Raw genomic sequence first — 140324 nt, 5'->3', positions numbered from 1 at the left:
TCTCTTTCGCACCCTCCATGTCATATTCCGCTCCAGGAGTTCCATCATAGCTCCTCACTGTCGCTGGGAGGAAGTTTTCTCCTCCGCTCGCCCCTTCCACCGTCATTTTCTCTCTACCCACCCTTGCCTCCTTCTCCGCGCAGCTCTCGATTCCCCCCTCTCTTTCGCACCCTCCATGTCATATTCCGCTCCAGGAGCTCCATCATAGCTAATCGCTGTCGCTGGGAGGATGTTTTCTCCTCCGCTCGCCCCTTCCACCGTCATTTTCTCTCTACCCACCCTTGCCTCCTTTTCCGCGCAGCTCTCGATTCCCCCCTCTCTTTCGCACCCTCCATGTCATATTCCGCTCCAGGAGTTCCATCATAGCTCCTCACTGTCGCTGGGAGGATGTTTTCTCCTCCGCTCGCCCCTTCCACCGTCATTTTCTCTCTACCCACCCTTGCCTCCTTTTCCGCGCAGCTCTCGATTCCCCCCTCTCTTTCGCACCCTCCATGTCATATTCCGCTCCAGGAGCTCCATCATAGCTCCTTGCTGTCGCTGGGAGGATGTTTTCTCCTCCGCTCGCCCCTTCCACCGTCATTTTCTCTCTACCCACCCTTGCCTCCTTTTCCGCGCAGCTCTCGATTCCCCCCTCTCTTTCGCACCCTCCATGTCATATTCCGCTCCAGGAGTTCCATCATAGCTCCTCACTGTCGCTGGGAGGATGTTTTCTCCTCCGCTCGCCCCTTCCACCGTCATTTTCTCTCTACCCACCCTTGCCTCCTTCTCCGCGCAGCTCTCGATTCCCTCCTCTCTCTCGCACCCTCCATATTACATCCAGCTCCAGGAGCTTCATCATAGCTCCTCGCTGTCGCTGGGAGGATGTTTTCTCCTCCGCTCGCCCCTTCCACCGTCATTTTCTCTCTACCCACCCTTGCCTCCTTCTCTGCGCAGCTCTCGATTCCCCCCTCTCTTTCGCACCCTCCATGTCATATTCCGCTCCAGGAGCTCCATCATAGCTCCTCGCTGTCGCTGGGAGGATGTTTTCTCCTCCGCTCGCCCCTTCCACCGTCATTTTCTCTCTACCCACCCTTGCCTCCTTCTCTGCGCAGCTCTCGATTCCCTCCTCTCTCTCGCACCCTCCATATTACATCCAGCTCAAGGAGCTCCATCATAGCTCCTCGCTGTCGCTGGGAGGATGTTTTCTCCTCTGCTCGCCGCTTCCGCCGTCATTTTCTCTCCACCCACCCTTGCCTCCTTCTCCGCGCCGCTCTCGATTCCCCCCTCTCTTTCGCACCCTCCATGTCATATTCCGCTCCAGGAGCTCCATCATAGCTCCTCGCTGTCGCTGGGAGGATGTTTTCTCCTCCGCTCGCCCCTTCCACCGTCATTTTCTCTCTACCCACCCTTGCCTCCTTCTCCGCGCAGCTCTCGATTCCCCCCTCTCTTTCGCACCCTCCATGTCATATTCCGCTCCAGGAGCTCCATCATAGCTCCTCGCTGTCGCTGGGAGGATGTTTTCTCCTCCGCTCGCCCCTTCCACCGTCATTTTCTCTCTACCCACCCTTTCCTCCTTTTCCGCGAAGCTCTCGATTCCCCCCTCTCTTTCACACCCTCCATGTCATATTCCGCTCCAGGAGCTCCATCATTGCTCCTCGCTGTCGCTGGGAGGATGTTTTCTCCTCCGCTCGCCCCTTCCACCGTCATTTTCTCTCTACCCACCCTTGCCTCCTTCTCTGCGCAGCTCTCAATTCCCCCCTCTCTTTCGCACCCTCCATGTCATATTCCGCTCCAGGAGCTCCATCATAGCTCCTCGCTGTCGCTGGGAGGATGTTTTCTCCTCCGCTCGCCCCTTCCACCGTCATTTTCTCTCTACCCACCCTTGCCTCCTTCTCCGCGCAGCTCTCGATTCCCCCCTCTCTTTCGAACCCTCCATGTCATATTCCGCTCCAGGAGCTCCATCATAGCTCCTCGCTGTCGCTGGGAGGATGTTTTCTCCTCTGCTCGCCCCTTCCACCGTCATTTTCTCGCTACCCACCCTTTCCTCCTTTTCCGCGCAGCTCTCGATTCCCCCCTCTCTTTCGCACCCTCCATGTCATATTCCGCTCCAGGAGCTCCATCATAGCTCCTCGCTGTCGCTGGGAGGATGTTTTCTCCTCCGCTCGCCCCTTCCACCGTCATTTTCTCTCTACCCACCCTTGCCTCCTTCTCCGCGCAGCTCTCGATTCCCTCCTCTCTCTCGCACCCTCCATATTACATCCAGCTCCAGGAGCTCCATCATAGCTCTTCGCTGTCGCTGGGAGGATGTTTTCTCCTCCGCTCGCCCCTTCCACCGTCATTTTCTCTCTACCCACCCTTGCCTCCTTTTCCGCGCAGCTCTCGATTCCCCCCTCTCTTTCGCACCCTCTATGTCATATTCCGCTCCAGGAGTTCCATCATAGCTCCTCACTGTCGCTGGGAGGATGTTTTCTCCTCCGCTCGCCCCTTCCACCGTCATTTTCTCTCTACCCACCCTTGCCTCCTTCTCCGCGCAGCTCTCGATTCCCTCCTCTCTCTCGCACCCTCCATATTACATCCAGCTCCAGGAGCTTCATCATAGCTCCTCGCTGTCGCTGGGAGGATGTTTTCTCCTCCGCTCGCCCCTTCCACCGTCATTTTCTCTCTACCCACCCTTGCCTCCTTCTCTGCGCAGCTCTCGATTCCCCCCTCTCTTTCGCACCCTCCATGTCATATTCCGCTCCAGGAGCTCCATCATAGCTCCTCGCTGTCGCTGGGAGGATGTTTTCTCCTCCGCTCGCCCCTTCCACCGTCATTTTCTCTCTACCCACCCTTGCCTCCTTCTCTGCGCAGCTCTCGATTCCCTCCTCTCTCTCGCACCCTCCATATTACATCCAGCTCAAGGAGCTCCATCATAGCTCCTCGCTGTCGCTGGGAGGATGTTTTCTCCTCTGCTCGCCGCTTCCGCCGTCATTTTCTCTCCACCCACCCTTGCCTCCTTCTCCGCGCCGCTCTCGATTCCCCCCTCTCTTTCGCACCCTCCATGTCATATTCCGCTCCAGGAGCTCCATCATAGCTCCTCGCTGTCGCTGGGAGGATGTTTTCTCCTCCGCTCGCCCCTTCCACCGTCATTTTCTCTCTACCCACCCTTGCCTCCTTCTCCGCGCAGCTCTCGATTCCCCCCTCTCTTTCGCACCCTCCATGTCATATTCCGCTCCAGGAGCTCCATCATAGCTCCTCGCTGTCGCTGGGAGGATGTTTTCTCCTCCGCTCGCCCCTTCCACCGTCATTTTCTCTCTACCCACCCTTTCCTCCTTTTCCGTGCAGCTCTCGATTCCCCCCTCTCTTTCACACCCTCCATGTCATATTCCGCTCCAGGAGCTCCATCATTGCTCCTCGCTGTCGCTGGGAGGATGTTTTCTCCTCCGCTCGCCCCTTCCACCGTCATTTTCTCTCTACCCACCCTTGCCTCCTTCTCTGCGCAGCTCTCAATTCCCCCCTCTCTTTCGCACCCTCCATGTCATATTCCGCTCCAGGAGCTCCATCATAGCTCCTCGCTGTCGCTGGGAGGATGTTTTCTCCTCCGCTCGCCCCTTCCACCGTCATTTTCTCTCTACCCACCCTTGCCTCCTTCTCCGCGCAGCTCTCGATTCCCCCCTCTCTTTCGAACCCTCCATGTCATATTCCGCTCCAGGAGCTCCATCATAGCTCCTCGCTGTCGCTGGGAGGATGTTTTCTCCTCTGCTTGCCCCTTCCACCGTCATTTTCTCGCTACCCACCCTTTCCTCCTTTTCCGCGCAGCTCTCGATTCCCCCCTCTCTTTCGCACCCTCCATGTCATATTCCGCTCCAGGAGCTCCATCATAGCTCCTCGCTGTCGCTGGGAGGATGTTTTCTCCTCCGCTCGCCCCTTCCACCGTCATTTTCTCTCTACCCACCCTTGCCTCCTTCTCCGCGCAGCTCTCGATTCCCTCCTCTCTCTCGCACCCTCCATATTACATCCAGCTCCAGGAGCTCCATCATAGCTCTTCGCTGTCGCTGGGAGGATGTTTTCTCCTCCGCTCGCCCCTTCCACCGTCATTTTCTCTCTACCCACCCTTGCCTCCTTCTCCGCGCAGCTCTCGATTCCCTCCTCTCTCTCGCACCCTCCATATTACATCCAGCTCCAGGAGCTCCATCATAGCTCTTCGCTGTCGCTGGGAGGATGTTTTCTCCTCCACTCGCCCCTTCCACCGTCATTTTCTCTCTACCCACCCTTGCCTCCTTCTCCGCGCTGCTCTCGATTCCCTCCTCTCTCTCGCACCCTCCATATTACATCCAGCTCCAGGAGCTCCATCATAGCTCCTCGCTGTCGCTGGGAGGATGTTTTCTCCTCCGCTCGCCCCTTCCACCGTCATTTTCTCTCTACCCACCCTTGCCTCCTTCTCCGCGCAGCTCTCGATTCCCTCCTCTCTCTCGCACCCTCCATATTACATCCAGCTCCAGGAGCTCCATCATAGCTCCTCGCTGTCGCTGGGAGGATGTTTTCTCCTCTGCTCGCCGCTTCCGCCGTCATTTTCTCTCCACCCACCCTTGCCTCCTTCTCCGCGCCGCTCTCGATTCCCCCCTCTCTTTCGCACCCTCCATGCCATATTCTGCTCCAGGAGCTCCATCATAGCTCCTCGCTGTCGCTGGGAGGATGTTTTCTCCTCCGCTCGCCCCTTCCACCGTCATTTTCTCTCTACCCACCCTTGCCTCCTTCTCCGCGCAGCTCTCGATTCCCCCCTCTCTTTTGCACCCTCCATGTCATATTCCGCTCCAGGAGCTCCATCATAGCTCCTCGCTGTCGCTGGGAGGATGTTTTCTCCTCCGCTCGCCCCTTCCACCGTCATTTTCTCTCTACCCACCCTTTCCTCCTTTTCCGCGCAGCTCTCGATTCCCCCCTCTCTTTCGCACCCTCCATGTCATATTCCGCTCCAGGAGCTCCATCATAGCTCCTCGCTGTCGCTGGGAGGATGTTTTCTCCTCCGCTCGCCCCTTCCACCGTCATTTTCTCTCTACCCACCCTTGCCTCCTTTTCCGCGCAGCTCTCGATTCCCCCCTCTCTTTCGCACCCTCCATGTCATATTCTGCTCCAGGAGCTCCATCATAGCTCCTCGCTGTCGCTGGGAGGATGTTTTCTCCTCCGCTCGCCCCTTCCACCGTCATTTTCTCTCTACCCACCCTTGCCTCCTTCTCCGCGCAGCTCTCAATTCCCCCCTCTCTTTCGCACCCTCCATGTCATATTCCGCTCCAGGAGCTCCATCATAGCTCCTCGCTGTCGCTGGGAGGATGTTTTCTCCTCCGCTCGCCCCTTCCACCGTCATTTTCTCTCTACCCACCCTTGCCTCCTTCTCCGCGCAGCTCTCGATTCCCCCCTCTCTTTCGAACCCTCCATGTCATATTCCGCTCCAGGAGCTCCATCATAGCTCCTCGCTGTCGCTGGGAGGATGTTTTCTCCTCCGCTCGCCCCTTCCACCGTCATTTTCTTTCTACCCTCCCTTGCCTCCTTTTCCACGCAGCTCTCGATTCCCCCCTCTCTTTCGCACCCTCCATGTCATATTCCGCTCCAGGAGCTCCATCATAGCTCCTCGCTGTTGCTGGGAGGATGTTTTCTCCTCCGCTCGCCCCTTCCACCGTCATTTTCTCTCTACCCACCCTTGCCTCCTTCTCCGCGCAGCTCTCGATTCCCCCCTCTCTTTCGCACCCTCCATGTCATATTCCGCTCCAGGAGCTCCATCATAGCTCCTCGCTGTCGCTGGGAGGATTTTTTCTCCTCTGCTCGCCCCTTCCACCGTCATTTTCTCTCTACCCACCCTTTCCTCCTTTTCCGCGCAGCTCTCGATTCCCCCCTCTCTTGCGCACCCTCCATGTAATATTCCGCTCCAGGAGCTCCATCATAGCTCCTCGCTGTCGCTGGGAGGATGTTTTCTCCTCCGCTCGCCCCTTCCACCGTCATTTTCTCTCTACCCACCCTTGCCTCCTTTTCCGCGCAGCTCTCGATTCCCCCCTCTCTTTCGCACCCTCCATGTCATATTCCGCTCCAGGAGTTCCATCATAGCTCCTCACTGTCGCTGGGAGGATGTTTTCTCCTCCACTCGCCCCTTCCACCGTCATTTTCTCTCTACCCACCCTTGCCTCCTTTTCCGCGCAGCTCTCGATTCCCCCCTCTCTTTCGCACCCTCCATGTCATATTCCGCTCCAGGAGTTCCATCATAGCTCCTCACTGTCGCTGGGAGGAAGTTTTCTCCTCCGCTCACCCCTTCCACCGTCATTTTCTCTCTACCCACCCTTGCCTCCTTTTCCGCGCAGCTCTCGATTCCCCCCTCTCTTTCGCACCCTCCATGTCATATTCCGCTCCAGGAGTTCCATCATAGCTCCTCACTGTCGCTGGGAGGATGTTTTCTCCTCCGCTCGCCCCTTCCACCGTCATTTTCTCTCTACCCACCCTTGCCTCCTTTTCCGCGCAGCTCTCGATTCCCCCCTCTCTTTCGCACCCTCAATGTCATATTCCGCTCCAGGAGTTCCATCATAGCTCCTCACTGTCGCTGGGAGGATGTTTTCTCCTCCGCTCGCCCCTTCCACCGTCATTTTCTCTCTACCCACCCTTGCCTCCTTTTCCACGCAGCTCTCGATTCCCCCCTCTCTTTCGCACCCTCCATGTCATATTCCGCTCCAGGAGTTCCATCATAGCTCCTCACTGTCGCTGGGAGGATGTTTTCTCCTCCGCTCGCCCCTTCCACCGTCATTTTCTCTCTACCCACCCTTGCCTCCTTTTCCGCGCAGCTCTCGATTCCCCCCTCTCTTTCGCACCCTCCATGTCATATTCCGCTCCAGGAGTTCCATCATAGCTCCTCACTGTCGCTGGGAGGAAGTTTTCTCCTCCGCTCGCCCCTTCCACCGTCATTTTCTCTCTACCCACCCTTGCCTCCTTTTCCGCGCAGCTCTCGATTCCCCCCTCTCTTTCGCACCCTCCATGTCATATTCCGCTCCAGGAGCTCCATCATAGCTCCTCGCTGTCGCTGGGAGGATGTTTTCTCCTCCGCTCGCCCCTTCCACCTTCATTTTCTCTCTACCCACCCTTGCCTCCTTTTCCGCGCAGCTCTCGATTCCCCCCTCTCTTTCGCACCCTCCATGTCATATTCCGCTCCAGGAGTTCCATCATAGCTCCTCACTGTCGCTGGGAGGAAGTTTTCTCCTCCGCTCGCCCCTTCCACCATCATTTTCTCTCTACCCACCCTTGCCTCCTTTTCCGCGCAGCTCTCGATTCCCCCCTCTCTTTCGCACCCTCCATGTCATATTCCGCTCCAGGAGCTCCATCATAGCTCCTTGCTGTCGCTGGGAGGATGTTTTCTCCTCCGCTCGCCCCTTCCACCGTCATTTTCTCTCTACCCACCCTTGCCTCCTTTTCCGCGCAGCTCTCGATTCCCCCCTCTCTTTCGCACCCTCCATGTCATATTCCGCTCCAGGAGTTCCATCATAGCTCCTCACTGTCGCTGGGAGGATGGTTTCTCCTCCGCTCGCCCCTTCCACCGTCATTTTCTCTCTACCCACCCTTGCCTCCTTTTCCGCGCAGCTCTCGATTCCCCCCTCTCTTTCGCACCCTCCAAGTCATATTCCGCTCCAGGAGTTCCATCACAGCTCCTCACTGTCGCTGGGAGGAAGTTTTCTCCTCCGCTCGCCCCTTCCACCGTCATTTTCTCTCTACCCACCCTTGCCTCCTTTTCCGCGCAGCTCTCGATTCCCCCCTCTCTTTCGCACCCTCCATGTCATATTCCGCTCCAGGAGCTCCATCATAGCTCCTTGCTGTCGCTGGGAGGATGTTTTCTCCTCCGCTCGCCCCTTCCACCGTCATTTTCTCTCTACCCACCCTTGCCTCCTTTTCCGCGCAGCTCTCGATTCCCCCCTCTCTTTCGCACCCTCCATGTCATATTCCGCTCCAGGAGTTCCATCATAGCTCCTCACTGTCGCTGGGAGGATGTTTTCTCCTCCGCTCGCCCCTTCCACCGTCATTTTCTCTCTACCCACCCTTGCCTCCTTTTCCGCGCAGCTCTCGATTCCCCCCTCTCTTTCGCACCCTCAATGTCATATTCCGCTCCAGGAGTTCCATCATAGCTCCTCACTGTCGCTGGGAGGATGTTTTCTCCTCCGCTCGCCCCTTCCACCGTCATTTTCTCTCTACCCACCCTTGCCTCCTTTTCCGCGCAGCTCTCGATTCCCCCCTCTCTTTCGCACCCTCCATGTCATATTCCGCTCCAGGAGTTCCATCATAGCTCCTCACTGTCGCTGGGAGGATGTTTTCTCCTCCGCTCGCCCCTTCCACCGTCATTTTCTCTCTACCCACCCTTGCCTCCTTTTCCGCGCAGCTCTCGATTCCCCCCTCTCTTTCGCACCCTCCATGTCATATTCCGCTCCAGGAGTTCCATCATAGCTCCTCACTGTCGCTGGGAGGAAGTTTTCTCCTCCGCTCACCCCTTCCACCGTCATTTTCTCTCTACCCACCCTTGCCTCCTTTTCCGCGCAGCTCTCGATTCCCCCCTCTCTTTCGCACCCTCCATGTCATATTCCGCTCCAGGAGCTCCATCATAGCTCCTCGCTGTCGCTGGGAGGATGTTTTCTCCTCCGCTCGCCCCTTCCACCGTCATTTTCTCTCTACCCACCCTTGCCTCCTTTTCCGCGCAGCTCTCGATTCCCCCCTCTCTTTCGCACCCTCCATGTCATATTCCGCTCCAGGAGCTCCATCATAGCTCCTTGCTGTCGCTGGGAGGATGTTTTCTCCTCCGCTCGCCCCTTCCACCGTCATTTTCTCTCTACCCACCCTTGCCTCCTTTTCCGCGCAGCTCTCGATTCCCCCCTCTCTTTCGCACCCTCCATGTCATATTCCGCTCCAGGAGTTCCATCATAGCTCCTCACTGTCGCTGGGAGGATGTTTTCTCCTCCGCTCGCCCCTTCCACCGTCATTTTCTCTCTACCCACCCTTGCCTCCTTTTCCGCGCAGCTCTCGATTCCCCCCTCTCTTTCGCACCCTCAATGTCATATTCCGCTCCAGGAGTTCCATCATAGCTCCTCACTGTCGCTGGGAGGATGTTTTCTCCTCCGCTCGCCCCTTCCACCGTCATTTTCTCTCTACCCACCCTTGCCTCCTTTTCCGCGCAGCTCTCGATTCCCCCCTCTCTTTCGCACCCTCCATGTCATATTCCGCTCCAGGAGTTCCATCATAGCTCCTCACTGTCGCTGGGAGGATGTTTTCTCCTCCGCTCGCCCCTTCCACCGTCATTTTCTCTCTACCCACCCTTGCCTCCTTTTCCGCGCAGCTCTCGATTCCCCCCTCTCTTTCGCACCCTCCATTTCATATTCCGCTCCAGGAGTTCCATCATAGCTCCTCACTGTCGCTGGGAGGAAGTTTTCTCCTCCGCTCGCCCCTTCCACCGTCATTTTCTCTCTACCCACCCTTGCCTCCTTTTCCGCGCAGCTCTCGATTCCCCCCTCTCTTTCGCACCCTCCATGTCATATTCCGCTCCAGGAGCTCCATCATAGCTCCTCGCTGTCGCTGGGAGGATGTTTTCTCCTCCGCTCGCCCCTTCCACCGTCATTTTCTCTCTACCCACCCTTGCCTCCTTTTCCGCGCAGCTCTCGATTCCCCCCTCTCTTTCGCACCCTCCATGTCATATTCCGCTCCAGGAGTTCCATCATAGCTCCTCACTGTCGCTGGGAGGATGTTTTCTCCTCCGCTCGCCCCTTCCACCGTCATTTTCTCTCTACCCACCCTTGCCTCCTTTTCCGCGCAGCTCTCGATTCCCCCCTCTCTTTCGCACCCTCCATGTCATATTCCGCTCCAGGAGCTCCATCATAGCTCCTTGCTGTCGCTGGGAGGATGTTTTCTCCTCCGCTCGCCCCTTCCACCGTCATTTTCTCTCTACCCACCCTTGCCTCCTTTTCCGCGCAGCTCTCGATTCCCCCCTCTCTTTCGCACCCTCCATGTCATATTCCGCTCCAGGAGTTCCATCATAGCTCCTCACTGTCGCTGGGAGGATGTTTTCTCCTCCGCTCGCCCCTTCCACCATCATTTTCTCTCTACCCACCCTTGCCTCCTTTTCCGCGCAGCTCTCGATTCCCCCCTCTCTTTCGCACCCTCCATGTCATATTCCGCTCCAGGAGTTCCATCATAGCTCCTCACTGTCGCTGGGAGGATGTTTTCTCCTCCGCTCGCCCCTTCCACCGTCATTTTCTCTCTACCCACCCTTGCCTCCTTTTCCGCGCAGCTCTCGATTCCCCCCTCTCTTTCGCACCCTCCATGTCATATTCCGCTCGAGGAGTTCCATCATAGCTCCTCACTGTCGCTGGGAGGATGTTTTCTCCTCCGCTCGCCCCTTCCACCGTCATTTTCTCTCTACCCACCCTTGCCTCCTTCTCCGCGCAGCTCTCGATTCCCCCCTCTCTTTCGCACCCTCCATGTCATATTCCGCTCCAGGAGCTCCATCATAGCTCCTCGCTGTCGCTGGGAGGATGTTTTCTCCTCCGCTCGCCCCTTCCACCGTCATTTTCTCTCTACCCACCCTTGCCTCCTTTTCCGCGCAGCTCTCGATTCCCCCCTCTCTTTCGCACCCTCCATGTCATATTCCGCTCCAGGAGTTCCATCATAGCTCCTCACTGTCGCTGGGAGGATGTTTTCTCCTCCGCTCGCCCCTTCCACCATCATTTTCTCTCTACCCACCCTTGCCTCCTTTTCCGCGCAGCTCTCGATTCCCCCCTCTCTTTCGCACCCTCCATGTCATATTCCGCTCCAGGAGTTCCATCATAGCTCCTCACTGTCGCTGGGAGGATGTTTTCTCCTCCGCTCGCCCCTTCCACCGTCATTTTCTCTCTACCCACCCTTGCCTCCTTTTCCGCGCAGCTCTCGATTCCCCCCTCTCTTTCGCACCCTCCATGTCATATTCCGCTCCAGGAGTTCCATCATAGCTCCTCACTGTCGCTGGGAGGATGTTTTCTCCTCCGCTCGCCCCTTCCACCGTCATTTTCTCTCTACCCACCCTTGCCTCCTTTTCCGCGCAGCTCTCGATTCCCCCCTCTCTTTCGCACCCTCCATGTCATATTCCGCTCCAGGAGCTCCATCATAGCTCCTCGCTGTCGCTGGGAGGATGTTTTCTCCTCCGCTCGCCCCTTCCACCGTCATTTTCTCTCTACCCACCCTTGCCTCCTTTTCCCCGCAGCTCTCGATTCCCCCCTCTCTTTCGCACCCTCAATGTCATATTCCGCTCCAGGAGTTCCATCATAGCTCCTCACTGTCGCTGGGAGGATGTTTTCTCCTCCGCTCGCCCCTTCCACCGTCATTTTCTCTCTACCCACCCTTGCCTCCTTTTCCGCGCAGCTCTCGATTCCCCCCTCTCTTTCGCACCCTCCATGTCATATTCCGCTCCAGGAGTTCCATCACAGCTCCTCACTGTCGCTGGGAGGAAGTTTTCTCCTCCGCTCGCCCCTTCCACCGTCATTTTCTCTCTACCCACCCTTGCCTCCTTTTCCGCGCAGCTCTCGATTCCCCCCTCTCTTTCGCACCCTCCATGTCATATTCCGCTCCAGGAGCTCCATCATAGCTCCTTGCTGTCGCTGGGAGGATGTTTTCTCCTCCGCTCGCCCCTTCCACCGTCATTTTCTCTCTACCCACCCTTGCCTCCTTTTCCGCGCAGCTCTCGATTCCCCCCTCTCTTTCGCACCCTCCATGTCATATTCCGCTCCAGGAGTTCCATCATAGCTCCTCGCTGTCGCTGGGAGGATGTTTTCTCCTCCGCTCGCCCCTTCCACCGTCATTTTCTCTCTACCCACCCTTGCCTCCTTTTCCGCGCAGCTCTCGATTCCCCCCTCTCTTTCGCACCCTCAATGTCATATTCCGCTCCAGGAGTTCCATCATAGCTCCTCACTGTCGCTGGGAGGATGTTTTCTCCTCTGCTCGCCCCTTCCACCGTCATTTTCTCTCTACCCACCCTTGCCTCCTTTTCCGCGCAGCTCTCGATTCCCCCCTCTCTTTCGCACCCTCCATGTCATATTCCGCTCCAGGAGTTCCATCATAGCTCCTCACTGTCGGTGGGAGGATGTTTTCTCCTCCGCTCGCCCCTTCCACCGTCATTTTCTCTCTACCCACCCTTGCCTCCTTTTCCGCGCAGCTCTCGATTCCCCCCTCTCTTTCGCACCCTCCATGTCATATTCTGCTCCAGGAGTTCCATCATAGCTCCTCACTGTCGCTGGGAGGAAGTTTTCTCTTCCGCTCACCCCTTCCACCGTCATTTTCTCTCTACCCACCCTTGCCTCCTTTTCCGCGCAGCTCTCGATTCCCCCCTCTCTTTCGCACCCTCCATGTCATATTCCGCTCCAGGAGCTCCATCATAGCTCCTCGCTGTCGCTGGGAGGATGTTTTCTCCTCCGCTCGCCCCTTCCACCGTCATTTTCTCTCTACCCACCCTTGCCTCCTTTTCCGCGCAGCTCTCGATTCCCCCCTCTCTTTCGCACCCTCCATGTCATATTCCGCTCCAGGAGCTCCATCATAGCTCCTTGCTGTCGCTGGGAGGATGTTTTCTCCTCCGCTCGCCCCTTCCACCGTCATTTTCTCTCTACCCACCCTTGCCTCCTTTTCCGCGCAGCTCTCGATTCCCCCCTCTCTTTCGCACCCTCCATGTCATATTCCGCTCCAGGAGTTCCATCATAGCTCCTCACTGTCGCTGGGAGGATGTTTTCTCCTCCGCTCGCCCCTTCCACCGTCATTTTCTCTCTACCCACCCTTGCCTCCTTTTCCGCGCAGCTCTCGATTCCCCCCTCTCTTTCGCACCCTCCATGTCATATTCCGCTCCAGGAGTTCCATCATAGCTCCTCACTGTCGCTGGGAGGATGTTTTCTCCTCCGCTCGCCCCTTCCACCGTCATTTTCTCTCTACCCACCCTTGCCTCCTTTTCCGCGCAGCTCTCGATTCCCCCCTCTCTTTCGCACCCTCCATGTCATATTCCGCTCCAGGAGCTCCATCATAGCTCCTTGCTGTCGCTGGGAGGATGTTTTCTCCTCCGCTCGCCCCTTCCACCGTCATTTTCTCTCTACCCACCCTTGCCTCCTTTTCCGCGCAGCTCTCGATTCCCCCCTCTCTTTCGCACCCTCCATGTCATATTCCGCTCCAGGAGTTCCATCATAGCTCCTCACTGTCGCTGGGAGGATGTTTTCTCCTCCGCTCGCCCCTTCCACCGTCATTTTCTCTCTACCCACCCTTGCCTCCTTCTCCGCGCAGCTCTCGATTCCCCCCTCTCTTTCGCACCCTCCATGTCATATTCCGCTCCAGGAGCTCCATCATAGCTCCTCGCTGTCGCTGGGAGGATGTTTTCTCCTCCGCTCGCCCCTTCCACCGTCATTTTCTCTCTACCCACCCTTGCCTCCTTTTCCGCGCAGCTCTCGATTCCCCCCTCTCTTTCGCACCCTCCATGTCATATTCCGCTCCAGGAGCTCCATCATAGCTCCTTGCTGTCGCTGGGAGGATGTTTTCTCCTCCGCTCGCCCCTTCTACCGTCATTTTCTCTCTACCCACCCTTGCCTCCTTTTCCGCGCAGCTCTCGATTCCCCCCTCTCTTTCGCACCCTCCATGTCATATTCCGCTCCAGGAGTTCCATCATAGCTCCTCACTGTCGCTGGGAGGATGTTTTCTCCTCCGCTCGCCCCTTCCACCGTCATTTTCTCTCTACCCACCCTTGCCTCCTTTTCCGCGCAGCTCTCGATTCCCCCCTCTCTTTCGCACCCTCCATGTCATATTCCGCTCCAGGAGTTCCATCATAGCTCCTCACTGTCGCTGGGAGGAAGTTTTCTCCTCCGCTTGCCCCTTCCACCGTCATTTTCTCTCTACCCTCCCTTGCCTCCTTTTCCGCGCAGCTCTCGATTCCCCCCTCTCTTTCGCACCCTCCATGTCATATTCCGCTCCAGGAGCTCCATCATAGCTCCTTGCTGTCGCTGGGAGGATGTTTTCTCCTCCGCTCGCCCCTTCCACCGTCATTTTCTCTCTACCCACCCTTGCCTCCTTTTCCGCGCAGCTCTCGATTCCCCCCTCTCTTTCGCACCCTCCATGTCATATTCCGCTCCAGGAGTTCCATCATAGCTCCTCACTGTCGCTGGGAGGAAGTTTTCTCCTCCGCTCGCCCCTTCCACCGTCATTTTCTCTCTACCCACCCTTGCCTCCTTTTCCGCGCAGCTCTCGATTCCCCCCTCTCTTTCGCACCCTCCATGTCATATTCCGCTCCAGGAGCTCCATCAGAGCTCCTCGCTGTCGCTGGGAGGAAGTTTTCTCCTCCGCTCGCCCCTTCCACCGTCATTTTCTCTCTACCCACCCTTGCCTCCTTTTCCGCGCAGCTCTCGATTCCCCCCTCTCTTTCGCACCCTCAATGTCATATTCCGCTCCAGGAGTTCCATCATAGCTCCTCACTGTCGCTGGGAGGAAGTTTTCTCCTCCGCTCGCCCCTTCCACCGTCATTTTCTCTCTACCCACCCTTGCCTCCTTTTCCGCGCAGCTCTCGATTCCCCCCTCTCTTTCGCACCCTCCATGTCATATTCCGCTCCAGGAGCTCCATCATAGCTCCTCGCTGTCGCTGGGAGGATGTTTTCTCCTCCGCTCGCCCCTTCCACCGTCATTTTCTCTCTACCCACCCTTGCCTCCTTTTCCGCGCAGCTCTCGATTCCCCCCTCTCTTTCGCACCCTCCATGTCATATTCCGCTCCAGGAGTTCCATCATAGCTCCTCACTGTCGCTGGGAGGAAGTTTTCTCCTCCGCTCGCCCCTTCCACCGTCATTTTCTCTCTACCCACCCTTGCCTCCTTTTCCGCGCAGCTCTCGATTCCCCCCTCTCTTTCGCACCCTCCATGTCATATTCCGCTCCAGGAGCTCCATCATAGCTCCTTGCTGTCGCTGGGAGGATGTTTTCTCCTCCGCTCGCCCCTTCCACCGTCATTTTCTCTCTACCCACCCTTGCCTCCTTTTCCGCGCAGCTCTCGATTCCCCCCTCTCTTTCGCACCCTCCATGTCATATTCCGCTCCAGGAGTTCCATCATAGCTCCTCACTGTCGCTGGGAGGATGTTTTCTCCTCCGCTCGCCCCTTCCACCATCATTTTCTCTCTACCCACCCTTGCCTCCTTTTCCGCGCAGCTCTCGATTCCCCCCTCTCTTTCGCACCCTCCATGTCATATTCCGCTCCAGGAGTTCCATCATAGCTCCTCACTGTCGCTGGGAGGATGTTTTCTCCTCCGCTCGCCCCTTCCACCGTCATTTTCTCTCTACCCACCCTTGCCTCCTTTTCCGCGCAGCTCTCGATTCCCCCCTCTCTTTCGCACCCTCCATGTCATATTCCGCTCCAGGAGCTCCATCATAGCTCCTTGCTGTCGCTGGGAGGATGTTTTCTCCTCCGCTCGCCCCTTCCACCGTCATTTTCTCTCTACCCACCCTTGCCTCCTTTTCCGCGCAGCTCTCGATTCCCCCCTCTCTTTCGCACCCTCCATGTCATATTCCGCTCCAGGAGTTCCATCATAGCTCCTCACTGTCGCTGGGAGGATGTTTTCTCCTCCGCTCGCCCCTTCCACCGTCATTTTCTCTCTACCCACCCTTGCCTCCTTCTCCGCGCAGCTCTCGATTCCCCCCTCTCTTTCGCACCCTCCATGTCATATTCCGCTCCAGGAGCTCCATCATAGCTCCTCGCTGTCGCTGGGAGGATGTTTTCTCCTCCGCTCGCCCCTTCCACCGTCATTTTCTCTCTACCCACCCTTGCCTCCTTTTCCGCGCAGCTCTCGATTCCCCCCTCTCTTTCGCACCCTCCATGTCATATTCCGCTCCAGGAGCTCCATCATAGCTCCTTGCTGTCGCTGGGAGGATGTTTTCTCCTCCGCTCGCCCCTTCCACCGTCATTTTCTCTCTACCCACCCTTGCCTCCTTTTCCGCGCAGCTCTCGATTCCCCCCTCTCTTTCGCACCCTCCATGTCATATTCCGCTCCAGGAGCTCCATCATAGCTCCTTGCTGTCGCTGGGAGGATGTTTTCTCCTCCGCTCGCCCCTTCCACCGTCATTTTCTCTCTACCCACCCTTGCCTCCTTTTCCGCGCAGCTCTCGATTCCCCCCTCTCTTTCGCACCCTCCATGTCATATTCCGCTCCAGGAGTTCCATCATAGCTCCTCACTGTCGCTGGGAGGATGTTTTCTCCTCCGCTCGCCCCTTCCACCATCATTTTCTCTCTACCCACCCTTGCCTCCTTTTCCGCGCAGCTCTCGATTCCCCCCTCTCTTTCGCACCCTCCATGTCATATTTCGCTCCAGGAGTTCCATCATAGCTCCTCACTGTCGCTGGGAGGAAGTTTTCTCCTCCGCTCGCCCCTTCCACCGTCATTTTCTCTCTACCCACCCTTGCCTCCTTTTCCGCGCAGCTCTCGATTCCCCCCTCTCTTTCGCACCCTCCATGTCATATTCCGCTCCAGGAGTTCCATCATAGCTCCTCACTGTCGCTGGGAGGATGTTTTCTCCTCCGCTCGCCCCTTCCACCGTCATTTTCTCTCTACCCACCCTTGCCTCCTTCTCCGCGCAGCTCTCGATTCCCCCCTCTCTTTCGCACCCTCCATGTCATATTCCGCTCCAGGAGCTCCATCATAGCTCTTCGCTGTCGCTGGGAGGATGTTTTCTCCTCCGCTCGCCCCTTCCACCGTCATTTTCTCTCTACCCACCCTTTCCTCCTTTTCCGCGCAGCTCTCGATTCCCCCCTCTCTTTCGCACCCTCCATGTCATATTCCGCTCCAGGAGCTCCATCATAGCTCCTCGCTGTCGCTGGGAGGATGTTTTCTCCTCCGCTCGCCCCTTCCACCGTCATTTTCTCTCTACCCACCCTTGCCTCCTTTTCCGCGCAGCTCTCGATTCCCCCCTCTCTTTCGCACCCTCCATGTCATATTCCGCTCCAGGAGCTCCATCATAGCTCCTCGCTGTCGCTGGGAGGATGTTTTCTCCTCCGCTCGCCCCTTCCACCGTCATTTTCTCTCTACCCACCCTTGCCTCCTTCTCCGCGCAGCTCTCAATTCCCCCCTCTCTTTCGCACCCTCCATGTCATATTCCGCTCCAGGAGCTCCATCATAGCTCCTCGCTGTCGCTGGGAGGATGTTTTCTCCTCCGCTCGCCCCTTCCACCGTCATTTTCTCTCTACCCACCCTTGCCTCCTTTTCCGCGTAGCTCTCGATTCCCCCCTCTCTTTCGCACCCTCCATGTCATATTCCGCTCCAGGAGTTCCATCATAGCTCCTCACTGTCGCTGGGAGGATGTTTTCTCCTCCGCTCGCCCCTTCCACCGTCATTTTCTCTCTACCCACCCTTGCCTCCTTTTCCGCGCAGCTCTCGATTCCCCCCTCTCTTTCGCACCCTCCATGTCATATTCCGCTCCAGGAGTTCCATCATAGCTCCTCACTGTCGCTGGGAGGAAGTTTTCTCCTCCGCTTGCCCCTTCCACCGTCATTTTCTCTCTACCCACCCTTGCCTCCTTTTCCGCGCAGCTCTCGATTCCCCCCTCTCTTTCGCACCCTCCATGTCATATTCCGCTCCAGGAGCTCCATCATAGCTCCTTGCTGTCGCTGGGAGGATGTTTTCTCCTCCGCTCGCCCCTTCCACCGTCATTTTCTCTCTACCCACCCTTGCCTCCTTTTCCGCGCAGCTCTCGATTCCCCCCTCTCTTTCGCACCCTCCATGTCATATTCCGCTCCAGGAGTTCCATCATAGCTCCTCACTGTCGCTGGGAGGATGTTTTCTCCTCCGCTCGCCCCTTCCACCGTCATTTTCTCTCTACCCACCCTTGCCTCCTTTTCCGCGCAGCTCTCGATTCCCCCCTCTCTTTCGCACCCTCCATGTCATATTCCGCTCCAGGAGCTCCATCATAGCTCCTCGCTGTCGCTGGGAGGATGTTTTCTCCTCCGCTCGCCCCTTCCACCGTCATTTTCTCTCTACCCACCCTTGCCTCCTTTTCCGCGCAGCTCTCGATTCCCCCCTCTCTTTCGCACCCTCAATGTCATATTCCGCTCCAGGAGTTCCATCATAGCTCCTCACTGTCGCTGGGAGGATGTTTTCTCCTCCGCTCGCCCCTTCCACCGTCATTTTCTCTCTACCCACCCTTGCCTCCTTTTCCGCGCAGCTCTCGATTCCCCCCTCTCTTTCGCACCCTCCATGTCATATTCCGCTCCAGGAGCTCCATCATAGCTCCTTGCTGTCGCTGGGAGGATGTTTTCTCCTCCGCTCGCCCCTTCCACCGTCATTTTCTCTCTACCCACCCTTGCCTCCTTTTCCGCGCAGCTCTCGATTCCCCCCTCTCTTTCGCACCCTCCATGTCATATTCCGCTCCAGGAGTTCCATCATAGCTCCTCACTGTCGCTGGGAGGATGTTTTCTCCTCCGCTCGCCCCTTCCACCGTCATTTTCTCTCTACCCACCCTTGCCTCCTTTTCCGCGCAGCTCTCGATTCCCCCCTCTCTTTCGCACCCTCCATGTCATATTCCGCTCCAGGAGCTCCATCATAGCTCCTCGCTGTCGCTGGGAGGATGTTTTCTCCTCCGCTCGCCCCTTCCACCGTCATTTTCTCTCTACCCACCCTTGCCTCCTTTTCCGCGCAGCTCTCGATTCCCCCCTCTCTTTCGCACCCTCAATGTCATATTCCGCTCCAGGAGTTCCATCATAGCTCCTCACTGTCGCTGGGAGGATGTTTTCTCCTCCGCTCGCCCCTTCCACCGTCATTTTCTCTCTACCCACCCTTGCCTCCTTTTCCGCGCAGCTCTCGATTCCCCCCTCTCTTCCGCACCCTCCATGTCATATTCCGCTCCAGGAGCTCCATCATAGCTCCTTGCTGTCGCTGGGAGGATGTTTTCTCCTCCGCTCGCCCCTTCCACCGTCATTTTCTCTCTACCCACCCTTGCCTCCTTTTCCGCGCAGCTCTCGATTCCCCCCTCTCTTTCGCACCCTCCATGTCATATTCCGCTCCAGGAGCTCCATCATAGCTCCTCGCTGTCGCTGGGAGGATGTTTTCTCCTCCGCTCGCCCCTTCCACCGTCATTTTCTCTCTACCCACCCTTGCCTCCTTTTCCGCGTAGCTCTCGATTCCCCCCTCTCTTTCGCACCCTCCATGTCATATTCCGCTCCAGGAGTTCCATCATAGCTCCTCACTGTCGCTGGGAGGATGTTTTCTCCTCCGCTCGCCCCTTCCACCGTCATTTTCTCTCTACCCACCCTTGCCTCCTTTTCTGCGCAGCTCTCGATTCCCCCCTCTCTTTCGCACCCTCCTTGTCATATTCCGCTCCAGGAGTTCCATCATAGCTCCTCACTGTCGCTGGGAGGAAGTTTTCTCCTCCGCTTGCCCCTGCCACCGTCATTTTCTCTCTACCCACCCTTGCCTCCTTTTCCGCGCAGCTCTCGATTCCCCCCTCTCTTTCGCACCCTCCATGTCATATTCCGCTCCAGGAGCTCCATCATAGCTCCTTGCTGTCGCTGGGAGGATGTTTTCTCCTCCGCTCGCCCCTTCCACCGTCATTTTCTCTCTACCCACCCTTGCCTCCTTTTCCGCGCAGCTCTCGATTCCCCCCTCTCTTTCGCACCCTCCATGTCATATTCCGCTCCAGGAGTTCCATCATAGCTCCTCACTGTCGCTGGGAGGATGTTTTCTCCTCCGCTCGCCCCTTCCACCGTCATTTTCTCTCTACCCACCCTTGCCTCCTTTTCCGCGCAGCTCTCGATTCCCCCCTCTCTTTCGCACCCTCCATGTCATATTCCGCTCCAGGAGCTCCATCATAGCTCCTCGCTGTCGCTGGGAGGATGTTTTCTCCTCCGCTCGCCCCTTCCACCGTCATTTTCTCTCTACCCACCCTTGCCTCCTTTTCCGCGCAGCTCTCGATTCCCCCCTCTCTTTCGCACCCTCAATGTCATATTCCGCTCCAGGAGTTCCATCATAGCTCCTCACTGTCGCTGGGAGGATGTTTTCTCCTCCGCTCGCCCCTTCCACCGTCATTTTCTCTCTACCCACCCTTGCCTCCTTTTCCGCGCAGCTCTCGATTCCCCCCTCTCTTTCGCACCCTCCATGTCATATTCCGCTCCAGGAGCTCTATCATAGCTCCTTGCTGTCGCTGGGAGGATGTTTTCTCCTCCGCTCGCCCCTTCCACCGTCATTTTCTCTCTACCCACCCTTGCCTCCTTTTCCGCGCAGCTCTCGATTCCCCCCTCTCTTTCGCACCCTCCATGTCATATTCCGCTCCAGGAGTTCCATCATAGCTCCTCACTGTCGCTGGGAGGATGTTTTCTCCTCCGCTCGCCCCTTCCACCGTCATTTTCTCTCTACCCACCCTTGCCTCCTTTTCCACGCAGCTCTCGATTCCCCCCTCTCTTTCGCACCCTCCATGTCATATTCCGCTCCAGGAGCTCCATCATAGCTCCTCGCTGTCGCTGGGAGGATGTTTTCTCCTCCGCTCGCCCCTTCCACCGTCATTTTCTCTCTACCCACCCTTGCCTCCTTTTCCGCGCAGCTCTCGATTCCCCCCTCTCTTTCGCACCCTCAATGTCATATTCCGCTCCAGGAGCTCCATCATAGCTCCTCGCTGTCGCTGGGAGGATGTTTTCTCCTCCGCTCGCCCCTTCCACCGTCATTTTCTCTCTACCCACCCTTGCCTCCTTTTCCGCGCAGCTCTCGATTCCCCCCTCTCTTTCGCACCCTCAATGTCATATTCCGCTCCAGGAGTTCCATCATAGCTCCTCACTGTCGCTGGGAGGATGTTTTCTCCTCCGCTCGCCCCTTCCACCGTCATTTTCTCTCTACCCACCCTTGCCTCCTTTTCCGCGTAGCTCTCGATTCCCCCCTCTCTTTCGCACCCTCCATGTCATATTCCGCTCCAGGAGTTCCATCATAGCTCCTCGCTGTCGCTGGGAGGATGTTTTCTCCTCCGCTCGCCCCTTCCACCGTCATTTTCTCTCTACCCACCCTTGCCTCCTTTTCCGCGCAGCTCTCGATTCCCCCCTCTCTTTCGCACCCTCCATGTCATATTCCGCTCCAGGAGTTCCATCATAGCTCCTCACTGTCGCTGGGAGGAAGTTTTCTCCTCCGCTCGCCCCTTCCACCGTCATTTTCTCTCTACCCACCCTTGCCTCCTTTTCCGCGCAGCTCTCGATTCCCCCCTCTCTTTCGCACCCTCCATGTCATATTCCGCTCCAGGAGCTCCATCATAGCTCCTTGCTGTTGCTGGGAGGATGTTTTCTCCTCCGCTCGCCCCTTCCACCGTCATTTTCTCTCTACCCACCCTTGCCTCCTTTTCCGCGCAGCTCTCGATTCCCCCCTCTCTTTCGCACCCTCCATGTCATATTCCGCTCCAGGAGTTCCATCATAGCTCCTCACTGTCGCTGGGAGGATGTTTTCTCCTCCGCTCGCCCCTTCCACCATCATTTTCTCTCTACCCACCCTTGCCCCCTTTTCCGCGCAGCTCTCGATTCCCCCCTCTCTTTCGCACCCTCCATGTCATATTCCGCTCCAGGAGTTCCATCATAGCTCCTCACTGTCGCTGGGAGGATGTTTTCTCCTCCGCTCGCCCCTTCCACCGTCATTTTCTCTCTACCCACCCTTGCCTCCTTCTCCGCGCAGCTCTCGATTCCCCCCTCTCTTTCGCACCCTCCATGTCATATTCCGCTCCAGGAGCTCCATCATAGCTCCTCGCTGTCGCTGGGAGGATGTTTTCTCCTCCGCTCGCCCCTTCCACCGTCATTTTCTCTCTACCCACCCTTGCCTCCTTCTCCGCGCAGCTCTCGATTCCCCCCTCTCTTTCGCACCCTCCATGTCATATTCCGCTCCAGGAGCTCCATCATAGCTCCTTGCTGTCGCTGGGAGGATGTTTTCTCCTCCGCTCGTCCCTTCCACCATCATTTTCTCTCTACCCACCCTTGCCTCCTTCTCCGCGCAGCTCTCGATTCCCCCCTCTCTTTCGCACCCTCCATGTCATATTCCGCTCCAGGAGCTCCATCATAGCTCCTCGCTGTCGCTGGGAGGATGTTTTCTCCTCCGCTCGCCCCTTCCACCGTCATTTTCTCTCTACCCACCCTTGCCTCCTTTTCCGCGCAGCTCTCGATTCCCCCCTCTCTTTCGCACCCTCCATGTCATATTCCGCTCCAGGAGCTCCATCATAGCTCCTCGCTGTCGCTGGGAGGATGTTTTCTCCTCTGCTCGCCCCTTCCACCGTCATTTTCTCTCTACCCACCCTTTCCTCCTTTTCCACGCAGCTCTCGATTCCCCCCTCTCTTTCGCACCCTCCATGTCATATTCCGCTCCAGGAGCTCCATCATAGCTCCTCGCTGTCGCTGGGAGGATGTTTTCTCCTCTGCTCGCCCCTTCCACCGTCATTTTCTCTCTACCCACCCTTTCCTCCTTTTCCACGCAGCTCTCGATTCCCCCCTCTCTTTCGCACCCTCCATGTCATATTCCGCTCCAGGAGCTCCATCATAGCTCCTCGCTGTGGCTGGGAGGATGTTTTCTCCTCCGCTCGCCCCTTCCACCGTCATTTTCTTTCTACCCACCCTTGCCTCCTTTTCCACGCAGCTCTCGATTCCCCCCTCTCTTTCGCACCCTCCATGTCATATTCCGCTCCAGGAGCTCCATCATAGCTCCTCGCTGTTGCTGGGAGGATGTTTTCTCCTCCGCTCGCCCTTCCACCGTCATTTTCTCTCTACCCACACTTGCCTCCTTCTCCGCACAGCTCTCGATTCCCCCCTCTCTTTCGCACCCTCCATGTCATATTCCGCTCCAGGAGCTCCATCATAGCTCCTCGCTGTCGCTGGGAGGATGTTTTCTCCTCCGCTCGCCCCTTCCACCGTCATTTTCTCTCTACCCACCCTTGCCTCCTTTTCCGCGCAGCTCTCGATTCCCCCCTCTCTTTCGCACCCTCCATGTCATATTCCGCTCCAGGAGCTCCATCATAGCTCCTTGCTGTCGCTGGGAGGATGTTTTCTCCTCCGCTCGCCCCTTCCACCGTCATTTTCTCTCTACCCACCCTTGCCTCCTTTTCCGCGCAGCTCTCGATTCCCCCCTCTCTTTCGCACCCTCCATGTCATATTCCGCTCCAGGAGTTCCATCATAGCTCCTCACTGTCGCTGGGAGGATGTTTTCTCCTCCGCTCGCCCCTTCCACCGTCATTTTCTCTCTACCCACCCTTGCCTCCTTCTCCGCGCAGCTCTCGATTCCCCCCTCTCTTTCGCACCCTCCATGTCATATTCCGCTCCAGGAGCTCCATCATAGCTCCTCGCTGTCGCTGGGAGGATGTTTTCTCCTCCGCTCGCCCCTTCCACCGTCATTTTCTCTCTACCCACCCTTGCCTCCTTTTCCGCGCAGCTCTCGATTCCCCCCTCTCTTTCGCACCCTCCATGTCATATTCCGCTCCAGGAGTTCCATCATAGCTCCTCACTGTCGCTGGGAGGAAGTTTTCTCCTCCGCTCGCCCCTTCCACCGTCATTTTCTCTCTACCCACCCTTGCCTCCTTTTCCGCGCAGCTCTCGATTCCCCCCTCTCTTTCGCACCCTCCATGTCATATTCCGCTCCAGGAGCTCCATCATAGCTCCTTGCTGTCGCTGGGAGGATGTTTTCTCCTCCGCTCGCCCCTTCCACCGTCATTTTCTCTCTACCCACCCTTGCCTCCTTTTCCGCGCAGCTCTCGATTCCCCCCTCTCTTTCGCACCCTCCATGTCATATTCCGCTCCAGGAGTTCCATCATAGCTCCTCACTGTCGCTGGGAGGATGTTTTCTCCTCCGCTCGCCCCTTCCACCATCATTTTCTCTCTACCCACCCTTGCCCCCTTTTCCGCGCAGCTCTCGATTCCCCCCTCTCTTTCGCACCCTCCATGTCATATTCCGCTCCAGGAGTTCCATCATAGCTCCTCACTGTCGCTGGGAGGATGTTTTCTCCTCCGCTCGCCCCTTCCACCGTCATTTTCTCTCTACCCACCCTTGCCTCCTTCTCCGCGCAGATCTCGATTCCCCCCTCTCTTTCGCACCCTCCATGTCATATTCCGCTCCAGGAGCTCCATCATAGCTCCTCGCTGTCGCTGGGAGGATGTTTTCTCCTCCGCTCGCCCCTTCCACCGTCATTTTCTCTCTACCCACCCTTGCCTCCTTCTCCGCGCAGCTCTCGATTCCCCCCTCTCTTTCGCACCCTCCATGTCATATTCCGCTCCAGGAGCTCCATCATAGCTCCTTGCTGTCGCTGGGAGGATGTTTTCTCCTCCGCTCGCCCCTTCCACCATCATTTTCTCTCTACCCACCCTTGCCTCCTTCTCCGCGCAGCTCTCGATTCCCCCCTCTCTTTCGCACCCTCCATGTCATATTCCGCTCCAGGAGCTCCATCATAGCTCCTCGCTGTCGCTGGGAGGATGTTTTCTCCTCCGCTCGCCCCTTCCACCGTCATTTTCTCTCTACCCACCCTTGCCTCCTTTTCCGCGCAGCTCTCGATTCCCCCCTCTCTTTCGCACCCTCCATGTCATATTCCGCTCCAGGAGCTCCATCATAGCTCCTCGCTGTCGCTGGGAGGATGTTTTCTCCTCCGCTCGCCCCTTCCACCGTCATTTTCTTTCTACCCACCCTTGCCTCCTTTTCCACGCAGCTCTCGATTCCCCCCTCTCTTTCGCACCCTCCATGTCATATTCCGCTCCAGGAGCTCCATCATAGCTCCTCGCTGTTGCTGGGAGGATGTTTTCTCCTCCGCTCGCCCCTTCCACCGTCATTTTCTCTCTACCCACCCTTGCCTCCTTCTCCGCACAGCTCTCGATTCCCCCCTCTCTTTCGCACCCTCCATGTCATATTCCGCTCCAGGAGCTCCATCATAGCTCCTCGCTGTCGCTGGGAGGATGTTTTCTCCTCCGCTCGCCCCTTCCACCGTCATTTTCTTTCTACCCACCCTTGCCTCCTTTTCCACGCAGCTCTCGATTCCCCCCTCTCTTTCGCACCCTCCATGTCATATTCCGCTCCAGGAGCTCCATCATAGCTCCTCGCTGTTGCTGGGAGGATGTTTTCTCCTCTGCTCGCCCTTCCACCGTCATTTTCTCTCTACCCACCCTTGCCTCCTTCTCCGCACAGCTCTCGATTCCCCCCTCTCTTTCGCACCCTCCATGTCATATTCCGCTCCAGGAGCTCCATCATAGCTCCTCGCTGTCTCTGGGAGGATGTTTTCTCCTCCGCTCGCCCCTTCCACCGTCATTTTCTCTCTACCCACCCTTGCCTCCTTTTCCGCGCAGCTCTCGATTCCCCCCTCTCTTTCGCACCCTCCATGTCATATTCCGCTCCAGGAGCTCCATCATAGCTCCTTGCTGTCGCTGGGAGGATGTTTTCTCCTCCGCTCGCCCCTTCCACCGTCATTTTCTCTCTACCCACCCTTGCCTCCTTTTCCGCGCAGCTCTCGATTCCCCCCTCTCTTTCGCACCCTCCATGTCATATTCCGCTCCAGGAGTTCCATCATAGCTCCTCACTGTCGCTGGGAGGATGTTTTCTCCTCCGCTCGCCCCTTCCACCGTCATTTTCTCTCTACCCACCCTTGCCTCCTTCTCCGCGCAGCTCTCGATTCCCCCCTCTCTTTCGCACCCTCCATGTCATATTCCGCTCCAGGAGCTCCATCATAGCTCCTCGCTGTCGCTGGGAGGATGTTTTCTCCTCCGCTCGCCCCTTCCACCGTCATTTTCTCTCTACCCACCCTTGCCTCCTTTTCCGCACAGCTCTCGATTCCCCCCTCTCTTTCGCACCCTCCATGTCATATTCCGCTCCAGGAGTTCCATCATAGCTCCTCGCTGTCGCTGGGAGGATGTTTTCTCCTCCGCTCGCCCCTTCCACCGTCATTTTCTCTCTACCCACCCTTGCCTCCTTTTCCGCACAGCTCTCGATTCCCCCCTCTCTTTCGCACCCTCCATGTCATATTCCGCTCCAGGAGTTCCATCATAGCTTCTCACTGTCGCTGGGAGGATGTTTTCTCCTCCGCTCGCCCCTTCCACCATCATTTTCTCTCTACCCACCCTTGCCTCCTTTTCCGCGCAGCTCTCGATTCCCCCCTCTCTTTCGCACCCTCCATGTCATATTTCGCTCCAGGAGTTCCATCATAGCTCCTCACTGTCGCTGGGAGGAAGTTTTCTCCTCCGCTCGCCCCTTCCACCGTCATTTTCTCTCTACCCACCCTTGCCTCCTTTTCCGCGCAGCTCTCGATTCCCCCCTCTCTTTCGCACCCTCCATGTCATATTCCGCTCCAGGAGTTCCATCATAGCTCCTCACTGTCGCTGGGAGGATGTTTTCTCCTCCGCTCGCCCCTTCCACCGTCATTTTCTCTCTACCCACCCTTGCCTCCTTCTCCGCGCAGCTCTCGATTCCCCCCTCTCTTTCGCACCCTCCATGTCATATTCCGCTCCAGGAGCTCCATCATAGCTCTTCGCTGTCGCTGGGAGGATGTTTTCTCCTCCGCTCGCCCCTTCCACCGTCATTTTCTCTCTACCCACCCTTTCCTCCTTTTCCGCGCAGCTCTCGATTCCCCCCTCTCTTTCGCACCCTCCATGTCATATTCCGCTCCAGGAGCTCCATCATAGCTCCTCGCTGTCGCTGGGAGGATGTTTTCTCCTCCGCTCGCCCCTTCCACCGTCATTTTCTCTCTACCCACCCTTGCCTCCTTTTCCGCGCAGCTCTCGATTCCCCCCTCTCTTTCGCACCCTCCATGTCATATTCCGCTCCAGGAGCTCCATCATAGCTCCTCGCTGTCGCTGGGAGGATGTTTTCTCCTCCGCTCGCCCCTTCCACCGTCATTTTCTCTCTACCCACCCTTGCCTCCTTCTCCGCGCAGCTCTCAATTCCCCCCTCTCTTTCGCACCCTCCATGTCATATTCCGCTCCAGGAGCTCCATCATAGCTCCTCGCTGTCGCTGGGAGGATGTTTTCTCCTCCGCTCGCCCCTTCCACCGTCATTTTCTCTCTACCCACCCTTGCCTCCTTTTCCGCGTAGCTCTCGATTCCCCCCTCTCTTTCGCACCCTCCATGTCATATTCCGCTCCAGGAGTTCCATCATAGCTCCTCACTGTCGCTGGGAGGATGTTTTCTCCTCCGCTCGCCCCTTCCACCGTCATTTTCTCTCTACCCACCCTTGCCTCCTTTTCCGCGCAGCTCTCGATTCCCCCCTCTCTTTCGCACCCTCCATGTCATATTCCGCTCCAGGAGTTCCATCATAGCTCCTCACTGTCGCTGGGAGGAAGTTTTCTCCTCCGCTTGCCCCTTCCACCGTCATTTTCTCTCTACCCACCCTTGCCTCCTTTTCCGCGCAGCTCTCGATTCCCCCCTCTCTTTCGCACCCTCCATGTCATATTCCGCTCCAGGAGCTCCATCATAGCTCCTTGCTGTCGCTGGGAGGATGTTTTCTCCTCCGCTCGCCCCTTCCACCGTCATTTTCTCTCTACCCACCCTTGCCTCCTTTTCCGCGCAGCTCTCGATTCCCCCCTCTCTTTCGCACCCTCCATGTCATATTCCGCTCCAGGAGTTCCATCATAGCTCCTCACTGTCGCTGGGAGGATGTTTTCTCCTCCGCTCGCCCCTTCCACCGTCATTTTCTCTCTACCCACCCTTGCCTCCTTTTCCGCGCAGCTCTCGATTCCCCCCTCTCTTTCGCACCCTCCATGTCATATTCCGCTCCAGGAGCTCCATCATAGCTCCTCGCTGTCGCTGGGAGGATGTTTTCTCCTCCGCTCGCCCCTTCCACCGTCATTTTCTCTCTACCCACCCTTGCCTCCTTTTCCGCGCAGCTCTCGATTCCCCCCTCTCTTTCGCACCCTCAATGTCATATTCCGCTCCAGGAGTTCCATCATAGCTCCTCACTGTCGCTGGGAGGATGTTTTCTCCTCCGCTCGCCCCTTCCACCGTCATTTTCTCTCTACCCACCCTTGCCTCCTTTTCCGCGCAGGTCTCGATTCCCCCCTCTCTTTCGCACCCTCCATGTCATATTCCGCTCCAGGAGCTCCATCATAGCTCCTTGCTGTCGCTGGGAGGATGTTTTCTCCTCCGCTCGCCCCTTCCACCGTCATTTTCTCTCTACCCACCCTTGCCTCCTTTTCCGCGCAGCTCTCGATTCCCCCCTCTCTTTCGCACCCTCCATGTCATATTCCGCTCCAGGAGTTCCATCATAGCTCCTCACTGTCGCTGGGAGGATGTTTTCTCCTCCGCTCGCCCCTTCCACCGTCATTTTCTCTCTACCCACCCTTGCCTCCTTTTCCGCGCAGCTCTCGATTCCCCCCTCTCTTTCGCACCCTCCATGTCATATTCCGCTCCAGGAGCTCCATCATAGCTTCTCGCTGTCGCTGGGAGGATGTTTTCTCCTCCGCTCGCCCCTTCCACCGTCATTTTCTCTCTACCCACCCTTGCCTCCTTTTCCGCGCAGCTCTCGATTCCCCCCTCTCTTTCGCACCCTCCATGTCATATTCCGCTCCAGGAGTTCCATCATAGCTCCTCACTGTCGCTGGGAGGAAGTTTTCTCCTCCGCTCGTCCCTTCCACCGTCATTTTCTCTCTACCCACCCTTGCCTCCTTTTCCGCGCAGCTCTCGATTCCCCCCTCTCTTTCGCACCCTCCATGTCATATTCCGCTCCAGGAGCTCCATCATAGCTCCTTGCTGTCGCTGGGAGGATGTTTTCTCCTCCGCTCGCCCCTTCCACCGTCATTTTCTCTCTACCCACCCTTGCCTCCTTTTCCGCGCAGCTCTCGATTCCCCCCTCTCTTTCGCACCCGCCATGTCATATTCCGCTCCAGGAGCTCCATCATAGCTCCTCGCTGTCGCTGGGAGGATGTTTTCTCCTCCGCTCGCCCCTTCCACCGTCATTTTCTCTCTACCCACCCTTGCCTCCTTTTCCGCGTAGCTCTCGATTACCCCCTCTCTTTCGCACCCTCCATGTCATATTCCGCTCCAGGAGTTCCATCATAGCTCCTCACTGTCGCTGGGAGGATGTTTTCTCCTCCGCTCGCCCCTTCCACCGTCATTTTCTCTCTACCCACCCTTGCCTCCTTTTCCGCGCAGCTCTCGATTCCCCCCTCTCTTTCGCACCCTCCATGTCATATTCCGCTCCAGGAGTTCCATCATAGCTCCTCACTGTCGCTGGGAGGAAGTTTTCTCCTCCGCTTGCCCCTTCCACCGTCATTTTCTCTCTACCCACCCTTGCCTCCTTTTCCGCGCAGCTCTCGATTCCCCCCTCTCTTTCGCACCCTCCATGTCATATTCCGCTCCAGGAGCTCCATCATAGCTCCTTGCTGTCGCTGGGAGGATGTTTTCTCCTCCGCTCGCCCCTTCCACCGTCATTTTCTCTCTACCCACCCTTGCCTCCTTTTCCGCGCAGCTCTCGATTCCCCCCTCTCTTTCGCACCCTCCATGTCATATTCCGCTCCAGGAGTTCCATCATAGCTCCTCACTGTCGCTGGGAGGATGTTTTCTCCTCCGCTCGCCCCTTCCACCGTCATTTTCTCTCTACCCACCCTTGCCTCCTTTTCCGCGCAGCTCTCGATTCCCCCCTCTCTTTCGCACCCTCCATGTCATATTCCGCTCCAGGAGCTCCATCATAGCTCCTCGCTGTCGCTGGGAGGATGTTTTCTCCTCCGCTCGCCCCTTCCACCGTCATTTTCTCTCTACCCACCCTTGCCTCCTTTTCCGCGCAGCTCTCGATTCCCCCCTCTCTTTCGCACCCTCAATGTCATATTCCGCTCCAGGAGTTCCATCATAGCTCCTCACTGTCGCTGGGAGGATGTTTTCTCCTCCGCTCGCCCCTTCCACCGTCATTTTCTCTCTACCCACCCTTGCCTCCTTTTCCGCGCAGCTCTCGATTCCCCCCTCTCTTTCGCACCCTCCATGTCATATTCCGCTCCAGGAGCTCCATCATAGCTCCTCGCTGTCGCTGGGAGGATGTTTTCTCCTCCGCTCGCCCCTTCCACCGTCATTTTCTCTCTACCCACCCTTGCCTCCTTTTCCGCGCAGCTCTCGATTCCCCCCTCTCTTTCGCACCCTCAATGTCATATTCCGCTCCAGGAGTTCCATCATAGCTCCTCACTGTCGCTGGGAGGATGTTTTCTCCTCCGCTCGCCCCTTCCACCGTCATTTTCTCTCTACCCACCCTTGCCTCCTTTTCCGCGCAGCTCTCGATTCCCCCCTCTCTTTCGCACCCTCCATGTCATATTCCGCTCCAGGAGTTCCATCATAGCTCCTCACTGTCGCTGGGAGGAAGTTTTCTCCTCCGCTCGCCCCTTCCACCGTCATTTTCTCTCTACCCACCCTTGCCTCCTTTTCCGCGCAGCTCTCGATTCCCCCCTCTCTTTCGCACCCTCCATGTCATATTCCGCTCCAGGAGCTCCATCATAGCTCCTTGCTGTCGCTGGGAGGATGTTTTCTCCTCCGCTCGCCCCTTCCACCGTCATTTTCTCTCTACCCACCCTTGCCTCCTTTTCCGCGCAGCTCTCGATTCCCCCCTCTCTTTCGCACCCTCCATGTCATATTCCGCTCCAGGAGTTCCATCATAGCTCCTCACTGTCGCTGGGAGGATGTTTTCTCCTCCGCTCGCCCCTTCCACCGTCATTTTCTCTCTACCCACCCTTGCCTCCTTTTCCGCGCAGCTCTCGATTCCCCCCTCTCTTTCGCACCCTCAATGTCATATTCCGCTCCAGGAGTTCCATCATAGCTCCTCACTGTCGCTGGGAGGATGTTTTCTCCTCCGCTCGCCCCTTCCACCGTCATTTTCTCTCTACCCACCCTTGCCTCCTTTTCCGCGCAGCTCTCGATTCCCCCCTCTCTTTCGCACCCTCCATGTCATATTCCGCTCCAGGAGTTCCATCATAGCTCCTCACTGTCGCTGGGAGGAAGTTTTCTCCTCCGCTCGCCCCTTCCACCGTCATTTTCTCTCTACCCACCCTTGCCTCCTTTTCCGCGCAGCTCTCGATTCCCCCCTCTCTTTCGCACCCTCCATGTCATATTCCGCTCCAGGAGCTCCATCATAGCTCCTTGCTGTCGCTGGGAGGATGTTTTCTCCTCCGCTCGCCCCTTCCACCGTCATTTTCTCTCTACCCACCCTTGCCTCCTTTTCCGCGCAGCTCTCGATTCCCCCCTCTCTTTCGCACCCTCCATGTCATATTCCGCTCCAGGAGTTCCATCATAGCTCCTCACTGTCGCTGGGAGGATGTTTTCTCCTCCGCCCGCCCCTTCCACCATCATTTTCTCTCTACCCACCCTTGCCCCCTTTTCCGCGCAGCTCTCGATTCCCCCCTCTCTTTCGCACCCTCCATGTCATATTCCGCTCCAGGAGTTCCATCATAGCTCCTCACTGTCGCTGGGAGGATGTTTTCTCCTCCGCTCGCCCCTTCCACCGTCATTTTCTCTCTACCCACCCTTGCCTCCTTCTCCGCGCAGCTCTCGATTCCCCCCTCTCTTTCGCACCCTCCATGTCATATTCCGCTCCAGGAGCTCCATCATAGCTCCTCGCTGTCGCTGGGAGGATGTTTTCTCCTCCGCTCGCCCCTTCCACCGTCATTTTCTCTCTACCCACCCTTGCCTCCTTCTCCGCGCAGCTCTCGATTCCCCCCTCTCTTTCGCACCCTCCATGTCATATTCCGCTCCAGGAGCTCCATCATAGCTCCTTGCTGTCGCTGGGAGGATGTTTTCTCCTCCGCTCGCCCCTTCCACCATCATTTTCTCTCTACCCACCCTTGCCTCCTTCTCCGCGCAGCTCTCGATTCCCCCCTCTCTTTTGCACCCTCCATGTCATATTCCGCTCCAGGAGCTCCATCATAGCTCCTCGCTGTCGCTGGGAGGATGTTTTCTCCTCCGCTCGCCCCTTCCACCGTCATTTTCTCTCTACCCACCCTTGCCTCCTTTTCCGCGCAGCTCTCGATTCCCCCCTCTCTTTCGCACCCTCCATGTCATATTCCGCTCCAGGAGCTCCATCATAGCTCCTCGCTGTCGCTGGGAGGATGTTTTCTCCTCCGCTCGCCCCTTCCACCGTCATTTTCTCTCTACCCACCCTTGCCTCCTTTTCCGCGCAGCTCTCGATTCCCCCCTCTCTTTCGCACCCTCAATGTCATATTCCGCTCCAGGAGTTCCATCATAGCTCCTCACTGTCGCTGGGAGGATGTTTTCTCCTCCGCTCGCCCCTTCCACCGTCATTTTCTCTCTACCCACCCTTGCCTCCTTTTCCGCGCAGCTCTCGATTCCCCCCTCTCTTTCGCACCCTCCATGTCATATTCCGCTCCAGGAGTTCCATCATAGCTCCTCACTGTCGCTGGGAGGAAGTTTTCTCCTCCGCTCGCCCCTTCCACCGTCATTTTCTCTCTACCCACCCTTGCCTCCTTTTCCGCGCAGCTCTCGATTCCCCCCTCTCTTTCGCACCCTCCATGTCATATTCCGCTCCAGGAGCTCCATCATAGCTCCTTGCTGTCGCTGGGAGGATGTTTTCTCCTCCGCTCGCCCCTTCCACCGTCATTTTCTCTCTACCCACCCTTGCCTCCTTTTCCGCGCAGCTCTCGATTCCCCCCTCTCTTTCGCACCCTCAATGTCATATTCCGCTCCAGGAGTTCCATCATAGCTCCTCACTGTCGCTGGGAGGATGTTTTCTCCTCCGCTCGCCCCTTCCACCGTCATTTTCTCTCTACCCACCCTTGCCTCCTTTTCCGCGCAGCTCTCGATTCCCCCCTCTCTTTCGCACCCTCCATGTCATATTCCGCTCCAGGAGCTCCATCATAGCTCCTCGCTGTCGCTGGGAGGATGTTTTCTCCTCCGCTCGCCCCTTCCACCGTCATTTTCTCTCTACCCACCCTTGCCTCCTTTTCCGCGCAGCTCTCGATTCCCCCCTCTCTTTCGCACCCTCAATGTCATATTCCGCTCCAGGAGTTCCATCATAGCTCCTCACTGTCGCTGGGAGGATGTTTTCTCCTCCGCTCGCCCCTTCCACCGTCATTTTCTCTCTACCCACCCTTGCCTCCTTTTCCGCGCAGCTCTCGATTCCCCCCTCTCTTTCGCACCCTCCATGTCATATTCCGCTCCAGGAGTTCCATCATAGCTCCTCACTGTCGCTGGGAGGAAGTTTTCTCCTCCGCTCGCCCCTTCCACCGTCATTTTCTCTCTACCCACCCTTGCCTCCTTTTCCGCGCAGCTCTCGATTCCCCCCTCTCTTTCGCACCCTCCATGTCATATTCCGCTCCAGGAGCTCCATCATAGCTCCTTGCTGTCGCTGGGAGGATGTTTTCTCCTCCGCTCGCCCCTTCCACCGTCATTTTCTCTCTACCCACCCTTGCCTCCTTTTCCGCGCAGCTCTCGATTCCCCCCTCTCTTTCGCACCCTCCATGTCATATTCCGCTCCAGGAGTTCCATCATAGCTCCTCACTGTCGCTGGGAGGATGTTTTCTCCTCCGCTCGCCCCTTCCACCGTCATTTTCTCTCTACCCACCCTTGCCTCCTTTTCCGCGCAGCTCTCGATTCCCCCCTCTCTTTCGCACCCTCAATGTCATATTCCGCTCCAGGAGTTCCATCATAGCTCCTCACTGTCGCTGGGAGGATGTTTTCTCCTCCGCTCGCCCCTTCCACCGTCATTTTCTCTCTACCCACCCTTGCCTCCTTTTCCGCGCAGCTCTCGATTCCCCCCTCTCTTTCGCACCCTCCATGTCATATTCCGCTCCAGGAGTTCCATCATAGCTCCTCACTGTCGCTGGGAGGAAGTTTTCTCCTCCGCTCGCCCCTTCCACCGTCATTTTCTCTCTACCCACCCTTGCCTCCTTTTCCGCGCAGCTCTCGATTCCCCCCTCTCTTTCGCACCCTCCATGTCATATTCCGCTCCAGGAGCTCCATCATAGCTCCTTGCTGTCGCTGGGAGGATGTTTTCTCCTCCGCTCGCCCCTTCCACCGTCATTTTCTCTCTACCCACCCTTGCCTCCTTTTCCGCGCAGCTCTCGATTCCCCCCTCTCTTTCGCACCCTCCATGTCATATTCCGCTCCAGGAGTTCCATCATAGCTCCTCACTGTCGCTGGGAGGATGTTTTCTCCTCCGCCCGCCCCTTCCACCATCATTTTCTCTCTACCCACCCTTGCCCCCTTTTCCGCGCAGCTCTCGATTCCCCCCTCTCTTTCGCACCCTCCATGTCATATTCCGCTCCAGGAGTTCCATCATAGCTCCTCACTGTCGCTGGGAGGATGTTTTCTCCTCCGCTCGCCCCTTCCACCGTCATTTTCTCTCTACCCACCCTTGCCTCCTTCTCCGCGCAGCTCTCGATTCCCCCCTCTCTTTCGCACCCTCCATGTCATATTCCGCTCCAGGAGCTCCATCATAGCTCCTCGCTGTCGCTGGGAGGATGTTTTCTCCTCCGCTCGCCCCTTCCACCGTCATTTTCTCTCTACCCACCCTTGCCTCCTTCTCCGCGCAGCTCTCGATTCCCCCCTCTCTTTCGCACCCTCCATGTCATATTCCGCTCCAGGAGCTCCATCATAGCTCCTTGCTGTCGCTGGGAGGATGTTTTCTCCTCCGCTCGCCCCTTCCACCATCATTTTCTCTCTACCCACCCTTGCCTCCTTCTCCGCGCAGCTCTCGATTCCCCCCTCTCTTTTGCACCCTCCATGTCATATTCCGCTCCAGGAGCTCCATCATAGCTCCTCGCTGTCGCTGGGAGGATGTTTTCTCCTCCGCTCGCCCCTTCCACCGTCATTTTCTCTCTACCCACCCTTGCCTCCTTTTCCGCGCAGCTCTCGATTCCCCCCTCTCTTTCGCACCCTCCATGTCATATTCCGCTCCAGGAGCTCCATCATAGCTCCTCGCTGTCGCTGGGAGGATGTTTTCTCCTCCGCTCGCCCCTTCCACCGTCATTTTCTCTCTACCCACCCTTGCCTCCTTTTCCGCGCAGCTCTCGATTCCCCCCTCTCTTTCGCACCCTCAATGTCATATTCCGCTCCAGGAGTTCCATCATAGCTCCTCACTGTCGCTGGGAGGATGTTTTCTCCTCCGCTCGCCCCTTCCACCGTCATTTTCTCTCTACCCACCCTTGCCTCCTTTTCCGCGCAGCTCTCGATTCCCCCCTCTCTTTCGCACCCTCCATGTCATATTCCGCTCCAGGAGTTCCATCATAGCTCCTCACTGTCGCTGGGAGGAAGTTTTCTCCTCCGCTCGCCCCTTCCACCGTCATTTTCTCTCTACCCACCCTTGCCTCCTTTTCCGCGCAGCTCTCGATTCCCCCCTCTCTTTCGCACCCTCCATGTCATATTCCGCTCCAGGAGCTCCATCATAGCTCCTCGCTGTCGCTGGGAGGATGTTTTCTCCTCCGCTCGCCCCTTCCACCGTCATTTTCTCTCTACCCACCCTTGCCTCCTTTTCCGCGCAGCTCTCGATTCCCCCCTCTCTTTCGCACCCTCAATGTCATATTCCGCTCCAGGAGTTCCATCATAGCTCCTCACTGTCGCTGGGAGGATGTTTTCTCCTCCGCTCGCCCCTTCCACCGTCATTTTCTCTCTACCCACCCTTGCCTCCTTTTCCGCGCAGCTCTCGATTCCCCCCTCTCTTTCGCACCCTCCATGTCATATTCCGCTCCAGGAGTTCCATCATAGCTCCTCACTGTCGCTGGGAGGAAGTTTTCTCCTCCGCTCGCCCCTTCCACCGTCATTTTCTCTCTACCCACCCTTGCCTCCTTTTCCGCGCAGCTCTCGATTCCCCCCTCTCTTTCGCACCCTCCATGTCATATTCCGCTCCAGGAGCTCCATCATAGCTCCTTGCTGTCGCTGGGAGGATGTTTTCTCCTCCGCTCGCCCCTTCCACCGTCATTTTCTCTCTACCCACCCTTGCCTCCTTTTCCGCGCAGCTCTCGATTCCCCCCTCTCTTTCGCACCCTCAATGTCATATTCCGCTCCAGGAGTTCCATCATAGCTCCTCACTGTCGCTGGGAGGATGTTTTCTCCTCCGCTCGCCCCTTCCACCGTCATTTTCTCTCTACCCACCCTTGCCTCCTTTTCCGCGCAGCTCTCGATTCCCCCCTCTCTTTCGCACCCTCCATGTCATATTCCGCTCCAGGAGCTCCATCATAGCTCCTCGCTGTCGCTGGGAGGATGTTTTCTCCTCCGCTCGCCCCTTCCACCGTCATTTTCTCTCTACCCACCCTTGCCTCCTTTTCCGCGCAGCTCTCGATTCCCCCCTCTCTTTCGCACCCTCAATGTCATATTCCGCTCCAGGAGTTCCATCATAGCTCCTCACTGTCGCTGGGAGGATGTTTTCTCCTCCGCTCGCCCCTTCCACCGTCATTTTCTCTCTACCCACCCTTGCCTCCTTTTCCGCGCAGCTCTCGATTCCCCCCTCTCTTTCGCACCCTCCATGTCATATTCCGCTCCAGGAGTTCCATCATAGCTCCTCACTGTCGCTGGGAGGAAGTTTTCTCCTCCGCTCGCCCCTTCCACCGTCATTTTCTCTCTACCCACCCTTGCCTCCTTTTCCGCGCAGCTCTCGATTCCCCCCTCTCTTTCGCACCCTCCATGTCATATTCCGCTCCAGGAGCTCCATCATAGCTCCTTGCTGTCGCTGGGAGGATGTTTTCTCCTCCGCTCGCCCCTTCCACCGTCATTTTCTCTCTACCCACCCTTGCCTCCTTTTCCGCGCAGCTCTCGATTCCCCCCTCTCTTTCGCACCCTCCATGTCATATTCCGCTCCAGGAGTTCCATCATAGCTCCTCACTGTCGCTGGGAGGAAGTTTTCTCCTCCGCTCGCCCCTTCCACCGTCATTTTCTCTCTACCCACCCTTGCCTCCTTTTCCGCGCAGCTCTCGATTCCCCCCTCTCTTTCGCACCCTCCATGTCATATTCCGCTCCAGGAGCTCCATCATAGCTCCTTGCTGTCGCTGGGAGGATGTTTTCTCCTCCGCTCGCCCCTTCCACCGTCATTTTCTCTCTACCCACCCTTGCCTCCTTTTCCGCGCAGCTCTCGATTCCCCCCTCTCTTTCGCACCCTCCATGTCATATTCCGCTCCAGGAGTTCCATCATAGCTCCTCACTGTCGCTGGGAGGATGTTTTCTCCTCCGCCCGCCCCTTCCACCATCATTTTCTCTCTACCCACCCTTGCCCCCTTTTCCGCGCAGCTCTCGATTCCCCCCTCTCTTTCGCACCCTCCATGTCATATTCCGCTCCAGGAGTTCCATCATAGCTCCTCACTGTCGCTGGGAGGATGTTTTCTCCTCCGCTCGCCCCTTCCACCGTCATTTTCTCTCTACCCACCCTTGCCTCCTTCTCCGCGCAGCTCTCGATTCCCCCCTCTCTTTCGCACCCTCCATGTCATATTCCGCTCCAGGAGCTCCATCATAGCTCCTCGCTGTCGCTGGGAGGATGTTTTCTCCTCCGCTCGCCCCTTCCACCGTCATTTTCTCTCTACCCACCCTTGCCTCCTTCTCCGCGCAGCTCTCGATTCCCCCCTCTCTTTCGCACCCTCCATGTCATATTCCGCTCCAGGAGCTCCATCATAGCTCCTTGCTGTCGCTGGGAGGATGTTTTCTCCTCCGCTCGCCCCTTCCACCATCATTTTCTCTCTACCCACCCTTGCCTCCTTCTCCGCGCAGCTCTCGATTCCCCCCTCTCTTTTGCACCCTCCATGTCATATTCCGCTCCAGGAGCTCCATCATAGCTCCTCGCTGTCGCTGGGAGGATGTTTTCTCCTCCGCTCGCCCCTTCCACCGTCATTTTCTCTCTACCCACCCTTGCCTCCTTTTCCGCGCAGCTCTCGATTCCCCCCTCTCTTTCGCACCCTCCATGTCATATTCCGCTCCAGGAGCTCCATCATAGCTCCTCGCTGTCGCTGGGAGGATGTTTTCTCCTCCGCTCGCCCCTTCCACCGTCATTTTCTCTCTACCCACCCTTGCCTCCTTTTCCGCGCAGCTCTCGATTCCCCCCTCTCTTTCGCACCCTCAATGTCATATTCCGCTCCAGGAGTTCCATCATAGCTCCTCACTGTCGCTGGGAGGATGTTTTCTCCTCCGCTCGCCCCTTCCACCGTCATTTTCTCTCTACCCACCCTTGCCTCCTTTTCCGCGCAGCTCTCGATTCCCCCCTCTCTTTCGCACCCTCCATGTCATATTCCGCTCCAGGAGTTCCATCATAGCTCCTCACTGTCGCTGGGAGGAAGTTTTCTCCTCCGCTCGCCCCTTCCACCGTCATTTTCTCTCTACCCACCCTTGCCTCCTTTTCCGCGCAGCTCTCGATTCCCCCCTCTCTTTCGCACCCTCCATGTCATATTCCGCTCCAGGAGCTCCATCATAGCTCCTTGCTGTCGCTGGGAGGATGTTTTCTCCTCCGCTCGCCCCTTCCACCGTCATTTTCTCTCTACCCACCCTTGCCTCCTTTTCCGCGCAGCTCTCGATTCCCCCCTCTCTTTCGCACCCTCCATGTCATATTCCGCTCCAGGAGCTCCATCATAGCTCCTCGCTGTCGCTGGGAGGATGTTTTCTCCTCCGCTCGCCCCTTCCACCGTCATTTTCTCTCTACCCACCCTTGCCTCCTTTTCCGCGTAGCTCTCGATTCCCCCCTCTCTTTCGCACCCTCCATGTCATATTCCGCTCCAGGAGTTCCATCATAGCTCCTCACTGTCGCTGGGAGGATGTTTTCTCCTCCGCTCGCCCCTTCCACCGTCATTTTCTCTCTACCCACCCTTGCCTCCTTTTCCGCGCAGCTCTCGATTCCCCCCTCTCTTTCGCACCCTCAATGTCATATTCCGCTCCAGGAGTTCCATCATAGCTCCTCACTGTCGCTGGGAGGATGTTTTCTCCTCCGCTCGCCCCTTCCACCGTCATTTTCTCTCTACCCACCCTTGCCTCCTTTTCCGCGCAGCTCTCGATTCCCCCCTCTCTTTCGCACCCTCCATGTCATATTCCGCTCCAGGAGTTCCATCATAGCTCCTCACTGTCGCTGGGAGGAAGTTTTCTCCTCCGCTCGCCCCTTCCACCGTCATTTTCTCTCTACCCACCCTTGCCTCCTTTTCCGCGCAGCTCTCGATTCCCCCCTCTCTTTCGCACCCTCCATGTCATATTCCGCTCCAGGAGCTCCATCATAGCTCCTTGCTGTCGCTGGGAGGATGTTTTCTCCTCCGCTCGCCCCTTCCACCGTCATTTTCTCTCTACCCACCCTTGCCTCCTTTTCCGCGCAGCTCTCGATTCCCCCCTCTCTTTCGCACCCTCCATGTCATATTCCGCTCCAGGAGTTCCATCATAGCACCTCACTGTCGCTGGGAGGATGTTTTCTCCTCCGCTCGCCCCTTCCACCGTCATTTTCTCTCTACCCACCCTTGCCTCCTTCTCCGCGCAGCTCTCGATTCCCCCCTCTCTTTCGCACCCTCCATGTCATATTCCGCTCCAGGAGCTCCATCATAGCTCCTCGCTGTCGCTGGGAGGATGTTTTCTCCTCCGCTCGCCCCTTCCACCGTCATTTTCTCTCTACCCACCCTTGCCTCCTTCTCCGCGCAGCTCTCGATTCCCCCCTCTCTTTCGCACCCTCCATGTCATATTCCGCTCCAGGAGCTCCATCATAGCTCCTTGCTGTCGCTGGGAGGATGTTTTCTCCTCCGCTCGCCCCTTCCACCATCATTTTCTCTCTACCCACCCTTGCCTCCTTCTCCGCGCAGCTCTCGATTCCCCCCTTTCTTTTGCACCCTCCATGTCATATTCCGCTCCAGGAGCTCCATCATAGCTCCTCGCTGTCGCTGGGAGGATGTTTTCTCCTCCGCTCGCCCCTTCCACCGTCATTTTCTCTCTACCCACCCTTGCCTCCTTTTCCGCGCAGCTCTCGATTCCCCCCTCTCTTTCGCACCCTCCATGTCATATTCCGCTCCAGGAGCTCCATCATAGCTCCTCGCTGTCGCTGGGAGGATGTTTTCTCCTCCGCTCGCCCCTTCCACCGTCATTTTCTTTCTACCCACCCTTGCCTCCTTTTCCACGCAGCTCTCGATTCCCCCCTCTCTTTCGCACCCTCCATGTCATATTCCGCTCCAGGAGCTCCATCATAGCTCCTCGCTGTTGCTGGGAGGATGTTTTCTCCTCCGCTCGCCCCTTCCACCGTCATTTTCTCTCTACCCACCCTTGCCTCCTTCTCCGCACAGCTCTCGATTCCCCCCTCTCTTTCGCACCCTCCATGTCATATTCCGCTCCAGGAGCTCCATCATAGCTCCTCGCTGTCGCTGGGAGGATGTTTTCTCCTCTGCTCGCCCCTTCCACCGTCATTTTCTCTCTACCCACCCTTTCCTCCTTTTCCGCGCAGCTCTCGATTCCCCCCTCTCTTTCGCACCCTCCATGTCATATTCCGCTCCAGGAGCTCCATCATAGCTCCTCGCTGTCGCTGGGAGGATGTTTTCTCCTCCGCTCGCCCCTTCCACCGTCATTTTCTTTCTACCCACCCTTGCCTCCTTTTCCGCGCAGCTCTCGATTCCCCCCTCTCTTTCGCACCCTCCATGTCATATTCCGCTCCAGGAGCTCCATCATAGCTCCTCGCTGTCGCTGGGAGGATGTTTTCTCCTCCGCTCGCCCCTTCCACCGTCATTTTCTCTCTACCCACCCTTGCCTCCTTTTCCGCGCAGCTCTCGATTCCCCCCTCTCTTTCGCACCCTCCATGTCATATTCCGCTCCAGGAGCTCCATCATAGCTCCTCGCTGTCGCTGGGAGGATGTTTTCTCCTCCGCTCGCCCCTTCCACCGTCATTTTCTCTCTACCCACCCTTGCCTCCTTCTCCGCGCAGCTCTCAATTCCCCCCTCTCTTTCGCACCCTCCATGTCATATTCCGCTCCAGGAGCTCCATCATAGCTCCTCGCTGTCGCTGGGAGGATGTTTTCTCCTCCGCTCGCCCCTTCCACCGTCATTTTCTCTCTACCCACCCTTGCCTCCTTCTCCGCGCAGCTCTCGATTCCCCCCTCTCTTTCGAACCCTCCATGTCATATTCCGCTCCAGGAGCTCCATCATAGCTCCTCGCTGTCGCTGGGAGGATGTTTTCTCCTCTGCTCGCCCCTTCCACCGTCATTTTCTCTCTACCCACCCTTTCCTCCTTTTCCGCGCAGCTCTCGATTCCCCCCTCTCTTTCGCACCCTCCATGTCATATTCCGCTCCAGGAGCTCCATCATAGCTCCTCGCTGTCGCTGGGAGGATGTTTTCTCCTCCGCTCGCCCCTTCCACCGTCATTTTCTTTCTACCCACCCTTGCCTCCTTTTCCACGCAGCTCTCGATTCCCCCCTCTCTTTCGCACCCTCCATGTCATATTCCGCTCCAGGAGCTCCATCATAGCTCCTCGCTGTCGCTGGGAGGATGTTTACTCCTCTGCTCGCCCCTTCCACCGTCATTTTCTCTCTACCCACCCTTTCCTCCTTTTCCGCGCAGCTCTCGATTCCCCCCTCTCTTTCGCACCCTCCATGTCATATTCCGCTCCAGGAGCTCCATCATAGCTCCTTGCTGTCGCTGGGAGGACGTTTTCTCCTCCGCTCGCCCCTTCCACCGTCATTTTCTCTCTACCCACCCTTGCCTCCTTTTCCGCGCAGCTCTCTATTCCCCCCTCTCTTTCGCACCCTCCATGTCATATTCCGCTCCAGGAGTTCCATCATAGCTCCTCACTGTCGCTGGGAGGATGTTTTCTCCTCCGCTCGCCCCTTCCACCGTCATTTTCTCTCTACCCACCCTTGCCTCCTTTTCCGCGCAGCTCTCGATTCCCCCCTCTCTTTCGCACCCTCCATGTCATATTCCGCTCCAGGAGTTCCATCATAGCTCCTCACTGTCGCTGGGAGGAATTTTTCTCCTCCGCTTGCCCCTTCCACCGTCATTTTCTCTCTACCCACCCTTGCCTCCTTTTCCGCGCAGCTCTCGATTCCCCCCTCTCTTTCGCACCCTCCATGTCATATTCCGCTCCAGGAGCTCCATCATAGCTCCTTGCTGTCGCTGGGAGGATGTTTTCTCCTCCGCTCGCCCCTTCCACCGTCATTTTCTCTCTACCCACCCTTGCCTCCTTTTCCGCGCAGCTCTCGATTCCCCCCTCTCTTTCGCACCCTCCATGTCATATTCCGCTCCAGGAGTTCCATCATAGCTCCTCACTGTCGCTGGGAGGATGTTTTCTCCTCCGCTCGCCCCTTCCACCGTCATTTTCTCTCTACCCACCCTTGCCTCCTTTTCCGCGCAGCTCTCGATTCCCCCCTCTCTTTCGCACCCTCCATGTCATATTCCGCTCCAGGAGCTCCATCATAGCTCCTCGCTGTCGCTGGGAGGATGTTTTCTCCTCCGCTCGCCCCTTCCACCGTCATTTTCTCTCTACCCACCCTTGCCTCCTTTTCCGCGCAGCTCTCGATTCCCCCCTCTCTTTCGCACCCTCAATGTCATATTCCGCTCCAGGAGATCCATCATAGCTCCTCACTGTCGCTGTGAGGATGTTTTCTCCTCCGCTCGCCCCTTCCACCGTCATTTTCTCTCTACCCACCCTTGCCTCCTTCTCCGCACAGCTCTCGATTCCCCCCTCTCTTTCGCACCCTCCATGTCATATTCCGCTCCAGGAGCTCCATCATAGTTCCTCGCTGTCGCTGGGAGGATGTTTTCTCCTCTGCTCGCCCCTTCCACCGTCATTTTCTCTCTACCCACCCTTTCCTCCTTTTCCGCGCAGCTCTCGATTCCCCCCTCTCTTTCGCACCCTCCATGTCATATTCCGCTCCAGGAGCTCCATCATAGCTCCTCGCTGTCGCTGGGAGGATGTTTTCTCCTCCGCTCGCCCCTTCCACCGTCATTTTCTTTCTACCCACCCTTGCCTCCTTTTCCACGCAGCTCTCGATTCCCCCCTCTCTTTCGCACCCTCCATGTCATATTCCGCTCCAGGAGCTCCATCATAGCTCCTCGCTGTTGCTGGGAGGATGTTTTCTCCTCCGCTCGCCCCTTCCACCGTCATTTTCTCTCTACCCACCCTTGCCTCCTTCTCCGCACAGCTCTCGATTCCCCCCTCTCTTTCGCACCCTCCATGTCATATTCCGCTCCAGGAGCTCCATCATAGCTCCTCGCTGTCGCTGGGAGGATGTTTTCTCCTCTGCTCGCCCCTTCCACCGTCATTTTCTCTCTACCCACCCTTTCCTCCTTTTCCGCGCAGCTCTCGATTCCCCCCTCTCTTGCGCACCCTCCATGTCATATTCCGCTCCAGGAGCTCCATCATAGCTCCTCGCTGTCGCTGGGAGGATGTTTTCTCCTCCGCTCGCCCCTTCCACCGTCATTTTCTCTCTACCCACCCTTGCCTCCTTTTCCGCGCAGCTCTCGATTCCCCCCTCTCTTTCGCACCCTCCATGTCATATTCCGCTCCAGGAGTTCCATCATAGCTCCTCACTGTCGCTGGGAGGATGTTTTCTCCTCCGCTCGCCCCTTCCACCGTCATTTTCTCTCTACCCACCCTTGCCTCCTTCTCCGCGCAGCTCTCGATTCCCCCCTCTCTTTCGCACCCTCCATGTCATATTCCGCTCCAGGAGCTCCATCATAGCTCTTCGCTGTCGCTGGGAGGATGTTTTCTCCTCCGCTCGCCCCTTCCACCGTCATTTTCTCTCTACCCACCCTTTCCTCCTTTTCCGCGCAGCTCTCGATTCCCCCCTATCTTTCGCACCCTCCATGTCATATTCCGCTCCAGGAGCTCCATCATAGCTCCTCGCTGTCGCTGGGAGGATGTTTTCTCCTCCGCTCGCCCCTTCCACCGTCATTTTCTCTCTACCCACCCTTGCCTCCTTTTCCGCGCAGCTCTCGATTCCCCCCTCTCTTTCGCACCCTCCATGTCATATTCCGCTCCAGGAGCTCCATCATAGCTCCTCGCTGTCGCTGGGAGGATGTTTTCTCCTCCGCTCGCCCCTTCCACCGTCATTTTCTCTCTACCCACCCTTGCCTCCTTCTCCGCGCAGCTCTCAATTCCCCCCTCTCTTTCGCACCCTCCATGTCATATTCCGCTCCAGGAGCTCCATCATAGCTCCTCGCTGTCGCTGGGAGGATGTTTTCTCCTCCGCTCGCCCCTTCCACCGTCATTTTCTCTCTACCCACCCTTGCCTCCTTCTCCGCGCAGCTCTCGATTCCCCCCTCTCTTTCGAACCCTCCATGTCATATTCCGCTCCAGGAGCTCCATCATAGCTCCTCGCTGTCGCTGGGAGGATGTTTTCTCCTCTGCTCGCCCCTTCCACCGTCATTTTCTCTCTACCCACCCTTTCCTCCTTTTCCGCGCAGCTCTCGATTCCCCCCTCTCTTTCGCACCCTCCATGTCATATTCCGCTCCAGGAGCTCCATCATAGCTCCTCGCTGTCGCTGGGAGGATGTTTTCTCCTCCGCTCGCCCCTTCCACCGTCATTTTCTTTCTACCCACCCTTGCCTCCTTTTCCACGCAGCTCTCGATTCCCCCCTCTCTTTCGCACCCTCCATGTCATATTCCGCTCCAGGAGCTCCATCATAGCTCCTCGCTGTCGCTGGGAGGATGTTTTCTCCTCTGCTCGCCCCTTCCACCGTCATTTTCTCTCTACCCACCCTTTCCTCCTTTTCCGCGCAGCTCTCGATTCCCCCCTCTCTTTCGCACCCTCCATGTCATATTCCGCTCCAGGAGTTCCATCATAGCTCCTCACTGTCGCTGGGAGGAAGTTTTCTCCTCCGCTCGCCCCTTCCACCGTCATTTTCTCTCTACCCACCCTTGCCTCCTTTTCCGCGCAGCTCTCGATTCCCCCCTCTCTTTCGCACCCTCCATGTCATATTCCGCTCCAGGAGCTCCATCATAGCTCCTCGCTGTCGCTGGGAGGATGTTTTCTCCTCCGCTCGCCCCTTCCACCGTCATTTTCTCTCTACCCACCCTTGCCTCCTTTTCCGCGCAGCTCTCAAATCCCCCCTCTCTTTCGCACCCTCCATGTCATATTCCGCTCCAGGAGTTCCATCATAGCTCCTCACTGTCGCTGGGAGGAAGTTTTCTCCTCCGCTCGCCCCTTCCACCGTCATTTTCTCTCTACCCACCCTTGCCTCCTTTTCCGCGCAGCTCTCGATTCCCCCCTCTCTTTCGCACCCTCAATGTCATATTCCGCTCCAGGAGCTCCATCATAGCTCCTCACTGTCGCTGGGAGGATGTTTTCTCCTCCGCTCGCCCCTTCCACCGTCATTTTCTCTCTACCCACCCTTGCCTCCTTTTCCGCGCAGCTCTCGATTCCCCCCTCTCTTTCGCACCCTCCATGTCATATTCCGCTCCAGGAGTTCCATCATAGCTCCTCACTGTCGCTGGGAGGAAGTTTTCTCCTCCGCTCGCCCCTTCCACCGTCATTTTCTCTCTACCCACCCTTGCCTCCTTTTCCGCGCAGCTCTCGATTCCCCCCTCTCTTTCGCACCCTCCATGTCATATTCCGCTCCAGGAGCTCCATCATAGCTCCTTGCTGTCGCTGGGAGGATGTTTTCTCCTCCGCTCGCCCCTTCCACCGTCATTTTCTCTCTACCCACCCTTGCCTCCTTTTCCGTGCAGCTCTCGATTCCCCCCTCTCTTTCGCACCCTCCATGTCATATTCCGCTCCAGGAGTTCCATCATAGCTCCTCACTGTCGCTGGGAGGATGTTTTCTCCTCCGCTCGCCCCTTCCACCATCATTTTCTCTCTACCCACCCTTGCCTCCTTTTCCACGCAGCTCTCGATTCCCCCCTCTCTTTCGCACCCTCCATGTCATATTCCGCTCCAGGAGTTCCATCATAGCTCCTCACTGTCGCTGGGAGGATATTTTCTCCTCTGCTCGCCCCTTCCACCGTCATTTTCTCTCTACCCACCCTTGCCTCCTTTTCCGCGCAGCTCTCGATTCCCCCCTCTCTTTCGCACCCTCCATGTCATATTCCGCTCCAGGAGCTCCATCATAGCTCCTTGCTGTCGCTGGGAGGATGTTTTCTCCTCCGCTCGCCCCTTCCACCGTCATTTTCTCTCTACCCACCCTTGCCTCCTTTTCCGCGCAGCTCTCAAATCCCCCCTCTCTTTCGCACCCTCCATGTCATATTCCGCTCCAGGAGTTCCATCATAGCTCCTCACTGTCGCTGGGAGGAAGTTTTCTCCTCCGCTCGCCCCTTCCACCGTCATTTTCTCTCTACCCACCCTTGCCTCCTTTTCCGCGCAGCTCTCGATTCCCCCCTCTCTTTCGCACCCTCCATGTCATATTCCGCTCCAGGAGCTCCATCATAGCTCCTCGCTGTCGCTGGGAGGATGTTTTCTCCTCCGCTCGCCCCTTCCACCGTCATTTTCTCTCTACCCACCCTTGCCTCCTTTTCTGCGCAGCTCTCGATTCCCCCCTCTCTTTCGCACCCTCAATGTCATATTCCGCTCCAGGAGTTCCATCATAGCTCCTCACTGTCGCTGGGAGGATGTTTTCTCCTCCGCTCGCCCCTTCCACCGTCATTTTCTCTCTACCCACCCTTGCCTCCTTTTCCGCGCAGCTCTCGATTCCCCCCTCTCTTTCGCACCCTCCATGTCATATTCCGCTCCAGGAGTTCCATCATAGCTCCTCACTGTCGCTGGGAGGAAGTTTTCTCCTCCGCTCGCCCCTTCCACCGTCATTTTCTCTCTACCCACCCTTGCCTCCTTTTCCGCGCAGCTCTCGATTCCCCCCTCTCTTTCGCACCCTCCATGTCATATTCCGCTCCAGGAGCTCCATCATAGCTCCTTGCTGTCGCTGGGAGGATGTTTTCTCCTCCGCTCGCCCCTTCCACCGTCATTTTCTCTCTACCCACCCTTGCCTCCTTTTCCGCGCAGCTCTCGATTCCCCCCTCTCTTTCGCACCCTCCATGTCATATTCCGCTCCAGGAGTTCCATCATAGCTCCTCACTGTCGCTGGGAGGATGTTTTCTCCTCCGCTCGCCCCTTCCACCATCATTTTCTCTCTACCCACCCTTGCCTCCTTTTCCACGCAGCTCTCGATTCCCCCCTCTCTTTCGCACCCTCCATGTCATATTCCGCTCCAGGAGTTCCATCATAGCTCCTCACTGTCGCTGGGAGGAAGTTTTCTCCTCCGCTCGCCCCTTCCACCGTCATTTTCTCTCTACCCACCCTTGCCTCCTTTTCCGCGCAGCTCTCGATTCCCCCCTCTCTTTCGCACCCTCCATGTCATATTCCGCTCCAGGAGCTCCATCATAGCTCCTTGCTGTCGCTGGGAGGATGTTTTCTCCTCCGCTCGCCCCTTCCACCGTCATTTTCTCTCTACCCACCCTTGCCTCCTTTTCCGCGCAGCTCTCGATTCCCCCCTCTCTTTCGCACCCTCCATGTCATATTCCGCTCCAGGAGTTCCATCATAGCTCCTCACTGTCGCTGGGAGGATGTTTTCTCCTCCGCTCGCCCCTTCCACCGTCATTTTCTCTCTACCCACCCTTGCCTCCTTTTCCGCGCAGCTCTCGATTCCCCCCTCTCTTTCGCACCCTCCATGTCATATTCCGCTCCAGGAGTTCCATCATAGCTCCTCACTGTCGCTGGGAGGATGTTTTCTCCTCCGCTCGCCCCTTCCACCGTCATTTTCTCTCTACCCACCCTTGCCTCCTTCTCCGCGCAGCTCTCGATTCCCCCCTCTCTTTCGCACCCTCCATATCATATTCCGCTCCAGGAGCTCCATCATAGCTCCTCGCTGTCGCTGGGAGGATGTTTTCTCCTCCGCTCGCCCCTTCCACCGTCATTTTCTCTCTACCCACCCTTGCCTTCTTTTCCGCGCAGCTCTCGATTCCCCCCTCTCTTTCGCACCCTCCATGTCATATTCCGCTCCAGGAGCTCCATCATAGCTCCTTGCTGTCGCTGGGAGGATGTTTTCTCCTCCGCTCGCCCCTTCCACCGTCATTTTCTCTCTACCCACCCTTGCCTCCTTTTCCGCGCAGCTCTCGATTCCCCCCTCTCTTTCGCACCCTCCATGTCATATTCCGCTCCAGGAGTTCCATCATAGCTCCTCACTGTCGCTGGGAGGATGTTTTCTCCTCCGCTCGCCCCTTCCACCGTCATTTTCTCTCTACCCACCCTTGCCTCCTTCTCCGCGCAGCTCTCGATTCCCCCTCTCTTTCGCACCCTCCATGTCATATTCCGCTCCAGGAGCTCCATCATAGCTCCTCGCTGTCGCTGGGAGGATGTTTTCTCCTCCGCTCGCCCCTTCCACCGTCATTTTCTCTCTACCCACCCTTGCCTCCTTTTCCGCGCAGCTCTCGATTCCCCCCTCTCTTTCGCACCCTCCATGTCATATTCCGCTCCAGGAGCTCCATCATAGCTCCTTGCTGTCGCTGGGAGGATGTTTTCTCCTCCGCTCGCCCCTTCCACCGTCATTTTCTCTCTACCCACCCTTGCCTCCTTTTCCGCGCAGCTCTCGATTCCCCCCTCTCTTTCGCACCCTCCATGTCATATTCCGCTCCAGGAGTTCCATCATAGCTCCTCACTGTCGCTGGGAGGATGTTTTCTCCTCCGCTCGCCCCTTCCACCATCATGTTCTCTCTACCCACCCTTGCCTCCTTTTCCGCGCAGCTCTCGATTCCCCCCTCTCTTTCGCACCCTCCATGTCATATTCCGCTCCAGGAGTTCCATCATAGCTCCTCACTGTCGCTGGGAGGAAGTTTTCTCCTCCGCTCGCCCCTTCCACCGTCATTTTCTCTCTACCCACCCTTGCCTCCTTCTCCGCGCAGCTCTCGATTCCCCCCTCTCTTTCGCACCCTCCATGTCATATTCCGCTCCAGGAGCTCCATCATAGCTAATCGCTGTCGCTGGGAGGATGTTTTCTCCTCCGCTCGCCCCTTCCACCGTCATTTTCTCTCTACCCACCCTTGCCTCCTTTTCCGCGCAGCTCTCGATTCCCCCCTCTCTTTCGCACCCTCCATGTCATATTCCGCTCCAGGAGTTCCATCATAGCTCCTCACTGTCGCTGGGAGGATGTTTTCTCCTCCGCTCGCCCCTTCCACCGTCATTTTCTCTCTACCCACCCTTGCCTCCTTTTCCGCGCAGCTCTCGATTCCCCCCTCTCTTTCGCACCCTCCATGTCATATTCCGCTCCAGGAGCTCCATCATAGCTCCTTGCTGTCGCTGGGAGGATGTTTTCTCCTCCGCTCGCCCCTTCCACCGTCATTTTCTCTCTACCCACCCTTGCCTCCTTTTCCGCGCAGCTCTCGATTCCCCCCTCTCTTTCGCACCCTCCATGTCATATTCCGCTCCAGGAGTTCCATCATAGCTCCTCACTGTCGCTGGGAGGATGTTTTCTCCTCCGCTCACCCCTTCCACCGTCATTTTCTCTCTACCCACCCTTGCCTCCTTCTCCGCGCAGCTCTCGATTCCCTCCTCTCTCTCGCACCCTCCATATTACATCCAGCTCCAGGAGCTTCATCATAGCTCCTCGCTGTCGCTGGGAGGATGTTTTCTCCTCCGCTCGCCCCTTCCACCGTCATTTTCTCTCTACCCACCCTTGCCTCCTTCTCTGCGCAGCTCTCGATTCCCCCCTCTCTTTCGCACCCTCCATGTCATATTCCGCTCCAGGAGCTCCATCATAGCTCCTCGCTGTCGCTGGGAGGATGTTTTCTCCTCCGCTCGCCCCTTCCACCGTCATTTTCTCTCTACCCACCCTTGCCTCCTTCTCTGCGCAGCTCTCGATTCCCTCCTCTCTCTCGCACCCTCCATATTACATCCAGCTCAAGGAGCTCCATCATAGCTCCTCGCTGTCGCTGGGAGGATGTTTTCTCCTCTGCTCGCCGCTTCCGCCGTCATTTTCTCTCCACCCACCCTTGCCTCCTTCTCCGCGCCGCTCTCGATTCCCCCCTCTCTTTCGCACCCTCCATGTCATATTCCGCTCCAGGAGCTCCATCATAGCTCCTCGCTGTCGCTGGGAGGATGTTTTCTCCTCCGCTCGCCCCTTCCACCGTCATTTTCTCTCTACCCACCCTTGCCTCCTTCTCCGCGCAGCTCTCGATTCCCCCCTCTCTTTCGCACCCTCCATGTCATATTCCGCTCCAGGAGCTCCATCATAGCTCCTCGCTGTCGCTGGGAGGATGTTTTCTCCTCCGCTCGCCCCTTCCACCGTCATTTTCTCTCTACCCACCCTTTCCTCCTTTTCCGCGCAGCTCTCGATTCCCCCCTCTCTTTCACACCCTCCATGTCATATTCCGCTCCAGGAGCTCCATCATTGCTCCTCGCTGTCGCTGGGAGGATGTTTTCTCCTCCGCTCGCCCCTTCCACCGTCATTTTCTCTCTACCCACCCTTGCCTCCTTTTCCACGCAGCTCTCGATTCCCCCCTCTCTTTCGCACCCTCCATGTCATATTCCGCTCCAGGAGTTCCATCATAGCTCCTCACTGTCGCTGGGAGGATATTTTCTCCTCTGCTCGCCCCTTCCACCGTCATTTTCTCTCTACCCACCCTTGCCTCCTTTTCCGCGCAGCTCTCGATTCCCCCCTCTCTTTCGCACCCTCCATGTCATATTCCGCTCCAGGAGCTCCATCATAGCTCCTTGCTGTCGCTGGGAGGATGTTTTCTCCTCCGCTCGCCCCTTCCACCGTCATTTTCTCTCTACCCACCCTTGCCTCCTTTTCCGCGCAGCTCTCGATTCCCCCCTCTCTTTCGCACCCTCCATGTCATATTCCGCTCCAGGAGTTCCATCATAGCTCCTCACTGTCGCTGGGAGGATGTTTTCTCCTCCGCTCGCCCCTTCCACCGTCATTTTCTCTCTACCCACCCTTGCCTCCTTTTCCGCGCAGCTCTCGATTCCCCCCTCTCTTTCGCACCCTCCATGTCATATTCCGCTCCAGGAGTTCCATCATAGCTCCTCACTGTCGCTGGGAGGATGTTTTCTCCTCCGCTCGCCCCTTCCACCGTCATTTTCTCTCTACCCACCCTTGCCTCCTTCTCCGCGCAGCTCTCGATTCCCCCCTCTCTTTCGCACCCTCCATATCATATTCCGCTCCAGGAGCTCCATCATAGCTCCTCGCTGTCGCTGGGAGGATGTTTTCTCCTCCGCTCGCCCCTTCCACCGTCATTTTCTCTCTACCCACCCTTGCCTTCTTTTCCGCGCAGCTCTCGATTCCCCCCTCTCTTTCGCACCCTCCATGTCATATTCCGCTCCAGGAGCTCCATCATAGCTCCTTGCTGTCGCTGGGAGGATGTTTTCTCCTCCGCTCGCCCCTTCCACCGTCATTTTCTCTCTACCCACCCTTGCCTCCTTTTCCGCGCAGCTCTCGATTCCCCCCTCTCTTTCGCACCCTCCATGTCATATTCCGCTCCAGGAGTTCCATCATAGCTCCTCACTGTCGCTGGGAGGATGTTTTCTCCTCCGCTCGCCCCTTCCACCGTCATTTTCTCTCTACCCACCCTTGCCTCCTTTTCCGCGCAGCTCTCGATTCCCCCCTCTCTTTCGCACCCTCCATGTCATATTCCGCTCCAGGAGTTCCATCATAGCTCCTCACTGTCGCTGGGAGGATGTTTTCTCCTCCGCTCGCCCCTTCCACCGTCATTTTCTCTCTACCCACCCTTGCCTCCTTCTCCGCGCAGCTCTCGATTCCCCCCTCTCTTTCGCACCCTCCATATCATATTCCGCTCCAGGAGCTCCATCATAGCTCCTCGCTGTCGCTGGGAGGATGTTTTCTCCTCCGCTCGCCCCTTCCACCGTCATTTTCTCTCTACCCACCCTTGCCTTCTTTTCCGCGCAGCTCTCGATTCCCCCCTCTCTTTCGCACCCTCCATGTCATATTCCGCTCCAGGAGCTCCATCATAGCTCCTTGCTGTCGCTGGGAGGATGTTTTCTCCTCCGCTCGCCCCTTCCACCGTCATTTTCTCTCTACCCACCCTTGCCTCCTTTTCCGCGCAGCTCTCGATTCCCCCCTCTCTTTCGCACCCTCCATGTCATATTCCGCTCCAGGAGTTCCATCATAGCTCCTCACTGTCGCTGGGAGGATGTTTTCTCCTCCGCTCGCCCCTTCCACCGTCATTTTCTCTCTACCCACCCTTGCCTCCTTCTCCGCGCAGCTCTCGATTCCCCCTCTCTTTCGCACCCTCCATGTCATATTCCGCTCCAGGAGCTCCATCATAGCTCCTCGCTGTCGCTGGGAGGATGTTTTCTCCTCCGCTCGCCCCTTCCACCGTCATTTTCTCTCTACCCACCCTTGCCTCCTTTTCCGCGCAGCTCTCGATTCCCCCCTCTCTTTCGCACCCTCCATGTCATATTCTGCTCCAGGAGCTCCATCATAGCTCCTTGCTGTCGCTGGGAGGATGTTTTCTCCTCCGCTCGCCCCTTCCACCGTCATTTTCTCTCTACCCACCCTTGCCTCCTTTTCCGCGCAGCTCTCGATTCCCCCCTCTCTTTCGCACCCTCCATGTCATATTCCGCTCCAGGAGTTCCATCATAGCTCCTCACTGTCGCTGGGAGGATGTTTTCTCCTCCGCTCGCCCCTTCCACCATCATGTTCTCTCTACCCACCCTTGCCTCCTTTTCCGCGCAGCTCTCGATTCCCCCCTCTCTTTCGCACCCTCCATGTCATATTCCGCTCCAGGAGTTCCATCATAGCTCCTCACTGTCGCTGGGAGGAAGTTTTCTCCTCCGCTCGCCCCTTCCACCGTCATTTTCTCTCTACCCACCCTTGCCTCCTTCTCCGCGCAGCTCTCGATTCCCCCCTCTCTTTCGCACCCTCCATGTCATATTCCGCTCCAGGAGCTCCATCATAGCTAATCGCTGTCGCTGGGAGGATGTTTTCTCCTCCGCTCGCCCCTTCCACCGTCATTTTCTCTCTACCCACCCTTGCCTCCTTTTCCGCGCAGCTCTCGATTCCCCCCTCTCTTTCGCACCCTCCATGTCATATTCCGCTCCAGGAGTTCCATCATAGCTCCTCACTGTCGCTGGGAGGATGTTTTCTCCTCCGCTCGCCCCTTCCACCGTCATTTTCTCTCTACCCACCCTTGCCTCCTTTTCCGCGCAGCTCTCGATTCCCCCCTCTCTTTCGCACCCTCCATGTCATATTCCGCTCCAGGAGCTCCATCATAGCTCCTTGCTGTCGCTGGGAGGATGTTTTCTCCTCCGCTCGCCCCTTCCACCGTCATTTTCTCTCTACCCACCCTTGCCTCCTTTTCCGCGCAGCTCTCGATTCCCCCCTCTCTTTCGCACCCTCCATGTCATATTCCGCTCCAGGAGTTCCATCATAGCTCCTCACTGTCGCTGGGAGGATGTTTTCTCCTCCGCTCGCCCCTTCCACCGTCATTTTCTCTCTACACACCCTTGCCTCCTTCTCCGCGCAGCTCTCGATTCCCTCCTCTCTCTCGCACCCTCCATATTACATCCAGCTCCAGGAGCTTCATCATAGCTCCTCGCTGTCGCTGGGAGGATGTTTTCTCCTCCGCTCGCCCCTTCCACCGTCATTTTCTCTCTACCCACCCTTGCCTCCTTCTCTGCGCAGCTCTCGATTCCCCCCTCTCTTTCGCACCCTCCATGTCATATTCCGCTCCAGGAGCTCCATCATAGCTCCTCGCTGTCGCTGGGAGGATGTTTTCTCCTCCGCTCGCCCCTTCCACCGTCATTTTCTCTCTACCCACCCTTGCCTCCTTCTCTGCGCAGCTCTCGATTCCCTCCTCTCTCTCGCACCCTCCATATTACATCCAGCTCAAGGAGCTCCATCATAGCTCCTCGCTGTCGCTGGGAGGATGTTTTCTCCTCTGCTCGCCGCTTCCGCCGTCATTTTCTCTCCACCCACCCTTGCCTCCTTCTCCGCGCCGCTCTCGATTCCCCCCTCTCTTTCGCACCCTCCATGTCATATTCCGCTCCAGGAGCTCCATCATAGCTCCTCGCTGTCGCTGGGAGGATGTTTTCTCCTCCGCTCGCCCCTTCCACCGTCATTTTCTCTCTACCCACCCTTGCCTCCTTCTCCGCGCAGCTCTCGATTCCCCCCTCTCTTTCGCACCCTCCATGTCATATTCCGCTCCAGGAGCTCCATCATAGCTCCTCGCTGTCGCTGGGAGGATGTTTTCTCCTCCGCTCGCCCCTTCCACCGTCATTTTCTCTCTACCCACCCTTTCCTCCTTTTCCGCGCAGCTCTCGATTCCCCCCTCTCTTTCACACCCTCCATGTCATATTCCGCTCCAGGAGCTCCATCATTGCTCCTCGCTGTCGCTGGGAGGATGTTTTCTCCTCCGCTCGCCCCTTCCACCGTCATTTTCTCTCTACCCACCCTTGCCTCCTTCTCTGCGCAGCTCTCAATTCCCCCCTCTCTTTCGCACCCTCCATGTCATATTCCGCTCCAGGAGCTCCATCATAGCTCCTCGCTGTCGCTGGGAGGATGTTTTCTCCTCCGCTCGCCCCTTCCACCGTCATTTTCTCTCTACCCACCCTTGCCTCCTTCTCCGCGCAGCTCTCGATTCCCCCCTCTCTTTCGAACCCTCCATGTCATATTCCGCTCCAGGAGCTCCATCATAGCTCCTCGCTGTCGCTGGGAGGATGTTTTCTCCTCTGCTCGCCCCTTCCACCGTCATTTTCTCGCTACCCACCCTTTCCTCCTTTTCCGCGCAGCTCTCGATTCCCCCCTCTCTTTCGCACCCTCCATGTCATATTCCGCTCCAGGAGCTCCATCATAGCTCCTCGCTGTCGCTGGGAGGATGTTTTCTCCTCCGCTCGCCCCTTCCACCGTCATTTTCTCTCTACCCACCCTTGCCTCCTTCTCCGCGCAGCTCTCGATTCCCTCCTCTCTCTCGCACCCTCCATATTACATCCAGCTCCAGGAGCTCCATCATAGCTCTTCGCTGTCGCTGGGAGGATGTTTTCTCCTCCGCTCGCCCCTTCCACCGTCATTTTCTCTCTACCCACCCTTGCCTCCTTTTCCGCGCAGCTCTCGATTCCCCCCTCTCTTTCGCACCCTCCATGTCATATTCCGCTCCAGGAGCTCCATCATAGCTCCTTGCTGTCGCTGGGAGGATGTTTTCTCCTCCGCTCTCCCCTTCCACCGTCATTTTCTCTCTACCCACCCTTGCCTCCTTTTCCGCGCAGCTCTCGATTCCCCCCTCTCTTTCGCACCCTCCATGTCATATTCCGCTCCAGGAGTTCCATCATAGCTCCTCACTGTCGCTGGGAGGATGTTTTCTCCTCCGCTCGCCCCTTCCACCGTCATTTTCTCTCTACCCACCCTTGCCTCCTTCTCCGCGCAGCTCTCGATTCCCTCCTCTCTCTCGCACCCTCCATATTACATCCAGCTCCAGGAGCTTCATCATAGCTCCTCGCTGTCGCTGGGAGGATGTTTTCTCCTCCGCTCGCCCCTTCCACCGTCATTTTCTCTCTACCCACCCTTGCCTCCTTCTCTGCGCAGCTCTCGATTCCCCCCTCTCTTTCGCACCCTCCATGTCATATTCCGCTCCAGGAGCTCCATCATAGCTCCTCGCTGTCGCTGGGAGGATGTTTTCTCCTCCGCTCGCCCCTTCCACCGTCATTTTCTCTCTACCCACCCTTGCCTCCTTCTCTGCGCAGCTCTCGATTCCCTCCTCTCTCTCGCACCCTCCATATTACATCCAGCTCAAGGAGCTCCATCATAGCTCCTCGCTGTCGCTGGGAGGATGTTTTCTCCTCTGCTCGCCGCTTCCGCCGTCATTTTCTCTCCACCCACCCTTGCCTCCTTCTCCGCGCCGCTCTCGATTCCCCCCTCTCTTTCGCACCCTCCATGTCATATTCCGCTCCAGGAGCTCCATCATAGCTCCTCGCTGTCGCTGGGAGGATGTTTTCTCCTCCGCTCGCCCCTTCCACCGTCATTTTCTCTCTACCCACCCTTGCCTCCTTCTCCGCGCAGCTCTCGATTCCCCCCTCTCTTTCGCACCCTCCATGTCATATTCCGCTCCAGGAGCTCCATCATAGCTCCTCGCTGTCGCTGGGAGGATGTTTTCTCCTCCGCTCGCCCCTTCCACCGTCATTTTCTCTCTACCCACCCTTTCCTCCTTTTCCGCGCAGCTCTCGATTCCCCCCTCTCTTTCACACCCTCCATGTCATATTCCGCTCCAGGAGCTCCATCATTGCTCCTCGCTGTCGCTGGGAGGATGTTTTCTCCTCCGCTCGCCCCTTCCACCGTCATTTTCTCTCTACCCACCCTTGCCTCCTTCTCTGCGCAGCTCTCAATTCCCCCCTCTCTTTCGCACCCTCCATGTCATATTCCGCTCCAGGAGCTCCATCATAGCTCCTCGCTGTCGCTGGGAGGATGTTTTCTCCTCCACTCGCCCCTTCCACCGTCATTTTCTCTCTACCCACCCTTGCCTCCTTCTCCGCGCAGCTCTCGATTCCCCCCTCTCTTTCGAACCCTCCATGTCATATTCCGCTCCAGGAGCTCCATCATAGCTCCTCGCTGTCGCTGGGAGGATGTTTTCTCCTCTGCTCGCCCCTTCCACCGTCATTTTCTCGCTACCCACCCTTTCCTCCTTTTCCGCGCAGCTCTCGATTCCCCCCTCTCTTTCGCACCCTCCATGTCATATTCCGCTCCAGGAGCTCCATCATAGCTCCTCGCTGTCGCTGGGAGGATGTTTTCTCCTCCGCTCGCCCCTTCCACCGTCATTTTCTCTCTACCCACCCTTGCCTCCTTCTCCGCGCAGCTCTCGATTCCCTCCTCTCTCTCGCACCCTCCATATTACATCCAGCTCCAGGAGCTCCATCATAGCTCTTCGCTGTCGCTGGGAGGATGTTTTCTCCTCCGCTCGCCCCTTCCACCGTCATTTTCTCTCTACCCACCCTTGCCTCCTTTTCCGCGCAGCTCTCGATTCCCCCCTCTCTTTCGCACCCTCCATGTCATATTCCGCTCCAGGAGCTCCATCATAGCTCCTTGCTGTCGCTGGGAGGATGTTTTCTCCTCCGCTCTCCCCTTCCACCGTCATTTTCTCTCTACCCACCCTTGCCTCCTTTTCCGCGCAGCTCTCGATTCCCCCCTCTCTTTCGCACCCTCCATGTCATATTCCGCTCCAGGAGTTCCATCATAGCTCCTCACTGTCGCTGGGAGGATGTTTTCTCCTCCGCTCGCCCCTTCCACCGTCATTTTCTCTCTACCCACCCTTGCCTCCTTCTCCGCGCAGCTCTCGATTCCCTCCTCTCTCTCGCACCCTCCATATTACATCCAGCTCCAGGAGCTTCATCATAGCTCCTCGCTGTCGCTGGGAGGATGTTTTCTCCTCCGCTCGCCCCTTCCACCGTCATTTTCTCTCTACCCACCCTTGCCTCCTTCTCTGCGCAGCTCTCGATTCCCCCCTCTCTTTCGCACCCTCCATGTCATATTCCGCTCCAGGAGCTTCATCATAGCTCCTCGCTGTCGCTGGGAGGATGTTTTCTCCTCCGCTCGCCCCTTCCACCGTCATTTTCTCTCTACCCACCCTTGCCTCCTTCTCTGCGCAGCTCTCGATTCCCTCCTCTCTCTCGCACCCTCCATATTACATCCAGCTCCAGGAGCTTCATCATAGCTCCTCGCTGTCGCTGGGAGGATGTTTTCTCCTCCGCTCGCCCCTTCCACCGTCATTTTCTCTCTACCCACCCTTGCCTCCTTCTCTGCGCAGCTCTCGATTCCCCCCTCTCTTTCGCACCCTCCATGTCATATTCCGCTCCAGGAGCTCCATCATAGCTCCTCGCTGTCGCTGGGAGGATGTTTTCTCCTCCGCTCGCCCCTTCCACCGTCATTTTCTCTCTACCCACCCTTGCCTCCTTCTCCGCGCAGCTCTCGATTCCCCCCTCTCTTTCGAACCCTCCATGTCATATTCCGCTCCAGGAGCTCCATCATAGCTCCTCGCTGTCGCTGGGAGGATGTTTTCTCCTCTGCTCGCCCCTTCCACCGTCATTTTCTCGCTACCCACCCTTTCCTCCTTTTCCGCGCAGCTCTCGATTCCCCCCTCTCTTTCGCACCCTCCATGTCATATTCCGCTCCAGGAGCTCCATCATAGCTCCTCGCTGTCGCTGGGAGGATGTTTTCTCCTCCGCTCGCCCCTTCCACCGTCATTTTCTCTCTACCCACCCTTGCCTCCTTCTCCGCGCAGCTCTCGATTCCCTCCTCTCTCTCGCACCCTCCATATTACATCCAGCTCCAGGAGCTCCATCATAGCTCTTTGCTGTCGCTGGGAGGATGTTTTCTCCTCCGCTCGCCCCTTCCACCGTCATTTTCTCTCTACCCACCCTTGCCTCCTTCTCCGCGCAGCTCTCGATTCCCTCCTCTCTCTCGGACCCTCCATATTACATCCAGCTCCAGGAGCTCCATCATAGCTCTTCGCTGTCGCTGGGAGGATGTTTTCTCCTCCGCTCGCCCCTTCCACCGTCATTTTCTCTCTACCCACCCTTGCCTCCTTCTCCGCGCAGCTCTCGATTCCCCCCTCTCTTTCGCACCCTCCATGTCATATTCTGCTCCAGGAGCTCCATCATAGCTCCTCGCTGTCGCTGGGAGGATGTTTTCTCCTCCGCTCGCCCCTTCCACCGTCATTTTCTCTCTACCCACCCTTGCCTCCTTCTCCGCGCAGCTCTCGATTCCCCCCTCTCTTTCGCACCCTCCATGTCATATTCCGCTCCAGGAGCTCCATCATAGCTCCTCGCTGTCGCTGGGAGGATGTTTTCTCCTCCGCTCGCCCCTTCCACCGTCATTTTCTCTCTACCCACCCTTTCCTCCTTTTCCGCGCAGCTCTCGATTCCCCCCTCTCTTTCGCACCCTCCATGTCATATTCCGCTCCAGGAGCTCCATCATAGCTCCTCGCTGTCGCTGGGAGGATGTTTTCTCCTCCGCTCGCCCCTTCCACCGTCATTTTCTCTCTACCCACCCTTGCCTCCTTCTCCGCGCAGCTCTCAATTCCCCCCTCTCTTTCGCACCCTCCATGTCATATTCCGCTCCAGGAGCTCCATCATAGCTCCTCGCTGTCGCTGGGAGGATGTTTTCTCCTCCGCTCGCCCCTTCCACCGTCATTTTCTCTCTACCCACCCTTGCCTCCTTCTCCGCGCAGCTCTCGATTCCCCCCTCTCTTTCGAACCCTCCATGTCATATTCCGCTCCAGGAGCTCCATCATAGCTCCTCGCTGTCGCTGGGAGGATGTTTTCTCCTCCGCTCGCCCCTTCCACCGTCATTTTCTTTCTACCCACCCTTGCCTCCTTTTCCACGCAGCTCTCGATTCCCCCCTCTCTTTCGCACCCTCCATGTCATATTCCGCTCCAGGAGCTCCATCATAGCTCCTCGCTGTTGCTGGGAGGATGTTTTCTCCTCCGCTCGCCCCTTCCACCGTCATTTTCTCTCTACCCACCCTTGCCTCCTTCTCCGCGCAGCTCTCGATTCCCCCCTCTCTTTCGCACCCTCCATGTCATATTCCGCTCCAGGAGCTCCATCATAGCTCCTCGCTGTCGCTGGGAGGATTTTTTCTCCTCTGCTCGCCCCTTCCACCGTCATTTTCTCTCTACCCACCCTTTCCTCCTTTTCCGCGCAGCTCTCGATTCCCCCCTCTCTTGCGCACCCTCCATGTCATATTCCGCTCCAGGAGCTCCATCATAGCTCCTCGCTGTCGCTGGGAGGATGTTTTCTCCTCCGCTCGCCCCTTCCACCGTCATTTTCTCTCTACCCACCCTTGCCTCCTTTTCCGCGCAGCTCTCGATTCCCCCCTCTCTTTCGCACCCTCCATGTCATATTCCGCTCCAGGAGTTCCATCATAGCTCCTCACTGTCGCTGGGAGGATGTTTTCTCCTCCACTCGCCCCTTCCACCGTCATTTTCTCTCTACCCACCCTTGCCTCCTTTTCCGCGCAGCTCTCGATTCCCCCCTCTCTTTCGCACCCTCCATGTCATATTCCGCTCCAGGAGTTCCATCATAGCTCCTCACTGTCGCTGGGAGGAAGTTTTCTCCTCCGCTCACCCCTTCCACCGTCATTTTCTCTCTACCCACCCTTGCCTCCTTTTCCGCGCAGCTCTCGATTCCCCCCTCTCTTTCACACCCTCCATGTCATATTCCGCTCCAGGAGCTCCATCATAGCTCCTCGCTGTCGCTGGGAGGATGTTTTCTCCTCCGCTCGCCCCTTCCACCGTCATTTTCTCTCTACCCACCCTTGCCTCCTTTTCCGCGCAGCTCTCGATTCCCCCCTCTCTTTCGCACCCTCCATGTCATATTCCGCTCCAGGAGCTCCATCATAGCTCCTTGCTGTCGCTGGGAGGATGTTTTCTCCTCCGCTCGCCCCTTCCACCGTCATTTTCTCTCTACCCACCCTTGCCTCCTTTTCCGCGCAGCTCTCGATTCCCCCCTCTCTTTCGCACCCTCCATGTCATATTCCGCTCCAGGAGTTCCATCATAGCTCCTCACTGTCGCTGGGAGGATGTTTTCTCCTCCGCTCGCCCCTTCCACCGTCATTTTCTCTCTACCCACCCTTGCCTCCTTTTCCGCGCAGCTCTCGATTCCCCCCTCTCTTTCGCACCCTCAATGTCATATTCCACTCCAGGAGTTCCATCATAGCTCCTCACTGTCGCTGGGAGGATGTTTTCTCCTCCGCTCGCCCCTTCCACCGTCATTTTCTCTCTACCCACCCTTGCCTCCTTTTCCGCGCAGCTCTCGATTCCCCCCTCTCTTTCGCACCCTCCATGTCATATTCCGCTCCAGGAGTTCCATTATAGCTCCTCACTGTCGCTGGGAGGATGTTTTCTCCTCCGCTCGCCCCTTCCACCGTCATTTTCTCTCTACCCACCCTTGCCTCCTTTTCCGCGCAGCTCTCGATTCCCCCCTCTCTTTCGCACCCTCCATGTCATATTCCGCTCCAGGAGTTCCATCATAGCTCCTCACTGTCGCTGGGAGGAAGTTTTCTCCTCCGCTCGCCCCTTCCACCGTCATTTTCTCTCTACCCACCCTTGCCTCCTTTTCCGCGCAGCTCTCGATTCCCCCCTCTCTTTCGCACCCTCCATGTCATATTCCGCTCCAGGAGCTCCATCATAGCTCCTCGCTGTCGCTGGGAGGATGTTTTCTCCTCCGCTCGCCCCTTCCACCGTCATTTTCTCTCTACCCACCCTTGCCTCCTTTTCCGCGCAGCTCTCGATTCCCCCCTCTCTTTCGCACCCTCCATGTCATATTCCGCTCCAGGAGTTCCATCATAGCTCCTCACTGTCGCTGGGAGGAAGTTTTCTCCTCCGCTCGCCCCTTCCACCGTCATTTTCTCTCTACCCACCCTTGCCTCCTTTTCCGCGCAGCTCTCGATTCCCCCCTCTCTTTCGCACCCTCCATGTCATATTCCGCTCCAGGAGCTCCATCATAGCTCCTTGCTGTCGCTGGGAGGATGTTTTCTCCTCCGCTCGCCCCTTCCACCGTCATTTTCTCTCTACCCACCCTTGCCTCCTTTTCCGCGCAGCTCTCGATTCCCCCCTCTCTTTCGCACCCTCCATGTCATATTCCGCTCCAGGAGCTCCATCATAGCTCCTTGCTGTCGCTGGGAGGATGTTTTCTCCTCCGCTCGCCCCTTCCACCGTCATTTTCTCTCTACCCACCCTTGCCTCCTTTTCCGCGCAGCTCTCGATTCCCCCCTCTCTTTCGCACCCTCCATGTCATATTCCGCTCCAGGAGTTCCATCATAGCACCTCACTGTCGCTGGGAGGATGTTTTCTCCTCCGCTCGCCCCTTCCACCGTCATTTTCTCTCTACCCACCCTTGCCTCCTTTTCCGCGCAGCTCTCGATTCCCCCCTCTCTTTCGCACCCTCAATGTCATATTCCGCTCCAGGAGTTCCATCATAGCTCCTCACTGTCGCTGGGAGGATGTTTTCTCCTCCGCTCGCCCCTTCCACCGTCATTTTCTCTCTACCCACCCTTGCCTCCTTTTCCGCGCAGCTCTCGATTCCCCCCTCTCTTTCGCACCCTCCATGTCATATTCCGCTCCAGGAGTTCCATCATAGCTCCTCACTGTCGCTGGGAGGATGTTTTCTCCTCCGCTCGCCCCTTCCACCGTCATTTTCTCTCTACCCACCCTTGCCTCCTTTTCCGCGCAGCTCTCGATTCCCCCCTCTCTTTCGCACCCTCCATGTCATATTCCGCTCCAGGAGTTCCATCATAGCTCCTCACTGTCGCTGGGAGGAAGTTTTCTCCTCCGCTCACCCCTTCCACCGTCATTTTCTCTCTACCCACCCTTGCCTCCTTTTCCGCGCAGCTCTCGATTCCCCCCTCTCTTTCGCACCCTCCATGTCATATTCCGCTCCAGGAGCTCCATCATAGCTCCTCGCTGTCGCTGGGAGGATGTTTTCTCCTCCGCTCGCCCCTTCCACCGTCATTTTCTCTCTACCCACCCTTGCCTCCTTTTCCGCGCAGCTCTCGATTCCCCCCTCTCTTTCGCACCCTCCATGTCATATTCCGCTCCAGGAGCTCCATCATAGCTCCTTGCTGTCGCTGGGAGGATGTTTTCTCCTCCGCTCGCCCCTTCCACCGTCATTTTCTCTCTACCCACCCTTGCCTCCTTTTCCGCGCAGCTCTCGATTCCCCCCTCTCTTTCGCACCCTCCATGTCATATTCCGCTCCAGGAGTTCCATCATAGCTCCTCACTGTCGCTGGGAGGATGTTTTCTCCTCCGCTCGCCCCTTCCACCGTCATTTTCTCTCTACCCACCCTTGCCTCCTTTTCCGCGCAGCTCTCGATTCCCCCCTCTCTTTCGCACCCTCAATGTCATATTCCGCTCCAGGAGTTCCATCATAGCTCCTCACTGTCGCTGGGAGGATGTTTTCTCCTCCGCTCGCCCCTTCCACCGTCATTTTCTCTCTACCCACCCTTGCCTCCTTTTCCGCGCAGCTCTCGATTCCCCCCTCTCTTTCGCACCCTCCATGTCATATTCCGCTCCAGGAGTTCCATCATAGCTCCTCACTGTCGCTGGGAGGATGTTTTCTCCTCCGCTCGCCCCTTCCACCGTCATTTTCTCTCTACCCACCCTTGCCTCCTTTTCCGCGCAGCTCTCGATTCCCCCCTCTCTTTCGCACCCTCCATGTCATATTCCGCTCCAGGAGTTCCATCATAGCTCCTCACTGTCGCTGGGAGGAAGTTTTCTCCTCCGCTCGCCCCTTCCACCGTCATTTTCTCTCTACCCACCCTTGCCTCCTTTTCCGCGCAGCTCTCGATTCCCCCCTCTCTTTCGCACCCTCCATGTCATATTCAGCTCCAGGAGCTCCATCATAGCTCCTCGCTGTCGCTGGGAGGATGTTTTCTCCTCCGCTCGCCCCTTCCACCGTCATTTTCTCTCTACCCACCCTTGCCTCCTTTTCCGCGCAGCTCTCGATTCCCCCCTCTCTTTCGCACCCTCCATGTCATATTCCGCTCCAGGAGTTCCATCATAGCTCCTCACTGTCGCTGGGAGGAAGTTTTCTCCTCCGCTCGCCCCTTCCACCGTCATTTTCTCTCTACCCACCCTTGCCTCCTTTTCCGCGCAGCTCTCGATTCCCCCCTCTCTTTCGCACCCTCCATGTCATATTCCGCTCCAGGAGCTCCATCATAGCTCCTTGCTGTCGCTGGGAGGATGTTTTCTCCTCCGCTCGCCCCTTCCACCGTCATTTTCTCTCTACCCACCCTTGCCTCCTTTTCCGCGCAGCTCTCGATTCCCCCCTCTCTTTCGCACCCTCCATGTCATATTCCGCTCCAGGAGTTCCATCATAGCTCCTCACTGTCGCTGGGAGGATGTTTTCTCCTCCGCTCGCCCCTTCCACCGTCATTTTCTCTCTACCCACCCTTGCCTCCTTTTCCGCGCAGCTCTCGATTCCCCCCTCTCTTTCGCACCCTCCATGTCATATTCCGCTCCAGGAGTTCCATCATAGCTCCTCACTGTCGCTGGGAGGAAGTTTTCTCCTCCGCTCACCCCTTCCACCGTCATTTTCTCTCTACCCACCCTTGCCTCCTTTTCCGCGCAGCTCTCGATTCCCCCCTCTCTTTCGCACCCTCCATGTCATATTCCGCTCCAGGAGCTCCATCATAGCTCCTCGCTGTCGCTGGGAGGATGTTTTCTCCTCCGCTCGCCCCTTCCACCGTCATTTTCTCTCTACCCACCCTTGCCTCCTTTTCCGCGCAGCTCTCGATTCCCCCCTCTCTTTCGCACCCTCCATGTCATATTCCGCTCCAGGAGTTCCATCATAGCTCCTCACTGTCGCTGGGAGGATGTTTTCTCCTCCGCTCGCCCCTTCCACCGTCATTTTCTCTCTACCCACCCTTGCCTCCTTTTCCGCGCAGCTCTCGATTCCCCCCTCTCTTTCGCACCCTCCATGTCATATTCCGCTCCAGGAGTTCCATCATAGCTCCTCACTGTCGCTGGGAGGATGTTTTCTCCTCCGCTCGCCCCTTCCACCGTCATTTTCTCTCTACCCACCCTTGCCTCCTTTTCCGCGCAGCTCTCGATTCCCCCCTCTCTTTCGCACCCTCCATGTCATATTCCGCTCCAGGAGTTCCATCATAGCTCCTCACTGTCGCTGGGAGGATGTTTTCTCCTCCGCTCGCCCCTTCCACCGTCATTTTCTCTCTACCCACCCTTGCCTCCTTTTCCGCGCAGCTCTCGATTCCCCCCTCTCTTTCGCACCCTCCATGTCATATTCCGCTCCAGGAGTTCCATCATAGCTCCTCACTGTCGCTGGGAGGATGTTTTCTCCTCCGCTCGCCCCTTCCACCGTCATTTTCTCTCTACCCACCCTTGCCTCCTTTTCCGCGCAGCTCTCGATTCCCCCCTCTCTTTCGCACCCTCCATGTCATATTCCGCTCCAGGAGTTCCATCATAGCTCCTCACTGTCGCTGGGAGGATGTTTTCTCCTCCGCTCGCCCCTTCCACCGTCATTTTCTCTCTACCCACCCTTGCCTCCTTTTCCGCGCAGCTCTCGATTCCCCCCTCTCTTTCGCACCCTCAATGTCATATTCCGCTCCAGGAGTTCCATCATAGCTCCTCACTGTCGCTGGGAGGATGTTTTCTCCTCCGCTCGCCCCTTCCACCGTCATTTTCTCTCTACCCACCCTTGCCTCCTTTTCCGCGCAGCTCTCGATTCCCCCCTCTCTTTCGCACCCTCCATGTCATATTCCGCTCCAGGAGTTCCATCATAGCTCCTCACTGTCGCTGGGAGGATGTTTTCTCCTCCGCTCGCCCCTTCCACCGTCATTTTCTCTCTACCCACCCTTGCCTCCTTTTCCGCGCAGCTCTCGATTCCCCCCTCTCTTTCGCACCCTCCATGTCATATTCCGCTCCAGGAGTTCCATCATAGCTCCTCACTGTCGCTGGGAGGAAGTTTTCTCCTCCGCTCGCCCCTTCCACCGTCATTTTCTCTCTACCCACCCTTGCCTCCTTTTCCGCGCAGCTCTCGATTCCCCCCTCTCTTTCGCACCCTCCATGTCATATTCCGCTCCAGGAGCTCCATCATAGCTCCTCGCTGTCGCTGGGAGGATGTTTTCTCCTCCGCTCGCCCCTTCCACCGTCATTTTCTCTCTACCCACCCTTGCCTCCTTTTCCGCGCAGCTCTCGATTCCCCCCTCTCTTTCGCACCCTCCATGTCATATTCCGCTCCAGGAGTTCCATCATAGCTCCTCACTGTCGCTGGGAGGAAGTTTTCTCCTCCGCTCGCCCCTTCCACCGTCATTTTCTCTCTACCCACCCTTGCCTCCTTTTCCGCGCAGCTCTCGATTCCCCCCTCTCTTTCGCACCCTCCATGTCATATTCCGCTCCAGGAGCTCCATCATAGCTCCTTGCTGTCGCTGGGAGGATGTTTTCTCCTCCGCTCGCCCCTTCCACCGTCATTTTCTCTCTACCCACCCTTGCCTCCTTTTCCGCGCAGCTCTCGATTCCCCCCTCTCTTTCGCACCCTCCATGTCATATTCCGCTCCAGGAGTTCCATCATAGCTCCTCACTGTCGCTGGGAGGATGTTTTCTCCTCCGCTCGCCCCTTCCACCATCATTTTCTCTCTACCCACCCTTGCCTCCTTTTCCGCGCAGCTCTCGATTCCCCCCTCTCTTTCGCACCCTCCATGTCATATTCCGCTCCAGGAGTTCCATCATAGCTCCTCACTGTCGCTGGGAGGATGTTTTCTCCTCCGCTCGCCCCTTCCACCGTCATTTTCTCTCTACCCACCCTTGCCTCCTTTTCCGCGCAGCTCTCGATTCCCCCCTCTCTTTCGCACCCTCCATGTCATATTCCGCTCCAGGAGTTCCATCATAGCTCCTCACTGTCGCTGGGAGGATGTTTTCTCCTCCGCTCGCCCCTTCCACCGTCATTTTCTCTCTACCCACCCTTGCCTCCTTTTCCGCGCAGCTCTCGATTCCCCCCTCTCTTTCGCACCCTCCATGTCATATTCCGCTCCAGGAGTTCCATCATAGCTCCTCACTGTCGCTGGGAGGATGTTTTCTCCTCCGCTCGCCCCTTCCACCGTCATTTTCTCTCTACCCACCCTTGCCTCCTTCTCCGCGCAGCTCTCGATTCCCCCCTCTCTTTCGCACCCTCCATGTCATATTCCGCTCCAGGAGCTCCATCATAGCTCCTCGCTGTCGCTGGGAGGATGTTTTCTCCTCCGCTCGCCCCTTCCACCGTCATTTTCTCTCTACCCACCCTTGCCTCCTTTTCCGCGCAGCTCTCGATTCCCCCCTCTCTTTCGCACCCTCCATGTCATATTCCGCTCCAGGAGCTCCATCATAGCTCCTTGCTGTCGCTGGGAGGATGTTTTCTCCTCCGCTCGCCCCTTCCACCGTCATTTTCTCTCCACCCACCCTTGCCTCCTTCTCCGCGCCGCTCTCGATTCCCCCCTCTCTTTCGCACCCTCCATGTCATATTCTGCTCCAGGAGCTCCATCATAGCTCCTCGCTGTCGCTGGGAGGATGTTTTCTCCTCCGCTCGCCCCTTCCACCGTCATTTTCTCTCTACCCACCCTTGCCTCCTTTTCCACACAGCTCTCGATTCCCCCCTCTCTTTCGCACCCTCCATGTCATATTCCGCTCCAGGAGCTCCATCATAGCTCCTCGCTGTTGCTGGGAGGATGTTTTCTCCTCCGCTCGCCCCTTCCACCGTCATTTTCTCTCTACCCACCCTTGCCTCCTTCTCCGCGCAGCTCTCGATTCCCCCCTCTCTTTCGCACCCTCCATGTCATATTCCGCTCCAGGAGCTCCATCATAGCTCCTCGCTGTCGCTGGGAGGATTTTTTCTCCTCTGCTCGCCCCTTCCACCGTCATTTTCTCTCTACCCACCCTTTCCTCCTTTTCCGCGCAGCTCTCGATTCCCCCCTCTCTTGCGCACCCTCCATGTCATATTCCGCTCCAGGAGCTCCATCATAGCTCCTCACTGTCGCTGGGAGGAAGTTTTCTCCTCCGCTTGCCCCTTCCACCGTCATTTTCTCTCTACCCACCCTTGCCTCCTTTTCCGCGCAGCTCTCGATTCCCCCCTCTCTTTCGCACCCTCCATGTCATATTCCGCTCCAGGAGCTCCATCATAGCTCCTTGCTGTCGCTGGGAGGATGTTTTCTCCTCCGCTCGCCCCTTCCACCGTCATTTTCTCTCTACCCACCCTTGCCTCCTTTTCCGCGCAGCTCTCGATTCCCCCCTCTCTTTCGCACCCTCCATGTCATATTCCGCTCCAGGAGTTCCATCATAGCTCCTCACTGTCGCTGGGAGGATGTTTTCTCCTCCGCTCGCCCCTTCCACCTTCATTTTCTCTCTACCCACCCTTGCCTCCTTTTCCGCGCAGCTCTCGATTCCCCCCTCTCTTTCGCACCCTCCATGTCATATTCCGCTCCAGGAGCTCCATCATAGCTCCTCGCTGTCGCTGGGAGGATGTTTTCTCCTCCGCTCGCCCCTTCCACCGTCATTTTCTCTCTACCCACCCTTGCCTCCTTTTCCGCGCAGCTCTCGATTCCCCCCTCTCTTTCGCACCCTCCATGTCATATTCCGCTCCAGGAGTTCCATCATAGCTCCTCACTGTCGCTGGGAGGATGTTTTCTCCTCCGCTCGCCCCTTCCACCATCATTTTCTCTCTACCCCCCCTTGCCTCCTTTTCCGCGCAGCTCTCGATTCCCCCCTCTCTTTCGCACCCTCCATGTCATATTCCGCTCCAGGAGTTCCATCATAGCTCCTCACTGTCGCTGGGAGGATGTTTTCTCCTCCGCTCGCCCCTTCCACCGTCATTTTCTCTCTACCCACCCTTGCCTCCTTTTCCGCTCAGCTCTCGATTCCCCCCTCTCTTTCGCACCCTCCATGTCATATTCCGCTCCAGGAGCTCCATCATAGCTCCTTGCTGTCGCTGGGAGGATGTTTTCTCCTCCGCTCGCCCCTTCCACCGTCATTTTCTCTCTACCCACCCTTGCCTCCTTTTCCGCGCAGCTCTCGATTCCCCCCTCTCTTTCGCACCCTCCATGTCATATTCCGCTCCAGGAGTTCCATCATAGCTCCTCACTGTCGCTGGGAGGATGTTTTCTCCTCCGCTCGCCCCTTCCACCGTCATTTTCTCTCTACCCACCCTTGCCTCCTTTTCCGCGCAGCTCTCGATTCCCCCCTCTCTTTCGCACCCTCCATGTCATATTCCGCTCCAGGAGTTCCATCATAGCTCCTCACTGTCGCTGGGAGGATGTTTTCTCCTCCGCTCGCCCCTTCCACCGTCATTTTCTCTCTACCCACCCTTGCCTCCTTCTCCGCGCAGCTCTCGATTCCCCCCTCTCTTTCGCACCCTCCATGTCATATTCCGCTCCAGGAGCTCCATCATAGCTCCTTGCTGTCGCTGGAAAGGATGTTTTCTCCTCCGCTCGCCCCTTCCACCGTCATTTTCTCTCTACCCACCCTTGCCTCCTTTTCCGCGCAGCTCTCGATTCCCCCCTCTCTTTCGCACCCTCCATGTCATATTCCGCTCCAGGAGTTCCATCATAGCTCCTCACTGTCGCTGGGAGGATGTTTTCTCCTCCGCTCGCCCCTTCCACCATCATTTTCTCTCTACCCACCCTTGCCTCCTTTTCCGCGCAGCTCTCGATTCCCCCCTCTCTTTCGCACCCTCCATGTCATATTCCGCTCCAGGAGTTCCATCATAGCTCCTCACTGTCGCTGGGAGGAATTTTTCTCCTCCGCTTGCCCCTTCCACCGTCATTTTCTCTCTACCCACCCTTGCCTCCTTTTCCGCGCAGCTCTCGATTCCCCCCTCTCTTTCGCACCCTCCATGTCATATTCCGCTCCAGGAGCTCCATCATAGCTCCTTGCTGTCGCTGGGAGGATGTTTTCTCCTCCGCTCGCCCCTTCCACCGTCATTTTCTCTCTACCCACCCTTGCCTCCTTTTCCGCGCAGCTCTCGATTCCCCCCTCTCTTTCGAACCCTCCATGTCATATTCCGCTCCAGGAGCTCCATCATAGCTCCTCGCTGTCGCTGGGAGGATGTTTTCTCCTCTGCTCGCCCCTTCCACCGTCATTTTCTCTCTACCCACCCTTTCCTCCTTTTCCGCGCAGCTCTCGATTCCCCCCTCTCTTTCGCACCCTCCATGTCATATTCCGCTCCAGGAGCTCCATCATAGCTCCTCGCTGTCGCTGGGAGGATGTTTTCTCCTCCGCTCGCCCCTTCCACCGTCATTTTCTTTCTACCCACCCTTGCCTCCTTTTCCACACAGCTCTCGATTCCCCCCTCTCTTTCGCACCCTCCATGTCATATTCCGCTCCAGGAGCTCCATCATAGCTCCTCGCTGTTGCTGGGAGGATGTTTTCTCCTCCGCTCGCCCCTTCCACCGTCATTTTCTCTCTACCCACCCTTGCCTCCTTCTCCGCGCAGCTCTCGATTCCCCCCTCTCTTGCGCACCCTCCATGTCATATTCCGCTCCAGGAGCTCCATCATAGCTCCTCACTGTCGCTGGGAGGAAGTTTTCTCCTCCGCTTGCCCCTTCCACCGTCATTTTCTCTCTACCCACCCTTGCCTCCTTTTCCGCGCAGCTCTCGATTCCCCCCTCTCTTTCGCACCCTCCATGTCATATTCCGCTCCAGGAGCTCCATCATAGCTCCTTGCTGTCGCTGGGAGGATGTTTTCTCCTCTGCTCGTCCCTTCCACCGTCATTTTCTCTCTACCCACCCTTGCCTCCTTTTCCGCGCAGCTCTCGATTCCCCCCTCTCTTTCGCACCCTCCATGTCATATTCCGCTCCAGGAGTTCCATCATAGCTCCTCACTGTCGCTGGGAGGATGTTTTCTCCTCCGCTCGCCCCTTCCACCGTCATTTTCTCTCTACCCACCCTTGCCTCCTTTTCCGCGCAGCTCTCGATTCCCCCCTCTCTTTCGCACCCTCCATGTCATATTCCGCTCCAGGAGCTCCATCATAGCTCCTCGCTGTCGCTGGGAGGATGTTTTCTCCTCCGCTCGCCCCTTTCACCGTCATTTTCTCTCTACCCACCCTTGCCTCCTTTTCCGCGCAGCTCTCGATTCCCCCCTCTCTTTCGCACCCTCCATGTCATATTCCGCTCCAGGAGTTCCATCATAGCTCCTCACTGTCGCTGGGAGGATGTTTTCTCCTCCGCTCGCCCCTTCCACCATCATTTTCTCTCTACCCCCCCTTGCCTCCTTTTCCGCGCAGCTCTCGATTCCCCCCTCTCTTTCGCACCCTCCATGTCATATTCCGCTCCAGGAGTTCCATCATAGCTCCTCACTGTCGCTGGGAGGATGTTTTCTCCTCCGCTCGCCCCTTCCACCGTCATTTTCTCTCTACCCACCCTTGCCTCCTTTTCCGCGCAGCTCTCGATTCCCCCCTCTCTTTCGCACCCTCCATGTCATATTCCGCTCCAGGAGCTCCATCATAGCTCCTTGCTGTCGCTGGGAGGATGTTTTCTCCTCCGCTCGCCCCTTCCACCGTCATTTTCTCTCTACCCACCCTTGCCTCCTTTTCCGCGCAGCTCTCGATTCCCCCCTCTCTTTCGCACCCTCCATGTCATATTCCGCTCCAGGAGTTCCATCATAGCTCCTCACTGTCGCTGGGAGGATGTTTTCTCCTCCGCTCGCCCCTTCCACCGTCATTTTCTCTCTACCCACCCTTGCCTCCTTCTCCGCGCAGCTCTCGATTCCCCCCTCTCTTTCGCACCCTCCATGTCATATTCCGCTCCAGGAGCTCCATCATAGCTCCTCGCTGTCGCTGGGAGGATGTTTTCTCCTCCGCTCGCCCCTTCCACCGTCATTTTCTCTCTACCCACCCTTGCCTCCTTTTCCGCGCAGCTCTCGATTCCCCCCTCTCTTTCGCACCCTCCATGTCATATTCCGCTCCAGGAGCTCCATCATAGCTCCTTGCTGTCGCTGGGAGGATGTTTTCTCCTCCGCTCGCCCCTTCCACCGTCATTTTCTCTCTACCCACCCTTGCCTCCTTTTCCGCGCAGCTCTCGATTCCCCCCTCTCTTTCGCACCCTCCATGTCATATTCCGCTCCAGGAGTTCCATCATAGCTCCTCACTGTCGCTGGGAGGATGTTTTCTCCTCCGCTCGCCCCTTCCACCGTCATTTTCTCTCTACCCACCCTTGCCTCCTTCTCCGCGCAGCTCTCGATTCCCCCCTCTCTTTCGCACCCTCCATGTCATATTCCGCTCCAGGAGTTCCATCATAGCTCCTCACTGTCGCTGGGAGGAAGTTTTCTCCTCCGCTCGCCCCTTCCACCGTCATTTTCTCTCTACCCACCCTTGCCTCCTTTTCCGCGCAGCTCTCGATTCCCCCCTCTCTTTCGCACCCTCCATGTCATATTCCGCTCCAGGAGTTCCATCATAGCTCCTCACTGTCGCTGGGAGGAATTTTTCTCCTCCGCTTGCCCCTTCCACCGTCATTTTCTCTCTACCCACCCTTGCCTCCTTTTCCGCGCAGCTCTCGATTCCCCCCTCTCTTTCGCACCCTCCATGTCATATTCCGCTCCAGGAGCTCCATCATAGCTCCTCGCTGTCGCTGGGAGGATGTTTTCTCCTCTGCTCGCCCCTTCCACCGTCATTTTCTCTCTACCCACCCTTTCCTCCTTTTCCGCGCAGCTCTCGATTCCCCCCTCTCTTTCGCACCCTCCATGTCATATTCCGCTCCAGGAGCTCCATCATAGCTCCTCGCTGTCGCTGGGAGGATGTTTTCTCCTCCGCTCGCCCCTTCCACCGTCATTTTCTTTCTACCCACCCTTGCCTCCTTTTCCACACAGCTCTCGATTCCCCCCTCTCTTTCGCACCCTCCATGTCATATTCCGCTCCAGGAGCTCCATCATAGCTCCTCGCTGTTGCTGGGAGGATGTTTTCTCCTCCGCTCGCCCCTTCCACCGTCATTTTCTCTCTACCCACCCTTGCCTCCTTCTCCGCGCAGCTCTCGATTCCCCCCTCTCTTGCGCACCCTCCATGTCATATTCCGCTCCAGGAGCTCCATCATAGCTCCTCACTGTCGCTGGGAGGAAGTTTTCTCCTCCGCTTGCCCCTTCCACCGTCATTTTCTCTCTACCCACCCTTGCCTCCTTTTCCGCGCAGCTCTCGATTCCCCCCTCTCTTTCGCACCCTCCATGTCATATTCCGCTCCAGGAGCTCCATCATAGCTCCTTGCTGTCGCTGGGAGGATGTTTTCTCCTCTGCTCGTCCCTTCCACCGTCATTTTCTCTCTACCCACCCTTGCCTCCTTTTCCGCGCAGCTCTCGATTCCCCCCTCTCTTTCGCACCCTCCATGTCATATTCCGCTCCAGGAGTTCCATCATAGCTCCTCACTGTCGCTGGGAGGATGTTTTCTCCACCGCTCGCCCCTTCCACCGTCATTTTCTCTCTACCCACCCTTGCCTCCTTTTCCGCGCAGCTCTCGATTCCCCCCTCTCTTTCGCACCCTCCATGTCATATTCCGCTCCAGGAGCTCCATCATAGCTCCTCGCTGTCGCTGGGAGGATGTTTTCTCCTCCGCTCGCCCCTTTCACCGTCATTTTCTCTCTACCCACCCTTGCCTCCTTTTCCGCGCAGCTCTCGATTCCCCCCTCTCTTTCGCACCCTCCATGTCATATTCCGCTCCAGGAGTTCCATCATAGCTCCTCACTGTCGCTGGGAGGATGTTTTCTCCTCCGCTCGCCCCTTCCACCATCATTTTCTCTCTACCCCCCCTTGCCTCCTTTTCCGCGCAGCTCTCGATTCCCCCCTCTCTTTCGCACCCTCCATGTCATATTCCGCTCCAGGAGTTCCATCATAGCTCCTCACTGTCGCTGGGAGGATGTTTTCTCCTCCGCTCGCCCCTTCCACCGTCATTTTCTCTCTACCCACCCTTGCCTCCTTTTCCGCGCAGCTCTCGATTCCCCCCTCTCTTTCGCACCCTCCATGTCATATTTCGCTCCAGGAGCTCCATCATAGCTCCTTGCTGTCGCTGGGAGGATGTTTTCTCCTCCGCTCGCCCCTTCCACCGTCATTTTCTCTCTACCCACCCTTGCCTCCTTTTCCGCGCAGCTCTCGATTCCCCCCTCTCTTTCGCACCCTCCATGTCATATTTCGCTCCAGGAGCTCCATCATAGCTCCTCGCTGTCGCTGGGAGGATGTTTTCTCCTCCGCTCGCCCCTTCCACCGTCATTTTCTCTCTACCCACCCTTGCCTCCTTTTCCGCGCAGCTCTCGATTCCCCCCTCTCTTTCGCACCCTCCATGTCATATTCCGCTCCAGGAGCTCCATCATAGCTCCTTGCTGTCGCTGGGAGGATGTTTTCTCCTCCGCTCGCCCCTTCCACCGTCATTTTCTCTCTACCCACCCTTGCCTCCTTTTCCGCGCAGCTCTCGATTCCCCCCTCTCTTTCGCACCCTCCATGTCATATTCCGCTCCAGGAGTTCCATCATAGCTCCTCACTGTCGCTGGGAGGATGTTTTCTCCTCCGCTCGCCCCTTCCACCGTCATTTTCTCTCTACCCACCCTTGCCTCCTTCTCCGCGCAGCTCTCGATTCCCCCCTCTCTTTCGCACCCTCCATGTCATATTCCGCTCCAGGAGTTCCATCATAGCTCCTCACTGTCGCTGGGAGGAAGTTTTCTCCTCCGCTCGCCCCTTCCACCGTCATTTTCTCTCTACCCACCCTTGCCTCCTTTTCCGCGCAGCTCTCGATTCCCCCCTCTCTTTCGCACCCTCCATGTCATATTCCGCTCCAGGAGCTCCATCATAGCTCCTTGCTGTCGCTGGGAGGATGTTTTCTCCTCCGCTCGCCCCTTCCACCGTCATTTTCTCTCTACCCACCCTTGCCTCCTTTTCCGCGCAGCTCTCGATTCCCCCCTCTCTTTCGCACCCTCCATGTCATATTCCGCTCCAGGAGTTCCATCATAGCTCCTCACTGTCGCTGGGAGGATGTTTTCTCCTCCGCTCGCCCCTTCCACCGTCATTTTCTCTCTACCCACCCTTGCCTCCTTCTCCGCGCAGCTCTCGATTCCCCCCTCTCTTTCGCACCCTCCATATCATATTCCGCTCCAGGAGCTCCATCATAGCTCCTCGCTGTCGCTGGGAGGATGTTTTCTCCTCCGCTCGCCCCTTCCACCGTCATTTTCTCTCTACCCACCCTTGCCTTCTTTTCCGCGCAGCTCTCGATTCCCCCCTCTCTTTCGCACCCTCCATGTCATATTCCGCTCCAGGAGCTCCATCATAGCTCCTTGCTGTCGCTGGGAGGATGTTTTCTCCTCCGCTCGCCCCTTCCACCGTCATTTTCTCTCTACCCACCCTTGCCTCCTTTTCCGCGCAGCTCTCGATTCCCCCCTCTCTTTCGCACCCTCCATGTCATATTCCGCTCCAGGAGTTCCATCATAGCTCCTCACTGTCGCTGGGAGGATGTTTTCTCCTCCGCTCGCCCCTTCCACCGTCATTTTCTCTCTACCCACCCTTGCCTCCTTCTCCGCGCAGCTCTCGATTCCCCCCTCTCTTTCGCACCCTCCATGTCATATTCCGCTCCAGGAGCTCCATCATAGCTCCTCGCTGTCGCTGGGAGGATGTTTTCTCCTTCGCTCGCCCCTTCCACCGTCATTTTCTCTCTACCCACCCTTGCCTCCTTTTCCGCGCAGCTCTCGATTCCCCCCTCTCTTTCGCACCCTCCATGTCATATTCCGCTCCAGGAGCTCCATCATAGCTCCTTGCTGTCGCTGGGAGGATGTTTTCTCCTCCGCTCGCCCCTTCCACCGTCATTTTCTCTCTACCCACCCTTGCCTCCTTTTCCGCGCAGCTCTCGATTCCCCCCTCTCTTTCGCACCCTCCATGTCATATTCCGCTCCAGGAGTTCCATCATAGCTCCTCACTGTCGCTGGGAGGATGTTTTCTCCTCCGCTCGCCCCTTCCACCATCATTTTCTCTCTACCCACCCTTGCCTCCTTTTCCGCGCAGCTCTCGATTCCCCCCTCTCTTTCGCACCCTCCATGTCATATTCCGCTCCAGGAGTTCCATCATAGCTCCTCACTGTCGCTGGGAGGAAGTTTTCTCCTCCGCTCGCCCCTTCCACCGTCATTTTCTCTCTACCCACCCTTGCCTCCTTCTCCGCGCAGCTCTCGATTCCCCCCTCTCTTTCGCACCCTCCATGTCATATTCCGCTCCAGGAGCTCCATCATAGCTAATCGCTGTCGCTGGGAGGATGTTTTCTCCTCCGCTCGCCCCTTCCACCGTCATTTTCTCTCTACCCACCCTTGCCTCCTTTTCCGCGCAGCTCTCGATTCCCCCCTCTCTTTCGCACCCTCCATGTCATATTCCGCTCCAGGAGTTCCATCATAGCTCCTCACTGTCGCTGGGAGGAAGTTTTCTCCTCCGCTTGCCCCTTCCACCGTCATTTTCTCTCTACCCACCCTTGCCTCCTTTTCCGCGCAGCTCTCGATTCCCCCCTCTCTTTCGCACCCTCCATGTCATATTCCGCTCCAGGAGCTCCATCATAGCTCCTTGCTGTCGCTGGGAGGATGTTTTCTCCTCCGCTCGCCCCTTCCACCGTCATTTTCTCTCTACCCACCCTTGCCTCCTTTTCCGCGCAGCTCTCGATTCCCCCCTCTCTTTCGCACCCTCCATGTCATATTCCGCTCCAGGAGTTCCATCATAGCTCCTCACTGTCGCTGGGAGGATGTTTTCTCCTCCGCTCGCCCCTTCCACCATCATTTTCTCTCTACCCACCCTTGCCTCCTTTTCCGCGCAGCTCTCGATTCCCCCCTCTCTTTCGCACCCTCCATGTCATATTCCGCTCCAGGAGTTCCATCATAGCTCCTCACTGTCGCTGGGAGGATGTTTTCTCCTCCGCTCGCCCCTTCCACCGTCATTTTCTCTCTACCCACCCTTGCCTCCTTTTCCGCGCAGCTCTCGATTCCCCCCTCTCTTTCGCACCCTCCATGTCATATTCCGCTCCAGGAGTTCCATCATAGCTCCTCACTGTCGCTGGGAGGATGTTTTCTCCTCCGCTCGCCCCTTCCACCGTCATTTTCTCTCTACCCACCCTTGCCTCCTTTTCCGCGCAGCTCTCGATTCCCCCCTCTCTTTCGCACCCTCCATGTCATATTCCGCTCCAGGAGTTCCATCATAGCTCCTCACTGTCGCTGGGAGGATGTTTTCTCCTCCGCTCGCCCCTTCCACCGTCATTTTCTCTCTACCCACCCTTGCCTCCTTCTCCGCGCAGCTCTCGATTCCCCCCTCTCTTTCGCACCCTCCATGTCATATTCCGCTCCAGGAGCTCCATCATAGCTCCTCGCTGTCGCTGGGAGGATGTTTTCTCCTCCGCTCGCCCCTTCCACCGTCATTTTCTCTCTACCCACCCTTGCCTCCTTTTCCGCGCAGCTCTCGATTCCCCCCTCTCTTTCGCACCCTCCATGTCATATTCCGCTCCAGGAGCTCCATCATAGCTCCTTGCTGTCGCTGGGAGGATGTTTTCTCCTCCGCTCGCCCCTTCCACCGTCATTTTCTCTCCACCCACCCTTGCCTCCTTCTCCGCGCCGCTCTCGATTCCCCCCTCTCTTTCGCACCCTCCATGTCATATTCTGCTCCAGGAGCTCCATCATAGCTCCTCGCTGTCGCTGGGAGGATGTTTTCTCCTCCGCTCGCCCCTTCCACCGTCATTTTCTCTCTACCCACCCTTGCCTCCTTTTCCACACAGCTCTCGATTCCCCCCTCTCTTTCGCACCCTCCATGTCATATTCCGCTCCAGGAGCTCCATCATAGCTCCTCGCTGTTGCTGGGAGGATGTTTTCTCCTCCGCTCGCCCCTTCCACCGTCATTTTCTCTCTACCCACCCTTGCCTCCTTCTCCGCGCAGCTCTCGATTCCCCCCTCTCTTTCGCACCCTCCATGTCATATTCCGCTCCAGGAGCTCCATCATAGCTCCTCGCTGTCGCTGGGAGGATTTTTTCTCCTCTGCTCGCCCCTTCCACCGTCATTTTCTCTCTACCCACCCTTTCCTCCTTTTCCGCGCAGCTCTCGATTCCCCCCTCTCTTGCGCACCCTCCATGTCATATTCCGCTCCAGGAGCTCCATCATAGCTCCTCACTGTCGCTGGGAGGAAGTTTTCTCCTCCGCTTGCCCCTTCCACCGTCATTTTCTCTCTACCCACCCTTGCCTCCTTTTCCGCGCAGCTCTCGATTCCCCCCTCTCTTTCGCACCCTCCATGTCATATTCCGCTCCAGGAGCTCCATCATAGCTCCTTGCTGTCGCTGGGAGGATGTTTTCTCCTCCGCTCGCCCCTTCCACCGTCATTTTCTCTCTACCCACCCTTGCCTCCTTTTCCGCGCAGCTCTCGATTCCCCCCTCTCTTTCGCACCCTCCATGTCATATTCCGCTCCAGGAGTTCCATCATAGCTCCTCACTGTCGCTGGGAGGATGTTTTCTCCTCCGCTCGCCCCTTCCACCTTCATTTTCTCTCTACCCACCCTTGCCTCCTTTTCCGCGCAGCTCTCGATTCCCCCCTCTCTTTCGCACCCTCCATGTCATATTCCGCTCCAGGAGCTCCATCATAGCTCCTCGCTGTCGCTGGGAGGATGTTTTCTCCTCCGCTCGCCCCTTCCACCGTCATTTTCTCTCTACCCACCCTTGCCTCCTTTTCCGCGCAGCTCTCGATTCCCCCCTCTCTTTCGCACCCTCCATGTCATATTCCGCTCCAGGAGTTCCATCATAGCTCCTCACTGTCGCTGGGAGGATGTTTTCTCCTCCGCTCGCCCCTTCCACCATCATTTTCTCTCTACCCCCCCTTGCCTCCTTTTCCGCGCAGCTCTCGATTCCCCCCTCTCTTTCGCACCCTCCATGTCATATTCCGCTCCAGGAGTTCCATCATAGCTCCTCACTGTCGCTGGGAGGATGTTTTCTCCTCCGCTCGCCCCTTCCACCGTCATTTTCTCTCTACCCACCCTTGCCTCCTTTTCCGCGCAGCTCTCGATTCCCCCCTCTCTTTCGCACCCTCCATGTCATATTCCGCTCCAGGAGCTCCATCATAGCTCCTTGCTGTCGCTGGGAGGATGTTTTCTCCTCCGCTCGCCCCTTCCACCGTCATTTTCTCTCTACCCACCCTTGCCTCCTTTTCCGCGCAGCTCTCGATTCCCCCCTCTCTTTCGCACCCTCCATGTCATATTCCGCTCCAGGAGTTCCATCATAGCTCCTCACTGTCGCTGGGAGGATGTTTTCTCCTCCGCTCGCCCCTTCCACCGTCATTTTCTCTCTACCCACCCTTGCCTCCTTCTCCGCGCAGCTCTCGATTCCCCCCTCTCTTTCGCACCCTCCATGTCATATTCCGCTCCAGGAGCTCCATCATAGCTCCTTGCTGTCGCTGGAAAGGATGTTTTCTCCTCCGCTCGCCCCTTCCACCGTCATTTTCTCTCTACCCACCCTTGCCTCCTTTTCCGCGCAGCTCTCGATTCCCCCCTCTCTTTCGCACCCTCCATGTCATATTCCGCTCCAGGAGTTCCATCATAGCTCCTCACTGTCGCTGGGAGGATGTTTTCTCCTCCGCTCGCCCCTTCCACCATCATTTTCTCTCTACCCACCCTTGCCTCCTTTTCCGCGCAGCTCTCGATTCCCCCCTCTCTTTCGCACCCTCCATGTCATATTCCGCTCCAGGAGTTCCATCATAGCTCCTCACTGTCGCTGGGAGGAAGTTTTCTCCTCCGCTTGCCCCTTCCACCGTCATTTTCTCTCTACCCACCCTTGCCTCCTTTTCCGCGCAGCTCTCGATTCCCCCCTCTCTTTCGCACCCTCCATGTCATATTCCGCTCCAGGAGCTCCATCATAGCTCCTTGCTGTCGCTGGGAGGATGTTTTCTCCTCCGCTCGCCCCTTCCACCGTCATTTTCTCTCTACCCACCCTTGCCTCCTTTTCCGCGCAGCTCTCGATTCCCCCCTCTCTTTCGCACCCTCCATGTCATATTCCGCTCCAGGAGCTCCATCATAGCTCCTTGCTGTCGCTGGGAGGATGTTTTCTCCTCCGCTCGCCCCTTCCACCGTCATTTTCTCTCTACCCACCCTTGCCTCCTTTTCCGCGCAGCTCTCGATTCCCCCCTCTCTTTCGCACCCTCCATGTCATATTCCGCTCCAGGAGTTCCATCATAGCTCCTCACTGTCGCTGGGAGGATGTTTTCTTCTCCGCTCGCCCCTTCCACCGTCATTTTCTCTCTACCCACCCTTGCCTCCTTCTCCGCGCAGCTCTCGATTCCCTCCTCTCTCTCGCACCCTCCATATTACATCCAGCTCCAGGAGCTTCATCATAGCTCCTCGCTGTCGCTGGGAGGATGTTTTCTCCTCCGCTCGCCCCTTCCACCGTCATTTTCTCTCTACCCACCCTTGCCTCCTTCTCCGCGCAGCTCTCGATTCCCTCCTCTCTCTCGCACCCTCCATATTACATCCAGCTCCAGGAGCTTCATCATAGCTCCTCGCTGTTGCTGGGAGGATGTTTTCTCCTCCGCTCGCCCCTTCCACCGTCATTTTCTCTCTACCCACCCTTGCCTCCTTCTCCGCGCAGCTCTCGATTCCCCCCCTCTCTTTCGCACCCTCCATGTCATATTCCGCTCCAGGAGCTCCATCATAGCTCCTCGCTGTCGCTGGGAGGATTTTTTCTCCTCTGCTCGCCTCTTCCACCGTCATTTTCTCTCTACCCACCCTTTCCTCCTTTTCCGCGCAGCTCTCGATTCCCCCCTCTCTTGCGCACCCTCCATGTCATATTCCGCTCCAGGAGCTCCATCATAGCTCCTCGCTGTCGCTGGGAGGATGTTTTCTCCTCCGCTCGCCCCTTCCACCGTCATTTTCTCTCTACCCACCCTTGCCTCCTTTTCCGCGCAGCTCTCGATTCCCCCCTCTCTTTCGCACCCTCCATGTCATATTCCGCTCCAGGAGTTCCATCATAGCTCCTCACTGTCGCTGGGAGGATGTTTTCTCCTCCACTCGCCCCTTCCACCGTCATTTTCTCTCTACCAACCCTTGCCTCCTTCTCCGCGCTGCTCTCGATTCCCTCCTCTCTCTCGCACCCTCCATATTACATCCAGCTCCAGGAGCTCCATCATAGCTCCTCGCTGTCGCTGGGAGGATGTTTTCTCCTCTGCTCGCCGCTTCCGCCGTCATTTTCTCTCCACCCACCCTTGCCTCCTTCTCCGCGCCGCTCTCGATTCCCCCCTCTCTTTCGCACCCTCCATGTCATATTCTGCTCCAGGAGCTCCATCATAGCTCCTCGCTGTCGCTGGGAGGATGTTTTCTCCTCCGCTCGCCCCTTCCACCGTCATTTTCTCTCTACCCACCCTTGCCTCCTTCTCCGCGCAGCTCTCGATTCCCCCCTCTCTTTCGCACCCTCCATGTCATATTCCGCTCCAGGAGCTCCATCATAGCTCCTCGCTGTCGCTGGGAGGATGTTTTCTCCTCCGCTCGCCCCTTCCACCGTCATTTTCTCTCTACCCACCCTTGCCTCCTTTTCCGCGCAGCTCTCGATTCCCCCCTCTCTTTCGCACCCTCCATGTCATATTCCGCTCCAGGAGTTCCATCATAGCTCCTCACTGTCGCTGGGAGGATGTTTTCTCCTCCACTCGCCCCTTCCACCGTCATTTTCTCTCTACCCACCCTTGCCTCCTTCTCCGCGCTGCTCTCGATTCCCTCCTCTCTCTCGCACCCTCCATATTACATCCAGCTCCAGGAGCTCCATCATAGCTCCTCGCTGTCGCTGGGAGGATGTTTTCTCCTCTGCTCGCCGCTTCCGCCGTCATTTTCTCTCCACCCACCCTTGCCTCCTTCTCCGCGCCGCTCTCGATTCCCCCCTCTCTTTCGCACCCTCCATGTCATATTCTGCTCCAGGAGCTCCATCATAGCTCCTCGCTGTCGCTGGGAGGATGTTTTCTCCTCCGCTCGCCCCTTCCACCGTCATTTTCTCTCTACCCACCCTTGCCTCCTTCTCCGCGCAGCTCTCGATTCCCCCCTCTCTTTCGCACCCTCCATGTCATATTCCGCTCCAGGAGCTCCATCATAGCTCCTCGCTGTCGCTGGGAGGATGTTTTCTCCTCCGCTCGCCCCTTCCACCGTCATTTTCTCTCTACCCACCCTTTCCTCCTTTTCCGCGCAGCTCTCGATTCCCCCCTCTCTTTCGCACCCTCCATGTCATATTCCGCTCCAGGAGCTCCATCATAGCTCCTCGCTGTCGCTGGGAGGATGTTTTCTCCTCCGCTCGCCCCTTCCACCGTCATTTTCTCTCTACCCACCCTTGCCTCCTTTTCCGCGCAGCTCTCGATTCCCCCCTCTCTTTCGCACCCTCCATGTCATATTCCGCTCCAGGAGCTCCATCATAGCTCCTCGCTGTCGCTGGGAGGATGTTTTCTCCTCCGCTCGCCCCTTCCACCGTCATTTTCTCTCTACCCACCCTTTCCTCCTTTTCCGCGCAGCTCTCGATTCCCCCCTCTCTTTCGCACCCTCCATGTCATATTCCGCTCCAGGAGCTCCATCATAGCTCCTCGCTGTCGCTGGGAGGATGTTTTCTCCTCCGCTCTCCCCTTCCACCGTCATTTTCTCTCTACCCACCCTTGCCTCCTTTTCCGCGCAGCTCTCGATTCCCCCCTCTCTTTCGCACCCTCCATGTCATATTCCGCTCCAGGAGCTCCATCATAGCTCCTCGCTGTCGCTGGGAGGATGTTTTCTCCTCCGCTCGCCCCTTCCACCGTCATTTTCTCTCTACCCACCCTTGCCTCCTTCTCCGCGCAGCTCTCAATTCCCCCCTCTCTTTCGCACCCTCCATGTCATATTCCGCTCCAGGAGCTCCATCATAGCTCCTCGCTGTCGCTGGGAGGATGTTTTCTCCTCCGCTCGCCCCTTCCACCGTCATTTTCTTTCTACCCACCCTTGCCTCCTTTTCCACGCAGCTCTCGATTCCCCCCTCTCTTTCGCACCCTCCATGTCATATTCCGCTCCAGGAGCTCCATCATAGCTCCTCGCTGTTGCTGGGAGGATGTTTTCTCCTCCGCTCGCCCCTTCCACCGTCATTTTCTCTCTACCCACCCTTGCCTCCTTCTCCGCACAGCTCTCGATTCCCCCCTCTCTTTCGCACCCTCCATGTCATATTCCGCTCCAGGAGCTCCATCATAGCTCCTCGCTGTCGCTGGGAGGATGTTTTCTCCTCTGCTCGCCCCTTCCACCGTCATTTTCTCTCTACCCACCCTTACCTCCTTCTCCGCGCAGCTCTCGATTCCCTCCTCTCTCTCGCACCCTCCATATTACATCCAGCTCCAGGAGCTCCATCATAGCTCTTCACTGTCGCTGGGAGGATGTTTTCTCCTCCACTCGCCCCTTCCACCGTCATTTTCTCTCTACCCACCCTTGCCTCCTTCTCCGCGCCGCTCTCGATTCCCTCCTCTCTCTCGCACCCTCCATATTACATCCAGCTCCAGGAGCTCCATCATAGCTCCTCGCTGTCGCTGGGAGGATGTTTTCTCCTCCGCTCGCCCCTTCCACCGTCATTTTCTCTCTACCCACCCTTGCCTCCTTCTCCGCGCAGCTCTCGATTCCCTCCTCTCTCTCGCACCCTCCATATTACATCCAGCTCCAGGAGCTCCATCATAGCTCCTCGCTGTCGCTGGGAGGATGTTTTCTCCTCTGCTCGCCGCTTCCGCCGTCATTTTCTCTCCACCCACCCTTGCCTCCTTCTCCGCGCCGCTCTCGATTCCCCCCTCTCTTTCGCACCCTCCATGTCATATTCCGCTCCAGGAGCTCCATCATAGCTCCTCGCTGTCGCTGGGAGGATGTTTTCTCCTCCGCTCGCCCCTTCCACCGTCATTTTCTCTCTACCCACCCTTGCCTCCTTCTCCGCGCAGCTCTCGATTCCCTCCTCTCTCTCGCACCCTCCATATTACATCCAGCTCCAGGAGCTCCATCATAGCTCTTCGCTGTCGCTGGGAGGATGTTTTCTCCTCCACTCGCCCCTTCCACCGTCATTTTCTCTCTACCCACCCTTGCCTCCTTCTCCGCGCTGCTCTCGATTCCCTCCTCTCTCTCGCACCCTCCATATTACATCCAGCTCCAGGAGCTCCATCATAGCTCCTCGCTGTCGCTGGGAGGATGTTTTCTCCTCCGCTCGCCCCTTCCACCGTCATTTTCTCTCTACCCACCCTTGCCTCCTTCTCCGCGCAGCTCTCGATTCCCTCCTCTCTCTCGCACCCTCCATATTACATCCAGCTCCAGGAGCTCCATCATAGCTCCTCGCTGTCGCTGGGAGGATGTTTTCTCCTCTGCTCGCCGCTTCCGCCGTCATTTTCTCTCCACCCACCCTTGCCTCCTTCTCCGCGCCGCTCTCGATTCCCCCCTCTCTTTCGCACCCTCCATGTCATATTCCGCTCCAGGAGTTCCATCATAGCTCCTCACTGTCGCTGGGAGGATGTTTTCTCCTCCACTCGCCCCTTCCACCGTCATTTTCTCTCTACCCACCCTTGCCTCCTTCTCCGCGCTGCTCTCGATTCCCTCCTCTCTCTCGCACCCTCCATATTACATCCAGCTCCAGGAGCTCCATCATAGCTCCTCGCTGTCGCTGGGAGGATGTTTTCTCCTCCGCTCGCCCCTTCCACCGTCATTTTCTCTCTACCCACCCTTGCCTCCTTCTACGCGCAGCTCTCGATTCCCTCCTCTCTCTCGCACCCTCCATATTACATCCAGCTCCAGGAGCTCCATCATAGCTCCTCGCTGTCGCTGGGAGGATGTTTTCTACTCTGCTCGCGCTTCCGCCGTCATTTTCTCTCCACCCACCCTTGCCTCCTTCTCCGCGCCGCTCTCGATTCCCCCCTCTCTTTCGCACCCTCCATGTCATATTCCGCTCCAGGAGCTCCATCATAGCTCCTCGCTGTCGCTGGGAGGATGTTTTCTCCTCCGCTCGCCCCTTCCACCGTCATTTTCTCTCTACCCACCCTTGCCTCCTTTTCCGCGCAGCTCTCGATTCCCCCCTCTCTTTCGCACCCTCCATGTCATATTCCGCTCCAGGAGCTCCATCATAGCTCCTCGCTGTCGCTGGGAGGATTTTTTCTCCTCTGCTCGCCCCTTCCACCGTCATTTTCTCTCTACCCACCCTTTCCTCCTTTTCCGCGCAGCTCTCGATTCCCCCCTCTCTTGCGCACCCTCCATGTCATATTCCGCTCCAGGAGCTCCATCATAGCTCCTCGCTGTCGCTGGGAGGATGTTTTCTCCTCCGCTCGCCCCTTCCACCGTCATTTTCTCTCTACCCACCCTTGCCTCCTTTTCCGTGCAGCTCTCGATTCCCCCCTCTCTTTCGCACCCTCCATGTCATATTCCGCTCCAGGAGTTCCATCATAGCTCCTCACTGTCGCTGGGAGGATGTTTTCTCCTCCACTCGCCCCTTCCACCGTCATTTTCTCTCTACCCACCCTTGCCTCCTTCTCCGCGCTGCTCTCGATTCCCTCCTCTCTCTCGCACCCTCCATATTACATCCAGCTCCAGGAGCTCCATCATAGCTCCTCGCTGTCGCTGGGAGGATGTTTTCTCCTCCGCTCGCCCCTTCCACCGTCATTTTCTCTCTACCCACCCTTGCCTCCTTCTCCGCGCAGCTCTCGATTCCCTCCTCTCTCTCGCACCCTCCATATTACATCCAGCTCCAGGAGCTCCATCATAGCTCCTCGCTGTCGCTGGGAGGATGTTTTCTCCTCTGCTCGCCGCTTCCGCCGTCATTTTCTCTCAACCCACCCTTGCCTCCTTCTCCGCGCCGCTCTCGATTCCCCCCTCTCTTTCGCACCCTCCATGTCATATTCTGCTCCAGGAGCTCCATCATAGCTCCTCGCTGTCGCTGGGAGGATGTTTTCTCCTCCGCTCGCCCCTTCCACCGTCATTTTCTCTCTACCCACCCTTGCCTCCTTCTCCGCGCAGCTCTCAATTCCCCCCTCTCTTTCGCACCCTCCATGTCATATTCCGCTTCAGGAGCTCCATCATAGCTCCTCGCTGTCGCTGGGAGGATGTTTTCTCCTCTGCTCGCCCCTTCCACCGTCATTTTCTCTCTACCCACCCTTTCCTCCTTTTCCGCGCAGCTCTCGATTCCCCCCTCTCTTTCGCACCCTCCATGTCATATTCCGCTCCAGGAGCTCCATCATAGCTCCTCGCTGTCGCTGGGAGGATGTTTTCTCCTCTGCTCGCCCCTTCCACCGTCATTTTCTCTCTACCCACCCTTTCCTCCTTTTCCGCGCAGCTCTCGATTCCCCCCTCTCTTTCGCACCCTCCATGTCATATTCCGCTCCAGGAGCTCCATCATAGCTCCTCGCTGTCGCTGGGAGGATGTTTTCTCCTCCGCTCGCCCCTTCCACCGTCATTTTCTTTCTACCCACCCTTGCCTCCTTTTCCACGAAGCTCTCGATTCCCCCCTCTCTTTCGCACCCTCCATGTCATATTCCGCTCCAGGAGCTCCATCATAGCTCCTCGCTGTTGCTGGGAGGATGTTTTCTCCTCCGCTCGCCCCTTCCACCGTCATTTTCTCTCTACCCACCCTTGCCTCCTTCTCCGCACAGCTCTCGATTCCCCCCTCTCTTTCGCACCCTCCATGTCATATTCCGCTCCAGGAGCTCCATCATAGCTCCTCGCTGTCGCTGGGAGGATGTTTTCTCCTCCGCTCGCCCCTTCCACCGTCATTTTCTCTCTACCCACCCTTGCCTCCTTTTCCGCGCAACTCTCGATTCCCCCCTCTCTTTCGCACCCTCCATGTCATATTCCGCTCCAGGAGTTCCATCATAGCTCCTCACTGTCGCTGGGAGGATGTTTTCTCCTCCGCTCGCCCCTTCCAACGTAATTTTCTCTCTACCCACCCTTGCCTCCTTCTCCGCGCAGCTCTCGATTCCCCCCTCTCTTTCGCACCCTCCATGTCATATTCCGATCCAGGAGCTCTATCATAGCTCTTCGCTGTCGCTGGGAGGATGTTTTCTCCTCCGCTCGCCCCTTCCACCGTCATTTTCTCTCTACCCACGCTTGCCTCCTTCTCCGCGCAGCTCTCGATTCCCTCCTCTCTCTCGCACCCTCCATATTACATCCAGCTCCAGGAGCTTCATCATAGCTCCTCGCTGTCGCTGGGAGGATGTTTTCTCCTCCGCTCGCCCCTTCCACCGTCATTTTCTCTCTACCCACCCTTGCCTCCTTCTCTGCGCAGCTCTCGATTCCCCCCTCTCTTTCGCACCCTCCATGTCATATTCCGCTCCAGGAGCTCCATCATAGCTCCTCGCTGTCGCTGGGAGGATGTTTTCTCCTCCGCTCGCCCCTTCCACCGTCATTTTCTCTCTACCCACCCTTGCCTCCTTCTCCGCGCAGCTCTCGATTCCCTCTTCTCTCTCGCACCCTCCATATTACATCCAGCTCCAGGAGCTCCATCATAGCTCCTCGCTGTCGCTGAGAGGATGTTTTCTCCTCTGCTCGCCGCTTCCGCCGTCATTTTCTCTCCACCCACCCTTGCCTCCTTCTCCGCGCCGCTCTCGATTCCCCCCTCTCTTTCGCACCCTCCATGTCATATTCCGCTCCAGGAGCTCCATCATAGCTCCTCGCTGTCGCTGGGAGGATGTTTTCTCCTCCGCTCGCCCCTTCCACCGTCATTTTCTCTCTACCCACCCTTTCCTCCTTTTCCGCGCAGCTCTCGATTCCCCCCTCTCTTTCACACCCTCCATGTCATATTCCGCTCCAGGAGCTCCATCATTGCTCCTCGCTGTCGCTGGGAGGATGTTTTCTCCTCCGCTCGCCCCTTCCACCGTCATTTTCTCTCTACCCACCCTTGCCTCCCTCTCCGCGCAGCTCTCAATTCCCCCCTCTCTTTCGCACCCTCCATGTCATATTCCGCTCCAGGAGCTCCATCATAGCTCCTCGCTGTCGCTGGGAGGATGTTTTCTCCTCCGCTCGCCCCTTTCACCGTCATTTTCTCTCTACCCACCCTTTCCTCCTTCTCCGCGCAGCTCTCGATTCCCCCCTCTCTTTCGAACCCTCCATGTCATATTCCGCTCCAGGAGCTCCATCATAGCTCCTCGCTGTCGCTGGGAGGATGTTTTCTCCTCTGCTCGCCCCTTCCACCGTCATTTTCTCTCTACCCACCCTTTCCTCCTTTTCCGCGCAGCTCTCGATTCCCCCTCTCTTTCGCACCCTCCATGTCATATTCCGCTCCAGGAGCTCCATCATAGCTCCTCGCTGTCGCTGGGAGGATGTTTTCTCCTCCGCTCGCCCCTTCCACCATCATTTTCTCTCTACCCACCCTTGCCTCCTTTTCCGCGCAGCTCTCGATTCCCCCCTCTCTTTCGCACCCTCCATGTCATATTCCGCTCCAGGAGTTCCATCATAGCTCCTCACTGTCGCTGGGAGGATGTTTTCTCCTCCACTCGCCCCTTCCACCGTCATTTTCTCTCTACCCACCCTTGCCTCCTTCTCCGCGCTGCTCTCGATTCCCACCTCTCTCTCGCACCCTCCATATTACATCCAGCTCCAGGAGCTCCATCATAGCTCCTCGCTGTCGCTGGGAGGATGTTTTCTCCTCCGCTCGCCCCTTCCACCGTCATTTTCTCTCTACCCACCCTTGCCTCCTTCTCCGCGCAGCTCTCGATTCCCTCCTCTCTCTCGCACCCTCCATATTACATCCAGCTCCAGGAGCTCCATCATAGCTCCTCGCTGTCGCTGGGAGGATGTTTTCTCCTCTGCTCGCCGCTTCCGCCGTCATTTTCTCTCCACCCACCCTTGCCTCCTTTTCCGCGCAGCTCTCAATTCCCCCCTCTCTTTCGCACCCTCCATGTCATATTCCGCTCCAGGAGCTCCATCATAGCTCCTTGCTGTCGCTGGGAGGATGTTTTCTCCTCCGCTCGCCCCTTCCACCGTCATTTTCTCTCTACCCACCCTTGCCTCCTTTTCCGCGCAGCTCTCGATTCCCCCCTCTCTTTCGCACCCTCCATGTCATATTCCGCTCCAGGAGTTCCATCATAGCTCCTCACTGTCGCTGGGAGGATGTTTTCTCCTCCGCTCGCCCCTTCCACCGTCATTTTCTCTCTACCCACCCTTGCCTCCTTCTCCGCGCAGCTCTCGATTCCCCCCTCTCTTTCGCACCCTCCATGTCATATTCTGCTCCAGGAGCTCCATCATAGCTCCTCGCTGTCGCTGGGAGGATGTTTTCTCCTCCGCTCGCCCCTTCCACCGTCATTTTCTCTCTACCCACCCTTGCCTCCTTCTCCACGCAGCTCTCGATTCCCCCCTCTCTTTCGCACCCTCCATGTCATATTCCGCTCCAGGAGCTCCCTCATAGCTCCTTGCTGTCGCTGGGAGGATGTTTTCTCCTCCGCTCGCCCCTTCCACCATCATTTTCTCTCTACCCACCCTTGCCTCCTTCTCCGCGCAGCTCTCGATTCCCCCCTCTCTTTCGCACCCTCCATGTCATATTCCGCTCCAGGAGCTCCATCATAGCTCCTCGCTGTCGCTGGGAGGATGTTTTCTCCTCCGCTCGCCCCTTCCACCGTCATTTTCTCTCTACCCACCCTTGCCTCCTTTTCCGCGCAGCTCTCGATTCCCCCCTCTCTTTCGCACCCTCCATGTCATATTCCGCTCCAGGAGTTCCATCATAGCTCCTCACTGTCGCTGGGAGGATGTTTTCTCCTCCACTCGCCCCTTCCACCGTCATTTTCTCTCTACCCACCCTTGCCTCCTTCTCCGCGCTGCTCTCGATTCCCACCTCTCTCTCGCACCCTCCATATTACATCCAGCTCCAGGAGCTCCATCATAGCTCCTCGCTGTCGCTGGGAGGATGTTTTCTCCTCCGCTCGCCCCTTCCACCGTCATTTTCTCTCTACCCACCCTTGCCTCCTTCTCCGCGCAGCTCTCGATTCCCTCCTCTCTCTCGCACCCTCCATATTACATCCAGCTCCAGGAGCTCCATCATAGCTCCTCGCTGTCGCTGGGAGGATGTTTTCTCCTCTGCTCGCCGCTTCCGCCGTCATTTTCTCTCCACCCACCCTTGCCTCCTTTTCCGCGCAGCTCTCAATTCCCCCCTCTCTTTCGCACCCTCCATGTCATATTCCGCTCCAGGAGCTCCATCATAGCTCCTTGCTGTCGCTGGGAGGATGTTTTCTCCTCCGCTCGCCCCTTCCACCGTCATTTTCTCTCTACCCACCCTTGCCTCCTTTTCCGCGCAGCTCTCGATTCCCCCCTCTCTTTCGCACCCTCCATGTCATATTCCGCTCCAGGAGTTCCATCATAGCTCCTCACTGTCGCTGGGAGGATGTTTTCTCCTCCGCTCGCCCCTTCCACCGTCATTTTCTCTCTACCCACCCTTGCCTCCTTCTCCGCGCAGCTCTCGATTCCCCCCTCTCTTTCGCACCCTCCATGTCATATTCTGCTCCAGGAGCTCCATCATAGCTCCTCGCTGTCGCTGGGAGGATGTTTTCTCCTCCGCTCGCCCCTTCCACCGTCATTTTCTCTCTACCCACCCTTGCCTCCTTCTCCACGCAGCTCTCGATTCCCCCCTCTCTTTCGCACCCTCCATGTCATATTCCGCTCCAGGAGCTCCCTCATAGCTCCTTGCTGTCGCTGGGAGGATGTTTTCTCCTCCGCTCGCCCCTTCCACCATCATTTTCTCTCTACCCACCCTTGCCTCCTTCTCCGCGCAGCTCTCGATTCCCCCCTCTCTTTCGCACCCTCCATGTCATATTCCGCTCCAGGAGCTCCATCATAGCTCCTCGCTGTCGCTGGGAGGATGTTTTCTCCTCCGCTCGCCCCTTCCACCGTCATTTTCTCTCTACCCACCCTTGCCTCCTTTTCCGCGCAGCTCTCGATTCCCCCCTCTCTTTCGCACCCTCCATGTCATATTCCGCTCCAGGAGCTCCATCATAGCTCCTCGCTGTCGCTGGGAGGATGTTTTCTCCTCCGCTCGCCCCTTCCACCGTCATTTTCTCTCTACCCACCCTTGCCTCCTTTTCCGCGCAGCTCTCGATTCCCCCTCTCTTTCGCACCCTCCATGTCATATTCCGCTCCCGGAGTTCCATCATAGCTCCTCACTGTCGCTGGGAGGAAGTTTTCTCCTCCGCTCGCCCCTTCCACCGTCATTTTCTCTCTACCCACCCTTGCCTCCTTTTCCGCGCAGCTCTCAATTCCCCCCTCTCTTTCGCACCCTCCATGTCATATTCCGCTCCAGGAGCTCCATCATAGCTCCTTGCTGTCGCTGGGAGGATGTTTTCTCCTCCGCTCGCCCCTTCCACCGTCATTTTCTTTCTACCCACCCTTGCCTCCTTTTCCACGCAGCTCTCGATTCCCCCCTCTCTTTCGCACCCTCCATGTCATATTCCGCTCCAGGAGCTCCATCATAGCTCCTCGCTGTTGCTGGGAGGATGTTTTCTCCTCCGCTCGCCCCTTCCACCGCCATTTTCTCTCTACCCACCCTTGCCTCCTTCTCCGCACAGCTCTCGATTCCCCCCTCTCTTTCGCACCCTCCATGTCATATTCCGCTCCAGGAGCTCCATCATAGCTCCTCGCTGTCGCTGGGAGGATGTTTTCTCCTCCGCTCGCCCCTTCCACCGTCATTTTCTTTCTACCCACCCTTGCCTCCTTTTCCACGCAGCTCTCGATTCCCCCCTCTCTTTCGCACCCTCCTTGTCATATTCCGCTCCAGGAGCTCCATCATAGCTCCTCGCTGTTGCTGGGAGGATGTTTTCTCCTCCGCTCGCCCCTTCCACCGTCATTTTCTCTCTACCCACCCTTGCCTCCTTCTCTGCACAGCTCTCGATTCCCCCCTCTCTTTCGCACCCTCCATGTCATATTCCGCTCCAGGAGCTCCATCATAGCTCCTCGCTGTCGCTGGGAGGATGTTTTCTCCTCTGCTCGCCCCTTCCACCGTCATTTTCTCTCTACCCACCCTTTCCTCCTTTTCCGCGCAGCTCTCGATTCCCCCCTCTCTTGCGCACCCTCCATGTCATATTCCGCTCCAGGAGCTCCATCATAGCTCCTCGCTGTCGCTGGGAGGATGTTTTCTCCTCCGCTCGCCCCTTCCACCGTCATTTTCTCTCTACCCACCCTTGCCTCCTTTTCCGCGCAGCTCTCGATTCCCCCCTCTCTTTCGCACCCTCCATGTCATATTCCGCTCCAGGAGTTCCATCATAGCTCCTCACTGTCGCTGGGAGGATGTTTTCTCCTCCGCTCGCCCCTTCCACCGTCATTTTCTCTCTACCCACCCTTGCCTCCTTCTCCGCGCAGCTCTCGATTCCCTCCTCTCTCTCGCACCCTCCATATTACATCCAGCTCCAGGAGCTTCATCATAGCTCCTCGCTGTCGCTGGGAGGATGTTTTCTCCTCCGCTCGCCCCTTCCACCGTCATTTTCTCTCTACCCACCCTTGCCTCCTTCTCTGCGCAGCTCTCGATTCCCCCCTCTCTTTCGCACCCTCCATGTCATATTCCGCTCCAGGAGCTCCATCATAGCTCCTCGCTGTCGCTGGGAGGATGTTTTCTCCTCCGCTCGCCCCTTCCACCGTCATTTTCTCTCTACCCACCCTTGCCTCCTTCTCCGCGCAGCTCTCGATTCCCTCTTCTCTCTCGCACCCTCCATATTACATCCAGCTCCAGGAGCTCCATCATAGCTCCTCGCTGTCGCTGGGAGGATGTTTTCTCCTCTGCTCGCCGCTTCCGCCGTCATTTTCTCTCCACCCACCCTTGCCTCCTTCTCCGCGCCGCTCTCGATTCCCCCCTCTCTTTCGCACCCTCCATGTCATATTCCGCTCCAGGAGCTCCATCATAGCTCCTCGCTGTCGCTGGGAGGATGTTTTCTCCTCCGCTCGCCCCTTCCACCGTCATTTTTTCTCTACCCACCCTTGCCTCCTTCTCCGCGCAGCTCTCGATTCCCCCCTCTCTTTCGCACCCTCCATGTCATATTCCGCTCCAGGAGCTCCATCATAGCTCCTCGCTGTCGCTGGGAGGATGTTTTCTCCTCCGCTCGCCCCTTCCACCGTCATTTTCTCTCTACCCACCCTTTCCTCCTTTTCCGCGCAGCTCTCGATTCCCCCCTCTCTTTCACACCCTCCATGTCATATTCCGCTCCAGGAGCTCCATCATTGCTCCTCGCTGTCGCTGGGAGGATGTTTTCTCCTCCGCTCGCCCCTTCCACCGTCATTTTCTCTCTACCCACCCTTGCCTCCCTCTCCGCGCAGCTCTCAATTCCCCCCTCTCTTTTGCACCCTCCATGTCATATTCCGCTCCAGGAGCTCCATCATAGCTCCTCGCTGTCGCTGGGAGGATGTTTTCTCCTCCGCTCGCCCCTTTCACCGTCATTTTCTCTCTACCCACCCTTTCCTCCTTCTCCGCGCAGCTCTCGATTCCCCCCTCTCTTTCGAACCCTCCATGTCATATTCCGCTCCAGGAGCTCCATCATAGCTCCTCGCTGTCGCTGGGAGGATGTTTTCTCCTCTGCTCGCCCCTTCCACCGTCATTTTCTCTCTACCCACCCTTTCCTCCTTTTCCGCGCAGCTCTCGATTCCCCCTCTCTTTCGCACCCTCCATGTCATATTCCGCTCCAGGAGCTCCATCATAGCTCCTCGCTGTCGCTGGGAGGATGTTTTCTCCTCCGCTCGCCCCTTCCACCGTCATTTTCTCTCTACCCACCCTTGCCTCCTTCTCCGCGCAGCTCTCGATTCCCCCCTCTCTTTCGCACCCTCCATGTCATATTCAGCTCCAGGAGCTCCATCATAGCTCCTTGCTGTCGCTGGGAGGATGTTTTCTCCTCCGCTCGCCCCTTCCACCATCATTTTCTCTCTACCCACCCTTGCCTCCTTCTCCGCGCAGCTCTCGATTCCCCCCTCTCTTTCGCACCCTCCATGTCATATTCCGCTCCAGGAGCTCCATCATAGCTCCTCGCTGTCGCTGGGAGGATGTTTTCTCCTCCGCTCGCCCCTTCCACCGTCATTTTCTCTCTACCCACCCTTGCCTCCTTTTCCGCGCAGCTCTCGATTCCCCCCTCTCTTTCGTACCCTCCATGTCATATTCCGCTCCAGGAGCTCCATCATAGCTCCTCGCTGTCGCTGGGAGGATGTTTTCTCCTCCGCTCGCCCCTTCCACCGTCATTTTCTCTCTACCTACCCTTGCCTCCTTTTCCGCGCAGCTCTCGATTCCCCCCTCTCTTTCGCACCCTCCATGTCATATTCCGCTCCAGGAGCTCCATCATAGCTCCTCGCTGTCGCTGGGAGGATGTTTTCTCCTCCGCTCGCCCCTTCCACCGTCATTTTCTCTCTACCCACCCTTGCCTCCTTTTCCGCGCAGCTCTCGATTCCCCCTCTCTTTCGCACCCTCCATGTCATATTCCGCTCCCGGAGTTCCATCATAGCTCCTCACTGTCGCTGGGAGGAAGTTTTCTCCTCCGCTCGCCCCTTCCACCGTCATTTTCTCTCTACCCACCCTTGCCTCCTTTTCCGCGCAGCTCTCGATTCCCCCCTCTCTTTCGCACCCTCCATGTCATATTCCGCTCCAGGAGTTCCATCATAGCTCCTCACTGTCGCTGGGAGGATGTTTTCTCCTCCGCTCGCCCCTTCCACCGTCATTTTCTCTCTACCCACCCTTGCCTCCTTCTCCGCGCAGCTCTCGATTCCCCCCTCTCTTTCGCACCCTCCATGTCATATTCCGCTCCAGGAGCTCCATCATAGCTCCTTGCTGTCGCTGGGAGGATGTTTTCTCCTCCGCTCACCCCTTCCACCATCATTTTCTCTCTACCCACCCTTGCCTACTTCTCCGCGCAGCTCTCGATTCCCCCCTCTCTTTCGCACCCTCCATGTCATATCCCGCTCCAGGAGCTCCATCATAGCTCCTCGCTGTCGCTGGGAGGATGTTTTCTCCTCCGCTCGCCCCTTCCACCGTCATTTTCTCTCTACCCACCCTTGCCTCCTTCTCCGCGCAGCTCTCGATTCCCCCCTCTCTCTCGCACCCTCCATATTACATCCAGCTCCAGGAGCTCCATCATAGCTCCTCGCTGTCGCTGGGAGGATGTTTTCTCCTCCGCTCGCCCCTTCCACCGTCATTTTCTCTCTTCCCACCCTTTCCTCCTTCTCCGCGCAGCTCTCGATTCCCCCCTCTCTTTCGCACCCTCCATGTCATATTCCGCTCCAGGAGCTCCATCATAGCTCTTCGCTGTCGCTGGGAGGATGTTTTCTCCTCCGCTCGCCCCTTCCACCGTCATTTTCTCTCTACCCACCCTTTCCTCCTTTTCCGCGCAGCTCTCGATTCCCCCCTCTCTTTCGCACCCTCCATGTCATATTCCGCTCCAGGAGCTCCATCATAGCTCCTCGCTGTCGCTGGGAGGATGTTTTCTCCTCCGCTCGCCCCTTCCACCGTCATTTTCTTTCTACCCACCCTTGCCTCCTTTTCCACGCAGCTCTCGATTCCCCCCTCTCTTTCGCACCCTCCATGTCATATTTCGCTCCAGGAGCTCCATCACAGCTCCCCGCTGTTGCTGGGAGGATGTTTTCTCCTCCGCTCGCCCCTTCCACCGTCATTTTCTCTCTACCCACCCTTGCCTCCTTCTCCGCACAGCTCTCGATTCCCCCCTCTCTTTCGCACCCTCCATGTCATATTCCGCTCCAGGAGCTCCATCATAGCTCCTCGCTGTCGCTGGGAGGATGTTTTCTCCTCTGCTCGCCCCTTCCACCGTCATTTTCTCTCTACCCACCCTTTCCTCCTTTTCCGCGCAGCTCTCGATTCCCCCCTCTCTTGCGCACCCTCCATGTCATATTCCGCTCCAGGAGCTCCATCATAGCTCCTCGCTGTCGCTGGGAGGATGTTTTCTCCTCCGCTCGCCCCTTCCACCGTCATTTTCTCTCTACCCACCCTTGCCTCCTTTTCCGCGCAGCTCTCGATTCCCCCCTCTCTTTCGCACCCTCCATGTCATATTCCGCTCCAGGAGTTCCATCATAGCTCCTCACTGTCGCTGGGAGGATGTTTTCTCCTCCGCTCGCCCCTTCCACCCTAATTTTCTCTCTACCCACCCTTGCCTCCTTCTCCGCGCAGCTCTCGATTCCCCCCTCTCTTTCGCACCCTCCATGTCATATTCCGCTCCAGGAGCTCTATCATAGCTCTTCGCTGTCGCTGGGAGGATGTTTTCTCCTCCGCTCGCCCCTTCCACCGTCATTTTCTCTCTACCCACGCTTGCCTCCTTCTCCGCGCAGCTCTCGATTCCCTCCTCTCTCTCGCACCCTCCATATTACATCCAGCTCCAGGAGCTTCATCATAGCTCCTCGCTGTCGCTGGGAGGATGTTTTCTCCTCCGCTCGCCCCTTCCACCGTCATTTTCTCTCTACCCACCCTTGCCTCCTTCTCTGCGCAGCTCTCGATTCCCCCCTCTCTTTCGCACCCTCCATGTCATATTCCGCTCCAGGAGCTCCATCATAGCTCCTCGCTGTCGCTGGGAGGATGTTTTCTCCTCCGCTCGCCCCTTCCACCGTCATTTTCTCTCTACCCACCCTTGCCTCCTTCTCCGCGCAGCTCTCGATTCCCTCTTCTCTCTCGCACCCTCCATATTACATCCAGCTCCAGGAGCTCCATCATAGCTCCTCGCTGTCGCTGGGAGGATGTTTTCTCCTCTGCTCGCCGCTTCCGCCGTCATTTTCTCTCCACCCACCCTTGCCTCCTTCTCCGCGCCGCTCTCGATTCCCCCCTCTCTTTCGCACCCTCCATGTCATATTCCGCTCCAGGAGCTCCATCATAGCTCCTCGCTGTCGCTGGGAGGATGTTTTCTCCTCCGCTCGCCCCTTCCACCGTCATTTTCTCTCTACCCACCCTTGCCTCCTTCTTCGCGCAGCTCTCGATTCCCCCCTCTCTTTCGCACCCTCCATGTCATATTCCGCTCCAGGAGCTCCATCATAGCTCCTCGCTGTCGCTGGGAGGATGTTTTCTCCTCCGCTCGCCCCTTCCACCGTCATTTTCTCTCTACCCACCCTTTCCTCCTTTTCCGCGCAGCTTTCGATTCCCCCCTCTCTTTCACACCCTCCATGTCATATTCCCCTCCAGGAGCTCCATCATTGCTCCTCGCTGTCGCTGGGAGGATGTTTTCTCCTCCGCTCGCCCCTTCCACCGTCATTTTCTCTCTACCCACCCTTGCCTCCCTCTCCGCGCAGCTCTCAATTCCCCCCTCTCTTTCGCACCCTCCATGTCATATTCCGCTCCAGGAGCTCCATCATAGCTCCTCGCTGTCGCTGGGAGGATGTTTTCTCCTCCGCTCGCCCCTTTCACCGTCATTTTCTCTCTACCCACCCTTTCCTCCTTTTCCGCGCAGCTCTCGATTCCCCCTCTCTTTCGCACCCTCCATGTCATATTCCGCTCCAGGAGCTCCATCATTGCTCCTCGCTGTCGCTGGGAGGATGTTTTCTCCTCCGCTCGCCCCTTCCACCGTCATTTTCTCTCTACCCACCCTTGCCTCCTTCTCCGCGCAGCTCTCGATTCCCTCCTCTCTCTCGCACCCTCCATATTACATCCAGCTCCAGGAGCTCCATCATAGCTCCTCGCTGTCGCTGGGAGGATGTTTTCTCCTCTGCTCGCCGCTTCCGCCGTCATTTTCTCTCCACCCACCCTTGCCTCCTTTTCCGCGCAGCTCTCAATTCCCCCCTCTCTTTCGCACCCTCCATGTCATATTCCGCTCCAGGAGCTCCATCATAGCTCCTTGCTGTCGCTGGGAGGATGTTTTCTCCTCCGCTCGCCCCTTCCACCGTCATTTTCTCTCTACCCACCCTTGCCTCCTTTTCCGCGCAGCTCTCGATTCCCCCCTCTCTTTCGCACCCTCCATGTCATATTCCGCTCCAGGAGTTCCATCATAGCTCCTCACTGTCGCTGGGAGGATGTTTTCTCCTCCGCTCGCCCCTTCCACCGTCATTTTCTCTCTACCCACCCTTGCCTCCTTCTCCGCGCAGCTCTCGATTCCCCCCTCTCTTTCGCACCCTCCATGTCATATTCTGCTCCAGGAGCTCCATCATAGCTCCTCGCTGTCGCTGGGAGGATGTTTTCTCCTCCGCTCGCCCCTTCCACCGTCATTTTCTCTCTACCCACCCTTGCCTCCTTCTCCGCGCAGCTCTCGATTCCCCCCTCTCTTTCGCACCCTCCATGTCATATTCCGCTCCAGGAGCTCCATCATAGCTCCTTGCTGTCGCTGGGAGGATGTTTTCTCCTCCGCTCGCCCCTTCCACCATCATTTTCTCTCTACCCACCCTTGCCTCCTTCTCCGCGCAGCTCTCGATTCCCCCCTCTCTTTCGCACCCTCCATGTCATATTCCGCTCCAGGAGCTCCATCATAGCTCCTCGCTGTCGCTGGGAGGATGTTTTCTCCTCCGCTCGCCCCTTCCACCGTCATTTTCTCTCTACCCACCCTTGCCTCCTTTTCCGCGCAGCTCTCGATTCCCCCCTCTCTTTCGCACCCTCCATGTCATATTCCGCTCCAGGAGCTCCATCATAGCTCCTCGCTGTCGCTGGGAGGATGTTTTCTCCTCCGCTCGCCCCTTCCACCGTCATTTTCTCTCTACCCACCCTTGCCTCCTTTTCCGCGCAGCTCTCGATTCCCCCCTCTCTTTCGCACCCTCCATGTCATATTCCGCTCCAGGAGCTCCATCATAGCTCCTCGCTGTCGCTGGGAGGATGTTTTCTCCTCCGCTCGCCCCTTCCACCGTCATTTTCTCTCTACCCACCCTTGCCTCCTTTTCCGCGCAGCTCTCGATTCCCCCTCTCTTTCGCACCCTCCATGTCATATTCCGCTCCCGGAGTTCCATCATAGCTCCTCACTGTCGCTGGGAGGAAGTTTTCTCCTCCGCTCGCCCCTTCCACCGTCATTTTCTCTCTACCCACCCTTGCCTCCTTTTCCGCGCAGCTCTCAATTCCCCCCTCTTTCGAACCCTCCATGTCATATTCCGCTCCAGGAGCTCCATCATAGCTCCTTGCTGTCGCTGGGAGGATGTTTTCTCCTCCGCTCGCCCCTTCCACCGTCATTTTCTCTCTACCCACCCTTGCCTCCTTTTCCGCGCAGCTCTCGATTCCCCCCTCTCTTTCGCACCCTCCATGTCATATTCCGCTCCAGGAGTTCCATCATAGCTCCTCACTGTCGCTGGGAGGATGTTTTCTCCTCCGCTCGCCCCTTCCACCGTCATTTTCTCTCTACCCACCCTTGCCTCCTTCTCCGCGCAGCTCTCGATTCCCCCCTCTCTTTCGCACCCTCCATGTCATATTCCGCTCCAGGAGCTCCATCATAGCTCCTTGCTGTCGCTGGGAGGATGTTTTCTCCTCCGCTCGCCCCTTCCACCATCATTTTCTCTCTACCCACCCTTGCCTCCTTCTCCGCGCAGCTCTCGATTCCCCCCTCTCTTTCGCACCCTCCATGTCATATTCCGCTCCAGGAGCTCCATCATAGCTCCTCGCTGTCGCTGGGAGGATGTTTTCTCCTCCGCTCGCCCCTTCCACCGTCATTTTCTCTCTACCCACCCTTGCCTCCTTTTCCGCGCAGCTCTCGATTCCCCCCTCTCTTTCGCACCCTCCATGTCATATTCCGCTCCAGGAGCTCCATCATAGCTCCTCGCTGTCGCTGGGAGGATGTTTTCTCCTCCGCTCGCCCCTTCCACCGTCATTTTCTTTCTACCCACCCTTGCCTCCTTTTCCACGCAGCTCTCGATTCCCCCCTCTCTTTCGCACCCTCCATGTCATATTCCGCTCCAGGAGCTCCATCATAGCTCCTCGCTGTCGCTGGGAGGATGTTTTCTCCTCCGCTCGCCCCTTCCACCGTCATTTTCTTTCTACCCACCCTTGCCTCCTTTTCCACGCAGCTCTCGATTCCCCCCTCTCTTTCGCACCCTCCATGTCATATTCCGCTCCAGGAGCTCCATCATAGCTCCTCGCTGTTGCTGGGAGGATGTTTTCTCCTCCGCTCGCCCCTTCCACCGTCATTTTCTCTCTACCCACCCTTGCCTCCTTCTCCGCACAGCTCTCGATTCCCCCCTCTCTTTCGCACCCTCCATGTCATATTCCGCTCCAGGAGCTCCATCATAGCTCCTCGCTGTCGCTGGGAGGATGTTTTCTCCTCTGCTCGCCCCTTCCACCGTCATTTTCTCTCTACCCACCCTTTCCTCCTTTTCCGCGCAGCTCTCGATTCCCCCCTCTCTTGCGCACCCTCCATGTCATATTCCGCTCCAGGAGCTCCATCATAGCTCCTCGCTGTCGCTGGGAGGATGTTTTCTCCTCCGCTCGCCCCTTCCACCGTCATTTTCTCTCTACCCACCCTTGCCTCCTTTTCCGCGCAGCTCTCGATTCCCCCCTCTCTTTCGCACCCTCCATGTCATATTCCGCTCCAGGAGCTCCATCATAGCTCCTCGCTGTCGCTGGGAGGATGTTTTCTCCTCCGCTCGCCCCTTCCACCGTCATTTTCTCTCTACCCACCCTTGCCTCCTTTTCCGCGCAGCTCTCGATTCCCCCCTCTCTTTCGCACCCTCCATGTCATATTCCGCTCCAGGAGCTCCATCATAGCTCCTCGCTGTCGCTGGGAGGATGTTTTCTCCTCCGCTCGCCCCTTCCACCGTCATTTTCTTTCTACCCACCCTTGCCTCCTTTTCCACGCAGCTCTCGATTCCCCCCTCTCTTTCGCACCCTCCATGTCATATTCCGCTCCAGGAGCTCCATCATAGCTCCTCGCTGTTGCTGGGAGGATGTTTTCTCCTCCGCTCGCCCCTTCCACCGTCATTTTCTCTCTACCCACCCTTGCCTCCTTCTCCGCACAGCTCTCGATTCCCCCCTCTCTTTCGCACCCTCCATGTCATATTCCGCTCCAGGAGCTCCATCATAGCTCCTCGCTGTCACTGGGAGGAATTTTTCTCCTCTGCTCGCCCCTTCCACCGTCATTTTCTCTCTACCCACCCTTTCCTCCTTTTCCGCGCAGCTCTCGATTCCCCCCTCTCTTTCGCACCCTCCATGTCATATTCCGCTCCAGGAGCTCCATCATAGCTCCTCGCTGTCGCTGGGAGGATGTTTTCTCCTCCGCTCGCCCCTTCCACCGTCATTTTCTTTCTACCCACCCTTGCCTCCTTTTCCACGCAGCTCTCGATTCCCCCCTCTCTTTCGCACCCTCCATGTCATATTCCGCTCCAGGAGCTCCATCATAGCTCCTCGCTGTTGCTGGGAGGATGTTTTCTCCTCCGCTCGCCCCTTCCACCGTCATTTTCTCTCTACCCACCCTTGCCTCCTTCTCCGCACAGCTCTCGATTCCCCCCTCTCTTTCGCACCCTCCATGTCATATTCCGCTCCAGGAGCTCCATCATAGCTCCTCGCTGTCGCTGGGAGGATGTTTTCTCCTCTGCTCGCCCCTTCCACCGTCATTTTCTCTCTACCCACCCTTTCCTCCTTTTCCGCGCAGCTCTCGATTCCCCCCTCTCTTGCGCACCCTCCATGTCATATTCCGCTCCAGGAGCTCCATCATAGCTCCTCGCTGTCGCTGGGAGGATGTTTTCTCCTCCGCTCGCCCCTTCCACCGTCATTTTCTCTCTACCCACCCTTGCCTCCTTTTCCGCGCAGCTCTCGATTCCCCCCTCTCTTTCGCACCCTCCATGTCATATTCCGCTCCAGGAGTTCCATCATAGCTCCTCACTGTCGCTGGGAGGATGTTTTCTCCTCCGCTCGCCCCTTCCACCGTCATTTTCTCTCTACCCACCCTTGCCTCCTTTTCCGCGCAGCTCTCGATTCCCCCCTCTCTTTCGCACCCTCCATGTCATATTCCGCTCTAGGAGTTCCATCATAGCTCCTCACTGTCGCTGGGAGGATGTTTTCTCCTCCGCTCGCCCCTTCCACCGTCATTTTCTCTCTACCCACCCTTGCCTCCTTCTCCTCGCAGCTCTCGATTCCCCCCTCTCTTTCGCACCCTCCATGTCATATTCCGCTCCAGGAGCTCCATCATAGCTCCTCGCTGTCGCTGGGAGGATGTTTTCTCCTCCGCTCGCCCCTTCCACCGTCATTTTCTCTCTACCCACCCTTGCCTCCTTTTCCGCGCAGCTCTCGATTCCCCCCTCTCTTTCGCACCCTCCATGTCATATTCCGCTCCAGGAGCTCCATCATAGCTCCTCGCTGTTGCTGGGAGGATGTTTTCTCCTCCGCTCGCCCCTTCCACCGTCATTTTCTCTCTACCCACCCTTGCCTCCTTCTCCGCACAGCTCTCGATTCCCCCCTCTCTTTCGCACCCTCCATGTCATATTCCGCTCCAGGAGCTCCATCATAGCTCCTCGCTGTCGCTGGGAGGAATTTTTCTCCTCTGCTCGCCCCTTCCACCGTCATTTTCTCTCTACCCACCCTTTCCTCCTTTTCCGCGCAGCTCTCGATTCCCCCCTCTCTTTCGCACCCTCCATGTCATATTCCGCTCCAGGAGCTCCATCATAGCTCCTCGCTGTCGCTGGGAGGATGTTTTCTCCTCCGCTCGCCCCTTCCACCGTCATTTTCTTTCTACCCACCCTTGCCTCCTTTTCCACGCAGCTCTCGATTCCCCCCTCTCTTTCGCACCCTCCATGTCATATTCCGCTCCAGGAGCTCCATCATAGCTCCTCGCTGTTGCTGGGAGGATGTTTTCTCCTCCGCTCGCCCCTTCCACCGTCATTTTCTCTCTACCCACCCTTGCCTCCTTCTCCGCACAGCTCTCGATTCCCCCCTCTCTTTCGCACCCTCCATGTCATATTCCGCTCCAGGAGCTCCATCATAGCTCCTCGCTGTCGCTGGGAGGATGTTTTCTCCTCTGCTCGCCCCTTCCACCGTCATTTTCTCTCTACCCACCCTTTCCTCCTTTTCCGCGCAGCTCTCGATTCCCCCCTCTCTTGCGCACCCTCCATGTCATATTCCGCTCCAGGAGCTCCATCATAGCTCCTCGCTGTCGCTGGGAGGATGTTTTCTCCTCCGCTCGCCCCTTCCACCGTCATTTTCTCTCTACCCACCCTTGCCTCCTTTTCCGCGCAGCTCTCGATTCCCCCCTCTCTTTCGCACCCTCCATGTCATATTCCGCTCCAGGAGTTCCATCATAGCTCCTCACTGTCGCTGGGAGGATGTTTTCTCCTCCGCTCGCCCCTTCCACCGTCATTTTCTCTCTACCCACCCTTGCCTCCTTTTCCGCGCAGCTCTCGATTCCCCCCTCTCTTTCGCACCCTCCATGTCATATTCCGCTCCAGGAGTTCCATCATAGCTCCTCACTGTCGCTGGGAGGATGTTTTCTCCTCCGCTCGCCCCTTCCACCGTCATTTTCTCTCTACCCACCCTTGCCTCCTTCTCCTCGCAGCTCTCGATTCCCCCCTCTCTTTCGCACCCTCCATGTCATATTCCGCTCCAGGAGCTCCATCATAGCTCTTCGCTGTCGCTGGGAGGATGTTTTCTCCTCCGCTCGCCCCTTCCACCGTCATTTTCTCTCTACCCACCCTTTCCTCCTTTTCCGCGCAGCTCTCGATTCCCCCCTCTCTTTAGCACCCTCCATGTCATATTCCGCTCCAGGAGCTCCATCATAGCTCCTCGCTGTCGCTGGGAGGATGTTTTCTCCTCCGCTCGCCCCTTCCACCGTCATTTTCTCTCTACCCACCCTTGCCTCCTTCTCCGCGCAGCTCTCAATTCCCCCCTCTCTTTCGCACCCTCCATGTCATATTCCGCTCCAGGAGCTCCATCATAGCTCTTCGCTGTCGCTGGGAGGATGTTTTCTCCTCCGCTCGCCCCTTCCACCGTCATTTTCTCTCTACCCACCCTTTCCTCCTTTTCCGCGCAGCTCTCGATTCCCCCCTCTCTTTCGCACCCTCCATGTCATATTCCGCTCCAGGCGCTCCATCATAGCTCCTCGCTGTCGCTGGGAGGATGTTTTCTCCTCCGCTCGCCCCTTCCACCGTCATTTTCTCTCTACCCACCCTTGCCTCCTTTTCCGCGCAGCTCTCGATTCCCCCCTCTCTTTCGCACCCTCCATGTCATATTCCGCTCCAGGAGTTCCATCATAGCTCCTCACTGTCGCTGGGAGGATGTTTTCTCCTCCGCTCGCCCCTTCCACCGTCATTTTCTCTCTACCCACCCTTGCCTCCTTCTCCGCGCAGCTCTCGATTCCCCCCTCTCTTTCGCACCCTCCATGTCATATTCCGCTCCAGGAGCTCCATCATAGCTCTTCGCTGTCGCTGGGAGGATGTTTTCTCCTCCGCTCGCCCCTTCCACCGTCATTTTCTCTCTACCCACCCTTTCCTCCTTTTCCGCGCAGCTCTCGATTCCCCCCTCTCTTTCGCACCCTCCATGTCATATTCCGCTCCAGGAGCTCCATCATAGCTCCTCGCTGTCGCTGGGAGGATGTTTTCTCCTCCGCTCGCCCCTTCCACCGTCATTTTCTCTCTACCCACCCTTGCCTCCTTTTCCGCGCAGCTCTCAATTCCCCCCTCTCTTTCGCACCCTCCATGTCATATTCCGCTCCAGGAGCTCCATCATAGCTCCTCGCTGTCGCTGGGAGGATGTTTTCTCCTCCGCTCGCCCCTTCCACCATCATTTTCTCTCTACCCACCCTTGCCTCCTTCTCCGCGCAGCTCTCAATTCCCCCCTCTCTTTCGCACCCTCCATGTCATATTCCGCTCCAGGAGCTCCATCATAGCTCCTCGCTGTCGCTGGGAGGATGTTTTCTCCTCCGCTCGCCCCTTCCACCGTCATTTTCTCTCTACCCACCCTTGCCTCCTTCTCCGCGCAGCTCTCGATTCCCCCCTCTCTTTCGCACCCTCCATGTCATATTCCGCTCCAGGAGTTCCATCATAGCTCCTCACTGTCGCTGGGAGGAAGTTTTCTCCTCCGCTCGCCCCTTCCACCGTCATTTTCTCTCTACCCACCCTTGCCTCCTTTTCCGCGCAGCTCTCGATTCCCCCCTCTCTTTCGCACCCTCCATGTCATATTCCGCTCCAGGAGCTCCATCATAGCTCCTCGCTGTCGCTGGGAGGATGTTTTCTCCTCCGCTCGCCCCTTCCACCGTCATTTTCTCTCTACCCACCCTTGCCTCCTTTTCCGCGCAGCTCTCGATTCCCCCCTCTCTTTCGCACCCTCAATGTCATATTCCGCTCCAGGAGTTCCATCATAGCTCCTCACTGTCGCTGGGAGGATGTTTTCTCCTCCGCTCGCCCCTTCCACCGTCATTTTCTCTCTACCCACCCTTGCCTCCTTTTCCGCGCAGCTCTCGATTCCCCCCTCTCTTTCGCACCCTCCATGTCATATTCCGCTCCAGGAGTTCCATCATAGCTCCTCACTGTCGCTGGGAGGAAGTTTTCTCCTCCGCTCGCCCCTTCCACCGTCATTTTCTCTCTACCCACCCTTGCCTCCTTTTCCGCGCAGCTCTCGATTCCCCCCTCTCTTTCGCACCCTCCATGTCATATTCCGCTCCAGGAGCTCCATCATAGCTCCTTGCTGTCGCTGGGAGGATGTTTTCTCCTCCGCTCGCCCCTTCCACCGTCATTTTCTCTCTACCCACCCTTGCCTCCTTTTCCGCGCAGCTCTCGATTCCCCCCTCTCTTTCGCACCCTCCATGTCATATTCCGCTCCAGGAGCTCCATCATAGCTCCTCGCTGTCGCTGGGAGGATGTTTTCTCCTCCGCTCGCCCCTTCCACCGTCATTTTCTCTCTACCCACCCTTGCCTCCTTCTTCGCGCAGCTCTCGATTCCCCCCTCTCTTTCGAACCCTCCATGTCATATTCCGCTCCAGGAGCTCCATCATAGCTCCTCGCTGTCGCTGGGAGGATGTTTTCTCCTCTGCTCGCCCCTTCCACCGTCATTTTCTCTCTACCCACCCTTTCCTCCTTTTCCGCGCAGCTCTCGATTCCCCCCTCTCTTTCGCACCCTCCATGTCATATTCCGCTCCAGGAGCTCCATCATAGCTCCTCGCTGTCGCTGGGAGGATGTTTTCTCCTCCGCTCGCCCCTTCCACCGTCATTTTCTTTCTACCCACCCTTGCCTCCTTTTCCACGCAGCTCTCGATTCCCCCCTCTCTTTCGCACCCTCCATGTCATATTCCGCTCCAGGAGCTCCATCATAGCTCCTCGCTGTCGCTGGGAGGATGTTTTCTCCTCCGCTCGCCCCTTCCACCGTCATTTTCTCTCTACCCACCCTTGCCTCCTTTTCCGCGCAGCTCTCGATTCCCCCCTCTCTTTCGCACCCTCCATGTCATATTCCGCTCCAGGAGTTCCATCATAGCTCCTCACTGTCGCTGGGAGGATGTTTTCTCCTCCGCTCGCCCCTTCCACCGTCATTTTCTCTCTACCCACCCTTGCCTCCTTCTCCGCGCAGCTCTCGATTCCCCCCTCTCTTTCGCACCCTCCATGTCATATTCCGCTCCAGGAGCTCCATCATAGCTCTTCGCTGTCGCTGGGAGGATGTTTTCTCCTCCGCTCGCCCCTTCCACCGTCATTTTCTCTCTACCCACCCTTTCCTCCTTTTCCGCGCAGCTCTCGATTCCCCCCTCTCTTTCGCACCCTCCATGTCATATTCCGCTCCAGGAGCTCCATCATAGCTCCTCGCTGTCGCTGGGAGGATGTTTTCTCCTCCGCTCGCCCCTTCCACCGTCATTTTCTCTCTACCCACCCTTGCCTCCTTTTCCGCGCAGCTCTCAATTCCCCCCTCTCTTTCGCACCCTCCATGTCATATTCCGCTCCAGGAGCTCCATCATAGCTCCTCGCTGTCGCTGGGAGGATGTTTTCTCCTCCGCTCGCCCCTTCCACCGTCATTTTCTCTCTACCCACCCTTGCCTCCTTCTCCGCGCAGCTCTCAATTCCCCCCTCTCTTTCGCACCCTCCATGTCATATTCCGCTCCAGGAGCTCCATCATAGCTCCTCGCTGTCGCTGGGAGGATGTTTTCTCCTCCGCTCGCCCCTTCCACCGTCATTTTCTCTCTACCCACCCTTTCCTCCTTTTCCGCGCAGCTCTTGATTCCCCCCTCTCTTTCGCACCCTCCATGTCATATTCCGCTCCAGGAGCTCCATCATAGCTCCTCGCTGTCGCTGGGAGGATGTTTTCTCCTCTGCTCGCCCCTTCCACCGTCATTTTCTCTCTACCCACCCTTTCCTCCTTTTCCGCGCAGCTCTCGATTCCCCCCTCTCTTGCGCACCCTCCATGTCATATTCCGCTCCAGGAGCTCCATCATAGCTCCTCGCTGTCGCTGGGAGGATGTTTTCTCCTCCGCTCGCCCCTTCCACCGTCATTTTCTCTCTACCCACCCTTGCCTCCTTTTCCGCGCAGCTCTCGATTCCCCCCTCTCTTTCGCACCCTCCATGTCATATTCCGCTCCAGGAGTTCCATCATAGCTCCTCACTGTCGCTGGGAGGATGTTTTCTCCTCCGCTCGCTCCTTCCACCGTCATTTTCTCTCTACCCACCCTTGCCTCCTTCTCCGCGCAGCTCTCGATTCCCCCCTCTCTTTCGCACCCTCCATGTCATATTCCGCTCCAGGAGCTCTATCATAGCTCTTCGCTGTCGCTGGGAGGATGTTTTCTCCTCCGCTCGCCCCTTCCACCGTCATTTTCTCTCTACCCACGCTTGCCTCCTTCTCCGCGCAGCTCTCGATTCCCTCCTCTCTCTCGCACCCTCCATATTACATCCAGCTCCAGGAGCTTCATCATAGCTCCTCGCTGTCACTGGGAGGATGTTTTCTCCTCCGCTCGCCCCTTCCACCGTCATTTTCTCTCTACCCACCCTTGCCTCCTTCTCCGCGCAGCTCTCAATTCCCCCCTCTCTTTCGCACCCTCCATGTCATATTCCGCTCCAGGAGCTCCATCATAGCTCCTCGCTGTCGCTGGGAGGATGTTTTCTCCTCCGCTCACCCCTTCCACCGTCATTTTCTCTCTACCCACCCTTTCCTCCTTTTCCGCGCAGCTCTTGATTCCCCCCTCTCTTTCGCACCCTCCATGTCATATTCCGCTCCAGGAGCTCCATCATAGCTCCTCGCTGTCGCTGGGAGGATGTTTTCTCCTCTGCTCGCCCCTTCCACCGTCATTTTCTCTCTACCCACCCTTTCCTCCTTTTCCGCGCAGCTCTCGATTCCCCCCTCTCTTTCGCACCCTCCATGTCATATTCCGCTCCAGGAGTTCCATCATAGCTCCTCACTGTCGCTGGGAGGATGTTTTCTCCTCCGCTCGCTCCTTCCACCGTCATTTTCTCTCTACCCACCCTTGCCTCCTTCTCCGCGCAGCTCTCGATTCCCCCCTCTCTTTCGCACCCTCCATGTCATATTCCGCTCCAGGAGCTCTATCATAGCTCTTCGCTGTCGCTGGGAGGATGTTTTCTCCTCCGCTCGCCCCTTCCACCGTCATTTTCTCTCTACCCACGCTTGCCTCCTTCTCCGCGCAGCTCTCGATTCCCTCCTCTCTCTCGCACCCTCCATATTACATCCAGCTCCAGGAGCTTCATCATAGCTCCTCGCTGTCACTGGGAGGATGTTTTCTCCTCCGCTCGCCCCTTCCACCGTCATTTTCTCTCTACCCACCCTTGCCTCCTTCTCTGCGCAGCTCTCGATTCCCCCCTCTCTTTCGCACCTTCCATGTCATATTCCGCTCCAGGAGCTCCATCATAGCTCCTCGCTGTCGCTGGGAGGATGTTTTCTCCTCCGCTCGCCCCTTCCACCGTCATTTTCTCTCTACCCACCCTTGCCTCCTTCTCCGCGCAGCTCTCGATTCCCTCTTCTCTCTCGCACCCTCCATATTACATCCAGCTCCAGGAGCTCCATCATAGCTCCTCGCTGTCGCTGGGAGGATGTTTTCTCCTCTGCTCGCCCCTTCCACCGTCATTTTCTCTCTACCCACCCTTGCCTCCTTCTCCGCGCAGCTCTCAATTCCCCCCTCTCTTTCGCACCCTCCATGTCATATTCCGCTCCAGGAGCTCCATCATAGCTCCTCGCTGTCGCTGGGAGGATGTTTTCTCCTCCGCTCGCCCCTTCCACCGTCATTTTCTCTCTACCCACCCTTTCCTCCTTTTCCGCGCAGCTCTTGATTCCCCCCTCTCTTTCGCACCCTCCATGTCATATTCCGCTCCAGGAGCTCCATCATAGCTCCTCGCTGTCGCTGTGAGGATGTTTTCTCCTCTGCTCGCCCCTTCCACCGTCATTTTCTCTCTACCCACCCTTTCCTCCTTTTCCGCGCAGCTCTCGATTCCCCCCTCTCTTGCGCACCCTCCATGTCATATTCCGCTCCAGGAGCTCCATCATAGCTCCTCGCTGTCGCTGGGAGGATGTTTTCTCCTCCGCTCGCCCCTTCCACCGTCATTTTCTCTCTACCCACCCTTGCCTCCTTTTCCGCGCAGCTCTCGATTCCCCCCTCTCTTTCGCACCCTCCATGTCATATTCCGCTCCAGGAGTTCCATCATAGCTCCTCACTGTCGCTGGGAGGATGTTTTCTCCTCCGCTCGCTCCTTCCACCGTCATTTTCTCTCTACCCACCCTTGCCTCCTTCTCCGCGCAGCTCTCGATTCCCCCCTCTCTTTCGCACCCTCCATGTCATATTCCGCTCCAGGAGCTCTATCATAGCTCTTCGCTGTCGCTGGGAGGATGTTTTCTCCTCCGCTCGCCCCTTCCACCGTCATTTTCTCTCTACCCACGCTTGCCTCCTTCTCCGCGCAGCTCTCGATTCCCTCCTCTCTCTCGCACCCTCCATATTACATCCAGCTCCAGGAGCTTCATCATAGCTCCTCGCTGTCACTGGGAGGATGTTTTCTCCTCCGCTCGCCCCTTCCACCGTCATTTTCTCTCTACCCACCCTTGCCTCCTTCTCCGCGCAGCTCTCAATTCCCCCCTCTCTTTCGCACCCTCCATGTCATATTCCGCTCCAGGAGCTCCATCATAGCTCCTCGCTGTCGCTGGGAGGATGTTTTCTCCTCCGCTCGCCCCTTCCACCGTCATTTTCTCTCTACCCACCCTTTCCTCCTTTTCCGCGCAGCTCTTGATTCCCCCCTCTCTTTCGCACCCTCCATGTCATATTCCGCTCCAGGAGCTCCATCATAGCTCCTCGCTGTCGCTGGGAGGATGTTTTCTCCTCTGCTCGCCCCTTCCACCGTCATTTTCTCTCTACCCACCCTTTCCTCCTTTTCCGCGCAGCTCTCGATTCCCCCCTCTCTTTCGCACCCTCCATGTCATATTCCGCTCCAGGAGTTCCATCATAGCTCCTCACTGTCGCTGGGAGGATGTTTTCTCCTCCGCTCGCTCCTTCCACCGTCATTTTCTCTCTACCCACCCTTGCCTCCTTCTCCGCGCAGCTCTCGATTCCCCCCTCTCTTTCGCACCCTCCATGTCATATTCCGCTCCAGGAGCTCTATCATAGCTCTTCGCTGTCGCTGGGAGGATGTTTTCTCCTCCGCTCGCCCCTTCCACCGTCATTTTCTCTCTACCCACGCTTGCCTCCTTCTCCGCGCAGCTCTCGATTCCCTCCTCTCTCTCGCACCCTCCATATTACATCCAGCTCCAGGAGCTTCATCATAGCTCCTCGCTGTCACTGGGAGGATGTTTTCTCCTCCGCTCGCCCCTTCCACCGTCATTTTCTCTCTACCCACCCTTGCCTCCTTCTCTGCGCAGCTCTCGATTCCCCCCTCTCTTTCGCACCTTCCATGTCATATTCCGCTCCAGGAGCTCCATCATAGCTCCTCGCTGTCGCTGGGAGGATGTTTTCTCCTCCGCTCGCCCCTTCCACCGTCATTTTCTCTCTACCCACCCTTGCCTCCTTCTCCGCGCAGCTCTCGATTCCCTCTTCTCTCTCGCACCCTCCATATTACATCCAGCTCCAGGAGCTCCATCATAGCTCCTCGCTGTCGCTGGGAGGATGTTTTCTCCTCTGCTCGCCGCTTGCGCCGTCATTTTCTCTCCACCCACCCTTGCCTCCTTCTCCGCGCCGCTCTCGATTCCCCCCTCTCTTTCGCACCCTCCATGTCATATTCCGCTCCAGGAGCTCCATCATAGCTCCTCGCTGTCGCTGGGAGGATGTTTTCTCCTCCGCTCGCCCCTTCCACCGTCATTTTCTCTCTACCCACCCTTGCCTCCTTCTCCGCGCAGCTCTCGATTCCCCCCTCTCTTTCGCACCCTCCATGTCATATTCCGCTCCAGGAGCTCCATCATAGCTCCTCGCTGTCGCTGGGAGGATGTTTTCTCCTCCGCTCGCCCCTTCCACCGTCATTTTCTCTCTACCCACCCTTTCCTCCTTTTCCGCGCAGCTCTCGATTCCCCCCTCTCTTTCACACCCTCCATGTCATATTCCGCTCCAGGAGCTCCATCATTGCTCCTCGCTGTCGCTGGGAGGATGTTTTCTCCTCCGCTCGCCCCTTCCACCGTCATTTTCTCTCTACCCACCCTTGCCTCCCTCTCCGCGCAGCTCTCAATTCCCCCCTCTCTTTCGCACCCTCCATGTCATATTCCGCTCCAGGAGCTCCATCATAGCTCCTCGCTGTCGCTGGGAGGATGTTTTCTCCTCCGCTCGCCCCTTTCACCGTCATTTTCTCTCTACCCACCCTTTCCTCCTTCTCCGCGCAGCTCTCGATTCCCCCCTCTCTTTCGAACCCTCCATGTCATATTCCGCTCCAGGAGCTCCATCATAGCTCCTCGCTGTCGCTGGAAGGATGTTTTCTCCTCTGCTCGCCCCTTCCACCGTCATTTTCTCTCTACCCACCCTTTCCTCCTTTTCCGCGCAGCTCTCGATTCCCCCCTCTCTTTCGCACCCTCCATGTCATATTCCGCTCCAGGAGCTCCATCATAGCTCCTCGCTGTCGCTGGGAGGATGTTTTCTCCTCCGCTCGCCCCTTCCACCGTCATTTTCTCTCTACCCACCCTTGCCTCCTTTTCCGCGCAGCTCTCGATTCCCCCCTCTCTTTCGCACCCTCCATGTCATATTCCGCTCCAGGAGTTCCATCATAGCTCCTCACTGTCGCTGGGAGGATGTTTTCTCCTCCACTCGCCCCTTCCACCGTCATTTTCTCTCTACCCACCCTTGCCTCCTTCTCCGCGCTGCTCTCGATTCCCTCCTCTCTCTCGCACCCTCCATATTACATCCAGCTCCAGGAGCTCCATCATAGCTCCTCGCTGTCGCTGGGAGGATGTTTTCTCCTCCGCTCGCCCCTTCCACCGTCATTTTCTCTCTACCCACCCTTGCCTCCTTCTCCGCGCAGCTCTCGATTCCCTCCTCTCTCTCGCACCCTCCATATTACATCCAGCTCCAGGAGCTCCATCATAGCTCCTCGCTGTCGCTGGGAGGATGTTTTCTCCTCTGCTCGCCGCTTCCGCCGTCATTTTCTCTCCACCCACCCTTGCCTCCTTCTCCGCGCCGCTCTCGATTCCCCCCTCTCTTTCGCACCCTCCATGTCATATTCTGCTCCAGGAGCTCCATCATAGCTCCTCGCTGTCGCTGGGAGGATGTTTTCTCCTCCGCTCGCCCCTTCCACCGTCATTTTCTCTCTACCCACCCTTGCCTCCTTCTCCGCGCAGCTCTCGATTCCCCCCTCTCTTTCGCACCCTCCATGTCATATTCCGCTCCAGGAGCTCCATCATAGCTCCTCGCTGTCGCTGGGAGGATGTTTTCTCCTCCGCTCGCCCCTTCCACCGTCATTTTCTCTCTACCCACCCTTTCCTCCTTTTCCGCGCAGCTCTCGATTCCCCCCTCTCTTTCGCACCCTCCATGTCATATTCCGCTCCAGGAGCTCCATCATAGCTCCTCGCTGTCGCTGGGAGGATGTTTTCTCCTCCGCTCGCCCCTTCCACCGTCATTTTCTCTCTACCCACCCTTGCCTCCTTTTCCGCGCAGCTCTCGATTCCCCCCTCTCTTTCGCACCCTCCATGTCATATTCCGCTCCAGGAGCTCCATCATAGCTCCTTGCTGTCGCTGGGAGGATGTTTTCTCCTCCGCTCGCCCCTTCCACCGTCATTTTCTCTCTACCCACCCTTGCCTCCTTTTCCGCACAGCTCTCGATTCCCCCCTCTCTTTCGCACCCTCCATGTCATATTCCGCTCCAGGAGTTCCATCATAGCTCCTCACTGTCGCTGGGAGGATGTTTTCTCCTCTACTCGCCCCTTCCACCGTCATTTTCTCTCTACCCACCCTTGCCTCCTTCTCCGCGCTGCTCTCGATTCCCTCCTCTCTCTCGCACCCTCCATATTACATCCAGCTCCAGGAGCTCCATCATAGCTCCTCGCTGTCGCTGGGAGGATGTTTTCTCCTCCGCTCGCCCCTTCCACCGTCATTTTCTCTCCACCCACCCTTGCCTCCTTCTCCGCGCCGCTCTCGATTCCCCCCTCTCTTTCGCACCCTCCATGTCATATTCTGCTCCAGGAGCTCCATCATAGCTCCTCGCTGTCGCTGGGAGGATGTTTTCTCCTCCGCTCGCCCCTTCCACCGTCATTTTCTCTCTACCCACCCTTGCCTCCTTCTCCGCGCAGCTCTCGATTCCCCCCTCTCTTTCGCACCCTCCATGTCATATTCCGCTCCAGGAGCTCCATCATAGCTCCTCGCTGTCGCTGGGAGGATGTTTTCTCCTCCGCTCGCCCCTTCCACCGTCATTTTCTCTCTACCCACCCTTTCCTCCTTTTCCGCGCAGCTCTCGATTCCCCCCTCTCTTTCGCACCCTCCATGTCATATTCCGCTCCAGGAGCTCCATCATAGCTCCTCGCTGTCGCTGGGAGGATGTTTTCTCCTCCGCTCGCCCCTTCCACCGTCATTTTCTCTCTACCCACCCTTGCCTCCTTTTCCGCGCAGCTCTCGATTCCCCCCTCTCTTTCGCACCCTCCATGTCATATTCCGCTCCAGGAGCTCCATCATAGCTCCTTGCTGTCGCTGGGAGGATGTTTTCTCCTCCGCTCGCCCCTTCCACCGTCATTTTCTCTCTACCCACCCTTGCCTCCTTTTCCGCACAGCTCTCGATTCCCCCCTCTCTTTCGCACCCTCCATGTCATATTCCGCTCCAGGAGTTCCATCATAGCTCCTCACTGTCGCTGGGAGGATGTTTTCTCCTCTACTCGCCCCTTCCACCGTCATTTTCTCTCTACCCACCCTTGCCTCCTTCTCCGCGCTGCTCTCGATTCCCTCCTCTCTCTCGCACCCTCCATATTACATCCAGCTCCAGGAGCTCCATCATAGCTCCTCGCTGTCGCTGGGAGGATGTTTTCTCCTCCGCTCGCCCCTTCCACCGTCATTTTCTCTCTACCCACCCTTGCCTCCTTCTCCGCGCAGCTCTCGATTCCCTCCTCTCTCTCGCACCCTCCATATTACATCCAGCTCCAGGAGCTCCATCATAGCTCCTCGCTGTCGCTGGGAGGATGTTTTCTCCTCTGCTCGCCGCTTCCGCCGTCATTTTCTCTCCACCCACCCTTGCCTCCTTCTCCGCGCCGCTCTCGATTCCCCCCTCTCTTTCGCACCCTCCATGTCATATTCTGCTCCAGGAGCTCCATCATAGCTCCTCGCTGTCGCTGGGAGGATGTTTTCTCCTCCGCTCGCCCCTTCCACCGTCATTTTCTCTCTACCCACCCTTGCCTCCTTCTCCGCGCAGCTCTCGATTCCCCCCTCTCTTTCGCACCCTCCATGTCATATTCCGCTCCAGGAGCTCCATCATAGCTCCTCGCTGTCGCTGGGAGGATGTTTTCTCCTCCGCTCGCCCCTTCCACCGTCATTTTCTCTCTACCCACCCTTTCCTCCTTTTCCGCGCAGCTCTCGATTCCCCCCTCTCTTTCGCACCCTCCATGTCATATTCCGCTCCAGGAGCTCCATCATAGCTCCTCGCTGTCGCTGGGAGGATGTTTTCTCCTCCGCTCGCCCCTTCCACCGTCATTTTCTCTCTACCCACCCTTGCCTCCTTCTCCGCGCAGCTCTCAATTCCCCCCTCTCTTTCGCACCCTCCATGTCATATTCCGCTCCAGGAGCTCCATCATAGCTCCTCGCTGTCGCTGGGAGGATGTTTTCTCCTCCGCTCGCCCCTTCCACCGTCATTTTCTCTCTACCCACCCTTGCCTCCTTCTCCGCGCAGCTCTCGATTCCCCCCTCTCTTTCGAACCCTCCATGTCATATTCCGCTCCAGGAGCTCCATCATAGCTCCTCGCTGTCGCTGGGAGGATGTTTTCTTCTCTGCTCGCCCCTTCCACCGTCATTTTCTCTCTACCCACCCTTGCCTCCTTTTCCGCGCAGCTCTCGATTCCCCCCTCTCTTTCGCACCCTCCATGTCATATTCCGCTCCAGGAGTTCCATCATAGCTCCTCACTGTCGCTGGGAGGATGTTTTCTCCTCCGCTCGCCCCTTCCACCATCATTTTCTCTCTACCCCCCCTTGCCTCCTTTTCCGCGCAGCTCTCGATTCCCCCCTCTCTTTCGCACCCTCCATGTCATATTCCGCTCCAGGAGTTCCATCATAGCTCCTCACTGTCGCTGGGAGGATGTTTTCTCCTCCGCTCGCCCCTTCCACCGTCATTTTCTCTCTACCCACCCTAGCCTCCTTTTCCGCGCAGCTCTCGATTCCCCCCTCTCTTTCGCACCCTCCATGTCATATTCCGCTCCAGGAGCTCCATCATAGCTCCTCGCTGTCGCTGGGAGGATGTTTTCTCCTCCGCTCGCCCCTTCCACCGTCATTTTCTCTCTACCCACCCTTGCCTCCTTTTCCGCGCAGCTCTCGATTCCCCCCTCTCTTTCGCACCCTCCATGTCATATTCCGCTCCAGGAGCTCCATCATAGCTCCTTGCTGTCGCTGGGAGGATGTTTTCTCCTCCGCTCGCCCCTTCCACCGTCATTTTCTCTCTACCCACCCTTGCCTCCTTTTCCGCGCAGCTCTCGATTCCCCCCTCTCTTTCGCACCCTCCATGTCATATTCCGCTCCAGGAGTTCCATCATAGCTCCTCACTGTCGCTGGGAGGATGTTTTCTCCTCCGCTCGCCCCTTCCACCGTCATTTTCTCTCTACCCACCCTTGCCTCCTTTTCCGCGCAGCTCTCGATTCCCCCCTCTCTTTCGCACCCTCCATGTCATATTCCGCTCCAGGAGTTCCATCATAGCTCCTCACTGTCGCTGGGAGGAAGTTTTCTCCTCCGCTCGCCCCTTCCACCGTCATTTTCTCTCTACCCACCCTTGCCTCCTTTTCCGCGCAGCTCTCGATTCCCCCCTCTCTTTCGCACCCTCCATGTCATATTCCGCTCCAGGAGCTCCATCATAGCTCCTCGCTGTCGCTGGGAGGATGTTTTCTCCTCCGCTCGCCCCTTCCACCGTCATTTTCTCTCTACCCACCCTTGCCTCCTTTTCCGCGCAGCTCTCGATTCCCCCCTCTCTTTCGCACCCTCAATGTCATATTCCGCTCCAGGAGTTCCATCATAGCTCCTCACTGTCGCTGGGAGGATGTTTTCTCCTCCGCTCGCCCCTTCCACCGTCATTTTCTCTCTACCCACCCCTGCCTCCTTTTCCGCGCAGCTCTCGATTCCCCCCTCTCTTTCGCACCCTCCATGTCATATTCCGCTCCAGGAGTTCCATCATAGCTCCTCACTGTCGCTGGGAGGAAGTTTTCTCCTCCGCTCGCCCCTTCCACCGTCATTTTCTCTCTACCCACCCTTGCCTCCTTTTCCGCGCAGCTCTCGATTCCCCCCTCTCTTTCGCACCCTCCATGTCATATTCCGCTCCAGGAGTTCCATCATAGCTCCTCGCTGTCGCTGGGAGGATGTTTTCTCCTCCGCTCGCCCCTTCCACCGTCATTTTCTCTCTACCCACCCTTGCCTCCTTCTCCGCGCAGCTCTCGATTCCCCCCTCTCTTTCGAACCCTCCATGTCATATTCCGCTCCAGGAGCTCCATCATAGCTCCTCGCTGTCGCTGGGAGGATGTTTTCTCCTCTGCTCGCCCCTTCCACCGTCATTTTCTCTCTACCCACCCTTTCCTCCTTTTCCGCGCAGCTCTCGATTCCCCCCTCTCTTTCGCACCCTCCATGTCATATTCCGCTCCAGGAGCTCCATCATAGCTCCTCACTGTCGCTGGGAGGATGTTTTCTCCTCCGCTCGCCCCTTCCACCGTCATTTTCTTTCTACCCACCCTTGCCTCCTTTTCCACACAGCTCTCGATTCCCCCCTCTCTTTCGCACCCTCCATGTCATATTCCGCTCCAGGAGCTCCATCATAGCTCCTCGCTGTTGCTGGGAGGATGTTTTCTCCTCCGCTCGCCCCTTCCACCGTCATTTTCTCTCTACCCACCCTTGCCTCCTTCTCCGCGCAGCTCTCGATTCCCCCCTCTCTTTCGCACCCTCCATGTCATATTCCGCTCCAGGAGCCCCATCATAGCTCCTCGCTGTCGCTGGGAGGATTTTTTCTCCTCTGCTCGCCCCTTCCACCGTCATTTTCTCTCTACCCACCCTTTCCTCCTTTTCCGCGCAGCTCTCGATTCCCCCCTCTCTTGCGCACCCTCCATGTCATATTCCGCTCCAGGAGCTCCATCATAGCTCCTCACTGTCGCTGGGAGGAAGTTTTCTCCTCCGCTTGCCCCTTCCACCGTCATTTTCTCTCTACCCACCCTTGCCTCCTTTTCCGCGCAGCTCTCGATTCCCCCCTCTCTTTCGCACCCTCCATGTCATATTCCGCTCCAGGAGCTCCATCATAGCTCCTTGCTGTCGCTGGGAGGATGTTTTCTCCTCCGCTCGCCCCTTCCACCGTCATTTTCTCTCTACCCACCCTTGCCTCCTTTTCCGCGCAGCTCTCGATTCCCCCCTCTCTTTCGCACCCTCCATGTCATATTCCGCTCCAGGAGTTCCATCATAGCTCCTCACTGTCGCTGGGACTATGTTTTCTCCTCCGCTCGCCCCTTCCACCGTCATTTTCTCTCTACCCACCCTTGCCTCCTTTTCCGCGCAGCTCTCGATTCCCCCCTCTCTTTCGCACCCTCCATGTCATATTCCGCTCCAGGAGCTCCATCATAGCTCCTCGCTGTCGCTGGGAGGATGTTTTCTCCTCCGCTCGCCCCTTCCACCGTCATTTTCTCTCTACCCACCCTTGCCTCCTTTTCCGCGCAGCTCTCGATTCCCCCCTCTCTTTCGCACCCTCCATGTCATATTCCGCTCCAGGAGCTCCATCATAGCTCCTCGCTGTCGCTGGGAGGATGTTTTCTCCTCCGCTCGCCCCTTCCACCGTCATTTTCTCTCTACCCACCCTTTCCTCCTTTTCCGCGCAGCTCTCGATTCCCCCCTCTCTTTCGCACCCTCCATGTCATATTCCGCTCCAGGAGCTCCATCATAGCTCCTCGCTGTCGCTGGGAGGATGTTTTCTCCTCCGCTCGCCCCTTCCACCGTCATTTTCTCTCTACCCACCCTTGCCTCCTTCTCCGCGCAGCTCTCAATTCCCCCCTCTCTTTCGCACCCTCCATGTCATATTCCGCTCCAGGAGCTCCATCATAGCTCCTCGCTGTCGCTGGGAGGATGTTTTCTCCTCTGCTCGCCGCTTCCGCCGTCATTTTCTCTCCACCCACCCTTGCCTCCTTCTCCGCGCCGCTCTCGATTCCCCCCTCTCTTTCGCACCCTCCATGTCATATTCTGCTCCAGGAGCTCCATCATAGCTCCTCGCTGTCGCTGGGAGGATGTTTTCTCCTCCGCTCGCCCCTTCCACCGTCATTTTCTCTCTACCCACCCTTGCCTCCTTCTCCGCGCAGCTCTCGATTCCCCCCTCTCTTTCGCACCCTCCATGTCATATTCCGCTCCAGGAGCTCCATCATAGCTCCTCGCTGTCGCTGGGAGGATGTTTTCTCCTCCGCTCGCCCCTTCCACCGTCATTTTCTCTCTACCCACCCTTTCCTCCTTTTCCGCGCAGCTCTCGATTCCCCCCTCTCTTTCGCACCCTCCATGTCATATTCCGCTCCAGGAGCTCCATCATAGCTCCTCGCTGTCGCTGGGAGGATGTTTTCTCCTCCGCTCGCCCCTTCCACCGTCATTTTCTCTCTACCCACCCTTGCCTCCTTCTCCGCGCAGCTCTCAATTCCCCCCTCTCTTTCGCACCCTCCATGTCATATTCCGCTCCAGGAGCTCCATCATAGCTCCTCGCTGTCGCTGGGAGGATGTTTTCTCCTCCGCTCGCCCCTTCCACCGTCATTTTCTCTCTACCCACCCTTGCCTCCTTCTCCGCGCAGCTCTCGATTCCCCCCTCTCTTTCGAACCCTCCATGTCATATTCCGCTCCAGGAGCTCCATCATAGCTCCTCGCTGTCGCTGGGAGGATGTTTTCTTCTCTGCTCGCCCCTTCCACCGTCATTTTCTCTCTACCCACCCTTGCCTCCTTTTCCGCGCAGCTCTCGATTCCCCCCTCTCTTTCGCACCCTCCATGTCATATTCCGCTCCAGGAGCTCCATCATAGCTCCTCGCTGTCGCTGGGAGGATGTTTTCTCCTCCGCTCGCCCCTTCCACCGTCATTTTCTCTCTACCCACCCTTGCCTCCTTTTCCGCGCAGCTCTCGATTCCCCCCTCTCTTTCGCACCCTCCATGTCATATTCCGCTCCAGGAGTTCCATCATAGCTCCTCACTGTCGCTGGGAGGATGTTTTCTCCTCCGCTCGCCCCTTCCACCATCATTTTCTCTCTACCCCCCCTTGCCTCCTTTTCCGCGCAGCTCTCGATTCCCCCCTCTCTTTCGCACCCTCCATGTCATATTCCGCTCCAGGAGTTCCATCATAGCTCCTCACTGTCGCTGGGAGGATGTTTTCTCCTCCGCTCGCCCCTTCCACCGTCATTTTCTCTCTACCCACCCTAGCCTCCTTTTCCGCGCAGCTCTCGATTCCCCCCTCTCTTTCGCACCCTCCATGTCATATTCCGCTCCAGGAGCTCCATCATAGCTCCTCGCTGTCGCTGGGAGGATGTTTTCTCCTCCGCTCGCCCCTTCCACCGTCATTTTCTCTCTACCCACCCTTGCCTCCTTTTCCGCGCAGCTCTCGATTCCCCCCTCTCTTTCGCACCCTCCATGTCATATTCCGCTCCAGGAGCTCCATCATAGCTCCTTGCTGTCGCTGGGAGGATGTTTTCTCCTCCGCTCGCCCCTTCCACCGTCATTTTCTCTCTACCCACCCTTGCCTCCTTTTCCGCGCAGCTCTCGATTCCCCCCTCTCTTTCGCACCCTCCATGTCATATTCCGCTCCAGGAGTTCCATCATAGCTCCTCACTGTCGCTGGGAGGATGTTTTCTCCTCCGCTCGCCCCTTCCACCGTCATTTTCTCTCTACCCACCCTTGCCTCCTTTTCCGCGCAGCTCTCGATTCCCCCCTCTCTTTCGCACCCTCCATGTCATATTCCGCTCCAGGAGTTCCATCATAGCTCCTCACTGTCGCTGGGAGGAAGTTTTCTCCTCCGCTCGCCCCTTCCACCGTCATTTTCTCTCTACCCACCCTTGCCTCCTTTTCCGCGCAGCTCTCGATTCCCCCCTCTCTTTCGCACCCTCCATGTCATATTCCGCTCCAGGAGCTCCATCATAGCTCCTCGCTGTCGCTGGGAGGATGTTTTCTCCTCCGCTCGCCCCTTCCACCGTCATTTTCTCTCTACCCACCCTTGCCTCCTTTTCCGCGCAGCTCTCGATTCCCCCCTCTCTTTCGCACCCTCAATGTCATATTCCGCTCCAGGAGTTCCATCATAGCTCCTCACTGTCGCTGGGAGGATGTTTTCTCCTCCGCTCGCCCCTTCCACCGTCATTTTCTCTCTACCCACCCCTGCCTCCTTTTCCGCGCAGCTCTCGATTCCCCCCTCTCTTTCGCACCCTCCATGTCATATTCCGCTCCAGGAGTTCCATCATAGCTCCTCACTGTCGCTGGGAGGAAGTTTTCTCCTCCGCTCGCCCCTTCCACCGTCATTTTCTCTCTACCCACCCTTGCCTCCTTTTCCGCGCAGCTCTCGATTCCCCCCTCTCTTTCGCACCCTCCATGTCATATTCCGCTCCAGGAGTTCCATCATAGCTCCTCGCTGTCGCTGGGAGGATGTTTTCTCCTCCGCTCGCCCCTTCCACCGTCATTTTCTCTCTACCCACCCTTGCCTCCTTCTCCGCGCAGCTCTCGATTCCCCCCTCTCTTTCGAACCCTCCATGTCATATTCCGCTCCAGGAGCTCCATCATAGCTCCTCGCTGTCGCTGGGAGGATGTTTTCTCCTCTGCTCGCCCCTTCCACCGTCATTTTCTCTCTACCCACCCTTTCCTCCTTTTCCGCGCAGCTCTCGATTCCCCCCTCTCTTTCGCACCCTCCATGTCATATTCCGCTCCAGGAGCTCCATCATAGCTCCTCACTGTCGCTGGGAGGATGTTTTCTCCTCCGCTCGCCCCTTCCACCGTCATTTTCTTTCTACCCACCCTTGCCTCCTTTTCCACACAGCTCTCGATTCCCCCCTCTCTTTCGCACCCTCCATGTCATATTCCGCTCCAGGAGCTCCATCATAGCTCCTCGCTGTTGCTGGGAGGATGTTTTCTCCTCCGCTCGCCCCTTCCACCGTCATTTTCTCTCTACCCACCCTTGCCTCCTTCTCCGCGCAGCTCTCGATTCCCCCCTCTCTTTCGCACCCTCCATGTCATATTCCGCTCCAGGAGCTCCATCATAGCTCCTCGCTGTCGCTGGGAGGATTTTTTCTCCTCTGCTCGCCCCTTCCACCGTCATTTTCTCTCTACCCACCCTTTCCTCCTTTTCCGCGCAGCTCTCGATTCCCCCCTCTCTTGCGCACCCTCCATGTCATATTCCGCTCCAGGAGCTCCATCATAGCTCCTCACTGTCGCTGGGAGGAAGTTTTCTCCTCCGCTTGCCCCTTCCACCGTCATTTTCTCTCTACCCACCCTTGCCTCCTTTTCCGCGCAGCTCTCGATTCCCCCCTCTCTTTCGCACCCTCCATGTCATATTCCGCTCCAGGAGCTCCATCATAGCTCCTTGCTGTCGCTGGGAGGATGTTTTCTCCTCCGCTCGCCCCTTCCACCGTCATTTTCTCTCTACCCACCCTTGCCTCCTTTTCCGCGCAGCTCTCGATTCCCCCCTCTCTTTCGCACCCTCCATGTCATATTCCGCTCCAGGAGTTCCATCATAGCTCCTCACTGTCGCTGGGACTATGTTTTCTCCTCCGCTCGCCCCTTCCACCGTCATTTTCTCTCTACCCACCCTTGCCTCCTTTTCCGCGCAGCTCTCGATTCCCCCCTCTCTTTCGCACCCTCCATGTCATATTCCGCTCCAGGAGCTCCATCATAGCTCCTCGCTGTCGCTGGGAGGATGTTTTCTCCTCCGCTCGCCCCTTCCACCGTCATTTTCTCTCTACCCACCCTTGCCTCCTTTTCCGCGCAGCTCTCGATTCCCCCCTCTCTTTCGCACCCTCCATGTCATATTCCGCTCCAGGAGCTCCATCATAGCTCCTCGCTGTCGCTGGGAGGATGTTTTCTCCTCCGCTCGCCCCTTCCACCGTCATTTTCTCTCTACCCACCCTTTCCTCCTTTTCCGCGCAGCTCTCGATTCCCCCCTCTCTTTCGCACCCTCCATGTCATATTCCGCTCCAGGAGCTCCATCATAGCTCCTCGCTGTCGCTGGGAGGATGTTTTCTCCTCCGCTCGCCCCTTCCACCGTCATTTTCTCTCTACCCACCCTTGCCTCCTTCTCCGCGCAGCTCTCAATTCCCCCCTCTCTTTCGCACCCTCCATGTCATATTCCGCTCCAGGAGCTCCATCATAGCTCCTCGCTGTCGCTGGGAGGATGTTTTCTCCTCCGCTCGCCCCTTCCACCGTCATTTTCTCTCTACCCACCCTTGCCTCCTTCTCCGCGCAGCTCTCGATTCCCCCCTCTCTTTCGAACCCTCCATGTCATATTCCGCTCCAGGAGCTCCATCATAGCTCCTCGCTGTCGCTGGGAGGATGTTTTCTTCTCTGCTCGCCCCTTCCACCGTCATTTTCTCTCTACCCACCCTTGCCTCCTTTTCCGCGCAGCTCTCGATTCCCCCCTCTCTTTCGCACCCTCCATGTCATATTCCGCTCCAGGAGCTCCATCATAGCTCCTCGCTGTCGCTGGGAGGATGTTTTCTCCTCCGCTCGCCCCTTCCACCGTCATTTTCTCTCTACCCACCCTTGCCTCCTTTTCCGCGCAGCTCTCGATTCCCCCCTCTCTTTCGCACCCTCCATGTCATATTCCGCTCCAGGAGTTCCATCATAGCTCCTCACTGTCGCTGGGAGGATGTTTTCTCCTCCGCTCGCCCCTTCCACCATCATTTTCTCTCTACCCCCCCTTGCCTCCTTTTCCGCGCAGCTCTCGATTCCCCCCTCTCTTTCGCACCCTCCATGTCATATTCCGCTCCAGGAGTTCCATCATAGCTCCTCACTGTCGCTGGGAGGATGTTTTCTCCTCCGCTCGCCCCTTCCACCGTCATTTTCTCTCTACCCACCCTAGCCTCCTTTTCCGCGCAGCTCTCGATTCCCCCCTCTCTTTCGCACCCTCCATGTCATATTCCGCTCCAGGAGCTCCATCATAGCTCCTCGCTGTCGCTGGGAGGATGTTTTCTCCTCCGCTCGCCCCTTCCACCGTCATTTTCTCTCTACCCACCCTTGCCTCCTTTTCCGCGCAGCTCTCGATTCCCCCCTCTCTTTCGCACCCTCCATGTCATATTCCGCTCCAGGAGCTCCATCATAGCTCCTTGCTGTCGCTGGGAGGATGTTTTCTCCTCCGCTCGCCCCTTCCACCGTCATTTTCTCTCTACCCACCCTTGCCTCCTTTTCCGCGCATCTCTCGATTCCCCCCTCTCTTTCGCACCCTCCATGTCATATTCCGCTCCAGGAGTTCCATCATAGCTCCTCACTGTCGCTGGGAGGATGTTTTCTCCTCCGCTCGCCCCTTCCACCGTCATTTTCTCTCTACCCACCCTTGCCTCCTTTTCCGCGCAGCTCTCGATTCCCCCCTCTCTTTCGCACCCTCCATGTCATATTCCGCTCCAGGAGTTCCATCATAGCTCCTCACTGTCGCTGGGAGGAAGTTTTCTCCTCCGCTCGCCCCTTCCACCGTCATTTTCTCTCTACCCACCCTTGCCTCCTTTTCCGCGCAGCTCTCGATTCCCCCCTCTCTTTCGCACCCTCCATGTCATATTCCGCTCCAGGAGCTCCATCATAGCTCCTCGCTGTCGCTGGGAGGATGTTTTCTCCTCCGCTCGCCCCTTCCACCGTCATTTTCTCTCTACCCACCCTTGCCTCCTTTTCCGCGCAGCTCTCGATTCCCCCCTCTCTTTCGCACCCTCCATGTCATATTCCGCTCCAGGAGTTCCATCATAGCTCCTCACTGTCGCTGGGAGGAAGTTTTCTCCTCCGCTCGCCCCTTCCACCGTCATTTTCTCTCTACCCACCCTTGCCTCCTTTTCCGCGCAGCTCTCGATTCCCCCCTCTCTTTCGCACCCTCCATGTCATATTCCGCTCCAGGAGTTCCATCATAGCTCCTCGCTGTCGCTGGGAGGATGTTTTCTCCTCCGCTCGCCCCTTCCACCGTCATTTTCTCTCTACCCACCCTTGCCTCCTTCTCCGCGCAGCTCTCGATTCCCCCCTCTCTTTCGAACCCTCCATGTCATATTCCGCTCCAGGAGCTCCATCATAGCTCCTCGCTGTCGCTGGGAGGATGTTTTCTCCTCTGCTCGCCCCTTCCACCGTCATTTTCTCTCTACCCACCCTTTCCTCCTTTTCCGCGCAGCTCTCGATTCCCCCCTCTCTTTCGCACCCTCCATGTCATATTCCGCTCCAGGAGCTCCATCATAGCTCCTCACTGTCGCTGGGAGGATGTTTTCTCCTCCGCTCGCCCCTTCCACCGTCATTTTCTTTCTACCCACCCTTGCCTCCTTTTCCACACAGCTCTCGATTCCCCCCTCTCTTTCGCACCCTCCATGTCATATTCCGCTCCAGGAGCTCCATCATAGCTCCTCGCTGTTGCTGGGAGGATGTTTTCTCCTCCGCTCGCCCCTTCCACCGTCATTTTCTCTCTACCCACCCTTGCCTCCTTCTCCGCGCAGCTCTCGATTCCCCCCTCTCTTTCGCACCCTCCATGTCATATTCCGCTCCAGGAGCTCCATCATAGCTCCTCGCTGTCGCTGGGAGGATTTTTTCTCCTCTGCTCGCCCCTTCCACCGTCATTTTCTCTCTACCCACCCTTTCCTCCTTTTCCGCGCAGCTCTCGATTCCCCCCTCTCTTACGCACCCTCCATGTCATATTCCGCTCCAGGAGCTCCATCATAGCTCCTCACTGTCGCTGGGAGGAAGTTTTCTCCTCCGCTTGCCCCTTCCACCGTCATTTTCTCTCTACCCACCCTTGCCTCCTTTTCCGCGCAGCTCTCGATTCCCCCCTCTCTTTCGCACCCTCCATGTCATATTCCGCTCCAGGAGCTCCATCATAGCTCCTTGCTGTCGCTGGGAGGATGTTTTCTCCTCCGCTCGCCCCTTCCACCGTCATTTTCTCTCTATCCACCCTTGCCTCCTTTTCCGCGCAGCTCTCGATTCCCCCCTCTCTTTCGCACCCTCCATGTCATATTCCGCTCCAGGAGTTCCATCATAGCTCCTCACTGTCGCTGGGAGGATGTTTTCTCCTCCGCTCGCCCCTTCCACCGTCATTTTCTCTCTACCCACCCTTGCCTCCTTTTCCGCGCAGCTCTCGATTCCCCCCTCTCTTTCGCACCCTCCATGTCATATTCCGCTCCAGGAGCTCCATCATAGCTCCTCGCTGTCGCTGGGAGGATGTTTTCTCCTCCGCTCGCCCCTTCCACCGTCATTTTCTCTCTACCCACCCTTGCCTCCTTTTCCGCGCAGCTCTCGATTCCCCCCTCTCTTTCGCACCCTCCATGTCATATTCCGCTCCAGGAGTTCCATCATAGCTCCTCACTGTCGCTGGGAGGATGTTTTCTCCTCCGCTCGCCCCTTCCACCATCATTTTCTCTCTACCCCCCCTTGCCTCCTTTTCCGCGCAGCTCTCGATTCCCCCCTCTCTTTCGCACCCTCCATGTCATATTCCGCTCCAGGAGTTCCATCATAGCTCCTCACTGTCGCTGGGAGGATGTTTTCTCCTCCGCTCGCCCCTTCCACCGTCATTTTCTCTCTACCCACCCTTGCCTCCTTTTCCGCGCAGCTCTCGATTCCCCCCTCTCTTTCGCACCCTCCATGTCATATTCCGCTCCAGGAGTTCCATCATAGCTCCTCACTGTCGCTGGGAGGATGTTTTCTCCTCCGCTCGCCCCTTCCACCGCCATTTTCTCTCTACCCACCCTTGCCTCCTTCTCCGCGCAGCTCTCGATTCCCCCCTCTCTTTCGCACCCTCCATGTCATATTCCGCTCCAGGAGCTCCATCATAGCTCCTCGCTGTCGCTGGGAGGATGTTTTCTCCTCCGCTCGCCCCTTCCACCGTCATTTTCTCTCTACCCACCCTTGCCTCCTTTTCCGCGCAGCTCTCTATTCCCCCCTCTCTTTCGCACCCTCCATGTCATATTCCGCTCCAGGAGCTCCATCATAGCTCCTTGCTGTCGCTGGGAGGATGTTTTCTCCTCCGCTCGCCCCTTCCACCGTCATTTTCTCTCTACCCACCCTTGCCTCCTTTTCCGCGCAGCTCTCGATTCCCCCCTCTCTTTCGCACCCTCCATGTCATATTCCGCTCCAGGAGTTCCATCATAGCTCCTCACTGTCGCTGGGAGGATGTTTTCTCCTCCGCTCGCCCCTTCCACCATCATTTTCTCTCTACCCACCCTTGCCTCCTTTTCCGCGCAGCTCTCGATTCCCCCCTCTCTTTCGCACCCTCCATGTCATATTCCGCTCCAGGAGTTCCATCATAGCTCCTCACTGTCGCTGGGAGGAAGTTTTCTCCTCCGCTCGCCCCTTCCACCGTCATTTTCTCTCTACCCACCCTTGCCTCCTTTTCCGCGCAGCTCTCGATTCCCCCCTCTCTTTCGCACCCTCCATGTCATATTCCGCTCCAGGAGTTCCATCATAGCTCCTCACTGTCGCTGGGAGGAAGTTTTCTCCTCCGCTTGCCCCTTCCACCGTCATTTTCTCTCTACCCACCCTTGCCTCCTTTTCCGCGCAGCTCTCGATTCCCCCCTCTCTTTCGCACCCTCCATGTCATATTCCGCTCCAGGAGCTCCATCATAGCTCCTTGCTGTCGCTGGGAGGATGTTTTCTCCTCCGCTCGCCCCTTCCACCGTCATTTTCTCTCTACCCACCCTTGCCTCCTTTTCCGCGCAGCTCTCTGTCGCTGGGAGGATGTTTTCTCCTCCGCTCGCCCCTTCCACCGTCATTTTCTCTCTACCCACCCTTGCCTCCTTTTCCGCGCAGCTCTCGATTCCCCCCTCTCTTTCGCACCCTCAATGTCATATTCCGCTCCAGGAGTTCCATCATAGCTCCTCACTGTCGCTGGGAGGATGTTTTCTCCTCCGCTCGCCCCTTCCACCGTCATTTTCTCTCTACCCACCCTTGCCTCCTTTTCCGCGCAGCTCTCGATTCCCCCCTCTCTTTCGCACCCTCCATGTCATATTCCGCTCCAGGAGTTCCATCATAGCTCCTCACTGTCGCTGGGAGGAAGTTTTCTCCTCCGCTCGCCCCTTCCACCGTCATTTTCTCTCTACCCACCCTTGCCTCCTTTTCCGCGCAGCTCTCGATTCCCCCCTCTCTTTCGCACCCTCCATGTCATATTCCGCTCCAGGAGCTCCATCATAGCTCCTTGCTGTCGCTGGGAGGAAGTTTTCTCCTCCGCTCGCCCCTTCCACCGTCATTTTCTCTCTACCCACCCTTGCCTCCTTTTCCGCGCAGCTCTCGATTCCCCCCTCTCTTTCGCACCCTCCATGTCATATTCCGCTCCAGGAGTTCCATCATAGCTCCTCACTGTCGCTGGGAGGATGTTTTCTCCTCCGCTCGCCCCTTCCACCGTCATTTTCTCTCTACCCACCCTTGCCTCCTTCTCCGCGCAGCTCTCGATTCCCCCCTCTCTTTCGCACCCTCCATGTCATATTCTGCTCCAGGAGCTCCATCATAGCTCCTCGCTGTCGCTGGGAGGATGTTTTCTCCTCCGCTCGCCCCTTCCACCGTCATTTTCTCTCTACCCACCCTTGCCTCCTTCTCCGCGCAGCTCTCGATTCCCCCCTCTCTTTCGCACCCTCCATGTCATATTCCGCTCCAGGAGCTCCATCATAGCTCCTCGCTGTCGCTGGGAGGATGTTTTCTCCTCTGCTCGCCCCTTCCACCGTCATTTTCTCTCTACCCACCCTTGCCTCCTTTTCCGCGCAGCTCTCGATTCCCCCCTCTCTTTCGCACCCTCCATGTCATATTTTGCTCCAGGAGCTCCATCATAGCTCCTCGCTGTTGCTGGGAGGATGTTTTCTCCTCCGCTCGCCCCTTCCACCGTCATTTTCTCTCTACCCACCCTTGCCTCCTTTTCCGCGCAGCTCTCGATTCCCCCCTCTCTTTCGCACCCTCCATGTCATATTCCGCTCCAGGAGTTCCATCATAGCTCCTCACTGTCGCTGGGAGGAAGTTTTCTCCTCCGCTCGCCCCTTCCACCGTCATTTTCTCTCTACCCACCCTTGCCTCCTTTTCCGCGCAGCTCTCGATCCCCCCCTCTCTTTCGCACCCTCCATGTCATATTCCGCTCCAGGAGCTCCATCATAGCTCCTTGCTGTCGCTGGGAGGATGTTTTCTCCTCCGCTCGCCCCTTCCACCGTCATTTTCTCTCTACCCACCCTTGCCTCCTTTTCCGCGCAGCTCTCGATTCCCCCCTCTCTTTCGCACCCTCCATGTCATATTCCGCTCCAGGAGTTCCATCATAGCTCCTCACTGTCGCTGGGAGGACGTTTTCTCCTCCGCTCGCCCCTTCCACCGTCATTTTCTCTCTACCCACCCTTGCCTCCTTTTCCGCGCAGCTCTCGATTCCCCCCTCTCTTTCGCACCCTCCATGTCATATTCCGCTCCAGGAGCTCCATCATAGCTCCTCGCTGTCGCTGGGAGGATGTTTTCTCCTCCGCTCGCCCCTTCCACCGTCATTTTCTCTCTACCCACCCTTGCCTCCTTTTCCGCGCAGCTCTCGATTCCCCCCTCTCTTTCGCACCCTCCATGTCATATTCCGCTCCAGGAGTTCCATCATAGCTCCTCGCTGTCGCTGGGAGGATGTTTTCTCCTCCGCTCGCCCCTTCCACCATCATTTTCTCTCTACCCACCCTTGCCTCCTTTTCCGCGCAGCTCTCGATTCCCCCCTCTCTTTCGCACCCTCCATGTCATATTCCGCTCCAGGAGTTCCATCATAGCTCCTCACTGTCGCTGGGAGGATGTTTTCTCCTCCGCTCGCCCCTTCCAACGTCATTTTCTCTCTACCCACCCTTGCCTCCTTCTCCGCGCAGCTCTCGATTCCCCCCTCTCTTTCGCACCCTCCATGTCATATTCTGCTCCAGGAGCTCCATCATAGCTCCTCGCTGTCGCTGGGAGGATGTTTTCTCCTCCGCTCGCCCCTTCCACCGTCATTTTCTCTCTACCCACCCTTGCCTCCTTCTCCGCGCAGCTCTCGATTCCCCCCTCTCTTTCGCACCCTCCATGTCATATTCCGCTCCAGGAGCTCCATCATAGCTCCTCGCTGTCGCTGGGAGGATGTTTTCTCCTCCGCTCGCCCCTTCCACCGTCATTTTCTCTCTACCCACCCTTGCCTCCTTTTCCGCGCAGCTCTCGATTCCCCCCTCTCTTTCGCACCCTCCATGTCATATTTTGCTCCAGGAGCTCCATCATAGCTCCTCGCTGTTGCTGGGAGGATGTTTTCTCCTCCGCTCGCCCCTTCCACCGTCATTTTCTCTCTACCCACCCTTGCCTCCTTTTCCGCGCAGCTCTCGATTCCCCCCTCTCTTTCGCACCCTCCATGTCATATTCCGCTCCAGGAGTTCCATCATAGCTCCTCACTGTCGCTGGGAGGAAGTTTTCTCCTCCGCTCGCCCCTTCCACCGTCATTTTCTCTCTACCCACCCTTGCCTCCTTTTCCGCGCAGCTCTCGATCCCCCCCTCTCTTTCGCACCCTCCATGTCATATTCCGCTCCAGGAGCTCCATCATAGCTCCTTGCTGTCGCTGGGAGGATGTTTTCTCCTCCGCTCGCCCCTTCCACCGTCATTTTCTCTCTACCCACCCTTGCCTCCTTTTCCGCGCAGCTCTCGATTCCCCCCTCTCTTTCGCACCCTCCATGTCATATTCCGCTCCAGGAGTTCCATCATAGCTCCTCACTGTCGCTGGGAGGACGTTTTCTCCTCCGCTCGCCCCTTCCACCGTCATTTTCTCTCTACCCACCCTTGCCTCCTTTTCCGCGCAGCTCTCGATTCCCCCCTCTCTTTCGCACCCTCCATGTCATATTCCGCTCCAGGAGCTCCATCATAGCTCCTCGCTGTCGCTGGGAGGATGTTTTCTCCTCCGCTCGCCCCTTCCACCGTCATTTTCTCTCTACCCACCCTTGCCTCCTTTTCCGCGCAGCTCTCGATTCCCCCCTCTCTTTCGCACCCTCCATGTCATATTCCGCTCCAGGAGTTCCATCATAGCTCCTCACTGTCGCTGGGAGGATGTTTTCTCCTCCGCTCGCCCCTTCCACCATCATTTTCTCTCTACCCACCCTTGCCTCCTTTTCCGCGCAGCTCTCGATTCCCCCCTCTCTTTCGCACCCTCCATGTCATATTCCGCTCCAGGAGTTCCATCATAGCTCCTCACTGTCGCTGGGAGGATGTTTTCTCCTCCGCTCGCCCCTTCCACCGTCATTTTCTCTCTACCCACCCTTGCCTCCTTTTCCGCGCAGCTCTCGATTCCCCCCTCTCTTTCGCACCCTCCATGTCATATTCCGCTCCAGGAGCTCCATCATAGCTCCTTGCTGTCGCTGGGAGGATGTTTTCTCCTCCGCTCGCCCCTTCCACCGTCATTTTCTCTCTACCCACCCTTGCCTCCTTTTCCGCGCAGCTCTCGATTCCCCCCTCTCTTTCGCACCCTCCATGTCATATTCCGCTCCAGGAGTTCCATCATAGCTCCTCACTGTCGCTGGGAGGATGTTTTCTCCTCCGCTCGCCCCTTCCACCGTCATTTTCTCTCTACCCACCCTTGCCTCCTTTTCCGCGCAGCTCTCGATTCCCCCCTCTCTTTCGCACCCTCCATGTCATATTCCGCTCCAGGAGCTCCATCATAGCTCCTTGCTGTCGCTGGGAGGACGTTTTCTCCTCCGTTTGCCCCTTCCACCGTCATTTTCTCTCTACCCACCCTTGCCTCCTTTTCCGCGCAGCTCTCGATTCCCCCCTCTCTTTCGCACCCTCCATGTCATATTCCGCTCCAGGAGTTCCATCATAGCTCCTCACTGTCGCTGGGAGGATGTTTTCTCCTCTGCTCGCCCCTTCCACCGTCATTTTCTCTCTACCCACCCTTGCCTCCTTTTCCGCGCAGCTCTCGATTCCCCCCTCTCTTTCGCACCCTCCATGTCATATTCCGCTTCAGGAGTTCCATCATAGCTCCTCACTGTCGCTGGGAGGAAGTTTTCTCCTCCGCTTGCCCCTTCCACCGTCATTTTCTCTCTACCCACCCTTGCCTCCTTTTCCGCGCAGCTCTCGATTCCCCCCTCTCTTTCACACCCTCCATGTCATATTCCGCTCCAGGAGCTCCATCATAGCTCCTTGCTGTCGCTGGGAGGATGTTTTCTCCTCCGCTCGCCCCTTCCACCGTCATTTTCTCTCTACCCACCCTTGCCTCCTTTTCCGCGCAGCTCTCGATTCCCCCCTCTCTTTCGCACCCTCCATGTCATATTCCGCTCCAGGAGTTCCATCATAGCTCCTCACTGTCGCTGGGAGGATGTTTTCTCCTCCGCTCGCCCCTTCCACCGTCATTTTCTCTCTACCCACCCTTGCCTCCTTTTCCGCGCAGCTCTCGATTCCCCCCTCTCTTTCGCACCCTCCATGTCATATTCCGCTCCAGGAGCTCCATCATAGCTCCTCGCTGTCGCTGGGAGGATGTTTTCTCCTCCGCTCGCCCCTTACACCGTCATTTTCTCTCTACCCACCCTTGCCTCCTTTTCCGCGCAGCTCTCGATTCCCCCCTCTCTTTCGCACCCTCCATGTCATATTCCGCTCCAGGAGTTCCATCATAGCTCCTCACTGTCGCTGGGAGGATGTTTTCTCCTCCGCTCGCCCCTTCCACCGTCATTTTCTCTCTACCCACCCTTGCCTCCTTTTCCGCGCAGCTCTCGATTCCCCCCTCTCTTTCGCACCCTCCATGTCATATTCCGCTCCAGGAGCTCCATCATAGCTCCTTGCTGTCGCTGGGAGGATGTTTTCTCCTCCGCTCGCCCCTTCCACCGTCATTTTCTCTCTACCCACCCTTGCCTCCTTTTCCGCGCAGCTCTCGATTCCCCCCTCTCTTTCGCACCCTCCATGTCATATTCCGCTCCAGGAGTTCCATCATAGCTCCTCACTGTCGCTGGGAGGATGTTTTCTCCTCCGCTCGCCCCTTCCACCGTCATTTTCTCTCTACCCACCCTTGCCTCCTTTTCCGCGCAGCTCTCGATTCCCCCCTCTCTTTCGCACCCTCCATGTCATATTCCGCTCCAGGAGCTCCATCATAGCTCCTTGCTGTCGCTGGGAGGATGTTTTCTCCTCCGCTCGCCCCTTCCACCGTCATTTTCTCTCTACCCACCCTTGCCTCCTTTTCCGCGCAGCTCTCGATTCCCCCCTCTCTTTCGCACCCTCCATGTCATATTCCGCTCCAGGAGTTCCATCATAGCTCCTCACTGTCGCTGGGAGGATGTTTTCTCCTCCGCTCGCCCCTTCCACCGTCATTTTCTCTCTACCCACCCTTGCCTCCTTTTCCGCGCAGCTCTCGATTCCCCCCTCTCTTTCGCACCCTCCATGTCATATTCCGCTCCAGGAGCTCCATCATAGCTCCTTGCTGTCGCTGGGAGGACGTTTTCTCCTCCGTTTGCCCCTTCCACCGTCATTTTCTCTCTACCCACCCTTGCCTCCTTTTCCGCGCAGCTCTCGATTCCCCCCTCTCTTTCGCACCCTCCATGTCATATTCCGCTCCAGGAGTTCCATCATAGCTCCTCACTGTCGCTGGGAGGATGTTTTCTCCTCTGCTCGCCCCTTCCACCGTCATTTTCTCTCTACCCACCCTTGCCTCCTTTTCCGCGCAGCTCTCGATTCCCCCCTCTCTTTCGCACCCTCCATGTCATATTCCGCTCCAGGAGTTCCATCATAGCTCCTCACTGTCGCTGGGAGGAAGTTTTCTCCTCCGCTTGCCCCTTCCACCGTCATTTTCTCTCTACCCACCCTTGCCTCCTTTTCCGCGCAGCTCTCGATTCCCCCCTCTCTTTCACACCCTCCATGTCATATTCCGCTCCAGGAGCTCCATCATAGCTCCTTGCTGTCGCTGGGAGGATGTTTTCTCCTCCGCTCGCCCCTTCCACCGTCATTTTCTCTCTACCCACCCTTGCCTCCTTTTCCGCGCAGCTCTCGATTCCCCCCTCTCTTTCGCACCCTCCATGTCATATTCCGCTCCAGGAGTTCCATCATAGCTCCTCACTGTCGCTGGGAGGATGTTTTCTCCTCCGCTCGCCCCTTCCACCGTCATTTTCTCTCTACCCACCCTTGCCTCCTTTTCCGCGCAGCTCTCGATTCCCCCCTCTCTTTCGCACCCTCCATGTCATATTCCGCTCCAGGAGCTCCATCATAGCTCCTCGCTGTCGCTGGGAGGATGTTTTCTCCTCCGATCGCCCCTTACACCGTCATTTTCTCTCTACCCACCCTTGCCTCCTTTTCCGCGCAGCTCTCGATTCCCCCCTCTCTTTCGCACCCTCCATGTCATATTCCGCTCCAGGAGTTCCATCATAGCTCCTCACTGTCGCTGGGAGGATGTTTTCTCCTCCGCTCGCCCCTTCCACCATCATTTTCTCTCTACCCACCCTTGCCTCCTTTTCCGCGCAGCTCTCGATTCCCCCCTCTCTTTCGCACCCTCCATGTCATATTCCGCTCCAGGAGTTCCATCATAGCTCCTCACTGTCGCTGGGAGGATGTTTTCTCCTCCGCTCGCCCCTTCCACCGTCATTTTCTCTCTACCCACCCTTGCCTCCTTTTCCGCGCAGCTCTCGATTCCCCCCTCTCTTTCGCACCCTCCATGTCATATTCCGCTCCAGGAGCTCCATCATAGCTCCTTGCTGTCGCTGGGAGGATGTTTTCTCCTCCGCTCGCCCCTTCCACCGTCATTTTCTCTCTACCCACCCTTGCCTCCTTTTCCGCGCAGCTCTCGATTCCCCCCTCTCTTTCGCACCCTCCATGTCATATTCCGCTCCAGGAGTTCCATCATAGCTCCTCACTGTCGCTGGGAGGATGTTTTCTCCTCCGCTCGCCCCTTCCACCGTCATTTTCTCTCTACCCACCCTTGCCTCCTTCTCCGCGCAGCTCTCGATTCCCCCCTCTCTTTCGCACCCTCCATGTCATATTCCGCTCCAGGAGCTCCATCATAGCTCCTCGCTGTCGCTGGGAGGATGTTTTCTCCTCCGCTCGCCCCTTCCACCGTCATTTTCTCTCTACCCACCCTTGCCTCCTTTTCCGCGCAGCTCTCGATTCCCCCCTCTCTTTCGCACCCTCCATGTCATATTCCGCTCCAGGAGCTCCATCATAGCTCCTTGCTGTCGCTGGGAGGACGTTTTCTCCTCCGTTTGCCCCTTCCACCGTCATTTTCTCTCTACCCACCCTTGCCTCCTTTTCCGCGCAGCTCTCGATTCCCCCCTCTCTTTCGCACCCTCCATGTCATATTCCGCTCCAGGAGTTCCATCATAGCTCCTCACTGTCGCTGGGAGGATGTTTTCTCCTCTGCTCGCCCCTTCCACCGTCATTTTCTCTCTACCCACCCTTGCCTCCTTTTCCGCGCAGCTCTCGATTCCCCCCTCTCTTTCGCACCCTCCATGTCATATTCCGCTCCAGGAGTTCCATCATAGCTCCTCACTGTCGCTGGGAGGAAGTTTTCTCCTCCGCTTGCCCCTTCCACCGTCATTTTCTCTCTACCCACCCTTGCCTCCTTTTCCGCGCAGCTCTCGATTCCCCCCTCTCTTTCACACCCTCCATGTCATATTCCGCTCCAGGAGCTCCATCATAGCTCCTTGCTGTCGCTGGGAGGATGTTTTCTCCTCCGCTCGCCCCTTCCACCGTCATTTTCTCTCTACCCACCCTTGCCTCCTTTTCCGCGCAGCTCTCGATTCCCCCCTCTCTTTCGCACCCTCCATGTCATATTCCGCTCCAGGAGTTCCATCATAGCTCCTCACTGTCGCTGGGAGGATGTTTTCTCCTCCGCTCGCCCCTTCCACCGTCATTTTCTCTCTACCCACCCTTGCCTCCTTTTCCGCGCAGCTCTCGATTCCCCCCTCTCTTTCGCACCCTCCATGTCATATTCCGCTCCAGGAGCTCCATCATAGCTCCTCGCTGTCGCTGGGAGGATGTTTTCTCCTCCGCTCGCCCCTTACACCGTCATTTTCTCTCTACCCACCCTTGCCTCCTTTTCCGCGCAGCTCTCGATTCCCCCCTCTCTTTCGCACCCTCCATGTCATATTCCGCTCCAGGAGTTCCATCATAGCTCCTCACTGTCGCTGGGAGGATGTTTTCTCCTCCGCTCGCCCCTTCCACCATCATTTTCTCTCTACCCACCCTTGCCTCCTTTTCCGCGCAGCTCTCGATTCCCCCCTCTCTTTCGCACCCTCCATGTCATATTCCGCTCCAGGAGTTCCATCATAGCTCCTCACTGTCGCTGGGAGGATGTTTTCTCCTCCGCTCGCCCCTTCCACCGTCATTTTCTCTCTACCCACCCTTGCCTCCTTTTCCGCGCAGCTCTCGATTCCCCCCTCTCTTTCGCACCCTCCATGTCATATTCCGCTCCAGGAGCTCCATCATAGCTCCTTGCTGTCGCTGGGAGGATGTTTTCTCCTCCGCTCGCCCCTTCCACCGTCATTTTCTCTCTACCCACCCTTGCCTCCTTTTCCGCGCAGCTCTCGATTCCCCCCTCTCTTTCGCACCCTCCATGTCATATTCCGCTCCAGGAGTTCCATCATAGCTCCTCACTGTCGCTGGGAGGATGTTTTCTCCTCCGCTCGCCCCTTCCACCGTCATTTTCTCTCTACCCACCCTTGCCTCCTTCTCCGCGCAGCTCTCGATTCCCCCCTCTCTTTCGCACCCTCCATGTCATATTCCGCTCCAGGAGCTCCATCATAGCTCCTCGCTGTCGCTGGGAGGATGTTTTCTCCTCCGCTCGCCCCTTCCACCGTCATTTTCTCTCTACCCACCCTTGCCTCCTTTTCCGCGCAGCTCTCGATTCCCCCCTCTCTTTCGCACCCTCCATGTCATATTCCGCTCCAGGAGCTCCATCATAGCTCCTTGCTGTCGCTGGGAGGATGTTTTCTCCTCCGCTCGCCCCTTCCACCGTCATTTTCTCTCTACCCACCCTTGCCTCCTTTTCCGCGCAGCTCTCGATTCCCCCCTCTCTTTCGCACCCTCCATGTCATATTCCGCTCCAGGAGTTCCATCATAGCTCCTCACTGTCGCTGGGAGGATGTTTTCTCCTCCGCTCGCCCCTTCCACCGTCATTTTCTCTCTACCCACCCTTGCCTCCTTCTCCGCGCAGCTCTCGATTCCCCCCTCTCTTTCGCACCCTCCATGTCATATTCCGCTCCAGGAGCTCCATCATAGCTCCTCGCTGTCGCTGGGAGGATGTTTTCTCCTCCGCTCGCCCCTTCCACCGTCATTTTCTCTCTACCCACCCTTGCCTCCTTTTCCGCGCAGCTCTCGATTCCCCCCTCTCTTTCGCACCCTCCATGTCATATTCCGCTCCAGGAGCTCCATCATAGCTCCTTGCTGTCGCTGGGAGGATGTTTTCTCCTCCGCTCGCCCCTTCCACCGTCATTTTCTCTCTACCCACCCTTGCCTCCTTTTCCGCGCAGCTCTCGATTCCCCCCTCTCTTTCGCACCCTCCATGTCATATTCCGCTCCAGGAGTTCCATCATAGCTCCTCACTGTCGCTGGGAGGATGTTTTCTCCTCCGCTCGCCCCTTCCACCATCATTTTCTCTCTACCCACCCTTGCCTCCTTTTCCGCGCAGCTCTCGATTCCCCCCTCTCTTTCGCACCCTCCATGTCATATTCCGCTCCAGGAGTTCCATCATAGCTCCTCACTGTCGCTGGGAGGAAGTTTTCTCCTCCGCTCGCCCCTTCCACCGTCATTTTCTCTCTACCCACCCTTGCCTCCTTTTCCGCGCAGCTCTCGATTCCCCCCTCTCTTTCGCACCCTCCATGTCATATTCCGCTCCAGGAGTTCCATCATAGCTCCTCACTGTCGCTGGGAGGAAGTTTTCTCCTCCGCTTGCCCTTTCCACCGTCATTTTCTCTCTACCCACCCTTGCCTCCTTTTCCGCGCAGCTCTCGATTCCCCCCTCTCTTTCGCACCCTCCATGTCATATTCCGCTCCAGGAGCTCCATCATAGCTCCTTGCTGTCGCTGGGAGGATGTTTTCTCCTCCGCTCGCCCCTTCCACCGTCATTTTCTCTCTACCCACCCTTGCCTCCTTTTCCGCGCAGCTCTCGATTCCCCCCTCTCTTTCGCACCCTCCATGTCATATTCCGCTCCAGGAGTTCCATCATAGCTCCTCACTGTCGCTGGGAGGATGTTTTCTCCTCCGCTCGCCCCTTCCACCGTCATTTTCTCTCTACCCACCCTTGCCTCCTTTTCCGCGCAGCTCTCGATTCCCCCCTCTCTTTCGCACCCTCCATGTCATATTCCGCTCCAGGAGCTCCATCATAGCTCCTCGCTGTCGCTGGGAGGATGTTTTCTCCTCCGCTCGCCCCTTCCACCGTCATTTTCTCTCTACCCACCCTTGCCTCCTTTTCCGCGCAGCTCTCGATTCCCCCCTCTCTTTCGCACCCTCCATGTCATATTCCGCTCCAGGAGTTCCATCATAGCTCCTCACTGTCGCTGGGAGGAAGTTTTCTCCTCCGCTCGCCCCTTCCACCGTCATTTTCTCTCTACCCACCCTTGCCTCCTTTTCCGCGCAGCTCTCGATTCCCCCCTCTCTTTCGCACCCTCCATGTCATATTCCGCTCCAGGTGCTCCATCATAGCTCCTCGCTGTCGCTGGGAGGATGTTTTCTCCTCCGCTCGCCCCTTCCACCGTCATTTTCTCTCTACCCACCCTTGCCTCCTTTTCCGCGCAGCTCTCGATTCCCCCCTCTCTTTCGCACCCTCAATGTCATATTCCGCTCCAGGAGTTCCATCTTAGCTCCTCACTGTCGCTGGGAGGATGTTTTCTCCTCCGCTCGCCCCTTCCACCGTCATTTTCTCTCTACCCACCCTTGCCTCCTTTTCCGCGCAGCTCTCGATTCCCCCCTCTCTTTCGCACCCTCCATGTCATATTCCGCTCCAGGAGTTCCATCACAGCTCCTCACTGTCGCTGGGAGGAAGTTTTCTCCTCCGCTCGCCCCTTCCACCGTCATTTTCTCTCTACCCACCCTTGCCTCCTTTTCCGCGCAGCTCTCGATTCCCCCCTCTCTTTCGCACCCTCCATGTCATATTCCGCTCCAGGAGCTCCATCATAGCTCCTTGCTGTCACTGGGAGGATGTTTTCTCCTCCGCTCGCCCCTTCCACCGTCATTTTCTCTCTACCCACCCTTGCCTCCTTTTCCGCGCAGCTCTCGATTCCCCCCTCTCTTTCGCACCCTCCATGTCATATTCCGCTCCAGGAGTTCCATCATAGCTCCTCACTGTCGCTGGGAGGATGTTTTCTCCTCCGCTCGCCCCTTCCACCGTCATTTTCTCTCTACCCACCCTTGCCTCCTTTTCCGCGCAGCTCTCGATTCCCCCCTCTCTTTCGCACCCTCAATGTCATATTCCGCTCCAGGAGTTCCATCATAGCTCCTCACTGTCGCTGGGAGGAAGTTTTCTCCTCCGCTCGCCCCTTCCACCGTCATTTTCTCTCTACCCACCCTTGCCTCCTTTTCCGCGCAGCTCTCGATTCCCCCCTCTCTTTCGCACCCTCCATGTCATATTCCGCTCCAGGAGCTCCATCATAGCTCCTCGCTGTCGCTGGGAGGATGTTTTCTCCTCCGCTCGCCCCTTCCACCGTCATTTTCTCTCTACCCACCCTTGCCTCCTTTTCCGCGCAGCTCTCGATTCCCCCCTCTCTTTCGCACCCTCCATGTCATATTCCGCTCCAGGAGCTCCATCATAGCTCCTTGCTGTCGCTGGGAGGATGTTTTCTCCTCCGCTCGCCCCTTCCACCGTCATTTTCTCTCTACCCACCCTTGCCTCCTTTTCCGCGCAGCTCTCGATTCCCCCCTCTCTTTCGCACCCTCCATGTCATATTCCGCTCCAGGAGTTCCATCATAGCTCCTCACTGTCGCTGGGAGGAAGTTTTCTCCTCCGCTCGCCCCTTCCACCGTCATTTTCTCTCTACCCACCCTTGCCTCCTTTTCCGCGCAGCTCTCGATTCCCCCCTCTCTTTCGCACCCTCCATGTCATATTCCGCTCCAGGAGCTCCATCATAGCTCCTCGCTGTCGCTGGGAGGATGTTTTCTCCTCCGCTCGCCCCTTCCACCGTCATTTTCTCTCTACCCACCCTTGCCTCCTTTTCCGCGCAGCTCTCGATTCCCCCATCTCTTTCGCACCCTCCATGTCATATTCCGCTCCAGGAGCTCCATCATAGCTCCTTGCTGTCGCTGGGAGGATGTTTTCTCCTCCGCTCGCCCCTTCCACCGTCATTTTCTCTCTACCCACCCTTGCCTCCTTTTCCGCGCAGCTCTCGATTCCCCCCTCTCTTTCGCACCCTCCATGTCATATTCCGCTCCAGGAGTTCCATCATAGCTCCTCACTGTCGCTGGGAGGATGTTTTCTCCTCCGCTCGCCCCTTCCACCGTCATTTTCTCTCTACCCACCCTTGCCTCCTTTTCCGCGCAGCTCTCGATTCCCCCCTCTCTTTCGCACCCTCAATGTCATATTCCGCTCCAGGAGTTCCATCATAGCTCCTCACTGTCGCTGGGAGGATGTTTTCTCCTCCGCTCGCCCCTTCCACCGTCATTTTCTCTCTACCCACCCTTGCCTCCTTTTCCGCGCAGCTCTCGATTCCCCCCTCTCTTTCGCACCCTCCATGTCATATTCCGCTCCAGGAGTTCCATCATAGCTCCTCACTGTCGCTGGGAGGATGTTTTCTCCTCCGCTCGCCCCTTCCACCGTCATTTTCTCTCTACCCACCCTTGCCTCCTTTTCCGCGCAGCTCTCGATTCCCCCCTCTCTTTCGCACCCTCCATGTCATATTCCGCTCCAGGAGTTCCATCATAGCTCCTCACTGTCGCTGGGAGGAAGTTTTCTCCTCCGCTCGCCCCTTCCACCGTCATTTTCTCTCTACCCACCCTTGCCTCCTTTTCCGCGCAGCTCTCGATTCCCCCCTCTCTTTCGCACCCTCCATGTCATATTCCGCTCCAGGAGCTCCATCATAGCTCCTCGCTGTCGCTGGGAGGATGTTTTCTCCTCCGCTCGCCCCTTCCACCGTCATTTTCTCTCCACCCACCCTTGCCTCCTTTTCCGCGCAGCTCTCGATTCCCCCCTCTCTTTCGCACCCTCCATGTCATATTCCGCTCCAGGAGTTCCATCATAGCTCCTCACTGTCGCTGGGAGGAAGTTTTCTCCTCCGCTCGCCCCTTCCACCGTCATTTTCTCTCTACCCACCCTTGCCTCCTTTTCCGCGCAGCTCTCGATTCCCCCCTCTCTTTCGCACCCTCCATGTCATATTCCGCTCCAGGAGCTCCATCATAGCTCCTTGCTGTCGCTGGGAGGATGTTTTCTCCTCCGCTCGCCCCTTCCACCGTCATTTTCTCTCTACCCACCCTTGCCTCCTTTTCCGCGCAGCTCTCGATTCCCCCCTCTCTTTCGCACCCTCAATGTCATATTCCGCTCCAGGAGTTCCATCATAGCTCCTCACTGTCGCTGGGAGGAAGTTTTCTCCTCCGCTCGCCCCTTCCACCGTCATTTTCTCTCTACCCACCCTTGCCTCCTTTTCCGCGCAGCTCTCGATTCCCCCCTCTCTTTCGCACCCTCCATGTCATATTCCGCTCCAGGAGTTCCATCATAGCTCCTCACTGTCGCTGGGAGGAAGTTTTCTCCTCCGCTCGCCCCTTCC

The sequence above is a fragment of the Pelophylax lessonae genome (genome assembly GCF_965119305.1).
Source record: "Pelophylax lessonae genome assembly, chromosome: 13".
Lineage (NCBI taxonomy): Eukaryota > Metazoa > Chordata > Amphibia > Anura > Ranidae > Pelophylax > Pelophylax lessonae.
The sequence above is the reverse complement of the archived record's forward strand: the minus strand, read 5'-3'. Positions refer to the sequence as shown.